At 42.3% G+C, this 121,896-nt stretch overlaps 5 protein-coding genes across 12 annotated transcripts in view; 2 read left to right on the top strand and 3 right to left on the bottom strand.

Moving 5' to 3' along the window:
• LOC115176384 (triple functional domain protein) overlaps nt 1–10,800 on the top strand; it is a 137,424-nt gene extending 126,624 nt beyond the window's left edge. For 3 of the 5 annotated variants that reach the window (XM_029736387.1, XM_029736385.1, XM_029736388.1), the window contains 11 exons: nt 121–312; nt 504–681; nt 1,325–2,112; nt 3,399–3,646; nt 3,871–4,012; nt 4,607–4,634; nt 6,617–6,779; nt 6,978–7,099; nt 7,234–7,513; nt 7,810–7,948; nt 8,127–10,800. In XM_029736387.1, coding sequence (XP_029592247.1) covers nt 121–312; nt 504–681; nt 1,325–2,112; nt 3,399–3,646; nt 3,871–4,012; nt 4,607–4,634; nt 6,617–6,779; nt 6,978–7,099; nt 7,234–7,513; nt 7,810–7,948; nt 8,127–8,684 — 2,838 coding nt within the window. In that variant the 3' untranslated portion in view covers nt 8,685–10,800. Of the gene's footprint in view, nt 1–120; nt 313–503; nt 682–1,324; nt 2,113–3,398; nt 3,647–3,870; nt 4,013–4,606; nt 4,635–6,616; nt 6,780–6,977; nt 7,100–7,233; nt 7,514–7,809; nt 7,949–8,126 lie in introns of those variants that run through there. The other 2 variants (XM_029736386.1, XM_029736389.1) reach the window with 2 other exon arrangements.
• A 10,598-nt stretch (nt 10,801–21,398) lies between these two features.
• Nucleotides 21,399–26,086, bottom strand: LOC115176909 (C-C chemokine receptor type 5-like). The gene is made up of 3 exons (XM_029737295.1): nt 25,380–26,086; nt 25,080–25,119; nt 21,399–22,854 (listed from the first exon to the last, which is right to left on the bottom strand). Exons 2-3 carry the CDS (start codon nt 25,115–25,117, stop codon nt 21,798–21,800), a joined length of 1,095 nt encoding a protein of 364 aa, XP_029593155.1. The 5' UTR covers nt 25,118–25,119; nt 25,380–26,086; the 3' UTR covers nt 21,399–21,797.
• Nucleotides 26,087–26,160: 74 nt separating this feature from the next.
• On the bottom strand, nt 26,161–31,247 carry LOC115176910 (C-C chemokine receptor type 4-like). Its single transcript, XM_029737296.1, has 2 exons — nt 30,942–31,247; nt 26,161–27,844 (listed from the first exon to the last, which is right to left on the bottom strand). The coding sequence occupies exon 2, from the start codon at nt 27,838–27,840 to the stop codon at nt 26,794–26,796; it is 1,047 nt and encodes a 348-aa protein (XP_029593156.1). The 5' UTR covers nt 27,841–27,844; nt 30,942–31,247; the 3' UTR covers nt 26,161–26,793.
• A 3,693-nt stretch (nt 31,248–34,940) lies between these two features.
• On the bottom strand, nt 34,941–38,304 carry LOC115176945 (C-C chemokine receptor type 5). Its single transcript, XM_029737366.1, has 2 exons — nt 38,101–38,304; nt 34,941–36,274 (listed from the first exon to the last, which is right to left on the bottom strand). Exons 1-2 carry the CDS (start codon nt 38,267–38,269, stop codon nt 35,205–35,207), a joined length of 1,239 nt encoding a protein of 412 aa, XP_029593226.1. The 5' UTR covers nt 38,270–38,304; the 3' UTR covers nt 34,941–35,204.
• A 3,218-nt stretch (nt 38,305–41,522) lies between these two features.
• LOC115176391 (protein cordon-bleu) lies at nt 41,523–116,807 on the top strand. 4 transcript variants are annotated; one of them, XM_029736407.1, is made up of 16 exons: nt 41,523–41,719; nt 42,096–42,232; nt 71,298–71,501; nt 74,575–74,785; nt 76,636–76,864; nt 78,531–78,575; nt 79,124–79,212; nt 84,078–84,257; nt 95,575–96,163; nt 106,982–107,122; nt 110,071–110,377; nt 111,139–111,260; nt 111,446–113,379; nt 113,515–113,634; nt 114,246–114,539; nt 115,056–116,807. In XM_029736407.1, the coding sequence occupies exons 2-16, from the start codon at nt 42,180–42,182 to the stop codon at nt 115,137–115,139; spliced, it is 4,602 nt and encodes a 1,533-aa protein (XP_029592267.1). In that variant the 5' UTR covers nt 41,523–41,719; nt 42,096–42,179; the 3' UTR covers nt 115,140–116,807. The 4 variants fall into 4 exon arrangements, with proteins under 4 accessions (XP_029592267.1, XP_029592265.1, XP_029592268.1 ...); XM_029736405.1 differs by lacking the exon at nt 78,531–78,575 and adding an exon at nt 79,656–79,733; XM_029736406.1 differs by lacking the exons at nt 41,523–41,719; nt 42,096–42,232 and adding exons at nt 67,022–67,196; nt 79,656–79,733.
• Nucleotides 116,808–121,896: the final 5,089 nt, after the last annotated feature.

Raw genomic sequence — 121,896 nt, forward strand, 5'->3', positions numbered from 1 at the left:
GAAATCTATTACAGTATGGTACTTACCCAGAAATAATTTGATATGGATATAAAACAGCTGCATTGGGCCTTAAACCTTTATTTAACCAGACAGCCAATACATTGGTATTCCCCCATGCAGGGCAAGATTGTGGCCCAAGGCAGACTGCTGCTCCAGGACACCTTCATGGTATCAGATCAGGACGGGGGGCTTCTCACAAGGATGAAGGAGAGGAGGGTCTTCCTCTTCGAACAGATTGTCATCTTCAGTGAGCCCCTGGACAAGAAGAAAGGCTACTCCCAGCCGGGATACCTCTTCAAGAACAGCGTCAAAGTATGGCGCATCGATCGTGATCATCTCCCCTAATCAATCCACTTAGATCATATTACAGTGGATGTATTTTTTTGTCTGGACATTGCTAGGATAGTAATTGCCCTAAGGGCCAAAGTCGTTTGAATAGTTGTCTGATTCTGAAAACACTCACATCCAGTCCTCTCCCCTGTATCTTGTGTGTGTCCGTCCAGGTGAGCTGGCTGGGCCTGGAGGAGACCACAGACGACCCCTGTAAGTTCACCCTGACCTCCCGGTCATCCAGTGGCGGTATGGAGACCTACGTAATGCACTCAGCCAACCCTGGAGTCAGCCAGATGTGGGTCCACCAGATCACCCAGATCCTGGAGAGCCAACGCAACTTTCTCAATGGTAAAAAAAGACATCACGGTTCATCTGTGTAACTGTGTAGTGATATTATGCTAGCTTCTCCCAGATGATTACGATGTCACGGTCGTGTGGAGAGACGGACCAAGGCGCAGCGTGACTGGAGTTCCACATCTTTATTTTAGTGAAACTTAACCAAACCAAGAAACAAACAACGACCAAGCAGTACTGAAGTGCTACATGCACTCTCTCAAAAACAATATCCCACAAACACAGGTGGAAAAACGGCTACCTAAATATGATCCCCCAATTAGAGGCAACGATTACCAGCTGCCTCTAATTGGGAACCATACAAAACACCAACATAGAAAATATAAACTAGAACACCCCCTAGTCACGCCCTGACCTACTACACCATAGAGAACCAAGAGCTCTCTATGGTCAGGGCGTGACATACGATGTTTCATCTGTCTCCCTGTGTAGTCATATGCTCCATAGAATGTATCAACATTCTGAGAAAATAAGTGTTTAGAACATACCTTAATATGAACTATAGTATGATATACTGGAATGTAAAATGCAAACAATGTTTTTATATTTTTGTTTCATAGCTAGACAGTGTGTACTCGTACCACTGAGGTGACTCTTTCTCTCTGTCTCTCTCTCTTTCTCTCTTTGTGTCCCCCAGCACTGACATCCCCTATCGAGTACCAGAGAAACCATGTGGGGTCAAGTGGACCAGGCCTGGGGGCCCCCAGCAGCAGCAGTGGCCTGGCTGGAGGCGGCTGCAGCAGCTCCACAGTTGGCCCTGGGAGTAACTCTCTGTGTGGCCCCCAGAGTCGCCGGCCCTCGCGCATCCCCCAGCCCTCCTCCCGTATCCCGCAGCCTGTCCACCACCACCACCCTCAGGGCTCTGACGGCCCGGACAGAACAGCAGGTACGTGGTCCCGACAATCCCCCTCCCCCTCCTCCCAGACCCCCTGCCCTCCTGACCATGCAGACGGGGACCTGTGGCCCCAAGATGTCCCCAAGATGCGAGTACTGGAGGGTCCCCAGCCCCACAGCAGAACCAGCAACAACAGCAATGGCAAGTCCTTGGGCATTGCTGAGGGCAGCTTCAAGGAGAGCTACCCTGGGGAGGACCCTCAGACTCCCATCCCACAGCTGGCTGTGGCCCCTCTGAATCTTGCCAAGCCTCGGGTAGGGACGGTCTCTCCACTGACCTGCACCATAAAGGAGAAATTTATCCCGGGCAGCCCAGCCCAGAAAGGCTCCTTTTTCTGGTCCACCGCGGTCCCAGCCTCGCCAGCTAGCCGGCCTGGCTCCTTCTCCTACCACAGTGATAGTGGAGACTTGACCCTGACCCACAGGGAGAGCCACAGCCACCGCCACTCCACCCACCTCAAGGATATAGACCGCATGAGCACATGCTCCTCCACCAGTGAGCAGTCCGTACAGTCCACGCAGAGCAACGGGGTAAGATCCCTACTCAAGTCCCAGGCTTCTGTCCAGCTTAGTCCCTACTAACCTTACTGGCTGACCAGAAGTTCTCCTGAGTCATCTGAACCACAAGTGCATACTAAACTATCTAAGTACACTAACTTGCCTATGGTGTGAGTTTTCATCCTTCCTGCTGTCTTTCAGACTACTAACAGTGTGTTTTTGGCTGGTACAGCAGCTAACTACTACAGTAACACAGCTTGCTGTACTGTATGTACTGTATGTACTGTGTCCTCTCCTCTCCCTTGGTAAGTGTTTCCAGTATGACTCTCTGCCTCTGCTTCCCTAACTTCACACACCCAGCTCTGTCTGGGCTCTAACATTTTCTAGACATGACCTGAGTTTTTGCTGTCCCTTTGCTTCAGGCTATTGTGGTCTGATCTAAAAAAACATCAAGGCATTTACTGGGTTAAATGAAAATGAATGCTGATATAATGGAAGATTGATATTTGAATTCGACTTTACCTGCCTGCAAGGAGAGGAGCTCTGATGTAGAAAGAACCGTTTTCCGTCTCTCCTGTTTTCTCTTAGCTCTTGCTCTGACCATGCTGCTTCCTTTCTGTCTTGGTTCTGTGGGACTGATGACACATCCTCGTTCCCGTTCTTCCCTTGCCTTGCCCCTGAATACATTTGACTCACACCAAATGCATTTGGCCTCACTTCAAACTTTATTTCAGGCTCTGTCTCTCCTGAAACTGTTTCCTCTCTACTCTCATTGTCTTTGAGAGACACCCACTCCATGTAAACTCTGCTCTGTCTCTCTTACTTCTGGATACCTTGTTTTCTCTTCTACAAATGAGAAGGTCTAGTTATGTAGGAACCAGATGTTAGTTGCTACAGTATGACTTTCCTCACTCTACTTTATGGACCTTTTGTAATGAATGCTTTGAAATGAGTCCTTCTTTGTGTATGAGCTCTAGCATATAAACAGCTGAACAACAAATGATGCTCATGTGCAGTCAAATCAATAACATTTCAATTTTTGTCTTTTAGTCTTTATCACAGAATGCTTTGTGTGTGTGTGTGTGTGTGTGTGTGTGTGTGTGTGTGTGTGTGTGTGTGTGTGTGTGTGTGTGTGTGTGTGTGTGTGTGTGTGTGTGTGTGTGTGCGTGCGTGCATTTGTCTGTTTGTCTGTCTGTCCGTCTCTCTCTCTCTCTCTCTCTCTCTCTATGCCTCTCTCTTTGTGTAACCCTACCTATAAACCCTTACTGACTCCATTTCTTCCCCTGCCTCCCATCCTCCCCTGCCACCCCCTCCTCCAGAGTGAAAGCAGTAGCAGCAGCAGCATCAGCACCATGCTGGTGACCCAGGACTACGTGGCCCTGAAGGAGGATGAGATCAGTGTTTCCCAGGGCGAGGTGGTCCAGATGCTGGCCTCCAATCAGCAGAACATGTTCCTGGTGTTCCGGGCTGCCACCGAGCAGGGCCCTGCCGCCGAGGGCTGGATCCCCGGCTACGTACTGGGTCACACCTCCACCATCATCCCCGACCTCCCCGAAGGAACCATCAAGTAAGAGACAGACACTGCTGCTACTCCATGTGCAAACCTGAATGAATGAATGAAAAGCTTTATCATCCCAAAGACAGTTCCATTTTCACATCATGAGCTCTGCAATCATAAAAGTGAAACGGTAGACAAAGATGTAGAAATCACAAGTTAAACTTTTCTCTTCCTTTCTTCCTTTTTCTTTCTCTCTCTCTTTTCCCCTTTCTTTCTCATTCTCTTGTCTGGAGCAGGAAGTCATCCTCGTGGCACACAGCACTCCGCATTAGGAGAAAGTCTGAGAAGAGAGACAAGGAGACCAGGAAGGAAAATAAGATGGAAAATGGCTACCGCAAGTCTCAAGACTGTGTGACTAATAAAGTTTCTGTAAAGGTAGAGTTGATTTGATAATCACCTGTATGGCTATAAGACTAAAAGCCCCTCTACATTAACCTCAGTATGGCTGTAAGACTTAAAGCCCCTCTACATTAACCTCAGTATGGCTGTAAGACTTAAAGCCCCTCTTCATTAACCTCAGTATGGCTGTAAGACTTAAAGCCCCTCTACATTAACCTCAGTATGGCTGTAAGACTTAAAGCCCCTCTGCATTAACATCAGTATGGCTGTAAGACTTAAAGCCCCTCTGCATTAACCTCAGAATGATTGTAAGACTTAAAGCCCCTCTACATTAACCTCAGTATGGCTGTAAGACTTAAAGCCCCTCTGCATTAACCTCAGAATGATTGTAAGACTTAAAGCCCCTCTTCATTAACCTCAGTATGGCTGTAAGACTTAAAGCCCCTCTACATTAACCTCAGTATGGCTGTAAGACTTAAAGCCCCTCTGCATTAACCTCAGTATGGCTGTAAGACTTAAAGCCCCTCTGCATTAACCTAATTTAATGGATTCATGTTGTAATTATTTAATGTATGTGTGGTCAAACTAATTTGGAGAATAAACTTATTTGTGTTCATATTTTTCTTTCAGCTTCTAAACCCCAACTACATCTATGATGGTATGTATATATTTAAATGCTTTTGCTTGGGCTTTACTATACAGTAAATTAATGACATCTATATTTTCACATAGTAGGGTTCAATAAGACAAGTTTTTATTGTCTTGTATTGTACTGCATACTTTCTATTGTATATTGGGTAGCTCAGATGTGGGATTGTGTAGTTTGCAGGTAAGTATCCTCCTCCGAGCCAGAGCAGTGCGTAGGGCAGGATCCTGTCTCCTGTTCCTGTAGCGTGAGGCAGCTTGAAAAAAGAAAGTACACCCCATGGACAGGACGCTAGTATATCGCAAGGCTAGTTACAGTTGAAGTAGGAAGTTTACATACACTTAGGTTGGAGTCATTAAAACTCATTTTCAACCACTCCACAAATTTCTTGTTAACAAACTATAGTTTTGGCAAGTCGGTTAGGACATCTACTTTGTGCATGACACAAGTAATTTTTCAACAATTGTTTACAGACAGATTATTTCACTTATAATTCACTGTATCACCATTCCAGTGGGTCAGAAGCTTACATACACTAAGTTGACTGTGCCTTTGAACAGCTCGGAAAATTCCAGAAAATTATGTCATGGCTTTAGAAGCTTCTGATAGGCTAATTGACATCATTTGAGTCAATTGGAGGTATACCTGTGGATGTATTTCAAGGCCTACCTTCAAACTCAGTGCCTGCTTGACATCATGGGAAAATGAAAAGAAATCAGCCAAGACCTCAGAAAAAAAATTGTAGACCTCCACAAGTCTGGTTCATCCAGGGAGCAATTTCCAAACGCCTGAAGGTACCACGTTCATCTGTACAAACAATAGTACGCAAGTATAAACACCATGGGACCACGCAGCCATCATACCACTCAGGAAGGAGACACGTTCTGTCTCCTAGAGATGAACGTACTTTGGTGCGAAAAGTGCAAATCAATCCCAGAACAGCAAAGGACCTTGTGAAGATGCTGGAGGAAACAGGTACAAAAGTATCTATATCCACAGTAAAACGAGTCCTATATCGACATAACCTGAAAGGCCGCTCAGTAAGGAAGAAGCCACTGCTTCAAAACCGCCATAAAAAAGCCAGACTACGGTTTGCAACTGCACATGGGGACAAATATCGTACTTTTTGGAGAAATATCCTCGGGTCTGATGAAACAAAAATAGAACTGTTTGGCCATGATGACCATCGTTGTGTTTGGAGGAAAAAGAGGGACGCTTGCAAGCTGAAGAACACCATCCCAACCGTGATGCATGGGGGTGGCAGCATCATGTTGTGGGGGTGCTTTGCTGCAGGAGGGACTGGTGCACTTCACAAAATAGATGGCTTCATGAGGTAGGAAAATGATGTGACTATATTGAAGCAACATCTCAAGACATCAGTCGGGACGTTAAAGCTTAGTCGCAAATGGGTCTTCCAAATGGACAATGACCCCAAGCATACTTCCAAAGTTGTGGCAAAATGGCTTAAGGACAACAAAGTCAAGGTATTGGAGTGGCCATCACAAAGCCCTGACCTCAATCCTATAGAAAATTTGTGAGCAGAACTGAAAAAGCGTGTGCGAGCAAGGAGGCCTAAAAACCTGACTCAGTTACACCAGCTCTGTTAGGAGGAATGGGACAAAATTCACCCAACATATTGTGGGAAGCTTGTGGAAGGTTACCCGAAACGTTTGACCCAAGTTAAACAATTTAAAGGCAATGCTACCAAATACTAATTGAGTGTATGTAAACTTCTGACCCACTGGGAATGTGATGAAAGAAATAAAAGCTGAAATAAATCATTCTCTCTACTATTTTTCTGACATTTCACATTCTTAAAATAAAGTGGTGATCCTAACTGACCTAAGACAGGGGATTTTTACTAGGATTAAATGTCAGGAATTGTGAAAAACTGAGTTTAAATGTATTTGGCTAAGGTGTATGTAAACTTCAGACTTCAACTGTAGCATGTGACACAGTCAAACTCACGTGTCCTCTGTCTGTCACCTCTGTAGTACCCCCAGAGTTCCTGCTGCCCCTGAGTGATGTGACCTGTGACCTGGGGGAGAATGTCATTCTGAGGAGTAAGGTCTGTGGAAGACCCAAAGCCTCGGTCACCTGGAGAGGACCTGACCACAGCACTCTGAGCAACGACGGACACTACAGCATCACCTACAGGTACACACCGGCAGTGATGACATTCTACGTTACATTTTAGTCATTTAGCAGATACTCTTCTCTAGAGGGTCTTACAGGGATCATTGCAACGCGTTAGAATGACTTAGCTGTTGGAAGACAATGTTCTGTTGTAGTTGAATTAAAGTAATTGTTGCTATTGTTGAAACTTACCTTCTGACTTCCCTTCTCTCTCTGCAGTGACACGGGCGAGGCAACTCTCCTCATCATGGGTGTGTCTGTAGAGGATGACGGGGTGTACACCTGTGTTGCCACCAACGTAGTGGGCAGCATGTCATCCTCCGCCAGCCTCAGAGTCTCAGGTTAGTCACTGTTGAGTTGAGTTGTAAACTCCTGTGGGGATACAGTATATCCTCTATATTCACACTACTTACACACAGTATATGAATTCTTCAGTACTTTTGCATTTTAACATTCAATGTTTCTATTTTCCCAGAGGCCTCCGACGATGGGAGTGAAGTGATTTGGAAGAACAACTTTGAGTCCTTCTACACAGAGGTCACAGAACTGGGCAGGGGAAGGTTCTCAGTGGCTAAGCGCTGTGACCAGCGTGGGAGCAAGCGTGCCGTAGCAGCCAAACATGTCAACAAGCGGTTGATGCGGCGTGAGCAGGTGCTCCAGGAACTGAGGATACTACAGTGTCTGGAACACCCACACCTGGTCGGCCTGCTGGACACCTTCGAGACAGCCACCAGCTACGTGCTAGTGCTGGAGATGTACGTTGGAAAAACTGTGGCTGAGCCCCAAATGGCACCCTATTCCCTATAACTGATCAAAAGTAGTACCCTACAGAGGGATAGATAGCATTTGGGACACACTCATTGTATGTATTATGATTATTGAGGAAAATTATAATTCCTGAATTGAAATAGAATTGATTACCGTTTTGAACAATATATTACTGTATATATTTATTCACTGTGTTGTGCTTTTGAATCATGTTCAAGCAGCCCTCATGTACATCTACCATATTGGTGGGCTAATGTCTCTCTCTGGTGCTTTGTGTCTGCAGGGCTGATCAAGGCCGTCTCCTGGACTACATAGTCAGCTGGGGTAACCTCACTGAAGAGAAGGTGGCCTTGTACCTTAGGGACATTCTAGAAGCTTTACACTACCTGCATAGCTGGAGGATAGCTCACTTGGACTTGAAGGTGAGTCACAAAGGCTGTGACATGTAGAGTAGGAGTTAAATGTGATTGTGTACTGTATGAAACAGTATGATGTCTAACTATTGTTCTTAAGCAAAGCTAATACTCCCATCGTGGGTCAATTCTTAATCATATCTTTCTTTGCGTGTATGTGCGTGGGTATCGGTGTGTATCCCTTTAGCCTGAGAACGTGTTAGTGGAGCAGAACTCTGCCCAGCCCGTGGTCAAGCTGACAGACTTCGGAGACGCCGTCCAGCTGAACAGCGGCCACTACATCCACCCTCTACTGGGCAGCCCAGAGTTCTCAGCCCCGGAGCTGGTGCTGGGCCAGCCCGTCTCCCTGACTTCTGACCTCTGGAGCCTGGGGGTTGTAACATACGTGGTACTGAGCGGGGCATCTCCCTTCCTGGACGAGAGCGCTGAGGAGACATGCCTGAACATCTGTCGTCTGGACTTCAGCTTCCCCCATGACTACTTCCAGGGTGTGAGCCAGGCAGCCAGGGACTTTGTGTGTCTCCTCCTACAGGGCGAGCCGGACCGGAGACCTTCGGCCGCCGCATGCCTTCAGGAGCCCTGGCTGCAGCCGTGGGACTCCCACCAGCAACAAAACCAGCACCCAGGGTGCATCGACACCTCCAGACTCATCTCCTTCATCGAGCGGCGGAAACACCAGAACGACGTTAGGCCCGTGGGCAGCATCAAGACCTTCCTTCACAGCAGACTCCTCAACCAGATATGAGCAGGTTAGAGGACTACAGTACCCAGACACCACCGAGTCACAATGATGATCTCATCCTCTCTCAGCCAACTACGCCACTTCCTTAGAACTATGTTACCCAGCATCCTGCTGCTGCTGTCCTGCTGACTGCTTTGAATATTTTTGACTGAGATTTTTCCCCTCAAGAGATTTAGCTACTTCCCTTCCACCCCCACATTTGAATGGATGATGGCTATATGCCTGCACAAAAGTATGAACTATTTGAAAGTATTTCAAACTTGACTAACAGGGAGAACAAAGCTTTCTCGAGAGCCAGTGAGAGCAAGCCTTGTGTTTGGATAGTATTACAAACCGATACTGTAATATCAGGTTGCTTTTGGTTGAATATAAGAAAATTGTTTTTGTAATGAGAGATTACTTTTTGTAAAGGAAATGTATAGTGAAGAAACAAAGAAATGTCTTTATTCATATACCTTTTCAAAAACAAAGGTTATTAAAAAGAATGAAAACAAAAATGAATGCAACATATGAACAAAGCACCACCGACCCACCACAGGGTCGTTGCTTCAGAACTCTACTTCTAGAACCAGTTGGAGACCAGACTCATTGTAGTTGTGGTTGATTAACATACAATAAATCGGCAAATGCTTTGTTCTGGCCTTGCTATTGTATGGACCTGTAACAGTTAGTACAATTATGCTATTTTAGTCAGACCTCAGCAGAGAAATAAATAAACAAGCAAACAAACAAAAAGCTATAACACTATTGGAAAAGCTCTTTAGATTTCTGATATATCCGCCTTACTTTGTAAATAATGTGTTCCTGCCTTCATTCTCATTTTGAAGAATTTGTCTCAAACGCTGTTTCATTAGCTGAGTAGTAAGCCCTGCCAATGGAAGAGAGGTGTGAGGGAGACTCGCTCCTCCTCATGCCAATCAAATTACTTAAACCCTCACTACCAGAAATACTTCTATAAATGCACTCGTATTTTGTGTTCATTTCTCATGTGCAATGTTGCAGCTTTAACATGTATGCAACTATTTATGAAGACTTGTGTTGTACCCGTAATCTAAAAAGGCATGTACGTACCTGGTACTGCAGTAGATGTATGTATTGTGTAGCTCTTTTCCGTATTAAGTTCAGTATTAATATCTTGGAAACCTAAAATGCAGGTTTTGCAAATAATGTAAAATAAGAAAAAAGATTTGAATCGATATTGGCACTTATGCTTTCAGTTTGTCATTGTTTTTGTTTTATTTTCTGTAACTATACCAAAGTTAACTGTACTTTACACTCTTTAAATGTGTTATATAATGTACCATGTTAAGTTATGAAAACCATGCTGAACTTAGAGATAGATGTTTACATTGGTTCACAGTGGCTTTATTTATTAGCGTTGTAAGAACGTTGTATAGTGGTTGGTTGTTACTGCATACCTAATTAACATTTCAAACACTTCTCTTCTCAAGCTGTGCACAAAGTGGTGATTGCTGTGTAAGTTTGTTTGACTTTTTAAGTTATGTATTTCGCTAGACATTGTGTTGCAATGATCAACATCTTGGTTTAACTGAAACTTGGGATAGCATTCTTTGCCGAGCCTTTGGTTTGAAGGGGGAAAAAACTGCCCACAACATTGTACCAACGTTACAATAATTGTGCATGGACGTTGCGGCGCTATTACCCTAACCTTTATCTAAGCGTGACCATGACCTAGCTGTTTTCAGTGAATTAATCATTGTATGAGTTCAAACTGATTTTAAAGTGCCAGTCAATTGATCTGGAGAGGCGGACGAAACAGCTGTATTTCCTTTTAAGCTTGAAAAGGTTATCAAAGTTTCATGTCTATGTCAAGGCAGTAGTAACAGTGATACAATGAATGTGTTTGTTAACCTGTACAGTCCCATTTTGTGTCCTCTTATTTATTCATGTGTAAAGCTGTACAAACATGGACGACGAACATGGGAACCTGGATGTAACCTCATCATATTTGATACATACTACGTCATTTTGAATGTTAAATGACTTATTTTTACTTTTGCATGTATATTTCTTTGTACAGAAATTATGTTTACACATTACTTGTTGTAAATATTTTATTCAGTCCTCAGTTATTTTGCCATTAAACGTATGGAACATACCCTTGGAAGTTTTTTACAAATATTTATGTATGTACAGTGCCTTCAGAAAGTATTCATACCCCATGACTTATTCATGTTGTTGTGTTGCAGCCTGAATTCAAAAATTGATTAAATATATGTTTTTCTCACCCATCTACACACAATACCCCATAATTAGAACATGTTTTTTGACATTTTTGCAAATGTATTGAAAATTAAATACAGAAATATCTCATTTACATAAGTATTCACACCCCTGAGTCAATACATGTTAGAATCACATTTGGCAGCGATTATAGCTGTGACTCTTTCTGGGTATGTCTCTTAAGAGCTTTGCACACCTAGATTGTACAATATTTGCTTATGACCAGCATACCCATAACATGATACAGCCACCACCATGCTTGAAAATATGAAGCATGGTACTCAGTGATGTGTTGTGTTGGATTTGCCCCAAACATAACACTTCAGGACATGGTGAAGTGAATTTCTTTGCCACATTTTTTACAATTTTAATTAAGTGCCTTATTGCAAACATAATGCATGTTTTGGAGTAATTTTTTTCTATACGGGCTTCTATCTTTTCATTTAGGTTAGTATTGTGGAGTAAGCATCCTCAGTTTTTCCTTATCACAGCCATTAAACTCTAACTGTTTTAAAGTCACCATTGGCCTCATGGTGAAATCCCTGACCGGTTTCCTTCCTCTCTGGCAACTGAGTTAGGAAGGACACCTGTATCTTTGTAGTGACTGGGTGTATTGATACAGCATCCAAAGTGTCATTAATAACTTCACCATGCTCAAAGGGATATTCAATGTCTGCTTTTTTTATTTTTACCATCTACCGCTAGGTGCTCTTGTTCGCGAGGCATTGTTAAACCTCCCTGGTCTTTGTGGTTGAATCTGTTTTTGAAATGCACTGCTTAACTGAGGGACCTTGCATATAATTGTATGTGTGCGGTACAGAGACGATGTAGTCATTCAAAACTCATGTTAAACACTATCATTGCACAAAGAATGAGTCCATGCAACTTTTATGTGACTTGTTAAGTAAATTTGTACTCCTGAACGTATTTATGGCTTTCCATAACAAAGGGGTTGAAAACTTTGACTCAAGACATTTCAGCATTTCATTTTCTATTAATTTGTTAAAAAATCTAAATTCAGAATTCCACTTTGACATTATAGAGTTATTGTGTGTGTAGACCAGTGACACAAAATCTCAATCTAATCTATATTAAATTCAGGCTGAAATAGTCAAGTGTTGTGAAAGGCACTGCATGTGGTGCGGACTTACCTAATTATAACCTTATAAACATTTATATCTGAGATAAACATGGTTGATAACATTGTTGTTGACAGTTGTTGAAAGAAATGGAATAGGAGGTGTGAATGGTGTCCACAATAAGTGGATGTTTCTCATCAGAATCAGATCTCTATCGATGATAAACAAGATATGAGAAACCAGAGTGGGTGTCTGTGATCTTATCTCCAAGGTGCAGGCATTGTGCAGTCAATTTGCACCAAAGATTATTCATTGGAAATGTGTTTGAAAAAGTACTAAACTGTTCTTTCCCCACCCTCTATTTCAACAGGCGCTTCAAACCAAGGTCATTCCTGATTTTTTAGAATGATTACCGATTCATGTAGGTGTGAAGTAATGTATATTTCCCTTTCAGACCACTCGGACTTAACTATGATGTTTGATGCCGGAAAAGATCATAGACGTTAACCACATCCTCGGATTTTGCCGTTAAGTTCAAGTCATTTTTTTATTAAGTTAAAAAAACTCAGCAGCTGTCAATGAACTATTCATATCCAAAATCATCTGCTTAACCTAATTGATTGCTCAAATTATGAATTGATCTTGAATTATATGTTTCGTTCAGTTAATGTTGCTCATCTTGAAAAAAAGGAAATTGAACTAAATATTCTTGTAGCAGTTTATCAAGTGTGGATGTTTTTGAAGTTATACATTTGAAGGTTGTTTAGGGACAGTTTCTGTGTTTGTATTTAACCGAGGTATGGCGCGTGTTCTTATCAGGTGTGAAATCAACAGAGCTGTTTTTAGAGCGAAAGTAGCAGCTGCTTTGTATGCAACCACAGCTACTGAGCCATCTCAGCAAGCTCAGGTTATCTTCAGAGATGTTATCTCACTAGGTAGGCCAAATCCTGTTTTCAATGTTCACACGCACACACTGGCTTCGCCAATAGAGGGCATACTGAGCTGGTGTTTAACAAGTGCATCATGACAGTTCTGAACCTTGTGTCAGTCAATTACAGCAAGACGCTCTGGATGCTAACAACATATGGAAATCTTTATCATGTTCTATAGTTGCTGACCATGACTGAAATATATATAAATAAATAAACAAATCAAAATATATTTTATATTTGAGATTCTTCAAAGTAGCCATCATTGCCTTAATTACAGCTAAAATCAAATATATTTTGATTTGTTTAACACTTTTTTGGTTACTACATGATTCCATATGTTATTTTATAGTTTTGATGTCTTCACCATTATTCTACAATGTAGAAAATTGTCAAAATAAAGAAAAACTCTTGAGTAGGTGTGTCCAAACCTTTGACTGCTATTGTAAGTATTCAGACTAGAGGTCGACCGATTATGATTTTTCAACGCCGATACCGATTACAGACAGAAGAGGACTGGCCACCCCTCATAGCCTGGTTCCTCTCTAGGTTTCTTCCTAGGTTCTGGCCTTTCTAGGGAGTTTTTCCGAGCCACCGTGCTTCTACACATGCATTGCTTGCTGTTTGGGGTTTTAAGCTGTGTTTCTGTACAGCACTTTGAGATATCAGCTGATGTAAGAAGGGCTTTATAAATACATTTGATTTGATTATTGGAGGACCAAAAAGAACGATTAAATCGGCCGATTTTTAAAATATATATACAGTTGTATTCAGAAGTTTACATACACCTTAGCCAAATACATTTAAACTCAGTTTTTCACAATTTCTGACATTTCATCCTAGTAAAAATTCCCTGTCTTAGGCCAGTTAGGATCACCACTTTAATCTAAGAATGTGAAATGTCAGAATAAAAGTAGAGAGAATGATTTAGTTCAGCTTTTATTTCTTTCATCACATTCCCAGTGGGTCAGAAGTTTACATACACTCCATTAGTATTTGGTAGCATTGCCTTTAAATTGTTTAACTTGGGTGAAATGTTTCGGGTAGCCTTCCACAAGCTTCCCACAATAAGTTGGGTGAATTTTGGCCCATTCCTCCTGACAGAGCTGGTGTAACTGAGTCAGGTTTGTAGGCCTTCTTACTCTCACACGCTTTTTTAGTTCTGCCCACACATTTTCTATAGGATTAAGGTCAGGGTGTTGTGATGGCCACTCCAATACCTTGACTTTGTTGTCCTTAAGCCATTTCGCCACAACTTTGGAAGTATGCTTGGGGTCATTGTCCATTTGGAAGGCCCATTAGCGACCAAGCTTTAACTTCCTGACTGAAGTTAAATGTCTTGAGATGTTGCTTCAATATATACACAGAATTTTCCTACCTCATGATGCCATCTATTTTGTGAAGTGCACCAGTCCCTCCTGCAGCAAAGCACCCCCACAACATGATGCTGCCACCCCCGTGCTTCAAGGTTGGGATGGTGTTCTTCGGCTTGCAAGCTTCCCCATTTTTCCTCCAAACATAACGATGGTCGTTATGGCCAAACAGTTCTATTTTTGTTTCACCAGACCAAAGGACATTTCTCCAAAAAGTACGATCTTTGTCCCCATGTGCAGTTCCAAACCGTAGTCTAGCTTTTTTATGGCGGTTTTGGAGCAGTGGCTTCTTCCTTGCTGAGCAGCCTTTCATGTTATGTCGATATAGGACTCGTTTTACTGTGTATATAGATGCTTTTGTACCTGTTTCCTCCAGCATCTTCACTAGGTGCTTTGCTGTTGTTCTGGGATTCATTTGCACTTTTCGCACCAAAGATTGTTCATTTCTAGGAGACAGAACGTGTCTCCTTCTTGAGCGGTATGACGGCTGCGTTGTTCCATGCTGTTTATACTTGCGTACTATTGTTTGTACAGATGAATGTGGTACCTTCAGGCGTTTGGAAATTGCTCCCAAGGATGAACCAGACTTGTGGAGGTCTACAATATTTTTTCTGAGGTCTTGGCTGATTTCTTTTCATTTTCCCATGATGTCAAGCAAAGAGGCACTGAGTTTGAAGGTAGGCCTTGAAATACATCCACAGGTACACCTCCAACTGACTCAAATGATGTCAATTAGACAATCAGAAGCTTCTAAGCCATGACATAATTTTCTGGAATTTACCAAGCTGTTCAAAGGCACAGTCAACTTAGTGTATGTAAACTTCTGACCCACTGGAATGGTGATACAGTGAATTATAAGTGAAATAATCTGTCTGTAAACAATTGTTGAAAAATGACTTGTCTCATGCACAAAGTAGATGTCCTAACCGACTTGCCAAAACTATAGTTTGTTAACAAGAAATTTGTAGGGTGGTTGAAAATGAGTTTTAATGACTCCAACCTAAGTGTATGTAAACTTCCGACTTCAACTGTATATATATATATATATATATTTGTAATAATGACAATTACAACAATACTGAATGAACAATGAACACTTATTTTTAACTTAATATAATACATAAATAAAATCTATTTAGTCTCAAATAAATAATGAAACATGCTGAATTTGTTTTAAATAATGCAAAAACACAGTGTTGGAGAAGAAAGTAAAAGTGCAATATGTGCCATGTAAAAAAGCTAATGTTTAATTTCCTTGCTCAGAACATGTGAAAGCTGGTGGTTCAATATTCCCAGTTCTTCAACATTCCCAATTAAGAAGTTTTAGGTTGTAGTTATTATAGGAATTATGACGCGTCAACTATTTCTATACTATTTGTGTTTCATATACCTTTGACTATTGGATGTTCTAATAGGCACTTTAGTATTGCCAGCCTAATCTCAGGAGTTGATAGGCTTGAAGTCATAAACAGCGCTGTGCTTCAAGCATTGCTAAGAGCTGCTGGCAAAGGCAGTGAAGTTTGAATGAATACTTACGAGCCTGCTGCTGCCTACCACCGCTCAGTCAGACTGCTCTATCAAATATCAAATCATAGACTTAATTATAATATAATAAACACAGAGATACGAGCCTTTGGTCATTAATATGGTCAAATCCGGAAACTATCATTTCGAAAACAAAATGTTTATTCTTTCAGTGAAATACAGAACCGTTCCGTATTTTATCGAATGGTGGCAACCCTATGTCTAAATATTGCTGTTACATTGCACAACCTTCAATGTTATGTCATAATTATGTACAATTCTGGCAAATTAGTTTGCAACGAGCCAGGCGGCCCAAATTGTTGCATATACCCTGGTTCTGCGTGCAATGAACGTAAGAGAAGTGACACATTTGGCACATTTGGCTTCCAGTTGAAGCTCGCATCTGCTACAAGACCATGGTGCTTGCCTACGGAGCTGTGAGGGGAACGGCACCTCCGTACCTTCAGGCTCTGAGCAGGCCCTACACCCAAACAAGGGCTCTGCGTTCATCCACCTCTGGCCTGCTGGCCCCCCTACCTCTGCGGAAGCACAGTTCCCGCTCAGCCCAGTCAAAACTGTTCGCTGCTCTGGCACCCCAATGGTGGAACAAGCTCCCTCACGACGCCAGGACAGAGGAGTCAATCACCACCTTCCGGAGACACCTGAAACCCCACCTCTTTAAGGAATACCTGGGATAGGATATAGTAATCCCTCTAACCCCCCCTCCCCCCCAAAAAAATATATAGATGTACTATTGTAAAGTGGTTGTTCCACTGGATATCATAAGGTGAATGCACCAATTTGTAAGTCGCTCTGGATAAGAGCGTCTGCTAAATGACGTAAATGTAAATGTAACATTTTCCCTAGTTAATATTGCTGCTAACATGAATTTCTTTTAACTAAAATTACAGGTTTAAAAAAATATACTTCTGTGTATTGATTTTAAGAAAGTCATGGATGTTTATGGCTAGGTACCTTCATGCAACAATTGTGCTTTTTTCGCAAATGCACTTTTGTTAAATCATCCCCCATTTGGCGAAGTAGGCTGTGATTCGATGATAAATTAACAGGCACCGCATTGATTATATGCAACTCAAACGACGACCGTTACAAAACCACCCACCAAAGGACCAAGCAGCGGAGGAAGGAGCAGCAGCAGAGCTACTTGGAGTCATGGACATGGGAGGAGATCCTGGATGGTAAAGGACCATGGCACCAGGCTGGGGAGTACAAGCGCCCGAAGGAGGAGCTGGAGGAAGCTAAAAGGGAACGACGAAGGTATGAGGCATTATATCCTCCATTTCAGGAGGAGAGGAGGCAGCCCCAAAAAAACATTTTGGGGGGGCACACGGGTAGTTTGGCTGGGCCAGGGGTGAGCCCTAAGCCAACTCCCCATGCTTATTATGAGGAGCGTTTGGCGTGGAGAGCACCGTGCTATGCGGAAGTGCGCACGGTCTCGCCCATCCGCACGCACAGTCCGGTGCGGTCTATACCAGCCCCCCACAAGTGCCGTGCTAGAGTGGGTGTCCAGCCAGGAAGGAGTATGCCTGCTCAGTACATCTGGCCACCAGTACGTCTCCTAGGCCCAGGCTACCCTGCGCCTGCTCTACGCACGGCAGCCATCATTCCTCAGCACAGCCCAGTTCGCCCTGTGCCAGCACTCCGCCCGTGCAGGGCTACAGTGACAACTCAGCCAGGACGGGTTGTGCAGGCTGTGCGCTCCAGACCTCCAGTGCGTCTTCAAGACCCAGTGTATCCTGTTCCTGCTCCTCGCACTAGCCCTGTGGTGCATGTTACTGTTCTGGCGCCTCCAAAGCCAGCCCCACGCATCAGGCCTCTAGTGCGCCTGCCCAGTCCAGTACGTCCTGTTCCTGCTCCTCACACTAGCCCTGAGGGTGCCTCCAAAACCAGCCCCACGCATCAGGCCTTTAGTGCGCCTACCCAGTCCAGTACGTCCTGTTCCTGTTCCTTGCACTAGCCCTGAGGAGCGTGTCAATAGTCTGGCGCCTCCTAAGCCAGCCCCACGCATCAGGCCTTCAGTGCGCAGTCCCCGTCCAGAGCTTCCGGCGACAGTTCCCCGTCCAGAGCTTCCGGCGACAGTTCCACGTCCAGAGCTTCCGGCGACAGTTCCCCGTCCAGTGCTTCCGGCGATGTCCTACAGTCCGGAACCGACAGAGACGGCCCACAGTCTGGAGCCTGCAGAGACGGCCCACAGTCTGGAGCCTGCAGAGACGGCCCACAATCTGAGGTCTCCAGCGACGCACCACAGTCCGAGGTCTCCAGCGACGCACCTCAGCCCAGAGCCTTCAGCAGTGGTCTACAGCCCTGAGCCTTCAGCGGGGTTGGGCAGGTTAGATTGGGGACTAAGGCTGGGGCCAGAGCCACCTCCGTAGTTGGAGGATTGGGGGGGGGGTGTAGAACGGGAGCCGTCGTTGATGGTGGCCACCCTCCCTTCCCTCCCTTTAAGTTCGGGGGTTTATTTTTGTGGGGTTTTTGTTTTGAGGTGCATTCGCGGTCTGCACCTTTTGGGGGGGGGGGGTTTGGTTTTGGTAGGACCTCCAATTAGAGGCAGCTGGTTGTTGTTGCCTCTAATTGGAGGCCATATTTAGTTGGGTTAATTTTCTCTTGTGTTTTGTGGGTGGTTGTTCCTAGTATAGTCTGTGCACCTTACTGGGCTGTTTTTGTCATTTGTTTTGTTCAAGTGTTTTTTCTTCAATAAAGTAAAGAAGATGATAAATATACCCGCTGCATTTTGGTCCACTCCTTACGACGACCGTTACAATCCGTTTTATCTGCTTCTGCCTCTCCTCAGTGCACTGAGCTCTCTTTCAACTGGAAATGTTTCCTACAATGTTAAGGGTTTCATCAGCATGTGTGAACTCCATTATCTGTGTTCCCTTCCATACCCGCAGTACTGTTGGGAATTGGAGTTGAGAGTTCATTCATTTTTACTCCTGTGACTGTCTGATCGGAATGAATTGCTGCCGGTTTTCCCTCAGCCTAGCAGACAGGTCCCAGACTAATATAATGGACTGGCCCTGGACCTTAATCTCCTTTCCCCTCAGAATGTTGACTTTGGTCTGATAGTTCCACCGTTTAAAGATTACCATGCGAGGGTGTTTAGCGTTCTTGTGCTTCACGCTGATCCGATGGCATTGCTGAAGATCCTGTGGTGATCCATCCAAGCCAAGCAGCTCCGACATCAGTTTGATCACGTAGCTGGAAAGGTCTCCTTTTTCCTCATCCTCCGATAAGGACAGTATTGTCATATGATTTTGTCTCGCTCTGTTTTCTAGCTGAGCCAGTTAATCTTTTAAAGTTTGCACCTTTCTTTCCAGAAGGCCAAGTTTGTTGTCTTGTTCATCCATGCAAAATTGTGTAAAAATGTTAACTTGGCACAATCCTCTGGCTTTGTGTTCCTTTATTTTCATTATCTATATTCAGCTTACACAAAACTGTCTGGCTGGCTCAACCCCAAAAAATACCTTGTTGTCAGTGATATTGTCATATGTGTGAAGTTGTGGTTTTATATCGCCAAGCAGGCCTGTCAACAGGATGAGGTAAACAGCTATCTATCTGTGTGTGTTTAGGTCACTGGGCTGTTTTAGACTGTAGCTACAGTCCCTGTAGTAGGTGAGCCTATTCTAACAGAACTAAGTATACCAAAGAACAGCTAATAATTTCTTCCTTTCAGGGCATTTCAGGGCCTTTCAGGGCCAGTTCCAGGCATAAGCTACATCTGCGGTCGCATTCAGAAAGCGTCACATCTGACAAAACCTGGCACCCTCCCTATGCTGGTCGTGGCAGCATCATGCTGTGGGGATGTTTTCAGCGGCAGGGACTGGGAGACAGGATGAGTCAAGATCGAGGGAAAAATGAACGGAACAAAGTACAGAGCGATCCTTGATGAAAAGCTGCACCAGACCGCTCAGGTTTTATTGTTCCCTTCCTGCCACAGCTTGGGGTGAAGGTTCACCTTCCAACAGGACAATGACCCTAAGCACACAACCAAGGCAACGCAGGAGTTTCTTTGGGACAAGTCTCAATGTCCTTGAGTGGCCCAGCCAGAGCCCGGACTTGAACCCGATTGAACATCTCTGGAGACACCTGAAAATAGCTGTGCAGGAACGCTCCCTTTCCAACCTGACATGCTGTAGCTTGAGAGGATCTGCAGAGAAGAATGGGAGAAACTCCCCAAATACAGGTGTGCCAAGTTTGTAGCGTCTTACCCAAGTATACTCGAGGCTGTAATCACTCCCAAAGTACTTCAACAAAGCACTGAGTAAAGGGTCTGAATATTTATTTAAGTTTTTGATTTTTAATACATTTGCAACAAAAAAAAAAACATTGCTTTGTCATTTTGGGGTATTGTGTGTAGATTGAAGAAGAAAAAACCCCAATTTAATCCACTTTTGAATAAGGCTGTAACGTAACAAAATGTGAAAAAAGTCAAGGGGTCTGAATACTTTCTGTATATATATATATATATATATATATGGTTTAGGAACTCTGGTCTCAACTTAATATTGAGAGTAAGAATACAGCAGGTACAATTTTTAAATTTGGTTAGGCATCAGCAGTTTTTCTCTTGTTATGTCAATCACTGACAATCACTCAATTAGCCATGTCAGCTACCAATTTTTGGATAGTTAGTCTAGCCAGCTATCTAAACTTGTAGTAATCATGGCCGAATACCGACCGGGCATGCAGGGCACTTGCCCAGGGGCTCTGACCTCCAGGGGGCCCCCATAGGTTTTCTTAGTTATTCTCACTCAGATATCATATTAGCATGGCATAAGTCATTACAAAATGTGTAGAATTTCAGGAAATTTGCTTTAGAATGCACTTTTCTTCTCTCTTCCCCATGGCAAAAAAAGGGCTCCATGTTGAGTAGAATTTCAAGAAATGTGTTATAAAATTGAAACGTTTTCTCTCTGCCCAATGGCAAAATAGCAGAACTTGCAACATTTTCTTCACACACCATAGCAGAATGTTTAGAATTGCATGAAATTAACTTTAAAAAAAAAAATGGCTCCATGTTTTGGGGGCCACTAAAATGTTTTGTTGTGAGGTTTGGGGCCCTCCAACTAAATCTCACTTAGGGCCCCCAAAATGCTAGAGCCAGCCCTGTATTGTTTTACTGTAGGTATTTACTGGCTCACTTCAATAAAAAAAGGTTGGTTTAAGGTTGGTGTTTGCTTCTGTGCAGAGCGCTGTTTAAAGTATTAAATATCATAGCAGGTAAAGCAGACGAATGTGTTATAATCTAAATGTCTTCTGCATCCCGATTATAATGATCAATATAAAACATGTTACAGTACTGCAGTGAATCACATTAGGATGACATTTTGTGTACACATTGTAAGGCACCAGCAGTGTCACTCTTTGTGGTGAGATAGGTTGCTAACAGGAGTAAGAGATATTGGTCTGTGGTGGCACCATCATTCACATATTCTCTAGCACTGACACATGGGAACATAGAGAAAACATCCAGGTCACTGAGTAAATCTTGATTACATTATCTTAGAAGTACCTTAATTTGAATAATTTGCCTCATGCAGGAGGGGATAAAGTTACTGTAATACATTTATTTACATAGAATCAAAAAGTATTACTGTATTTACATATGTGTGCTAGCAGATTTATAATATATTTTAAAAGAAAAGATAACTTTGCATAATGTGCCAAAAACTTCAAACAAACATTCAAATAGACATACTGTACTAGACAAAATGCTATACAAAGGAAAATTAAATGGTTTGTGGAATTTATAGTGATTGGGTTGATTTCTGTAAAAATCAACGCCCTGATGGGAAACTCTGAGATGAGCAACAATTTCCTGACTTCGCCATGCACCTGGATCAGAGCATATTATTTTTGGATGATTGTATTTGACACTGGATTTGGTATTTACATATGTATCGGAATGAACACTACATGTGATGTCAGATGTATTTGTCTTTACAGTTAAGTTGCTGTTCCCACGGCAGTAGACCTCTCATCCATGCTAGTGGTCTGTGAGTAAATAGATCCTGTCCTCGAGGCTCTGAAGTCCCAGGGCAGGTAGTACTTCATGAACTGACACATCCTGCAGGGAGCCTTGTTTATCAGTCTTATGAGAGGCCTTCTAAACTTCTGCCCCACAAACACATAGAGGATGGGATTCAGGCAGCTATGGGAGTAGGCCATGGCCTCTGTGATCTGTAGAGTGAGTCTGATGGCTTTGCTACTCTCACAGCTTGAGTAGACCTCACTTAACTCCAAGGCCTTGAAAAATGACGTCATGTTGTACGGAGTCCAGCAGCAGAAAAACACCACAGTCACAATGAGAATGAGTCTGATGGCCTGCTTTTTGGAGGATGGAGCACTGAGCAGCCTTCTCACTATCTGTGTGTAGCAGAACCCCATGATGATGAGGGGGATTAGCAGACCAAATATGATCATTTTGAAAAGGGCAAAAATTCCCCAAGAGTGTCCATCATAGACGGGGTGACAATTTTCTTTCTCGTTGTTTTTCTCCACTTTAAGAAACAGTGCCTCAGGAAACGAGGCCAGGAATCCAGCCAACCAGGTCACGATGGCAGCGATGGCCCCGTACTTCCGTGTTCTGGCTCTCATGGCATACACAGCATGGACTATGGCCAGGTACCTGTCCACACTCATCAGGGTGATGAAGAAGATGCCACTGTAGAAGCCAACGTGGTAGGCGCTGAGGACCACTTTGCACATGACGTCACCAAACACCCACTGGTGTCTAGCGTGGTGGGCCAGGAAAGGCAAGGAGCAGACCAGGAGCAGGTCAGCCAAGGCCAGGTTCAGGAGACACACGTCGGTCATGCTACGTAGTCTCACCCTCAGCAGTATGACCCACAGGACCAGAACGTTCCCCAGAAACCCCAGGATGAAGAAGAGAGAGTACAGCACTGGCAGGAAGCTGGCTCCGTGTGCATTGTACTTGCAAACGCCATCGTCATAGTTATTGTAGTCATATGTGGTTACTTCAAATGCGTCTGCAAAATGTGTACTGTAAAAGATCAGACAAGGAGAATGAACCAAGCAGCAATGATAAGAATGAACATTCTTAAAGCCACAATCTGAAAGTTGTGCTTATTATCAAAATGTGGTCCACCAACAGCAATATTTACAGTACAATGGAGTAAATGCAAATAGTATTTTATTTCTATGAGCAACATTTCATTTTTTTAAACATGATTGGAAGATTGGGGCAGAAATCTTGTAACACCAATTGCACTCTTTCCTCAAAATGTGTGTTTCTAAAAGTCAAGACATTTTAGACCTCAACTTACCCATATGCATAACTGGATTAGTTCTCATATGAGTAACTGGATGAGTTCTCATATGCGTAACTGGATTAGTTCTCATATGAGTAACTGGATGAGTTCTCATATGCGTAACTGGATGAGTTCTCATATGCATAACTGGATGAGTTCTCATTTCATAACTGGATGAGTTCTCATATGCATAACTGGATGAGTTCTCATATGCATAACTGGATGAGTTCTCATATGCATAACTGGATGAGTTCTTATATGCATAACTGGATGAGTTCTCATATGCATAACTGGATGAGTTCTTATATGCATAACTGGATAAGTTCTCATATGAGTAACTGGATGAGTTCCCATATGCGTAACTGGATGAGTTCTCATATGCATAACTGAATGAGTTCTCATATGCATAACTGGATGAGTTCTCATATGAGTAACTGGATGAGTTCTCATATGCGTAACTGGATGAGTTCTCATATGCGTAACTGGATGAGTTCTCATATGCATAACTGGATGAGTTCTCATATGCATTACTGGATGAGTTCTCATATGAGTAACTGGATGAGTTCTCATATGCGTAACTGGATGAGTTCTCATTCTCAACACTCACAGTGCTGAAGGGAATGGTTGTGGTGTTCCCCCTGAAATTCATTACCAATGATTTGAGCTTCTCAATTACAGGCGCATGTATCAATTGGCCCATTTTGTACAGTATAACATATGACATTACATTATTTACAGTAAGGATGTAATTATTATAAGTTACTATCGATCACTGCCCGCACCTGCCCACCCGACCAGCATCACTACTCTGGACGGCTCTGACTTAGAATACGTGGACAACTACAAATACCTGGGTGTCTGGTTAGACTGTAAACTCTCCTTCCAGACTCACATTAAGCATCTCCAATCCAAAATTAAATCTAGAATCGGCTTCCTATATCGCAACAAAGCATCCTTCACTCACGCTGCCAAACATACCCTCGTAAAACTGACCATCCTACCGATCCTCAACTTCGGTGATGTCATCTATAAAATAGCCTCCAACACTCTACTCAACAAACTGGATGCTGTCTATCACAGTGCCATCCGTTTTGTCACCAAAGCCCCATACACTACCCACCATTGTGACCTGTACGCTCTCGTTGGTTGGCCCTCGCTTCATACTCGTCGCCAAACCCACTGGCTACAGGTTATCTACAAGTCTCTGCTAGGTAAAGCCCCGCCTTATCTCAGCTCACTGGTCACCATAGCAACACCCACTCGTAGCATTCGCTCCAGCAGGTATATCTCACTGGTCACCCCCAAAGCCAATTCTTCATTTGGCCGCCTTTCCTTCCAGTTCTCTGCTGCCAATGACTGGAATGAACTGCAAAAATCTCTGAAGCTGGAGACTCATATCTCCCTCACTAGCTTTAAGCACCAGCTGTCAGAGCAGCTCACAGATCACTGCACCTGTACATAGCCCATCTGTCAACAGCCCATCTATCTACCTACCTCATCCCCATACTGTATGTATTTATTTATCTTGAGTTCTTTTATTTATCTTGCTCCTTTGCACCCCAGTATCTCTACTTGCACATTCATCTTCTGCACATCTAACATTCCAGTGTTTAATTGCTATATTGTAATTACTTCGCCACCATGGCCTATTTATTGCCATAACTTACCTCATTTGCACTCACTGTATATAGACTTTTTGTTTTCTTTTGTTCTACTGTATTTTTGACTGTATGTTTTGTTTATTCCATGTGTAACTCTGTGTTGTTGTATGTGTCGAATTGCTACGCTTTATCTTGGCCAGGTCGCAGTTGCAAATGAGAACTTGTTCTCAACTAGCCTACCTGGTTAAATAAAGGTGAAATAAATAAATAAATAAAATTAGGATAAATGTATTAATTGATGATACTATTAATATTCAAATAGAGCTATTTGTAAAATAAAAAATATAAAGTCCCACCTTGCCGTGGTGTGAACAGGATATCCAGTGATATTCATCCCTGAAATAAAATGTCAAAAATTACCACTGAAATTGTTTTGATTATTCATTGCTAATTACAGGACTGCAACTCATTTTATGAAAGTTGCTAATAAACGTACGTTTAAAAAATAAATAAATAACTTGAATGTTATTAGGCTGAAATCTGCAGAGACACTATGTTGAAGATTCAAGATACTGTACAACACTATGCACAGCAGAGTAACTTTTGCAAAGCATCCTGTAGCCAACCCTCACATACAGTAAGCATAATATACTCACTGTTAAACTGGGTTGAGTTGTCTGCCTGAGGGTTATACACTCTGGTGTAACAGTTAAGGGAACTTATGTCTGCAGTTTTCTTTTCTCCAACACGTGTCTTTGGTGGGGGTAGATGTGGCCAAACAATACTGCATAGCTGAGTGCAGATTTAAATCCAAAAGGAATGCTTTTGTACCTGCACATCCCTGTGCATCATGAATGCTTGGACCACTACAGGAAGCTGGAGGAATCCATGCTGCAGGTTTAGTTTATTGAACACTGTGGACCCTTTTTTAAGATCATTAATGTATTATCTTATTTGAACAGAGTGTCACTTCTCCCAAAAGCTTGATCTGTGCTGCAGACATGTTCACCACAAAGCAGGATATCCTGTAGAAGACACATACTCATAGTCTTGCTCAGGCAACTAACTTTACTGAGAAGTGGTTAGCTAGACACTTTGAAATAATATTGCGTCATGACTGAGAGATGCATTAGTTCTAGCATCATTGCTAGCATTCAATTTTCAAAACATAGTGACTGCTGTCTTTTTGTGACTGCTGTCTTTGAACAATTGAAATAAATTCTATGATGACTAGATTGATATGTGAGTTTTCTGGATTAAAACAATTCTAAGTAAACCTACTGTAAAGAAGATTTGAACCTATTGATATAGCAGGATTGTTGTCTGTCTCATCTTTGAATTTAGCATCTTCAACTGAATAAAATATATTGTGGAGCAGACTGGAGTATAGGGGTGTACAGCAGCAGCAGAAAATGACAACACAATGCAGAACAAATATGTTTGAGCACAACAAAATTCACAGGTTGATTTATTGAGAAAACCCTCCAGAAAGGAACACAAATACCTACTCAGCCAACAAAAGTTCAAAATAATCCAAAAGGTCAAATTCCTGACTCGAAGTCCAAGTTCAAGTTAATACCAAAACAGGTCCTCAATCAAAGGACGGTCAAAATTCGATCAAAATAATATTTGGCCAGAAAATGTAGCCAATGAGTATCCAGACAGCCACAGGCCATCCAGCAGCAGTCCTCTGGCCACAACCCTGCCCCTAGGTATGTTTTAATGTTATAACAAATATGTGTGCATACAATAAGAATAAAAGTTGAAATAATCTCTATGCAAAACATATTGATATTATGCTATAGCAACATTTTGTGCAGGCCTGTACTGTACATGAAATAAGTACATGGGTAATCAAAACATAAACAGCCCATCACCCTTAAACAAATAGTCAGAGCTCATCAAAATACATTTAAAGTTAAATATTATACAGTTACACTTAATTTATATGCAAGTCTGTGTTCAGAAGAATACTTCATTATTCCATACGAACAGAAATTGGTCTTCTGCTCAATGAAAATGCATCAAACAGGTTTTCGGCAGTGAAAGTACTGTCTTTCATCAGTACAATCACACAGGTGTGTTAGAAGTCTCATTTTCTGATCCTCTGCTGCTCACCATTGCATGTTTGCTGAGCTTTTTACACAGCGGATATCTAGAGAGCGCAGTGCCCAAACACTTTCTGAATTTCTCTCCTACAAAAGCGTAGATGACTGGGTTGACACAGCAGTGAGCCAGCGCTATAGTCTCTGTCACCTCCATAGCTCTATCAAGCTGTGTTGAAGCCTCACAGCTATTCCCAATGTCAAACATCTGAAGGGTCCGGAGGAAAACCACAATGTTGTAAGGGACCCAGGAGACTACAAACATACCCACGATGGCGAATATCAGTTTCATGGCCCTGTCTTTTTTGGAGTTCCTTAACCTCTGTAGTACAGTGAGAATACTGATGTAACAAAAAACCACTATGGGCAGACATAGGACGAGCCCCACTCCGTTTTCACCAAAGTTCCGTAACAACTTCCATGTCTTCTCTGTGTCCTCTGGGTAAATCCGCTGGCAACTTGAACCAATGTCCTCGTCATCCTCCCACACTACTGCTGCGAAGATAGCTTCAGGGAGAGCAGCGCCGATGGACGCTACCCAGACGATGATGCTCGCCAGCGCTCCATAGCGCAACGTCCTGGCCCTCATGGCGGTCACGGCGTGAACGATGGCCAGGTAGCGATCCACACTCATCATGGTCACAAATAGGATGCTGCTGTACAATCCCACCTGGTAGACACCAGCCATGATCTTACACGGACTGTCACCTTCAAACTCATGACCCTGGGCGTGGTAGGCCCAGAGAGGCAGGGAGAGGGCAAGGAGCAGGTCAGATAGGGCTAGGTTCAGCAAACAGATGTCTGTCATGGTCTTCAGTTTCATGTACTTGAGGAGGACCCAGAGCACCAGACTGTTGCCTGTCAGACCCAGGGTGAACACCAGGTAGAAGAGAATGGGCTGGTAGTTGGACCCTTGGGTTAGACTGGTACCAGTGCTACAGGGGCTGATCATGTTGCCATAGTAGTCATCGCCACTGTAATCGTCTGTGCTGGTGGCCTCGGTTGTGTTCATCTTACTGAGAAAAAAGGATGGTGTGAATTGTTAGTTAACAATCAATGCTGTATTGTGTGCATCCTATTGTCATAGCCCTAGTAGTAATTTAATAGGATCTCTATGTTATAAACCCTCAAAGTTCCAGAATGGGGTTAAAATGGCAGCTATAGTGGTCAAGGAGAAATCCAAAGCAGTCTAATTGGAATGAATGGCAGTAGAGGCATAATCCTGATTTTACATATGTGGAAATGTGTCACGACTTCCACCGAAGTCGGTTCCTCTCCTTGTTCGGACGGCGTTTGGCGGTCGGCATCACCAGTCTTCTAGCCATCGTCGATCCACTTTTCATTTTCCATTTGTTTTGTCTTGTTTTCCTACACACCTGGTTCTCATTTCCCTCATTAAGTGTTGTGTATTTAACACTCTGTTCCCCCCATGTCTTTGTGTGGAATCGTTTGTTTGTAAGTGCTTGTGCACATGTTTACTGGTGCGCGTCGGGTTTTGTACCTATGTCGGTTATTTCTTTATGCCATTGGTTTTGAAATTAAACTGCTTCGGCTATTACCTAGTTCTGCTCTCCTGCGTCTGACTTCACTGCCACCAGTTACGTACCCCTTAGAAAATGTAATATCAGAAACACATGTGATATTACAAATTGTGTAATATAATTATTGTCTACCTAAAATATGAACATATAAATACAGTTTATACGGGTTTTATGTCAAGTTTCTGTATAAATAGCCTCTAAAATACACTGAGACCAGCCACCCGGACGGCTGATGAAACTGAGGAGTATTTCTGTCTGTAATAAAGCCCTTTTATAGGGAAAAACTCATTCTGATTGGCTGAGCCTAGCTCCCCAGTGGGTGGTCCTGGCTCTCAAGTGGGTGGGCCTATGCCCTCTAAGGCCCACCCATGGCTGCGCCCCTGCCCAGTCATGTGATATCCATAGATTAGGGTCGAACAAATTTATTTAAATTGACCGATTTCCTTATATGAACTGTAACTCAGTAAAATCATTGAAGTTGTTGCATGTTGCATTTATCTTTTTGTTCAGTATGTATGTAAACAGACCATAAATGTCACTATAGAGGGTGGTGTGGAAAGCCCAGTACATCACTGTGGCCGAGCTCCCTGCCATCCAGGACCTCAATATGAGGCAATGTGAAAGGAAGGCCCAGAAAATTGTTAGACTCCAGCCACCCAAGCCTTAGACTCTTCTTTCTCCTTTCGGCACACCAAGTGGTACCGGAGCACCACGTCTGACACCAACAGGCTCCGGAACAGCTTCTATCCCCCAAGCCATAAGACCGCTAAATAGCTAACAAAATGGCTACACAGACTACTTGCATTGACCCTTTTATTTTATTTACATTTTTGCAGTGACTCTACACACTCACTCACACACACTCACACTGACTCTCCAACACAAGCACACACACCATTTGCTCACAAACACAAATCAAATCAAATCAAATCAAATCAAAATCAAATCAAATCAAATTTATTTATATAGCCCTTCGTACATCAGCTGAAATCACACATATAACACACACACACATTCATACCCACTCTACACACATGCACACACACTCACATAAAATCGTCATATACACTGCTGCTACTCTGTTTATCATATATCCTAATGCCTAGTCACCTTACCCCTATACATACATGTATCTACCTCTACCACTCCAGTATACCTGCACATTGTATATTGTATATATTATTGGCTCTGATCCTGTATATAGCTTACTTACTCTCTCGTGTTCTTCTTATTTCTATTTCTCGTGTGTTTTTGTTCTACTTTACTTCATGTTATAGTACTGCTGGTATCGATTACTGCATTGTTGGGGAATAGCTTGCAAGAAAGGCATTTCACTGTACTTGTGCACGTGACAATAAAACTTGAAACAGTTTTTGTTTTCTTGGAAAGGAGTGCTATTATATGATACAATATCAGTACTGCATTTACAACGTGTCTAAGACCTATCATCAACTGATATCAGCCAGTGTATGGATGTGGATTGACTGCATTGTTTGAATAGAATTTGAAAAATGTATGGAATCATTCTTCTAAAACTGTCTGGCTAGCTAGCTAACAAACATACAGTGCAGAAACATTCTTCAAATTCATTATTTTACACAATACCTTATCACCCCTGACCAAAATGGCTGACTTTTATCCCATTATTAGAAGGTTAATGTTCATTCTAGTATTCTAGTTCCTAATTCTATGCCTTTTGTTCTGAATGGTTACCTGCACACTGCCAGAGATTATAAAATTGTATGTTACTTTAAATGTTAACGCTATTATTTGTCACTCATCCTCCTACATACACCATTATGGCATCATACTTGTATTACTTAACACTTTAACAACATGTCATCTATCAGTTTCCATGGTAACTGTGTTTTAACTAATGATTCTTTAAAATAAATTACAATGGTTTCAAATGAATCACAGAGTGTAATGATAAACTTTAAAACATTATGATGACTGATATGAAGAGAAATGTGTAATTCGAAACAACCTGTGGGAATTAACCTAATTTACATACTTGATGGAGATTACAAAGAAACAGCCCCTTAGAATACATCTTCGGAAATCTTATGTCTAACAACAAGGCATTTATTAAGCTGAAAACTGACATTTATTTGGTTCAAAGAACAACAGCTACAAAGCCTTGACACACTCATTGTTAATTTTAAAAGATATTGCCCCGTAGGGCCATATTAATGTACTAATACAATGTCTTCTTTAATATATATATATATATATATAAAAATTTAATTTACATTTTCAAAACCATACTTTTTCCCTCAGAATGTATGCATTGACAAATCCCCAAAAATTATACAAGCACAGAACTGTAAATGGATCTAAAGACTATTTCTACATCCTCTTTAATCCTAAACCAGAATCAAACCACAACCCATATGATCTCACACATCACCCACCACCACCTGCTAAACACTGACACCCCCTATTGACAGACCCCATTTTGTAGTTCCTGTGAGGCTAACACCCCTTCACAGACTGTCTGTGCCTGCGTGTATGTTTGTAGGCCATATGTCTATAAGCAGGTTATGATTAAGTGAAAATATATGTTATTTACCCCAATCTCTTCTTTTCTGATGTACAGATTGAATGCTGTAACCCTCTCTCTGGTGATAACGTATGTGCTGGTTGAAACAGTCTGGCCGGGAAACTACTCTTAGGTTTTCTCTACTCTATTCTTTTGTACCAATGATTGAAACTTTTTTCTAGTAAGGTGTGCTCTAGATAACTATTTTCTTTGCATTGCTGCATTGAGCAGGCTGAGGTGTGACTGTGGGTTTCCTGTAATGGCCCTATAACTAAATGTCTGGGAATGAGTGTGGGTGAGGGAAACACCATCAAACATACAGATATTTGTCACGTATGTAGATGCTGCTTTGACCTGCTTTTCAGATGGAAAGATAGAAATGAAAAATTAATAGAGTACATAACATTTTAAAAGGTGCATTCTGTAACATTCATACGTGGAAGTAGTCCTTGTGTGGGTTATGTCTGTAGTAGTAGAAGGAGGTTGAGGTTTAGAGAGGTAGGCTTGTAACCGAAGGGTTGCCGGTTTGAATCTCAGGGCTGATGGGGAAATCTGGTAGGAGTGTGCCAGCAACCACAGAGTTGCTGACATCAGAAACTCATGTGCTGCCTGCTGCCGTTGTGCCCTTGAGCAAGTCAGTTAATATTTTACACGATTTAAGGGCACTGCTCTGGGCTTTTTCCAGCCTCTTGTGCTTATCTTGAGTGTAGTCTGGCCCAGGAGTGTGAAGGTGAACGGAAAGGCACTGGAGCAACGAACCGCCCTTGCTGTCTCTGCCTAGCCGGTTCCCCTCTCTCCACTGGGATTCTCTGCCTCTAACCCTATTACAGGGGCTGAGTCACTGGCTTATTGGTGTTCTTCCATGCCGTCCCTAGGAGGGGTGCATCACTTGAGTGGGTTGAATCACTGACGTGGTCTTCCTGTCTGGGTTGGCGCCCCCCCTTGGGTTGTGCCGTGGCGGAGATCTTTGTGGGCTATACTCGGCCTTGTCTCATGATGGTAAGTTGGTGGTTGAAGATATCCTTCTAGTGGTGTCGGGGCTGTGCTTTGGCAAAGTGGGTGGGGTTATATCCTTCCTGTTTGGCCCTGTCCGGGGGTATCGTCGGATGGGGCCACAGTGTCCCCTGACCCCTCCTGTCTCAGCCTCCAGTATTTATGCTGCAGTAGTTTATGTGTTGGGGGGCTAGGGTCAGTCTGTTATATCTGGAGTATTTCTCCTGTCTTATCTGGTGTCCTGTGTGAATTTAAGTATGCTCTCTCTAATTCTCTCTTTCTCTCTTTCTTTCTTTCTTTCTCTCTCTCGGAGGACCTGAGCCCTAGGACCATGCCTCAGGACTACCTGACATGATGACTCCTTGCTGTCCCCAGTCCACCTGGCCGTGCTGCTCCTCCAGTTTCAACTGTTCTGCCTGCAGCTATGGAACCCTGACCTGTTCACCGGACATGCTACCTGTTCCAGACCTGCTGTTTTCAACTCTCTAGAGACAGCAGGAGCGGTAGAGATACTCTCAATGATCGGCTATGAAAAGCCAACTGACATTTACTCTTGAGGTGCTGACTTGTTGCACCCTCGACAACTGTGATTATTATTATTTGACCATGCTGGTCATTTATGAACATTTGAACATCTTGGCCATGTTCTGTTATAATCTCCACCCGGCACAGCCAGAAGAGGACTGGCCACCCCTCATAGCCTGGTTCCTCTCTAGGTTTCTTCCTAGGTTTTGGCCTTTCTAGGGAGTTTTTCCTAGCCACCGTGCTTCTACACCTGTATTGCTTGCTGTTTGGGGTTTTAGGCTGGGTTTCTGTACAGCACTTTGAGATATCAGCTGATGTAAGAAGGGCTATATAAATGAATTTGATATGATTTGATTATGCGTTTCCAAGAAATATTAGTTCTACAATGCTATTTTTGTGGTTTTAACGAGAAGTGGCTGGCCGTTGACTTACTTGACACTTCTGAGTCTCACTTCCTTATTTCATGTAAGCTATGTCAAGGCTATATCCCTGTGTTGTTTTAGTTGTTTTGGTGTGAAGTGATGTCTCTCTGTGCATGTAGACCAAGCTGAATAAGTCAACATCAAGTAAAGGTACAGAGGGAAATGTCACCGAACAAGACTTTATTGAGATTTTCTAAATGCCCATTACATACAGAATACCGTATACCATTAACAAACTATCAAAAGTGTGGTTTGAAATAAAAAAGAAACATGTTATTGAAAAAAATGAAGACAAGGTAATCACAAATCCTATACAGTCATGTACATGGTATATAGTACGTAACATAGCATTGTTAAGTGGCATTGGTTTCATGCCACATCCTATTGTGTTGTCTATTTACAAACCAGCAGTCTCAGCTTTTTTATTTGTGTATATTTTTTAAACAGACAGCAGTGTAGTGACCCTTTTTAGTCCCCCCCAAAAAACGCAGCGTAGCGTTGTGGTTAGCTTGTTAAAAGGCAGATACCCCAGTCAGGTTTTTGTCACATTTTTAGATGAAAAACCTGTAATATACAAATATAACTATATGTACAGTGCATTCGGAAAGTATTCAGACCCCTTGACTTTTTCCAAATTTTGTTACATTACAGTCTTATTCTAAAATTGATTCAATTGTTTTTTCCCCTCATCAATCTACACACAATACCCAATAATGACAAAGCAAAAACTGCTTTTTATTGCAAAACAAATACTAAAAGAAATGAAATATCACATTTACAGAAGTATTCAGACCCTTTACTCAGTACTTTGTTGATGAACCTTTGGCAGCGATTACAGCCTCGAGTCTTCTTGGGTATAAAGCGACAAACTTGGCACACCTGTATTTGGGGAGTTTTTCCCATTTTTCTCTGAAGATCCTCTCAAACTCTGTCAGGTTGGATGTGGAGCGTTGCTGCACAGCTATTTTCAGGTCTCTCCAGAGATGTTCAATCGGGTTCAAGTCCGGGTTCTGGCTGGGCCACTGAAGGACATTCAGAGACTTGTCCTGAAGCCACTGCTCCATTTCTTGGCTGTGTGCTTACGGTTGTTGTCCTGTTGGAAGGTGAACCTTCGCACCAGTCTGAGGTCCTGAGCGCTCTGGAGCATGTTTTCATCAAGGATCTCTCTGTACTCCGTTCATCTTTCCCTCGATCCTGACCAGTCTCCCACCCTGCCACTGAAAAACATCCCCACAACATGATGCCATCACTACCTTGTTTCCCCGTAGCGATGTTGCCAGGTTTCCTCCAGACGTGATGCTTGGCATTCAGGCCAAAGAGTTCAATCTTGGATTCATCAGACCAGAGAATATTGTTTCTCATGGTCTGAGAGTCTGTCATGTCACTTATACTGAGGAGAGGCTTCTGTCTGGCCACTCTACCATAAAGGCCTGATTGGTAGAGTGCTGCAGAGATGGTTGTCCTTCTGGAAGGTTCTTCCATTTCCACATAGGAACTCTGGAGCTCTGTCAGAGTGACAATCGGATTCTTGGTCACCTCTCTGACCAAGGCCCTTCTCCCCCGATTGCTCAGTTTGGCCAGGCGGCCAGCTCTAGGAAGAGTCTTGGTGGTTCCAAAGTTCTTCTATTTAAGAATGATGGAGCCACTGTTTTCTTCGGGAGCCTTCAATGCTGCAGAACTGTTTTGGTACCCTTCCCCAGATCTGTGCCTTGACGCAATCCTGTCCGACCTCATGGCTTGGTTTTTGCTCTGACATGCACTATCAACTGTGGGACCTTATATAGACAGATGTGTGCCTTTCCAAATCATGTCATATCAATTGAATTTACCACTGGTTGACTCCAATCAAGATGTAGAAACATCTCAAGGATGATCAATGGAAACAGGATGCACCTGAGCTCAATTTCAAGCAAAAGGTCTGACTATTTATGTAAATACTGTATTTCTGTTTTTATTTTTATAGATTGATGAGGAAAACATTTAATTTAATCAATTTTAGAATATGGCTGTAATGTAACACATTTTGGAAAAAGGAAAGGGGTCTGAATACTTTCTGAATGCACTGTACATACTGTCAATTTTTTAAAACTTTTTTCACACTTCACACAATACCATATGAGGACTCAACTAACACTTTAAAGGAATATATCAACAAAGGCATTGTAGCATGTAAAGATACAAAAGAGCAACGGATAACTACTTTATCTACTGTAAGCATAGATTCACAGCTAGGGTGCCCACACTTTCAAAGAAATCCTCCTTACATTTGTTTTTAGTTTTTCCTTACATCTTTTACTGTCTTTTCCCTTCTCAAAGTTTTTTATATTTGAATTGTGCTTGTATATAAGTCAATCTACAGCAATCTTGTAGATGTTATTTCAGAAGACTTGGAATAGACTGAGCTTTTTTGTTCAGGCAACTCACTAACATTAGGCCTGGCGAAGAACAATGGCATCCATTTTCTTAGTAACTTCAGGACAAGACTCGTGAATTTCTGCCCTACAAAGGCATAGATGATCGGATTCAAACAACAGTGTGTGAACGCTATCACCTCTGTCCACTGCATTGCCAGGTCTATGTTCTTGTGAGTTGTACAGTCCCCAAAATAGCTCTGTGCCTCCAGATAACGCAGGAGAATGACCACATTGTATGGAGTCCAAAAGCAGAAAAAGACCACTACTATGATGATTATCAGTTTGATTGCTTTGTGCTTTTTGGTGGTTTTGATATTGACTAACATCGGAACGATTCTGGAATAGCAGATCACCATGACGGAGAGAGGGAGAAGTAGACCCAAGACATTCATCTCTAAATAAGAAACCTGGCGCCACATGCTACCCTCTGGATACTCTGGTTTACATGTTGTAAGCCCAGACTCATTATTTACTTTTGTGAAGATGATTGTAGGCAGAGAGGCACAGAGACTGAGAGCCCACATGAACAGAGACAGAGTGACCCCTACTCTGACTGATCTGAGCCTGGCCATTTTGTGAGCGTGGACTATGACTACATAGCGATCCACTGTCAAGATCATCATGAAGAAGATGCTGCCATAAAACCCTAGCATGTACAGTCCGGTTACCAGTCGGCACATAAAGTCCCCCAGGAGCCACTCGGCTGCGGTGGCATAGTGGGACCAGAAAGGCAGGGAGATGACGAAGAAAAGGTCCGACAGAGCCAGATTGAGGAGACAGAGGTCTGTCATGCTTCTGGTCCTCCTACACTTCACCAGGACATAGACCACCAGGCCATTACCGATGAAGCCCACGATGAAGACCAGGCTGTACAATGTAGGCAGAAACACCCGTCCAAACTCCTTCACATTGGCATTGTTGCATGGCTGGCCCTCTGATGTATCTAACCCTTCTAAACCATCGTAGTAGGCGGAATAGTTATAATCTGTTGTTGGCTCCATATCCTTGTCTGTAGAAAGACAGAAATAGTATTGTTATTAGTCAAGGTGGTGTGCTTTCATTCAAAATAAACCTGAATAGTCAAAGTGGCAATCTGCAGTTCAAACAATAAAAAAGGAGCCACCCCGCCACTGTTTGGTTAAACAGCTGAGGGATGGGGCTGGAGAATGTAACCTACTAATTATAATAATAATCTTGGGGGGAGGTGCTTATATTAGTCCTGTTACACACTTGTGGGAATTTACTTGTTCAAGTTTGTAATGGAAATGTGTTTCTTGCATGTGAAGTTGGGGCGGCAGATAGCCTATTGGCTAGAGAGTTGGACTAGTAACTGGAAAGTTGAAAGATCAAATCCCCGAGCTGACAAGGTAAAAATCTGTCGTTCTGCCCCTGAACAAGGCAGTTAACCCACTGTTCCTATGCCGTCAGTGAAAATAAGAATTTGTTCTTAACTGACTTGCCTGGTTAAATAAAGGTAGAAAAAATATCCTAACTATCCTAAAATATCCTGATACACACACAGGGAGTGGGGTCACAGCCAGGGTCAACATTGTCCAGGGCCCCTGGAGCAATTGGGGTTAAGGGCACTGCGACAGATTTTTAACCTTGTTGGCTCCATATTCATGTACATACTGTAGCTATGGATGCTTTTTAACATGTTTTTAAGCTATACTGTGTTTGTTTACAATTACATTGTTTACAAACAATGGAGTGAAACAATCTTATATTTTAGATTTCTGTTGGTGTACAGTTTATATGAATGTAAATTATACTCTCTACAAATCAATGGTTATATATCATTAATTTAAATGTAAAAACAATCACAAATTTCCCCTTTAAATTGTTCCTTTCAAATATTATTGTTGTACTGAATATTCATCAAAACAAACAAAAAAACAAACACAAACAAACAAAAGAACAAGTAAACACACAAACACAAGCGTCATGCTCATTGGCAGCACAGGGGCAGATGCCCTCTTTCCTTATCCCTCAGATTTGTCCTGTTTTATAAAAATGCAAGCAATTTTTTTTTACATTTTGTTTGTTTGTTTCTCTGTAATAATACTAGCCACCTAGCAATTTTATGAAGTTGGGTTTAGCTAGTCCAGATAGGTTCCCAACCTCATAACAAGCTACCAAGAAGCCATTTCAGCCTATCAATCAGGTTAGAGTAGCTAGCTTGTCTAACTATCTTAGCTGGCATGCCTTCTGGCAAGGTTGGTAGATTACTAAATGTACTGAATAACACTCACATTCATTTACATATTTTACCCAGATTTTAGCAGAGAGGCATATTTAGTTTCTTATACAGGCTGATTACACAGATTATGGGGCTGCTCTGACACCTTCAGGTGCTTATAGGTGTTCACTACAAAGAAATCTAGAAAGTCATTGCCAGGGCTCTCTAACCCTGTTCCTGGAGAGCTACTGTAGGAGAGCTACTGTAGGTTTTCGCTCCAATCCTAATCTAGGGCACCTGATTCTAATAATTAGCTGGTGGATAAACTGAATCAGGTTAGTTACAACTAGGGTTGGATTGAAAACCTAAAGAAGGGTAGCTCTCCAGGAACAGGGTTGGAGAGTCCTGTAAGTAGTCTATAATTCATATTATATATATTAACAAAAGTGTATTTAAGTTGGGGCACAAATTAAGTACGGTAATCCAACGGCTATCTTTTTTAACTCTATTCATCACTTCAAGTAATTATGTAATTTTTGTTAATTTGTTAATGCTTAAAATGTCAAAAGCATAAATAATTGTTGTGTTACCTCTTAGAAATAGGTATAGATTCTATATCTTCAATAGGTTTCTAGATGTTGACAAAAAGTACTCACCAGGTATGATTAATGATCCATTAGCTCTTTGGTGTTTCTTCTCTGAGTCTCTTGAAGATGAATGTATTATCCTGTTGTACAATAGCCTATAGTACTGCTGCTGCATTCCTCCACCTCCCTTAGAAGGAGGTACTGTGAAAGTATTATAATGAAGTTGGGTTTGTTTCATACTGGTAATTTTAGACTCTGAGGTTTGGCTGTACACTCTTAGAAAAAAAAGGTGCTATCTAGAACCGGAAGGGTTCTTCGGCTGACCCCGTAGGAGAACCCTTTGAAGAACACGTTTTGGTTCCAGGTAGAACCCTTTTTGGTTCCAGGTAGAACCCTTTTTGTTCCAGGTAGAACCTTTTTAGGTTCCATGTAGAAAACTTTCCATATAGGGTTATACATGGAATACAAAAGGGTTCTACCTGGAACCAAAAAGAGTTCCACCTAGAACCAAAAAAACGTTATCCTATGTGGACTGCCAAAAAACACTTTTGGAACTATTTTTTTTATTTAATTCCATCCATTTTACATGATACGGCAAAAATAAGTCAGCATGAGGCACACCATGAAGAGTGAAGTATAGCGAAGTAACCTTTTTATGTAGCAGTAGAGACTGTATGTAGCCCTTTCCTGCAATCAAATTATCTAGTGGCCTCATCAAAAGTTTAATAAATTCATAATTAATAACCATTAAAAAAATGTAAACACAGAAAATCTGGTGTTTCTATGTCAAATGATATAATTTTGTTATATTTCAGTCTTGTGTGATGTATATAAAGTGGAATATTGGGATGCAAACTCAAAATTATAGACACTTCAACTCTATATTTGTATTTTTGTATTTATTATGGATCCCCATTACCTGCTGCCAAAGCAGCAGCTACTCTTCCTGGCCCTCAGGCCCCTACTCCACCACTACCACATATCTACAGTAGTAGATCCATGTGTATGTAAAGTGTGTATGTATAGTGCGTAAGTTATCGTGTGTGTGTGTGTGTGTGTGTGTGTGTGTGTGTGTGTGTGTGTGTGTGCGTGCGTGCGTGTGTGTGTGTGTGTGTGTGTGCGTGCGTGTGTGTGTGTGTGTGTGTGTGTGTGTGTGTGTGTGTGTGTGTGTGTGTGTGTGTGCATGTGTCTGTGCCAATGTTTGTGTTGCTTCACAGTCCCCGCTGTTCCATAAGTTGTTTTTTAATCAGTTTTTTTCTAATCTAATTTTACTGCTTGCGTCAGTTACTTGATGTGGAATAGAGTTCTATGTAGTCATGGCTCTATGTAGTACTGTGTGCCTCCCATAGTCTGTTCTGGACTTGGGGACTGTGAAGAGACCTCTGGTGGCATGTCTTGTGGGGTATGAATGGGTGTCCGAGCTGTGTGCCAGTAGTTTAGACAGACAGCTCGGTGCATTCAACATGCATACAGCATTCAACAATGCCTCTCATAAATAAAAGTAGTGATGAAGTCAATCTCTCCTCCACTTTCAGCCAGGAGAAATTGACATGTATATTATTAATATTAGCTCTGTGTACATTCAAGGGCCAGCCGTGCTGCCCTGTTCTGAGCCAATTGCCATTTTCCTAAGTCCTTTTTTGTGGCGCCTGACCCCACGACTGAACAGTAGTCAAGGTGCGACAAAACTAGGGCCTGTAGGATCTGCGTTGTTGATTGTGTTGTTACGAAGGGGGAGAATCACTTTATTATAGACAGACTTCTCCCCATTTTAGCTACTACTGCATCAATATGTTTTGACCATGACAGTTTACAATCCAGGGTTACTCCAAGCAGTTTAGTCATCTCAACTTGCTAAATTTCCACATTATTTATTACAAGATTTAGTCGAAGTTTAGGGTTTAGTGTGTGTTTTGTTCCAAATACAATGCTTTTAGTTTTAGAAATATTTAGGGCTAACTTATTCCTTGCCACCCACTCTGAAACTAACTGCAGCTCTTTGTTGATTGTTGCAGTCACGTCGAATCACACTATTATGTGATTTGAAGTCACACAGTGACCTCCTGTGGTCAGAGTTTATGTAACAACTCCATCACTATTCATTAATAACAGTATGATAATTACACCATACATGTTGTTAAGTGAACATGATTTCGTGCAATCCTCAAACAGATCGATCCATATCTGATCTGAATAATAAAATCATTCCATCATCTTTGTGCAATGATAAGTATCTAACACTAGAATTACATTATTATAAAGTTAGAAATATATTTTTAGTTTCTGTTCATTTGAGTTTTTTATTTGAACAGTGAAATATCAATGTTCTCTAGATATTATTTTAAATGTAACCAGTGCAACCATTGCAGAAATATTGCAAAGAAAAAGTATTTTGTTGATATGGCTTCTAAAATGGAGTATGACGTCAAGCATTTCATTAACTGCAAAACCACTCATGTCATCTATAGATTGGAATGTCCACAGTGCAAGGATATAGATGTACTATTGTAAAGTGGTTGTTCCACTGGATATCATAAGGTGAATGCACCAATTTGTAAGTCGCTCTGGATAAGAGCGTCTGCTAAATGACGTAAATGTAAAAAAAATGTAAATGTTCTACATTGGACGGACAAAGAGACGCCTTCAAGATCGCCTAGCGGAACACAAGTACACCATACGGGTAGGCAATGAAGACTACCCCATGGCAAGGCACTACAAGTCCTTACACTATGGCAACCCTGCCTCCATACAAGCTATGGGTATTGATCATGTACCGGCCTCAATTAGAAAAGGGGACAGTCTTAATCAGTTAAACCAAAAGGAAAGTTTTGGGATTTACAAACTACAGGCCACTACGTACCCTGGTTTAAATGAAGATATGGATTTCTCACCCTTCCTGTAGGTTCGTGATAGGACCATTTGCTGTCATCTAGTGGACATGAATTGCCCTCCGCCATGTTTAGACTGTTGTTGTTCATGTTTGCTGTGTTCTAGTGCACAATGGAATATATTGCCTCCTTATTCTTGACACTTCGCCCAGTCATATTTAATTAAGGTTAGAATGAACTTTTTTGTTGTGGTATGCAAAGAAAGGGGCGGGGTTTAAGTGAATAAGTTATTGCAAGGGATGCTGGGATCCAGGGTTTAAATTCAAATAGTTGGATTTTCAATAGGATGAAGCAGAGATTTATGGAATTGGCAATTGTGAATTCTTCATTATCGATGCGTTCGCTTAACTCAATAGAAATAACCTTTTAATTAATATGCTCGCCATGCCCAGATTGTGCAACTTTACAGCCTGCCTACGAAATGGACTCATTCTTTCCACAGGGCTACATTAAATTATTCCCAAATTACACATTTATAGTAGCATAGTTTTATTAAATTAATGTATAAACAGCGATCAAAACGTGAGTGTGTTTTAAGTTAAATGTGGGTCTCAGTAAAAAATAATAAAAAAAGAGACTTATGACAACTGTCGCGTTGTGTGCGTCCCAGTCCTACCGCTCGCTCGCCTTCTGCAGCTGGCAGTGAATTCCCAATGACCATGACTGACGTTAGAGTGCTGACGAAGGCGGGCTTGGACTAGAACAGGGACAACAGGAATATACACGGATTATTCCGAAATCGCTTTGCAATTACCTGCTATGAGAATATGAAAATGAATTGAAACAATGTTTGAGTCGACGTAAGTACACTATTCTATCTATCACATCCTGAAAGTTAAAGTGGTTACTTTGTGTCTCTGCGCTGCGACTTTTTGTTGTGTAGACAACTGTTACTATGTTGCAGGACTTAATTCTGCAAATGACTGTCACCTTTGTAAGGACCTGTAAATCCTATTTTGCAATTGATGTGAAACTAATGTGTAATTATTATTTTTAAATAGCCAAGCCTACTGACATTGTGTTGACTGTATTGTCGCCTAGAAGTAACCAAACAATCCTCAACTATTGTTTCATTAGAAAAATAGCACCCATATTTTGTTTAATAATTATAAATGATAAAATAACACTTTTTGTTTGTTTTTGTCCTATCGGTTATTTGGATATCAATGGGCTTAGATATCAGTAGAGCTTTGGTGTCCTTGATGACAGGACAAAAGGAAAATATTGAACTTGGATATTAGCAAAAACAGTCAGTGCCACATGCAGAAGATGGATTTTGGAGAAGTCAACACAGCCACAAAACCTCCAATAGGGTAAGTGTGAGGAATGTGAGGCCTCTAATAACTGTTGTTTGTCATCCCACTCTAAATATGTATATGATAAGTATTGTGTTTGAATAACTGTTTAAACAATCAAATGATCATAATATTGAGGAATGGTGACAGACTTGGTCATAAGTGACTTGACACAAGAGAAACATGGAGAAAGCCTATTTTCCACCTAGCAGGCCTTTGCGTTGCATGAAGCTCATTTTTGATTGGACAGTCAGTCTGTTTTCACTTTTATTTAACTAGGCAAGTCATTTAAGAACAAACTCTTATTTTAAATGACAGCCTAGGAACAGTGGGTTAACTGCCTTGTTCAGGCAGATTTATATCTTGTCGGTTTGGGGATTTGATCTTGCAACCTTTCAGTTACTAGTCCAGGGCGCTAACCACTAGGATACCTGCCGCCCCCGTTTTACATTCTTACTGTAGCTCTGTCAGATATATACTGAACAAAAATATAAATGCAACATGCAATGAAACATGGGACCAACACTTTGCATGTTGTGTAACCGATGTGAAATGGCTAGTTAGTTAGCGGTGGTGCGCGCTAATAGCGTTTCAATCAGTGACGTCACTCGCTCTGAGACTTGAAGTAGGGTTTGCTTCGTGGGGTGTCAGTTGTTGATGTGTGCAAGGAGCCCGGGTTGGGGCGAAGAGAGGGACGGAACCTACACTGTTACAGTTGCATTTATATTCTTGGTGTGTGTGTGTGTGTGTGTGTGTGTGTGTGTGTGTGTGTGTGTGTGTGTGTGTGTGTGTGTGTGTGTGTGTGTGTGTGTGTGTGTGTGTGTGTGTGTGTGTGTGTGTGTGTGTGTACAGTGAGGGAAAAAAGTATTTGATCCCCTGCTGATTTTGTACGTTTTCCCACTGACAAAGAAATGATCAGTCAATCATTTTAATGGTAAGTTTATTTGAACTCTTGAGAGACAGAATAACAACCAAAAAATCCAGAAAAACGCATGTCAAAAATGTTAGAAATTTATTTGCATTTTAATGAGGGAAATAAGTATTTGACCCCCTCTCAATCAGAAAGATTTCTGGCTCCCAGGTGTCTTTTATACAGGTAACAAGCTGAGATTAGGAGCACACTCTTAAAGGGAGTGCTCCTAATCTCAGCTTGTTACCTGTATAAAAGACACCTGTCCACAGAAGCAATCAATCAATCAGATTCCAAACTCTCCACCATGGCCAAGACCAAAGAGCTCTCCAAGGATGTCAGGGACAAGATTGTAGACCTACACAAGGCTGGAATGGGCTACAAGACCATCGCCAAGCAGCTTGGTGAGACGGTGACAACAGTTGGTGCGATTATTCACAAATGGAAGAAACACAAAAGAACTGTCAATCTCCCTTGGCCTGGGGCTCCATGCAAGATCTCACCTCGTGGAGTTGCAATGATCATGAGAACGGTGAGGAATCAGCCCAGAACTACACGGGAGGATCTTGTCAATGATCTCAAGGCAGCTGGGACCATAGTCACCAAGAAAACAATTGGTAACACACTACGCCGTGAAGGACTGAAATCCTGCAGCGCCCGCAAGGTCCCCCCTGCTCAAGAAAGCACATATACATGCTCGTCTGAAGTTTGCCAATGAACATCTGAATGATTCAGAGGACAACTGGGTGAAAGTGTTGTGGTCAGATGAGACCAAAATGGAGCTCTTTGGCATTAACTCAACTCGCTGTGTTTGGAGGAGGAGGAATGCTGCCTATGACCCCAAGAACACCATCCCCACCGTCAAACATGGAGGTGGAAACATTATGCTTTGGGGGTGTTTTTCTGCTAAGGGGACAGGACAACTTCACTGCAACAAAGGGACGATGGACTGGGCCATGTACCGTCAAATCTTGGGTGAGAACCTCCTTCCCTCAGCCAGGGCATTGAAAATGGGTCGTGGATTGGTATTCCAGCATGACAATGACCCAAAACACACGGCCAAGGCAACAAAGGAGTGGCTCAAGAAGAAAATGCAAATCATTTTATAACATTTTTGACATGCGTTTTTCTGGATTTTTTGTTGTTATTCTCTCTCACTGTTCAAATAAACCTACCATTAAAATTATAGACTGATCATTTCTTTGTCAGTGGGCAAACGTACAAAATCAGCAGGGGATCAAATATTTTTTTTCCCCCTCACTGTGTGTGTGTATATATGTATGTATGTATGTATGTATGTATGTATGTATGTATGTATGTATGTATGTATGTATGTATGTGTGTGTGTATGTGTATATATATATACATGTGTGTTCAAAAGTTTGGGGTCACTTAAATGTCCTTGTTTTCCATGAAATGAGTTGCAAAATGAATAGGAAATATAGTCAAGACATTGACAAGGTTATAACTAATGATTTTTAATTGAAATAATAATTGTGTCCTTCAAACTTTGCTTTTGTCAAAGAATCCTCCATTTGCAGCAATTACAGCCTTGCAGACCTTTGGCATTCTAGTTATCAATTTGTTGAGGTAATCTGAAGAGATTTCACCCCATGCTTCTTGAAGCACCTCCCACAAGTTGGATTGGCTTGATGGGCACTTCTTACATACCATACGGTCAAGCTGCTCCCACAACAGCAAAATCTCAAACTTAGATTTGTCTGACCATAACACTTCTTACCAATCTTCCTCTGTCCAGTGTCTGTGTTCTTTTGCCCATCTTAATCTTTTCTTTTTATTGGCCAGTCTGAGATATGGCTTTTTCTTTGCCATTCTGCCTAGAAGGCCAGCATCCCGGAGTCACCTCTTCACTGTTGACGTTGAGACTGGTGTTTTGCGGGTACTATTTAATGAAGCTGCCAGTTGAGGACTTGTGAGGCATCTGTTTCTCAAACTAGACACTCTAATGTACTTGTCATCTTGCTCAGTTGTGCACCGAGGCCTCCCACTCCTCTTTCTATTCTGGTTAGAGACAGTTTGAGCTGTTCTGTGAAGGGAGTAGTACACTGTGTTGTACGAGATCTTCAGTTTCTTGTCAATTTCTCGCATGGAATAGCCTTCATTTCTCAGAACAAGAATAGACTGACGAGTTTCAGAAGAAAGTTCTTTGTTTCTGGCCATTTTGAGCCTGTAATCGAACCCAGAAATGCTGATGCTCCAGATACTCAACTGTCACATCTGCTCCTGCAACGCCCTCTACTGCTTTTCCTGTGTCTCCTTGACCTGCCGCCTCTCCCCCAGTACTCTCTCCCTCTGTGCGTGTGCGTGTGCGTGTGCGTGTGCGTGTGCGTGTGCGTGTGTGTGTGTGTGTGGAGACAGGTTTGCTGGAGTCAGAGCAGATCCCCACCAGCTGCAACCTGTTCCATAATCAAGACCTCTACAAATACTCAGCCCTGTCAGTTCCACGCTGCCAGATCGTAATCTCTGCTCATTCTGCCTACGCTGACTCTGGTCCCTGTCTCCAGTCCCACGTCTTGTCATCCTGCTACTCTGTCTTGGATTCCCCACTCTACTACTCCCTTGGATTCCCCTCTGGACCTGCTTACCCTGTCTCAACCCCTCTCGCTCCAGCCTCCGCACCTGGTTTCCAGCAACCCGCCGGAGCTTCCCCTGACCTGCACTCCATTTCCCCCCCTTGTGTTTCAAGAAATACCTTGGTTACTTCATTCAGTCTCCTCGTCTGAGTCTGCTCTTGGGTTCCCCTGTTCCACAACTAGTCTAAAGAAGGCCAGTTTTATTGCTTCTTTAATCAGAACAACAGTTTTTAGCTGTGCTAACATAATTGCAAAAGGGTTTTCTAATGATCAATTAGCCTTTTAAAATGATAAACTTGGATTAGCTAACACAACGTGCCATTGGAACACAGGAGTGATGGTTGCTGATAATGAGTCTCTGTACACCTATGTAGATATTCCATAAGAAATCTGTCATTTTCAGCTACAATAGTAATTTACAACATTAACAATGTCTACACTGTTTTTCTGATCAATTTGATGTTATTTTAATGGACAAAACAATGTGCTTTTCTTTCAAAAACAAGGACATTTCTAAGTGACCCCAAACTTTTGAACGTGTGTGTGTGTGTGTGTATATATATATATATGTATATATATATATATATATATGTGTGTGTGTATATATATATATATATATATATATATATAATGAGGCTATATTCTTAAAAAAATATACACTTCATGAATTGTTGTAGGCATGAAAACTATTTTTCTCTTCTCTCTGTAGTTGAGGTTGTTGTCAGCAGACACATCAAAAGCCATAGCATACAGCACTGTATGTATTGACTGGCAGAGAATTCCAGTTGAATTCTATGGAAAATACTTGTATGACCACTGATTGGAAAACAACTGTGGGCCAGTCCATAACAGAAGCTTTTGTGCAGTGGCTGTTACTGAATTTGTACTGTGTCTGTAGTTCTTTTGTCACCTCTGTTGTTGTTGTTGACTCAATATGCTGCAGCTCCTTCCCTTTGGTGAAGGCAACACAAAACGTCATCTCTAAAACTGCTGTGTTGCACTTTAAATCTACACTAATCTACACAATTACATCATACAGTGTAATGCAAATCTTCTTACAGGTGTAAATCAGACACTTCAGTACTGTATGGGATTGTTTTATACTTATTCTGTATCTTTTTTGTGCAGAAACACGTTCTATCCTTCAGGTGTCATAATGTGGTAGAATCTATTTACTGGTTTTGTTATGGGAGGCTGAAGTCCACAACCCTTATTACTTGAAAGTAAACAAAATCCTTTGTATTTTGCACCCATGGTCCTGCGTCTCCTCCTCCCTGCTGAAGGCTTTTATATAATCACCTCCTATGACATGTTGCAGAAAGCACATGATGAATAGTGGTTATTTAAAGACAGCAGTTGCTGAAAATTCCCCTCTGCTCTGCCTGCCCCTCTGGAGACCAGTGGTGCCATTTCCTTGGTTGTTCCCAAATCTCTTTTTCAAGTGATCCCTGGCCAAAAAAATCTGTAGTTTGGTCGTTCCATCGATTAGGTGCCTTTTGAGTAGTGTAACTTGGCTAATTTCAATATTTTTTATTTCACAACATTTATTTTCTGTCGTGAAGAGCACGTTCAACTTATTAAAAAACACGTTTTCCCAACTTCTTAGGGATAGGCGTCCCGTCAATGGGATAGTTGTAAATCATGCAGCGCCGTGTGTCACGATCACAGATTTTAGAGAAACAACAAATGTCGGTACATATAAGTGTCTTATATCAGCTGAAAGCTTAAATTCTTGTTAATATAACTACACTGTCCAATTTACAGTAGCTATTACTGCGAAAAAATGCCATGCTATTGTTTGAGGAGAGCTCCTAATGACAAAACACTTTTTTCACCGCGATGGGTTTGATAAATTCACCTCTGAAGGTGAAATGTGTACGTACATTCTGAAATCTTGCTCTGATTTATCATCCAAAGGGTCCCAGAGATAACTGAAGTGTAGTTTTGTTAGAGAAAATCATTTTTAATATCCTAAAAAGGTCCATATAGCATGCACGATCGATTTTGTATTTCCATTCGTTCAATTTGCAAAGAAAGGAATCTGTGAAAATCTAACAGTAAACGTTGTTTCAACCAGTCAAATCACATTCGTATTTATTCCTCAGAAATCCTAGAACGTAACCAGACTTCACTATATCATTAGGGGTGTAGTATATCCTATAGGACACCAAATTTGGTCAGAGAGCGATGCCTTCATGGCACCCAATGACGCAGACGGTCTTCACTTGATTGACTGTAACTTTGTCAAATAAGCACCAATCGGGGTCAAACAAAGCTAGCTAGATAGCCAATGAGCTGGGCTTTACGGGAGTAAAGGGAAACCCTGTATCTGTCGCAAAATGTAGCCGCTAACCTTGTGCGACAATAAGCCTTTTCCTTTTGGACAAAAATTATAAGAATATGGAGAGTTATGAAAACTGGGTGTTTTGCAAATGTTGAACTTATAATATGGCTACTAATACTGGAAAAGCTAATTCAAAGTCCAAGTATACAGATTTGACGATATTCTTGCAGAAAAATGTAATGTGAATGTAAATGTCTCCTTCACATTTGCCCGAATGTACCTTCACACTAAATGTCATGTAGTTTTCTCATACTTCAAGTTATCCGTCTGAAACTTTGGACATACACTGCTGCTGTCTTGTGGACACCATCGGAATTACAACCAGAGTGATGGCTAGAACTGTTGCATTTCAAAGATGGTGGTAGAAAAAAACTGTATTTTCTTCTACCAGATCTATTGTGTTATATTCTCCTACATTCAATTCACATTTCCACAAACTTCAGTGTGTCCTTTCAAATCGTACCCAGAATATGCATATCCTAGCTTCAGGGCCTGAGCTACAGGCAGTTAGATTTGGGTATGTTATTTTAGACGAAAATTGAAAGAAAAGGGGACTATCCCTAAGAAGTTTTAAATAAAGAAATTACAATCAGTGATGCTCCCATATGACATTTTTGGCCGATACCAATATCCAATATTTTCCTTGCCAAAAAACCCGATACCGATGCAAAAGAATTAGCGGCTCAGTTGGTAGAGCATGTTGTTTGCAATGCCAGAGTTGTGGGTTCGATTCCCACAGGGGACCAGTACGGAGTAAAAATGTATGAAATATATGCATTCACTACTGTAAGTTGCTCTGGATAAGAGCGTCTGCTAAATTACTAAAATGTAAATGTAAGCATTCTCGTACAGTTAAATAGTTAGCACACACATGGACGCAGTCCAAGGCACTGCATCTCAGTGCAAGAGGTGTCAATACAGTCCCTGGTTCAAATCTGGGCTGTATCACATCCAGCTGTGATTGGGAGTCCCATAGGGCGGCACAAAATTGGCCCAGTGTCATCTGGGTTTGGCCAGGGTAGGCCGTCATTGTAAATGAGAATTTGTTCTTGACTAGTTAAATAAAGATTACACACCACACTGACCAAAAAGTTATTTTGTTGGCATTTACGTATGTCCCCATTACCACTAAAACATAATCAAAACCTATTTATTTTACTTACTAGCTGTGCTGTTTCATTGTTCGTTTGATCAGTTGTTTCATTCTCAACCAGGATTTCTATGGAACGCCGTTTGGGTCTTTGCTATGGAACGCCGTTTGGGTCTTTTGCGTGTCAAAAAATATACTATTTAACACTATTTTACGTGTCAAATAACACTATTTGACGTGTCAAATAAGCTTGTTGACCAATCAGGACCTGAATATGACTGCACGTCACATAATAATTTAACAGGTTCATACATTTTTTACATAGTTATTACACTATCATTCGTATTTCATATGTCACAACTATATGTATGCTATGATGCTGGTAAAGTTGTCTCGCGCACCTACAGTGCTGGTCATAAAAAAAAGCTAGCTAGCTCATGGATGCAAACAATCTGTTCCAGTAGCCATAGTGAGCTAGCTAACTATATAGCTAGGTGTCATCATCTAAAATAAGCCTAATTTATAAGACAGTTCTTATTCGATTAATTGTGGTCGGACCCATCTATTTGAAGCTAGCCACAATAAGGATTAGCCACAATAATGGACTTTGCGGTTAGCCTTCAAAATATAAGTATGGCATAATTCTACTATTTGTTTTAATTTGCATCACTGTCAATGACATACTTTTATTTGGAAGGCAATCCGCAAATTTCACTATTGTGCCTAATCTATATTGTGGCTAGCTTCACAACACATAGTCCTGTTGAGCCTCACTAGCCAGATGAAGCTAGCTGGCTGCTTATAACGTTAGCTTTGGGCAACAGGGTTAAGTAGCTGGATAGCTATTTATTTTCATGAACTTAAGTTCAATTTCAATAGGCGAACAACAAGTGGCAACCTAGCTAATACTTACTCACAAGGATTCCTAAATCATTGCTAAGAATAATGAAAATCACTGCAGTTTCTACTGGTCATTGTTTTCAGGCTGGTTGTATTGGTGCTAGCTAGATACCAAGCTAAAGCTAGCTACCCCAGAAGTTGCGGTCAAACAAATTATGCTTTATTACCAATACGGTATTGTATACACATCGTTCGTGGCTGGTGTGTGCTTGTTTGCTGACTTTTTTGTACAGCTTTGACAGTGCTACTGTATCTTTTTTTGACACTCAAAGACCCAAACGGCGTTCCATAGTATGTATGTCAAGAAGCTAAAAGCAGTGACACTATTACTGTGTAATTCCGGTAGGGCAATATCTGAAAAATAGCGCACATGGTAGTGTGTACCGGTGCTCGACCAGTCGGCGAAAGCCAACAGAGACAACAGAGACGACAGAGAGCGGTTGATTGTCAAGGGCAATGAATTCCATTATCTTGGCTTTAATGGATTTCACCTTTGAGTTGTCTCACTGAAATTTTGTTACTCTTTCAAATGACTGCTTGACTTGTTGACTGCTCGATCCACACAGCAGACATTGTGAGCTAGTTTAGGAATGTTGTGTTGCACGTATAGTGCAAAATTTAACGTGGCGTCATTACGTCATGTACCTACATTATATAGGCCTGCACGTCAGCTTTGACATTGGTCTTGCACATCGGTGCATTAAACTAGACATTGGCCGATACAGATGTTGGCATTTTTAGCTAATATCGTCCGATTCCGAAATGTTCACCGATATATCGTGCATCCCTAATTACTATAGTAAGTGCCTATTAACAGGGTTGACTGTAACAGGATTGAGGACTTCATATTAAATGAGGAATGGAAGATTGTTGTGTGCAACAGGGAGGGACAATTGAATGCAAGCTTCACAAAAACAATTGAATTGAAACATTTCTAGTTTGGGTAACAGGGTTGATGTATTATGCTCGATCCGCTCAGTTTTACACCACAAAACACCAGAAAACTGTAAAAAAGGGTACAACCAGTTCACCTGCTTTTAGACTATGATTTGACTATTAGATGATCAATGTATCTTTAAAAACATTAAAGCGAGAGTTCAGCAGGGTTGACCTTTAAAAAAATAAAATAAAATGGTCACTTTAAAATGAATCACTAATCACATGAAATAAATAATAGTTTTCAGAAATGACTATCAAAGCAACAAAACTCCAACATTTCTCCAAGTTAAGTGGGTTAAAATCTTCCTGGAAGTCACAGAGGATGCACAGAGGGACATGTCAAAATGCTGAAAGTTTTTAGTCATATAAAAAATCAGATTTATTGAATTTCTATATGGTCTATATTAAAGGACACTTCATTTAATATAACAGGCTTTTCAAATTCAATATTTGTGCACAATTACTTCTTAAAATATGAAAGGGATGCAAAAGGCACTCATTTCGGGGAACAACTCAGTTATTAGATTGATCATAATTTTTTCCCAACGGAACATGTCAAAGGTAGCACCTTTAGCAGTTGGTACAATGGTTCTCTTTAGATAACTATGACAACTGCCATTTGTTAGGGTGTTCTCCTTTTGTCAGCTAATGTTATCACAGAGGCATTAGCAGATTTATTTTACATGGCAAGAACAAGAAGGGAGGTTTAAAGTGAAACGGAGCCCGTAAAAAACTCACAGGGAGGGAAGAATGTCCCAAATGGCACCCTATTCCCTATATAGTATAGTGCACTACTTTTGACCAAGGGCTGGGTGATATGGCAAATAAATTATTATCACGATATCTATGTATTTTTTCATTCGATAACTATAATTATCACGATATTAATCAAATAATGTTTAAAAGGTGTATATCTGCTTCAAACTCAAGAATGCCTCAACAAACCGTGGTGAGAGCGTTGGGCCAGTAACCGAAAGGTTGCTAGATCGAATCCCCAAGCTGACAAGGTAAAAATCTGTCGTTCTACCCCTGAACAAGGCAGTTAACCGACTGTTCCCCGATAGGCTGTCATTGTAAGTAAGAAGTTGTTATTAACTGACTTGCCTAGCTAAATAAAGGTTACATTTTTTTATTATTATGTGAGCTACACATACAATTATACTTGAAGGAAAATTGTTCCGTGTTTGCGGCCAGGGAGCACACGTACAGTTGAAGTTGGAAGTTTACATACACCTGAGCCAAATACATTTAAACTCAGTTTTTCACAATTCCTGACATTTAATCATAGTAAAAATTCCCTGTCTTAGGTCAGTTATTATCACCACTTTATTTTAAGAATGTGAAATGTCAGAAGAATAGTATAGAGAAAGATTTATTTCAGCTTTTATTTCTTTCATCACATTCCCAGTGGGTCAGAAGTTTACATACACTCAATTAGTATTTGGTAGCATTGCCTTTAAATTGTTTAACTTGGGTCAAAGCCTTCCACAAGCTTCCCATAATAAGTTGGGTGAATTTTGGCCCATTCCTCCTGACAGAGCTGGTGTAACTGAGTCAGGTTTGTAGGCCTCCTTGCTCGCACACGCTTTTTCAGTTCTGCCCACACATTTTCTATAGGACTGAGGTCAGAGCTTTGTGATGGCCACTCCAATATAGAGGTCGACCGATTATGATTTTTCAACACCGATACCGATTATTGGGGGGTCAAATGGGGCCGATACCGATTAATCGGCCAATTTTATTATAAAAAATATTTGTAATAATGACAATTACAACAATACTGAATGAACACTTGTTTTAACTTAATATAATACGTCAATAAAATCAATTTAGCCTCAAATAAATAATGAAACATGTTCAATTTGGTTTAAATAATGCAAAACAAAGTGTTGGAGAAGAAAGTAAAAGGGCATGATGTGCCATGTAAGAAATGTTTAAGTTCCTTGCTCAGAACATGAGAACATATGAAAGATGGTGGTTCCTTTTAACATGAGTCTTCAATATTCCCAGGTAAGAAGTTTTAGGTTGTAGTTATTATAGTAATTATAGGACTATTTCTCTCTATACGATTTGTATTTCATATACCTTTGACTATTGGATGTTCTTATAGGCACTTTAGTATTGCCAGTGTAACAGTATAGCTTCCGTCCCTCTCCTCGCTCCTACCTGGGCTCAAACCAGGAACACATCGACAACAGCCACCCTCGAAGCAGCGTTACCCATGTAGAGCAAGGGAAACAACTACTCCAAGTCTCAGAGCGAGTGACGTTTGAAACGCTATTAGCGTGCACCCGCTAACTAGCTAGCCATTTCATATTGGTTACACCAGCCTAATCTTGGGAGTTGACAGGCTTGAAGTCATAAACAGCGCAATACATTGCGAAGGGCTTCTGGCAACGCATGAAAGTGCTGTTTTGAATGAATGCTTACGAACCTGCTGGTGCCGACCATCGCTCAGTCAGACTGCTCTATCAAATCATAGACTTAATTATAACATAATAACACACAGAAACACGAGCCTTAGGTCATTAATATGGTCGAATCCGGAAACTATCACGTTTATTTTTTCAGTGAAATACGGAACCGTTCCGTATTTTATCTAACGGGTGGCATCCATAAGTCTAAATATTCCTGTTACATTGCACAACCTTCAATGTTATGTCATAATTACGTAAAATTCTGGCAAATTAGTTCGCAACGAGCCAGGCGGCCCAAACTGTTGCATATACCCTGAGTCTGCATGCAATGAACGGAAGAGAAGTGACACAATTTCACCTGGTTAATATTGCCTGCTAACCTGGATTTCTTTTAGCTAAATATGCAGGTTTAAAAAGATATACTTCTGTGTATTAATTTTAAGAAAGGCATTGATGTTTATGGTTAGGTACAGTCGTGCAACGATTGTTTTTGTAAATCATCCCCCGTTTGGCGAAGTTGGCTGTCTTGGTTAGGAAGAAATAGTCTTCACAGTTCGCAACGAGCCAGGCGGCCCAAACTGCTGCATATACCCTGACTCTGTTGCAGAGGTGACACATTTTCCCTAGTTAAAAGAAATTCATGTTAGCAGGCAATATTAACTAAATGTGCAGGTTTAAAAATATATACTTGTATATTGATTTTAAGAAAGACATTGATGTTTATGGTTAGGTACAAGTTGGAGCAACGATCGTCCTTTTTCGCGAATGCGCTCCGCATCGATTATATGCAATGCTGGACAGGTTAGATAAACTAGTAATATCATCAACCATGTGTAGTTAACTAGTGATTATTGATTGTTTTGATTGTTTTTTTATAAGGTAAGTTTAATGCTAGCTAGCAACTTACCTTGGCTTCTTAATGCATTCGCGTAACAGGCAGGCTCCTCGTGGAGTGCAATGTAAAGCAGGTGGTTAGAGCGTTGACTAGTTAACCGTAAGGTTGCAAGATTGAATCCCCAAGCTGACAAGATAAAAATCTGTCGTTCTGCCCCTGAACAAGGCAGTTAACCCACCGTTCCTAGGCCGTCATTGAAAATAAGAATGTGTTCTTAACTGACTTGCCTAGTTAAAAAATATTTATATAAAAAAATTTAAAAAATAAAATTGGCAAATCGGTGGCCAAAAATACCGATTACCGATTGTTATGAAAACTTGAAATCGTCCGTAATTAATCGGCCATTCTGATTAATCGGTCGACCTCTACTCCAATACCTTGACTTTGTTGTCCTTAAGCCATTTTGCCACAACTTTGGAAGTATGCTTGGGGTCATTGTCCATTTGGAAGACCCATTTGCGACCAAGCTTTAACTTCCTGGCTGATGTCTTGAGATGTTGCTTCAATATATCCACATAATTTTCCTACCTCATGATGCCATCTATTTTGTGAAGTGCCCCAGTCCCTCCTGCAGCAAAGCACCCCCACAACATGATGCTGCCACCCCCGTGCTTCATGGTTGGGATGGTGTTCTTCGGCTTGCAAGCCTCCCCCTTTTTCCTCCAAACATAATGATGGTTTTTATGGTCATTATGGTAATTTTTGTTTCATCAGACCAGAGGACATTTCTCCAAAAACTACGATCTTTGTCCCCATGTGCAGTTGCAAACCATAGTCTGGCTTTTTGATGGCGGTTTTGGAGCAGTGTGGGCGTATACCTCCACGTGCGTATTGTCACTTCTCTCCACGTTCCTGCTGCGTCACAGAGGTGAAATAGACTGCTGTACCTATTTATTCTATATTGACATTATCAAAAATGAATCTAAACATTTTTATATCATTATTGAGGGAAGTAATTACCTCAATAATTATTGATTTATCGCCCAGCCCTATTTTGACCTATGGTCCCTGTCAAGGGACTAGGGTGCCATTTGGGACACAGTCCACTTCTGAGGAGATGAGCATTTCATTTTTGGTACCTGGGTGACTAGATTTTGAAATCTGAGCAGGCAATTTTAGTGGAGGCTACTAAAGCACGATGTGGTTTCAAAGTGATGAAGGACTTTACCAAATGAAGCCCTGTAAAGGCCAGACAGGCGGATAACTGGCAGTCTGTAATTCATGTCTGAGGCTGTGTATGGACCCTGGTCAAAAGTAGTACACTACATAGGGGTTAGGGTGCCATTTGGGACAAAACTTTCAGACATCCTGAGACACCAGCCAGCCTTTTTTGCTTAGCTAGCCCAGAGAGCCCTGCTCCTCCTAGCCCTGCTCTGCCTTACTGTGCTATAGGACGTTATAGGGAGTCCAACCCTGATCACAATTTTTTTTTATGTGTATGTTTATTTTGCACATTGTCAAATGTCAGATGACACAATTGCAAAATAGTCCCGCTTACTATTTCGGTGCGTTTCAACCATGTGGATACTCATTGTATCTTGTGACATACAGTTACAGTATAACTGCTCTGGAGTTGGCTTGAGTTTATTTGTTGTTTCTCTTTTGTGTGAATTGGAGCATTGTGTGTGTTTTAGGGGCTATGAGCATTCCAGTCCCAGGTCTAAAATGCTGAAGTGTATAGACCTGGGCCAACAGTCTTAATTAGCAGTGTGTGTGTGTTTACTACTGTAAATGCCTGGGCCTGGTGTTGTTGTCTGAGCTAAGGGACCATCTATAAGCGTGTAGTAATGGGTCTCAGCCCAAATTGTCTCCAGATTGATGTGGGGTTTAGTTTAGGGCTCCCAGTTTCATTTGCCTGCCTCACAAAAGACTTTGGTGCAATATAGCCTGGAAATGCAGAATTCCTATTATTGCTTGTAAACAATTGAAATTCGATTTTTAACTAGATGTTCATATTTTACCATATGAAGTATATTACAGTCTGTATTTTAACATGTCCTTTTGCTTAAATGCTTTAGTGGCTTTTAGTTGGGGCAGAGTGACTATTCGCAGTGCCTGTTTTGAGTTTACAGTCGATTATATGGACCAATGATCATCTGAAATAATAAGCCACTGTGCATCTTCACTTTGATTTCACCCTTTGACTGTCAACCATTTATGCTTCTCTGAGTCTGTTCCCTGGTAGTGTTACCTAAAATACACTCCCCATTAGCAGTAGAGAATGTTGTCCCTAAGCACCAGCTACACTCCTGCTTGTCTCCCCAGACCAGACGGGCCTCAGACCAGCTTCAGAGACACACCCAGTGCAGTGGGTTGTATTTTTGGTCAGGTTCAAGTCTGAAAGCTTGTGGTCCATTAACATTTTGCTCACTAAGCAGTCCCCCGCCCCACCCTCATTTTCCTTACTTACATTTGTGTGTACAGATGTAGGATCTTAATTTGATCACCCTGTTGCAGGGGGACATTTAAAACATTTTGTGTATTTGAGGTTTTAAAAGTCTTCTGAAGTTTGTCATTTCCTCGTTGAAATTTCAGACTTGATTTTCCCTTACGAAATGTGTGTCAACCCCTACAAAAATGTTAATTCATTATGATCCACATAATAATTCACATTTCCTGTTGCTGCGGGATTATTTTCCTGCTGTAGCATACTGGTGCATTTATACTTTAGGTGTATCCCTAAAACTATAACCTTGACGTTTCTTTTGAGATGGATTGAGAGCAGGCATTTCTATTTGTTTTTCAAGAGAAGATCATTTTAAGCTTTTTGCAAGATGATAGAGAAGTGATGTATTGTTGGCGGTGGTATATGGCTGGAAATAACTATTCTTGTTTTACTGGCCATCGGGTTTAAATGACCTTACTGCCTGGCACGAGTCTTTATAAATAGTTCTCTGACTGCCTGGCACTAGTCTTTATAAATAGTTCTCTGACTGCCTGGCACTAGACTTTATAAATAGTTCTCTGACTGCCTGGCACTAGTCTTTATAAATAGTTCTCTGACTGCCTGGCACGAGTCTTTATAAATAGTTCTCTGACTGCCTGGCACGAGTCTTTATAAATAGTTCTCTGACTGCCTGGCACTAGTCTTTATAAATAGTTCTCTGACTGCCTGGCACTAGTCTTTATAAATAGTTCTCTGACTGCCTGGCACTAGTCTTTATAAATAGTTCTCTGACTGCCACCACACGCAGCAGATGAATTACTTCCATGGACGCTTCAGTACACATGCTCTACTTGTTGGGACCTGCCCTATCTAGTTTTACTATTGTTTACACAGTTACGACTCAAGTAAGAATAGTTTTGAAGAGAATATGTTTCAACTTATTGGTAGGTTACATCATAATCATGTACACACACACACACGCATACCATTTTAGGGAATTGATTGCTTTTAAATGTTGTGTAATTTATTGTAGTCAAGAGGGCAACACGTTTTAAGTGAGTCATTACTCTACAGCAGTCTGTTGACTACTTGCAGTGTCCTCTAGTGAATGGTGGATATTAGGGGCTGTTTCAACACAAGTTGAGCAATAAGCTACAGGACCTATTTTGGGCCACTGTCAGACTGTGTAGTCTGAGGATTGTGTGGTAGGTGGGTTTGTGGTGAAGACTGATCTGTGTACAGTCGTGGTCAAATGTTTTGAGAATGACACAAATATTAATTTCTACAAAGTATGCTGCTTCAGTGTCTTTAGATATTTTTGTCAGATGTTACTATGGAATACTGAAATATAATTACAAGCATTTCATACGTTTCAAAGGCTTTTATTGACAATTACATGAAGTTGATGCAAAGAGTCAATATTTGCAGTGTTGACCCTTCTTTTTCAAGACCTCTGCAATCCGCCCTCGCATGCTGTCAATTAACTTCTGGGCCACATCCTGACTGATGGCAGCCCATTCTTGCATTATCAATGCTTGGAGTTAGTGGGTTTTTGTTTGTCCACCCGCCTCTTGAGGATTGATCACAAGTTCTCAATGGGATTAAGGTCTGGGGAGTTTCCTGGCCATGGACCTAAAATATCAATGTTTTGTTCTCCGAGCCACTAGTTATCACTTTTGCCTTATGGCAAGGTGCTCCATCATGCTGGAAAAGGCATTGTTCATCACCAAACTGTTCCTGGATGGTTGGGAGAAGTTGCTCTCGGAGGATGAGTTGGTACTATTCTTTATTTATGGCTGAGTTCTTAGGCAAAATTGTGAGTGAGCCCACTCCCTTGGCTGAGGAGCAACCCCACACATGAATAGTCTCAGGATGCTTTACTGTTGGCTTGACACAGGACTGATGGTAGCGCTCACCTTGTCTTCTCCGGAACAGGCTTTTTTCCGGATGCCCCAAACAATCGGAAAATTACTTTACCCCAGTCCTCAGCAGTCCAATCCCTGTACCTTTTGCAGAATATCAGTCTGTCCCTGATGTTTTTCCTGGAGAGAAGTGGCTTCTTTGCTGCCCTTCTTGACACCAGGCCATCCTCCAAAAGTATTCACCTCACTGTGCATGCAGATGTATTTACACCTGCCTGCTGCCATTCCTGAGCAAGCACGGAGCACGGTGGTGCCCCGATCCCGCAGCTGAATCAACTTTAGGAGACGGTCCTGGCGCTTGCTGGACTTTCTTGTCCGCCCTGAAGCTTTCTTCACAACAATTGAACCCTCTCCTTGAAGTTCTTGATGATCCGATAAATGGTTGATGTAGGTGCAATCTTACTGGCAGCAATATCCTTGCCTGTGAAGCCCTTTTTGTGCATAGCAATGATGACGGCACGTGTTTCCTTGCAGGTAACCATGGTTGACAGAGGAAGAACAATGATTCCAAGCACCACCCTCCTTTCGAAGCTTCCAGTCTGTTATTCGAACTCAATCAGCAAGACAGAGTGATCTCCAGCCTTGTCCTCGTCAACACTTACGCCTGTGTTAACGAGAGAATCACTGACATGATGTCAACTGGTCCTTTTGTGGCAGGGCTGAAATGCAGTGGAAATGTTTTTGGGGGATTCAGTTCATTTGGCAAAGAGGGACTTTGCAATTAATTGCAATTCATCTGATCACTCTTCATAACATTCTGGAGAATATGCAAATTGCCATCATACAAACTGAGGCAGCAGACTTTGTGAACATTTATATTTGTGTCATAATCAAAACTTTTGGCCACAACTGTACAGTACAGTTGAGACGAGCCCCAAATATTAGGTTAGGTGTGGTCGTAATCTTGAGTTCGTTAATGGCCATGTTCTTATATTGGCTGGTTTGGATGGTTGTGATTGTTATTTCACCTGCACCGTCACACTTTGGATGGCAGACTCTGAGTTAGAGGAAGAGCAGCTGTTAGTTCTAGGGATGCTTTAGGTTATCATACGGTGATGCTAGTACTGACACTAGTTTCCTTTTTCACACCTTTACTGCAGTAGCCTCCCTTTATTTAACAAATACCATAATCATATGTTAGTCTCATTCTGTGACTGGAAGTGTCTATGGCTAAAAGAGGGGAGGTATAATATGTGTTTCTCTGAGTCCTTCCCTACAGCAGACCTTTGTTAATTGAGGGAGCTGCTTAGGGAGCATGGAACAAACTAATTGTTATTTCCTGCTGTTCTGTGCCCTCCCTCCCCAGTCCCCGCTGCTCAGTGATCTACTCCCTGTCCTGTGGGATATTACCCTCCACCAGGGATGGTTTCACACACAGCAGCTGGTCTAGATGGCCAGGTTATACAGTATAATCCTGGTCTGCATCTCAAATGGCACACTACTCCCTATATAGTGACTACTCCCTATATAGTGCACTACTTTTGACCATGGCCCATAGGGCTCTGGTTAAAAGTAGTGCACTATATACTGTAGTGATGCAGATCTGTTGTATAGGGTAGGCCACACACTATAGGCTTCTCTTGTTTGCACTGGCACGTGCAATCCTCGAAGATTAGGTTCTGAGAGAGACTGAATCCTGTCCAGACACACATGGAACACTATCTCTATTAAAGGGGACAGGTCTTCTCATGACATGGGTCATGGCTAAGGTGAGAGTTGTTAGTCTAAGACTGTGGTCTGAAGCAGTCAGTGGATTAGAGCAGAGACTTAGTCTGCTTCCCAAATGGCAACCTATTTTCTACATAGTGCCCTACTTTTGATCAAAGCCCTATGGACCCTGGTCAAAAGTAGTGCACTATATAGAAATAGGGTGCCCTTTGGGACACAGATGTATCTGCAGTAATATGGGATGCTAAAGGAATTACCCTATTAACTCAGCACTGCACCATCTGGCTTCAGAGGCTTTGTTTGGTCCATTCAGCCGTGTGTCTTATCAGTAAACTATAGTTGTATGTATTTGTTGTGTCAATAGCCTACTTCTGAAATGACTTCAGAACACTGCTGGTGCTCTGTGGTGTTTGCTCTATTTAATAGTTGCATTAAGACATTCCTGAGGTACTTTGAAGTGAGCGTGCTTTGTCATTATTTGTTCGCTAGGTAGGCAGCATGCATACACACTCCCCATAGGAGAACCCTTTGAAGAACCCTTTTTGGTTCCAGGTTAGAACCCTTTTGGGTTCCATGTAACACCCTACCCACAGAGGGTTCTACATGGAACCCAAAGGATCCTACCTGGAACCAAAAAGGGTTCTATGGGGACAGCCAAAGAACCCTGTTTTCTAAGAGTGTTTAGTTGAAGGGAATATGTTGGCTGTTTTTTCCTGTGGCTGTAATTACTTATGCGATGTCTCACCACCAGTCATACATAGACCAGGCAGCCCTGAATCACCAACCAGTCAGCAGCAGATGACCAGGCCTAGGCACCTAGCTTACATGTCTCTGACTGCTGTGAAGGGAAGAGGGGTGGTGTCTGATTTGTTACAGTACGACAAGTGGTGCCTCTGCCTCTCCCTTAGGTGGATGTCAGAGAGAACGGCAGCCCAGAGATGCTCTTCTCTTATTCATGTATCTCTCTCTTGCTACCAATGAGTAATTGATCCCAGAAGGCACCTATGTTAGAGCAAGAGGAGCTGGGTTCACTTGTTCCTCCAGAGATGTTGTTACAGTCAGCACAGTCCTGTACCTCCCAGAACCAGCAGCTTTGGAACAGTCCAAGGCTAGCAGAGCCGGAGTATTCTGAGCATGGTGTGTGGGTGTGTAATGATAGAGCATGGCATTTGGGAAGAGGCCATGGGGGGGCGGGGCGAGGAGTGTCTGATGTTGGAGTACTCTGGACTGCAACGGAATACACCCTGTTACACCCTCTACACCCTTTACAAATGTAAATGGAAAATGTACATATTCTACGCAGTTGACAGTGAGGTTTCTTTTTTTTTATATGAAAATATTCATTGGCTTATGTTTTCATTTTAAAAACCAATACAACCATGATCTACTTCTTGGTACATTATTTGATTATACTGATTTGACTTTAGTCTACCTGTTGATGTTTTCCGTGTTACTGTTCTCAGAGAACTGTGTATTGTATTGTAGTAGAGCCAAATACAGTTTTAAATGGACACTTCAGAGAATTCACTGGCCAGGTTGTTATCATCAGAAAGCCAATGAAGTCCTTGCCATCTCAGCAATAAAATAGGGTGGGCTTTAGTCTACCCGTCGAAGTTTGTAATTTGAGAGTGGGGGCATATGCTGAATTAGGAAGCTGCATGCTCTTAGCAACTGCAAACAAATGCCTCTGTGGAGCTCAAATGTCCCCTAGATGCATGTGGGTCATTCACTTTTTGCAGCATATGTCATAAATACCCAGCTGCCACCAAATAGAGAGCAAGTCTCTCTCTCCTAGTGGTGTAAATATAGGTTGCTATGAGAACACCATGGCTCCCAGAGAGCATGCTGCCATTGTTGCTCTGTGGAGTGGCTGAGGGTGAGGGTATTCACTGTCTGTCCTCTGCTCAATAGGGGGGAAACTCAAGTGACAACTGACAAGAATAGCATTGGTTCTAACGTGTGGAAGGGTTAAAGAGCTTCTTAAGGTAGTGTTTCCCCTATATTATTTTAGCAGAGGTGGCTCTAAATTATTGCAACCCCTGCAAAAAAGATGATGTAATTTAATATACAGTACCAGTCAAAAGTTTGGACACACCTACTCATTCCAGGGTTTTCTTTATTTTTACTATTTTCTACATTGTAGAATAACAGTGAAGACATCAAAACTATGAATAACACATATGGAATGATGTTGTAACCAAAAAAGTGTTAAACAAATCAAAATATATTTGAGATTCTTCAAAGTAGCCACCCTTTGCCTTGATGACAGCTTTGCACACTCTTGGCATTCTCTCAACCAGCTTCACTTGGTTTTGATGTCTTCACTATTATTCTACAATGTAGAAAATAGTAAAAATAAACAAAAACCCTTCAATGAGTAGGTGTGTCCAAACTTTTGACTGATATTGTGTATGTATGTATATATGTATGTATGTATGTATGTATGTATGTATGTATGTATGTATGTATGTATGTATGTATGTATGTATGTATACGTACACATACGTACGCACGTATGTGTACGTACGTACGTACATACACATGTATATGTATATACATACACGTGTATATATATATGTATATATACACTGCTCAAAAAAATAAAGGGAACACTTAAACAATACAATGTAACTCCAAGTCAATCACACTTCTGTGAAATCAAACTGTCCACTTAGGAAGCAACACTGATTGACAATAAATTCCACATGCTGTTGTGCAAATGGAATAGACAACAGGTGGAAATTATAGGCAATTAGCAAGACACCCCCAATAAAGGAGTGGTTCTGCAGGTGGGGACCACAGACCACTTCTCAGTTCCTATGCTTCCTGGCTGATGTTTTGGTCACTTTTGAATGCTGGCGGTGCTTTCACTCTAGTGGTAGCATGAGACGGAGTCTACAACCCACACAAGTGGCTCAGGTAGTGCAGCTCATCCAGGATGGCACATCAATGCGAGCTGTGGCAAGAAGGTTTGCTGTGTCTGTCAGCGTAGTGTCCAGAGCATGGAGGCGCTACCAGGAGACAGGCCAGTACACCAGGAGACGTGGAGGAGGCCGTAGGAGGGCAACAACCCAGCAGCAGGACCGCTACCTCCGCCTTTGTGCAAGGAGGAGCAGGAGGAGCACTGCCAAAGCCCTTGGTAGTTAGTCTTGTCCCATCAATTCCCGTATGGACTCGGTAGAGGCGAAGGTCGAGAGCCATGCGTCCTCCGAAACCCGACCCTGCCTAGCTGCACTGTATCGGTGACACACTGCTCGCTTAACCCAGAAGCCAGCCACACCAATGTGTCGGAGGAAACACCGTACAACTGGCGACTGATGTCAGCATGCATGGGCCGAGCCCGCCACAGGAGTCGCTAGAGCACGGTGGGACAAGGACATCCCGGCAGGCCAAACCCTCCCCTAACCCGGACGATGCTGGGCCAGTTGTGCGCCGCCTCACCGGTCTCCCGGTCGCAGTCAGCTGCGACACAGCCTGGGATCGAACCCAGGTCTGTAGTGACTCCTCAAGCACTGCGATGCAGTGCCTTAGACCGCTGTGCCACTCAGGAGGCTTTATATATATTTCTGCCGCGAATTCTGCCACGCTTTTAAATACATGTAGATAGTCGTTGGCTCAATTACTGGAAGTCTATGGGAACGCTAGTAGCAATCCACAGTCTCTCATTGATGTGTGCTGACAGTCTCTCTTTCTCTCTCTCTCAGCACTTGGACACCTTCCAAATGAAGGCAGATTTTTCTTTTTTTCCTCAGTCCTTAATCAATAGCTAGTCTGTTGTGGTATTAAAAGATCCCAAATGAGATGGCCAAAGATTTCTAAAACCAGATCAAGCTGCTTTAGCAGACAATAGGCACAATGGGGTGGACTACATAATTATCCAAATAAGTATTTTATTTCCTGATATTTACTTGTTTATTCTCCTCTTTGTCCCTTCATATTATTATTAATACATTTTTAAATCAAATGTTCAATGTATATATTCTGATCAGAACCTTCATATTATTGTAGGGTAAGAAAAGCACTAATGTCAGGAAATAGATGAAGATTTTCCTTTACCTTACACACAGTACACAAATAGCAGTATGTTCCAATAGGATCCTAGTTCCTATGTAGTATAGTATGTAGTTACTAATAATATGCAGGTATTTCATATGCTTATTATGGTCAGTAAAATAAATGTCTGTTGGAGTGAAATGGGTCGCTTTTGTTTTATTACTCCATAGTATGCCTAAATGCACAGTGCCTACTTTTTGAGCATAGTGCTCCCATTGTTTGGGGCTAATCCCATTGTGTTGTATAGAACGGGCCATGTCAGGTGTCTCTCACCACAGTGGTTGTGTACCAAATGGCACTCTATCCACTTTATAGTGCACTACTTTAGATTGACCAGGGCCTATAGGGCTCTGCTCAAAAGTGATGCACCATATAAAGATTAGGGTGCCATTTGGGATGCAGCTAGTGTTTCGTCTACCTTCAACTTCTAAAATGACAGGTCGTCATTGTGGCGTCTCTCTTCATCAGGTCTAAACGGTCTCCTGCTTCTAATACACTACAGTCCCAAACTCTACTAACATATTCCACTATTTTAATAAGACCCAGGGAAGGAAGGAATATTTATATTTCCATAATTATTTTGGCAGGATAATTTATGAACCTCATATAGTACAAGCGCTCATCAGTCTTTCCTTGCAGAGTTAGCCAGTGAGTTGTATCTCCCACTGACTCACTGCTTCCTTTATTGTTGTCCAATACAACAGAGAGCATTATTGATATGAACTTGAGCCTGTGGTAGAAAGAGCACAGAGGGGTTGACTTATTCTATCTGGATAGTTGCCTAGAGGGGAGCAGAGTCTTATTTGGGCCTTGGAATGTGAACAGTCCCATGCACACAGAGACTAATCTCGTAATCAGTCTAACACAACACCAGGGTAACAAACTGCCAGGTTATAGAAGTAGTATCTATTCACTGGTTAGCTAGATACCCTACAGCTACTGCAGTTCCTGTGCTGTGGGGCTTGTTGTGATGCTTACACCCCCCCCGCTGGGTCTAAACAGCTAGGTTAGGTTTATAGCAGTAGTAGGCCACTCCTCTCAACACCTAGCTGGTTTGTTAGTCACTGGCTACTCCCTACTGTAGTCCCCTGTGCTGTACTGTGGTGTGATGTTGTTGACCATATCATAGTTACACTATGGTTACACTATCTCTGACAATCCCTACTGCAATGTAATCCTACAATAATTACAGCTGTACGTCTTTTTGGGTAAGTCTCTATGACCTTTGCACATCTGGACTGTACAATATTTGCCCATTTCTTTAAAACATTATTCAAATTGCCTGTTGATGATTGCTAGACAGCCATTTTCAAGTCTTGCTATAAATTTCCAAGCTGATTTAAGTCAAAACTGTAACCGAGGTCACTCGGTTACATATAATGTTGTTGTGGTATGCAACTCCAGTGTAGATTTGGGCTACTCCTTGCCAATGACAAGCATACCCATAACATGATGCAGCCACCACCATGCTTGAAAATATGAAGAGTGGTACTCAGTGATGTGTTGTGTTGGATTTGCCCCAAACATTACGCTTTCTATTCAGGACAAAAAGTGAATTTCTTTGCTCAAAGGGATATTCTATTTTTTTTTTTAAATGTACACCTCTACCAAACAGTGTCCTTCTTTGCTAGGCATTGGAAAACCTCCCTTGTCTTTGTGGTTGTGCCTGTGCTTGAAATTCATTACTCGATTGAGGGACCTTACAGATATGAAATGACGTTGAACCAACGTGGAATAGACACTGAATTGACATCTGTGCCTGAGGGAAGTTAGAAAAAGTTATAAATCATCCTCAGATTCTCATCAGATCGTCCAAGAAACCTCCAAGGTAACTAGCTAACTAGCTTGTAATCCTGGAAGTATAGCCAACCCTATTATAATTTTTAGCTAAGATACAGTAACGTTACACTAGCTACATTATTTTGGGAGTTAATATAGAATTGGCTGGTGATATCACTGAGCTCAAGAGAGAAAATGAAACTGTCCTCGATTTACAGATGAGTTTCAAAGGAAGAGAACATAATTACATTTTCATGCATTTTGGATTACAATATCCTTTAAAAAGTCACCAGAAGTGACCTTCTCACAGTAGTTAAACAAAATCTTGTATGTGTTTCCATTGGATTGTGTGTTCAGTTAAAAAATATCTTGGGTTGATTCCTTTCATAACTGGCCAATGAAGTGGAGAGAGCGGACTGAGTGGTTCTGTGAAAGGTCCATTTGTAACCCAGTCACTGAGGAAGCTGCACTTACTGCCCAGCTCAGTATCGGAGTTTCCTTCTCTCTTTTGGAGACTCTCTCTCTGCCCGAAAAGGTTCTTTGTTTGTGTTTGTGTGTGTGTGTGTGTGTGTGTGTGTGTGTGTGTGTGTGTGTGTGTGTGTGTGTGTGTGTGTGTTAGCTGACTCAATGGGTCCTGGGCTGGAGACAAGGGCACACTAAGATCTCAGTCTCGAGCGGAGATGTGCGAATTGTTGCCCCAGTTTCAAACACACAGCTACACAGGTGCAGTGTCTACCTGATCCATTCATATTGGTATACCACACTACACTGGTTTTGATCATGAAGTTCTTTTCATTTTAATCGCCCTCTCTGTAGTGTTTGGAACAATTGTATTTCAATGGTTCAATTGCTCTGTGGCGGGTATGGATGCCGGACTTAGTTATTAATAATTAACTTAGGTGAGGTTAGAGTCCAAGCACAGTGGTTTGTTGAATGTTCACATGCATGCCTACTCTCCACCTTCACAGAACAAGGTGTCTTCAAGGCTCCTAGAAGAGATCTTTTCCCTGTAGTCCTTGGGAAGGATTTATAAACACGGACTGATATACAGAACTCTTAATCAAAAGCCCAAGGACTGACTTGACGTGAGTGGTGCAGATTTATCTCATACTGTTGTTTGCTCAGTAGGGAGAAAGTGTGTAACTATTGAACATACCTAGAAGGGAAAAAGCATTAATCATTGTAAACTGTATATTATAGTCAAGATAATGGTGTGTGCTGAGACAAAGCTACAATTTGTTCCTCTGACACGTGTCAAATACATAGTCAGGTGTAGTAAAAGTTAGGACCACTAATGATTTTTTCGCTAACTATAACATTTTCCGCCAAGATAGAACTGCCAAAGGGGGCGGTGTTGCAATCTACTGCAAAGATAGCCTGCAGAGTTCTGTATTACTATCCAAGTCTGTACCCAAACAATTGGAGCTTCTAATTCTAAAAATTCACCTTTCCAGAAACAAGTCTCTCACTGTTGCCGCTTGCTATAGACCTCCCTCTGCCCCCAGCTATGCCCTCGATACCATATGTGAATTGATTGCCCCCATCTATCTTCTGAGCTCGTGCTACTAGGTGACCTAAACTGGGACATGCTTAACACCCCGGCCATCCTACAATCTAAGCTTGATGCCCTCAATCTCTCACACAAATTATCAATGAACCTACCAGGTACAACCCCAAATCTGTAAACATGGGCACCCTCATAGATATCATCCTAACTACCTCGCCCTCCAATGATCTCAGCGATCACTGCCTCATTGCCTGCATCCGTAATGGGTCTGCGACCAAACGACCACCCCTAATCACTGTCAAACGCTCCCTAAAACACTTCTGCAAGCAGGCCTTTCTAACCGACCTGGCCGGGGTATCCTGGAAAGACATTGACCTCATCCCGTCAGTAGATGATGCCTGGCTATTCTTTAAAAGTGCCTTCCTCACCATCTTAAATAAGCATGCCCCATTCAAAAAATGTAGAACTAGGAATAGATGTAGTCCTTGGTTCACTCCAGACCTGTCTGCCCTTGACCAGCACAAAAACATCCTGTGGCATTCTGCATTAGCATCGAATAGCCCCCGTGATATGCAACTTTTCAGGGAAGTTAGGAACAAATATACACAGGCAGTTAGGAAAGCTAAGGCTAGCTTTTTCAAACAGAAATGTGCATCCTGTAGTACTAACTCAAAAACCTTCTGGGACACTGTAAAGTCCATGGAGAATAAGAGCACCTCCTCCCAGCTGCCCACTGCTCTGAGGCTAGGAAACACTGTTACCACCGATAAATCCACGATAATTGAGAATTTCAATAAGCATTTCTCTACGGCTGGCCATGCTTTCCACCTGGCTACCCCTACCCCGGTCAACTGCCTGGCACCCTCCACAGCAACCCGCCAAAGCCCCCACCATTTCTCCTTCACCCAAATCCAGATAGCTGATTCTGAAAGAGCTGCAAAATCTGGACCCCTACAAATCAGCCGGGCTAGACAATCTGGACCCTCTCTTTCTAAAATTAACCCCTATTAACCCCTATTGCTAGCCTGTTCAACCTCTCTTTCGTATCGTCTGAGATTCCCAAAGATTGGAGAGCTGCCGCGGTCATCCCCCTCTTCAAAGGGGGTGACAATCTAGACCCAAACTGCTACAGACCTATATCTATCCTACCCTGTCTTTCTAAGGTCTTCGAAATCCAAGTTAACAAATACCGTACCTTCTCCGCAATGCAATCTGGTTTCAGAGCTGGTCATGGGTGCACCTCAGCCACGCTCAAGGTCCTAAATGACATCATAACCGCATCGATAAGAGACATTACTGTGCAGCCGTATTCATCAACCTGGCCAAGGCTTTCGACTCTGTCAATCACCACATTCTTATTGGCAGACTCGACAGCCTTAGTTTCTCAAATGATTGCCTCGCCTGGTTTACCAACTACTTCTCTGATAGAGTTCAGTGTGTCAAATCGGAGGGCCTGTTGTCCGGACCTCTGGCAGTCTCTGTGGGGGTGCCACAGGGTTCAATTCTCGGGCCGACTCTCTTCTCTGTATACATCAATGATGTCGCTCTTGCTGCTGGTGATTCTCTGATCCACCACTACGCAGACGACACCATTCTGTATATTTCTGGCCCCTCTTTGGACACTGTGTTAACTAACCTCCAGACGAGCTTCAATGCCATACAACTCTCCTTCCGTGGCCTCCAACTGATCTTAAACGCAAGTAAAACTAAATGCATGCTATTCAATCGATCACTGCCCGCACCTGCTCGCCCATCCAGCATCTATACTCGGGAAACTCTCCTTCCAGACTCACATTAAGCATCTCCAATCCAAAATTAAATCTAGAATCGGCTTCTTATATCGCAACAAAGCATCCTTCACTCATGCTGCCAAACACACCCTTATAAAACTGACCATTCTACCGATCCTCGACTTCGGTGATGTCATCTATAAAATAGCCTCCAACACTCTACTCAACAAACTGGATGCAGTCTATCACAGTGCCATCAGTTTTGTCACCAAAGCCCCATACACTACCCACCACTGCGACCTGTATGCTCTCGTTGGTTGGCCCTCGCTTCATACTCGTCGCCAAACCCACTAGCTACAGGTTATCTACAAGTCTCTGCTAGGTAAAGCCCCGCCTTATCTCAGCTCACTGGTCACCATAGCAGCACCCACTCGTAGCACACGCTCCAGCAGGTATATCTCACTGGTCACCCCCAAAGCCAATTCCTCCATTGGTCGTCGTTCCTTCCAGTTCTCTGCTGCCAATGACTGGAACGAACTGCAAAAATCTCTGAAGCTGGAGACTCATATCTCCCTCACTAGCTTTAAGCACCAGCTGTCAGAGCAGCTCACAGATCACTGCACCTGTACATAGCTCATCTGTAAACAGCCCATCTATCTACCTACCTCATCCCCATACTGTATTTATTTATTTATCTTGCTCCTTTGCACCCCAGTATCTCTACTTGCACATTCATCTTCTGCACATCTACCATTCCAGTGTTTAATTGCTATATTGTAATTACTTCGCCACCATGGCCTATTTAATGCCTTAACTCCCTTATCTTACCTCATTTGCACTCACTGTATATAGACTTTTTGTTTTCTTTTGTTCTACTGTATTTTTGACTGTATGTTTTGTTTATTCCATGGGTAACTCTGTGTTGTTGTACGTGTCGAATTGCTATGCTTCATCTTGGCCAGGTCGCAGTTGCAAATGAGAACTTGTTCTCAACTAGCCTACCTGGTTAAATAAAGGTGAAATAAAATATATATATCTTTTTTTTTACATAATCTTCTCTCAGTCCTGCCTTCAGTGCAGTTAGCGCCATGTATTTTGGTGCAGTGTAGAGGTGCCGCCTGCGCTCAAAAAAGAGAGTTGAAAATGTTTTTTATGCCTATTGTAATTGATATATTGAAGCATGAAGCATTATACAGTATAATGACAGACAATAGAAAAACATTGTAATGCGACAGACTCGAGTTTGGATGAATAGCAATGCATGCTGGTTATCTTTATCCTTGTGTGTTTAGAGGGTTACATCTCTATACTGTTTAAAATAATTGTTTTATTTATTTGCAGACAAGAAACTACAAAACAATATGATAAAAGTTTAAAAGGCAAATGAAAAGAGCATATGCAGGAGGGGTTAAAAACCCAAAGTCTTGTAGAGCACCTCCCCTTTTTTAAGTATTTATAAAACAAGATAACTGCATTAAGTTTTTATAATAATGTACAAATCATGATAAGGAAAGTCCTTGGTGTCAGATTTGAATGGAACATCACATCAACACGGCCCATTGTGACCCTGACAACAAATAAACAAACTTTACATATCTGGAGACAGACTTGCTTTTAAGTAATTTCTCTGAAAGACAGTAAGTTATTGCAATTCAAGTTGCCTCTATTATGTTTGTTGTCACCTATCCCAGCGCAAAACAGCAAAGTAGTGCAAAATCTGGTCTATTCTATTTCCCTTTGAATCACCATGACGACCGGACTGCCTTTTCTGGGAGAAAACAAAACAACGTAATTAATTTCTCTACGTTGCCACAATCAGGCCAATCTGCAAAGGACAATTTTGCTCTAAAATATCTGATTATAAAACTAATCTTAACCCAAAACTTAGCCATACCCCTAACCTTATGCCTATCCCTAACCTTATGCCTTAACCTCTGTCCATCCCCCAGGAAGAGGATGAAGTCCCGAGCCCCTCCTCCGCCCCCGGCCCCCGAGCCCGCCCCCAGGAGAATCTTCCGTAACGCTGTGCCTGATGGGGGAGGCTCAGCGCAGGGCAGTATGGGCAGCATGGTGATGGAGAACGTGAGGACCAGCGTAGACCTCCACATCACTCTGCCTCAAGGCTACCAGACCAGCAGCACAGTGGACGGCAGGTGAGAGGCAACACACGCACACACCAACACACACGTCACATATGCACACGTACACATTACCCCTTCGACCCTCAATTCACAGACTCTGTTATGTATGTGGATGTGGCCTTGTTTGGTATCTGATCGGAGGGGCCTTTTCAAGGTTCCCTCAGTGGCCCAGAATCAGTGTGTGTGCGCATGTTGTGAGAAGCTGACCTGCCAGAGCCTCTCTGGCCTTAATGAATGTCTCTCTCTCTTTCTGCTGGAGCAGTGAGTGAATCAGACCAGGCCATCCAGGACTCCAGCCCTCATGCAGAAAACAAGACAAGGGCCTCTGTTAATGCTGTTAATGAGTGGCATGTGAGAGTTTCTAACAGTATTTGTTTTTTGTGAACCAATATAGGACAGTGGTCCCAGGTCTGTCTGAAGTCTTGCCAACTGCTCTGGACAGAAACAAACTGATCTGGGATCAGGCTCATACAGTGGTCGTCATCTCTCTCACTTGGGGCCGTGTTTTCCATTGCCTTTTACTCTGAGTGATGCTCTTTGCCAAGTCATTTGGGTAACACTTCATTTGGATAGTCCATCTTTAGACTATCAGTAACATTTCAACTAGCTATCTAATACTAAACAAAAATATAAACACAACATGTAAAGGGTGGGTCCCATGTTTCATGAGCAGAAATAAAATTAACATTTGTAATACAAACATAAAGGTTATTACTTTCAAATTTGGTGCACAAATTTGTTTACATCACTGTTACTGAACATTTCTCCTTTGCCAAGATAATCCATCCACTTGACAGGTGTGGCATATGAAGAAGCTGATGCTGGGGACAATAAAAGGCCACTCCAGAATGTGCAGTTTTATCACACAACACAATGCCAAAGGTGTCTCAAGTTTTGAGGGAGCGTGCAATTGGCATACTGACTGCAGGAATTTCCACCAGAGCTGTTGCCAGAGAATGTTTATTTCTCTACCATAAGCCACCTCAAATATCGTTTTAGAGAATTTGACAGTACAACCAACCGGCCTCACAACCGCAGACCACATGTAACCACACCAGTCCAGGACCTCCACATCCGGCTTCTTCACCTGCGGGATGGTCTGAGACGAGCCACCCGGACAGCTGGTGAAACTGTGGGTTTCATTTATTTTATTTTATTTTATTTAACTAGGAAAGTCAGTTAAGAACAAATTCTTATTTACAATGACGGCCTACCCCGGCCAAACCCTAACCCGGACGATGCTGGGCCAATTGTGCGCCGCCCTATGAGACTCCCAATCACGGCCAGTTGTGATACAGCCTGGAATCATACCAGGGTCTGTAGTGACGCCTGTATCACTGAGATGCAGAGCCTTAGACCGCTGCGCCACTCGGGAGCCCCTTTCGTTTGCACAAACAAAGAATTTCAGCACAAACTGTAAGAAAGCGTCTCGGGGAAGCTCATCTGCGTGCTCGTCATCCTCACCAGGGTCTTGACCTGACTGGTTTTCTGATCCACATCCATTTCCTTATATGAACTGTAACTCAGTAAAATCTTTTCAATTGTTGCATTTATATTTTTGTTCAGTATAGATTCCCACATTACTGAGCACAAATCACATCTCTAGCTCTAACCTTAAACCTCATCTTAACCCTAAACTTAACCCTTATTCTTAACCTAACCATAACCGTAACCTTAGCATACAGATGCTTATCAACAAATAGTTTATTAATAGTATGACCATCTGTAGAGCATTTACAGATGAAAAATCTGGACAATCCAAATGAAGTGTGTGTAACCGTCATTTGATTTATGGGAAATCAGTTTCGCTGTCTCAGTGCATGATAAAGCCCAAGGGAGTTTCATCCAGGTGTCATAAATGTCTTGTAATCACCTGGATCATGTGTGCAGGAAGCAGTCAGACAACACCCTCTCCATTATGGTGTGTAAGGGTTTTGTCACACTTGTCATACTGTTTTCATTATGTTAGGGAATACAGATCAATGTGTTGTGTTTCCAGTGTCTTATCAAAGCCTCATTTGCTAGATAGATATGTTATTCTAAGAAGAAAGTTGTAGTATAAATTAATACATTGATATTTTCGAATGAACCGTAACTCCCCATCCTACAGCTAATGTGTAATGCATTATGATGCAGTTGTAAGACTTGTGATGAGCAACCTTTGCTCTGGTCTTTACCTGTTGGTTGTTCAGAGCAGCCCTTTAGCACTTTGGTCATATGAGCTGTCTTCTCCCAGCAGGCAATAGAAAGCATCCTTGAGTTTCTCTCTGTCCTGGATTGACAGTTACCCTTTGACACCTCGTCAGTTGATGTTCTGTATTACATGACATGGGACTTCATATGATGCTCAAAAACAGAACATTGTATCAGGATTAATTAAGACATTCTACATTCTCAAGTGAAGGATTTAAGACACTGGCCAGTCGGGCTAGTAGACTGCAATTTTTACTAGCCCTGGTTACATTCTTCTAGCCAAATTTGTGCCATTTGATATTTGAAATCCAAAATGTCACTTGCCTGATGGGCTAGTTTGGCACATTTTCTACTAGCCCTATCTGCAAAGCACTAGCCTCAGGCTAGCTTACTTTCCATCCCTGCATACATATATTATAAGTAGACCAGATGGGTAATTTATTGTCAATTGACTAAGGCTAGATTTCCTATCTGAAATTCATTTAACTTTCTAAAACGTCACTAAGTTCAGATCATTAAATCAGCCTTTTATGTACCAATTTGCAGGCTTATCTAACGCTGTAAGCCGAGCGGCATGAGTGCCTGCCTGTGCATCACCCAGTGTAATTACAGCTAAAGGAGGTAACCCTATCTGTCAGTCAAGTCACGTCCCAAACAGCACCCTATTCCCTCTATAGTGCACTACTTTTGACCAGAACCCATAGCGGTCTTGTCAAAAGTAGTGGTCCTTGGTCAAAGAAGTGCTCTAACTAGGGAATAGGGACTTACCTTGGTTTACTTTGTCCCGCTCCGCTCTACTCTACTCTGACAAGCCTATGACTCTACCTCTACCTGGCTTCCTGTCTGTGACTCAGCCTGGCTTCCTGTGCTGCTTTTGCCTCTCTCTGTGCAGCAAAGCGCTCATGGACCTGTTGGTGGATCTGTGCAGCCGGTACCACCTGAACCCAGCCTATCACACCCTGGAGCTGCTGTCCAGCGAGGGCCTGTCCCTAGCCTTCAAGCCCAACAGCCTGCTGGGGTCCCTGGACGTTGTTGCCATAAGCATCAGGGAGAAAGTGTTGCAGGACAAAGTGGTGCGGAAACCTCCGCCTAAAGTGCCAGAGGTGAGTACCTACTGATTCTGACCCTGATATAGAGATCTGTGTGTGTGTGTGTGTGTGTTTGTTTGTTACTGAGGATATGTAGCTGCATTGTGATAGTGAATAAGCAATTAGCTGTGTTTTATTGTAACCTGAGGATTCATAGTTATCCTCTGTTTAGTCTTCCATGAATGCACATGTATGTAGCACTTCATGAAGTTATTGGAAACGAGTTTGTTCTGGTCTGGGCCTTTTGCTGTTGTAGTGCACGGTGGGTATCGTTGACTGTTTTTGGGATACAATGAATAAGATGTTTTCAGCATTCATTGAACCTAACCTTTGACACCTGGGAAATGTGATGTATGAATCTCTATGTAACCATTGCGATCGCCCTTCTTTACCTTTTGACACTAAATCGTTGCAGCAGGAAAGGCCACAAAACCCCGAAAGGGCTCATGCTAAGGTAGGCAGCAGGTGTTATAGAGCCAGTCTCTAAACCAGTGGGATTATTACCGGCTCTTGGTGGCTGTCAGAGTGTCTTCTCTCTCTGTCTCCAGTGTCTCCTCCTACTTACCTAGCATGTGAATTTTTCATGAGAGCCTTACCTTTAGTTACCATGCATTATTTCTACTCTACTCTCAGGCCTCACTGGCCCTGGTGGCCCTGCTCCCCCTATCTCCCTTTGACCTCCCTTTGGCTGATGGCCATAGTCTGACACTATTTCACTCTGAGTCATCAAAACTGTGGGTAACACTTTACTTAAAATCAACCGGTATAATGCATTATGTGGTTGTAATGCATTTTATGACTTGTAATACGCATGTACAGTACAACCCCCCCTTTGAAACTGAGTGGTGTAAATTTAAATAAGCATACATAATAATCTATTGATTTCGATGTATGGATTTTTATGTATTCCACTAACATTTGATAAATTGTTGCCTAAAAATATGCTTTGATTCTTTTTTGTAAGTTGCCTCAGTAAGTTTTAGCAAAGAGCCACACACAAAAACAGTTGTGATTGTTACACACTCTTGCCTGGTAAGTGGTTGACATGATGTTTTCAGAAGGAGAGTCTTGAAGTCTGTACATTGTGTACTGGTGTGTGACTGTCATGGCCTCCGTGATAACAGTATCTTTGTGGTATGTCCCAAATGGCACCCTACTTCCTATATAGTGCACTACTTTTGACCAGATTCCTATGGATCATAGTGGGACCTTGTTAAAAGTAGTGCACTATATAGGGAATTGTGTGCCATTTGGGATGCAGACTGTGTTCTTCATAACAACCACCTCAACCCTCTTAGTGCTGCTTGCACTGTTATGATCCCTCTCTATGGGTACACCAAACACCCTGGGACTGACCAGTCATTGGCTGCCCACACACAGGCCCTCTCTGTCAGGCCTCGACTTGGCTCCCAGCCTCAGTTACCTCAGAGTGCTAGTCTTGAATGTCCCCCCCGTCCCCCCTCCTCCACTAGGTCTGTCAACAAATGTCTACGTTCTAAGGGAAAAGCTGAAAGTAAAGCATAACCTCTTTTGAGTAGGTGGAGTGAAGTTTTTAGTTAATCATGGTTTATCCCACGAGTCTGACACCCACTTTTTGTCTCTCCCTCTCTCTCAATATTTTCCACGCTAGTTTTTCCCATTGGATATGTACTGCTGAGATCTTTACTTTCAAGTCCCATTTAATTACTGAACTTAGACCTGGGTTCAAATCGTACATTTTTGAGCGTTTGATTGAGCCTGCCTGAAGTGCCAGATTGACATGATTGCAGACAAGCTCAAGGTCAAACGAATACTATTTGAATCTAGGAGGTTCTCTAATACTGTATCCATCCATTGGCACTAAAGTCACTGTCTTCCCTGTAAAGAAAACGGTACGTCTGGTGGTGAACTACCACAGGAGCCAGAAGGCCGTGGTGAGGGTGAGTCCCCTGGCGCCCCTGGAGAGCCTGGTCCCAGCCATCTGTGAGAAGTGTGACTTTGACCCGTCCCATATTCTGCTGCTGAAGGACAATGTCAGCAACCACGAGCTGGAGCTGGACAAGTGTCTGAGCGAGCTAGGCATCAGAGAGCTCTACGTACTGGACCAGACTCTTGGTAAATAAACCACCTTATACCCACATCTCCCTCTACCTCTTCCTGTAGAATGGTGACACATTTCTTGCCAACTCCTATGGTCATCCTATGGTCATTGGTACGACAATGATTATAGGAGTTGACAAGACAGCACAAACAGATCTGGGACCAGGCTACTCCACGTCCTCACATGATACCTACAGTGTTAGCCTGGTCCCAGATCAAATCAAGTTTGGAATGTTAAGGAGTTGACATTGTAGCAGAAACAGATCTGAGACCAGGCTAACTGTACCAACCTACCGTAATTTCCGGACTATAAAGCGCACCTGAATATAAGCCGCACCCACTGAATTTAAAAAAATATATATTATTTTGAACATAAATAAGCCGCACATGTCTACAAGCCGCAGGTGCCTACCGGTACATTGAAACAAATGAACTTTACACAGGCTTTAACGAAACACGGCTTGTAACAAAAATAAATAGGCTTTAACGAAACACGGCTTGTAACAAAAATAAATAGGCTTTAACGAAACACGGCTTGTAACAAAACATTTAAAATTAGCAGTAAGCTTTAGTTGTCTTTTTGCACTGAGTCAATTCCTCACGCTGCTGTTTCCAACGTCTTATCATCGACTCATTAAGACCAAGCTCCCGTGCAGCAGCTCTATTTCCTTTTCCAACAGCCAGATCAATCGCCTTCAACTTGAAAGCTGCATCATATGCATTTCTCCGTGTCTTTGCCATGATAAGGGTGACAAAATGACTACCGTAATCAGAATCGGAAGTTTGAGAGCGCTCGATTTAATCTAAACAGTAAACAAAAAAGTTCTTTGACCGTAACCCGTTCGGCAATTTCATTGGTCTAATGAAAGCTTCATGCCGCCAAAAAACTGAGCACGTCACAGAATGTGTTATTTTGGAGGAGAAAAAATTGAAAGCGGGAAAAATCCATATATTAGCTGCGTCATTGTTTAAGCCGCGAGGTTCAAAGCCTGGGAAAAAAGTTGCGGCTTATAGTCCGGAATTTACGGTATCTCTGTTAACAAACTATTACTGTTCCTCTTATTCTTCTCAAACTGTTTAATCGTATATTTAATTTGAGCTCTCTCTGTTGTTTTCTGTCACGCTTTTAAACCCTGATTGCATCTATAATCAGCACTCACACGTGAGATTGTTTTGAATCAAAGTAACATGCATTACTTTCTTACTGCAGCTGTACACATCTGTGCCTGTAATGTTTACATGGAGTGTAATTCAGTCTGGGCTAGTTCATTTCATCAGGGTGGCGCTGCAGAATAAATAATAAGTGAGCTTGTGTTTACATATTTGGTTAAATGAGCTTTGATAAGCACATGCCTTCCAGGGTGTGCCCCCTATGACTCTGCACTTAGAGAGGCAATATAGACGGTTAGTCATTAGAACACTACCTACAAAGCCTAGTGAGATGTACTGATGCTTGAGTTAAACTAGAGGCAGTTGTCAAATACCATTGTCAGTGTTGTTGGTAGTTTCACTGTTTCCCTCTTTTTTCTGTGGTCAGGGGTGGGAGGGGTGGGGGATTGCTTAGCCAATGACATGGGAAATGCTGCATAGTTTGGATGAAGAGAGAATCTTTTATAGCTAAGGATGGTCTGCATTGTTACAAGGGCCCTTAATGTTGTTGAAATCCTGTGATTATTTCCAGTTCGTCATCCTAAAATGGCTTCTGCACCTGCTCTAAATTACTCAGGTATTACTGTCTGTATGCTGCTTATTGTTCCCATCCACCATGCTGTAGTGACATTAACCGTAGCTTAACAGTCTCTTGTACAGTCACATTAACCCCACTTTGCTGTTCCTTTTCTCCTCGTAGGACAAGCTCGCTTGTTTTGTTTGTTTTACATATCTTAGATCAAATATAAGATACGGTCAATGTTATTTCCCTTTCTTTCTGGCTTACAGTGAGTTATGACTGTTTGTTAGATTTATTTTCAGAGGTTGAAGAATAGATGCACTGTCATATTGGAAAAGTTGAGGTGCAGTGCCATCTACTGTTGAAACTGCCTGATTGTAGATAGAGGCTTGAGAGTGTGTGTTGTTTATGGAGAATACTTTTTGTTGTAATAACTGCCATGACTTGCATAATGTGGTGTAGTAGTATAGTTCTAGCTGTGGTTTATTTCATCCCATTGGTTAATGAATGAACTGCATGAATGAAAACCTTTATTTTTAGCTCAGTGAGGCAACCCTTTCATTTCGGAGTGAACTGAAATCTATTGTCTGTCTATCCATTGTTAGAATACTTCCGTTCCAACACCTCAAGTGTCGGTGGGGCCGAGAAGAAAGGTCTGCTCGGATTCTTAAAGTTCAACAGAAGGAAATCAAAGGTAAGACGGCGCAGTTCACTTATGTTATAACAGAGTGACATTTATCCCATTGGCTTGGCTAACTTAACACCATAATACCATCTAGAGAATACTACAAGGCACCATGCATAGGCTACTCACTGAGAGAGTGTGTCTGCAGATCAAGCTGACTTTAAACTGCTGACTTACTACTACTATATGTTGAAATGCAGGAAAAGGAAGCATATTTTTTCTGTGTTTGATTACTTAAATAGCTACTGTTATTCTTGAGCTCAACATATGATGGATTTCCATAAAAAAGAATCAGTCTTACAGATTTTACTGTCCCCGTGGAAAGGGCTTTTTAACCCTAGAGCTGTAGGAGTACTGCTATCATCTGTCAAATAACTGAAATAACTGCATGTCATGCTTGTCTTGTAGTTGCATTCTGATGTATTGCATGTTAGATGTACATTCCATTTCAGACTGAAGAACAGTCGCCTACTATGGACATGGATGGTCTTGATAATAATATTATTCAAAATACTGAAAAGCACTACAATGTAAGTACTACTAACCCTCCTCTGAAATGTCTGGGTGTGGTAATTGACATCTTGCATTATATTTTCTTTCAATACTCAAATCTCATTCAATAAGTGCAATCTCATTCATTTAGCAGGAAGATAAATTATGCTTTTGAGTTCTATTCTCTTGTAGATATTCAAAAACCCACCACCTTGTAACAGATACAAAAAATGAAAACACATGAGCTCAACTTTGGTTTTCTTTTCAGTAGGGTTGCAAAATTCCCATAACATTCCCAAAATCCCAAGTTTTTCCAGAAATCATGGTTGTACAATTCCAAGAATCGGTTGGGAATAAGCAGGAAATCCAGAACTCTCCAACAAGGATTTCTGGAAAACCTAGGAATTTTGGGAAAGCTACCATTATTTTGCAACCCTACTTTTCAGCCTGTGCCTCCTCCTCTCGATATAGCTGATTGTCTGTTCTGCTCATGTACCACTAGAGGGCAGACTTGACAAGCTGATCCCACGTCTTCATATTCCCCTGTCAATTACAGTACCTTGACGGATTTAAAGTTTCTGCAGCAAGTCAACCTGAAATAAATGAAAGCCTTAAATTATTGCTTAATCTTTGATCAGCTTTACTCAGTGACACACAATGTATTTAATAGTAAGTTTGTAATACAATAGTAGTTATAGCAGTAGGGCCGGTTTCTTGGGAATAGTTTCTACTCCATCGTGGAGTTCTTTGTATGTGGTGTGCATGTGTGCTAAAACATTATTATATTAGAGCAAACATTGAACAGGCTACCTGTTTGTAAGGTAATTTAATCAGTTTTATACAATTACAGAGGAATCTATTACAGGCAGCCATCTGGGATACACCTCAAATCAATATGGGTATTTTATTGGATTTCCCATAAGACCTTGGTGGATCTCTCCTGCTCATTTGAGTCAAGCCCCAGGGCGTGCACGCACACACACACACACACCCTCTGTATCCTTAGTGATTATGTTACATCATCATACTATACCTGGCTACATTTATTCTGATATCTGGATACCATTATTGGCTGAACAGATGGGAAGATTTGTTGAGGACTGTTCATAACACAGACTGAAGTAGAACAGAATTGCATCTATGATGCAGTGTACAGTCCTTCATTGGACAAACTGATGGACCAATATGTTAAAGACTGTGTACATTGTGTATGATCTAGAGGAATGAAAACGACATTGCTTTGCTTGTGAGACACAGTTCTAGAGATGCTAAGGCATGCCAGAAATGATCCTGTCTGTTTTTTTGGGGGGGGGGGGGGTTGTTTTTTTTGTACAGAATGAAACTATTTCAGATCACATTTTGTCCTTGGAGAGGACAATAAGGGCGTGTTGCTGCCTCTAAATCATCATAGATGGCCATGCTCGGTTCTATCTGTCTCTAGTCTTGGCAGTGAGTACTCCACTTACAATGCATTTCCACCTTGGATATGCATGAGTGATAGGCATTGTGGTTAGTTCTCAGATTTCCTCCAGCATGGAATTACAGATGTTCAGGTGAACTTTTCCCAAACTTTAATGACAAAGAAAGACCCAATAGCTTTTTTGGCTCTGGTCTGTAAATTATTTAAGGTTATATAACGTATGCTACGCATTCATGGTAATTCCCTGCATGGAACATTCCGTTCCAACAGCTGAGTACAACAACAGCACGGATCCCAATTCAAAGTTACCGTAGTCTCTCCCTAAATTTAGAACGTGTGTTTGTGTTGGTCTTTCATAATTGAACATGCAGTGGATGTACTGAGGGACTCTCAGAGAGCCGGGATATTAACAGTTCAGCCACACTCCTCCCTCAAATACACAGGCATTGAGCATGTTGCTCTACCAAGGAGAGGAGGTAACGTCGAGATCCTACTACTTCTCAGGGAGGCTTACTGGATATCCTATCTAAAAACATTGACCCCTAGTGGTCTGAATATTGACTTTGATCTCAGGCCCTTCTTATGAACAATTCTCTCTTTTATGAACAAGTCGTATAAATGTATATATTTTTTCTACAGCTTATCAGAGTACACCCAATATGTTCCCCCTGTTGATGATGATGCTTATTATGCATTAAGGTTCAACCAACATATTACATGTAAAAAATACAAATGAAATCGGAAACAATTAAATATGTGAAATTGAATTAAACAATAATGTATGTTGATGCTAATATTGGGTGCAATATTCAATTATGTTTGCATATGATAACAATAGCCTAATATATTTAATATACCATAAACTATTGTTTTTTAACAGTTTCACTCAATTCATTCTAATTAACTTATTCATTATGACACACCCCTCACTATTGTCATTGGTTGCACTGTTTGTCTACATAACCTGGTTCAAGTATTCATGACATCACCCTGAAGAAGGCACAGTGATGCTGAAACGTTGGTGATTTACCCAATAAACTACTGGGAGTTTATATATGGAGTGTGCGACTCTCTTTATTTTTGTAGTTTATAGTTTATTTGCCGTTAGTCAGCACCTCCACACAAAATAATTTTTCTGGGTGTGCGCCAGCTCGTGTTTTTTATTGCTCTTTCATAATTGAACATGCAGTGGATGTACTGGGGGACTCTCAGAGAGCTGGAATATTAACGGTTTAGCCACTCTCACTTTCATGTGAGAAGGTCGCCATGAACACATTAGCGCAGTGTGAAAAGTTCATCAGGGGAGGAGAGGGTTGGCTGCTGGCCAAGAATCACTCCCCAGTCCCTGCTGAACGCTGTCTGATTTCTAAAAATGCATTTCAGGCCCTTTCTCTCTCGTGGCATGGGATCAACCGGCAGAAGATTGAGGCTTTGGATTTACTGGAATATTTGCATATACATACTGTACATGTACAATAGCCTATATATAGGCAGCATCCAATAGAAGGGAATAGAGTAAAGCTGACTAATGCACTGTGTAAAGTATGCCATGTCATCTATCCTTGGGATGCAATTATGCCCATCTATAAATCATGTGGTCCTCTGTAGCTCAGTTGGTAGAGCATGGTGCTTGCTATGCTAGAATTGTGAGTTTGATTCCTGGGACCAGCCATACATAAAATGTATGCACGCATGACTGTAAGTCTCTTTGGATAAAAGCTTCTGCTAGATGTTATATTATTTAGTCAGGAAGATCTAGTAGGTGGGAGAGGCACGTGTCATAAGAAAAGAGAAGATCACAGGATGTGAAGGTCATAAAGATGAATGGTGTCGACTTAGCTGATCCAGCCTCTGTTCTTAGAGCGGGGCAGCAGTAAATCTACTGCAGGATTCTAAGACTCCAGCTAGGTTTTTGTTACATACATATTTTTCTCTTTGCTCTACATTACTGTATAGTAGCTCAGTCTGCTTTTCCAAGCTTATGCAATATGCAAGCATTTGGCAACTCACATCTCCCTCAAAGCCACACTGACTCTCCTTAGTAGACTAGACTAGTTTGATTGCGCTTGCCTGGTGTAATGGAACCAATGAAATAGTTCAAACCCTGCCCGCCTGGCACTCCAGGCAGGCTCAATCAAATTATGAAAAATATTTGAAAGGAAACAAATACCAGATCTGTTTGTGCTGTCTTGCCAACTCCTTTTTATGATCACTTGCCACGACATTGACTCTAGGAGTTGGAAAGGCAGTGCAAACAGATCTGGGTCCAGGCTAAGTTTCAGATGCTTAGGAAAGCCTTTGATCGTCCCCCATTGCTCAGCAACATCCCTCTCAGACAGACAGATGGTGTATTAGCGAGGCGAAGTAGCTACAGAATGGTAATAAAGCTGACTGCAGCTGTCACAACTGTCACAAAGCATCCTGATTCAGCAGGGATCTGAGAGCCTCCTCTTGCAGACTAGACTGTTGTTTCTTGGAGACAGACCCAACCCTAAGTTTTGCATTAGCTTAATGTACCACTGCAATAACAGGCCATGATGAAGATATGCAGATATTTTACATTCAGTCCTTGGCCCTTGTTAGTCGGAGTCCCAAATGGCACCCTATTCTCTATATAGTAGTATGTGTCCTTGTCAAAAGTAGTGCACAACATAGGGAATAGGGTGCCACTTGGGACACAGCATTAGTGAATAAAGGGCATGACCCATGCTCACCCTTCAGGACTGGCCCTTGACATTTCCACTGTCCACCATATCAACCTGTGATTTTGGGTTTCTGAGACCATTTAGAATTATCTGACCTTTAAATGCCACTCAGTTCATATGTAGCTCTGTTCCGTGTGTTTATAATTGTGTATGTGTGTGTGTGTGTGTGTGTACTCACACATCTGTTTGTGTGAATGTGTCACATTATCTGTCTGTGTGCCATTATTATTATGTTCTCTCTCTACCTCCTCCTCCAGGGCCTGTCCACGGTGTCCATCGTGCCCTGTGTGGAGGCGCGACCCAGCACCCTGGGCCAGTCCCAGTCCGTCATGAACATCTCCAGGATGTCCCCCAGGATAGAGCTTAAGAAGAGGCGGGCCCCCCCGGCCCCGGCCCCCACACCCTGCCAGAGCTGCTACACACTGGAGGCCTACCAGGTGAGAGGGCAACACACACATATACACACACACACACACACACTTCAGGTCATGGTGACCTGTGTTTAGATCAACTATTGCAACATTGGCTAAACATTTCCTCTAATCTCCTTGTGTTGTTTGTGGATCTAATAGCAATAGTAGTAGTGTTATTTCTCTTCTCGTGGTGTTGTTGTGGGGAATGTTGTTTTTTCACCATGTTTTGTTGGCTCTAATGGGCTTCTCTCCTCCTGTTGGAGCAAATGGGGTTTGTCTGGAACTGTGTGTTGTGGTCATAGTGACCGTTACTAACAGGAACACACTGCTTAATCTGTGAAATGGATTACATTCTAAATGCCACCATATTCCCTATATAGTGTACTACTTTTTACCAGGGTCTATAGTGCACTATTTTTAACCAGAGCACTATGTAGGGAATAGGGTGCCATTTGGACACCGACTCCTGTTGAGAAGCACAAGGTGTCCACACAGTATTCTGTGTACTACTCACGCTGTTCTTCCAATCAGGATTTAATTTGGGTTTGTTGTTGTGGCTTCCAGTTTTTTTTCTCTCCGCTGTCTGTTGTTATTATACCCTTTTATAGCGACAATTGATAACCTTTCAGACAATTAAATAAAGTGCCGCATCAGAAGCATTCAGTATTGTTTCCCTGACGACAATAAACGTAGCTGATTGATTTGCTGGTGTGTTGTTTTTATGCAGTCTTTTATGGTAGGGTAGCTAGATGTTTTCTTTTTACTAAATGTCTTGGTAAATCATGGTATTTAATGAACTTTAACATACTTTTTTAGGGGAGAGTGGTCTGCACGTAGGCAGCAGGCAGCCAGGTTGCATGCAGGCAGCTCGAGATTATTTGATTGACAAGTAAAATGCCTGTTCAGTGGTGCATCGAAGCTATCTCGAAGGTTTTTGTGTCGGCATTTAAAAAGCCATAGCGTTACCGTTACAGACAAACAAACATGCTGTAGCCGAGGTGCTTTCAAGGCGCCACATTCCATATGTCTGAAAAGGGTATTAGACACTGTTCAGAAACACCACACTGATGACGTCTTTATCAGTCCGTTCACCCAGAGATAAGCAACACTAGCTGTGCCGTGACTCGCTAGCACGAATGAGACAAAGCGTTGTGTTTGGAAGATGGCTGGCTGCATGTTGAGACACATGGCACATGTTTTGTGATCGAGTGAGTCTTTTTTTTTTGGGTTTGTAGGGAATAGGGTGCCATGCCTACTTTACCCTTTTGTGAGGGTTAGACAAGGACAGAGAGATCAGATGAGGACAGAGTGCCTGAGGGATGGGATGGCTGCTCTTAGGTCTCCTTTCCTTGAGCCTGAACTACTGGTAGGATGGCTAGTGTTGTAGTGATGACAATCTGTTCCCCTATGGTATGACTACACTCTGTATAGCAAAAGGTGCTATATAGAACCTAAAAGGGTTATTTGGCTGTACCCATAGGAGAACCTTTTGAAGAACCCTTTTTGGTTCCAGGTAGAATCCTTTTGGTTCCAAAAAGGGTTCTCCCAGGTCATATTCTTATGGAACCAAAAAGGGTTCTCCCTGAAACCAAAAGGATTCTAAGAATGTTAAGCTGGGAATTACCAGGGACCTCACGATACGATATTATCACGATGCTTAAGTGCCGATACGATATGTAATGCGACTCTAACGATTCTATATGTATTGCAATTCAGTACTGTGATTTTAGATCAAATCATTGTGTCACGTCCTGACCAGTAGAGGGGTTATTTGTTATTGTAGTTTGGTCAGGAAGTGGCAGAGGGTATTTGTTTTATGTGGTTTGGGGTGGTGGTTTGTTTAGTAGGGTATTTGATTTATGTATTCCGGGGGTTTTTGGGCAGTGTTCTATGTTAATGTATTTCTATGTTATGTCTAGTCTTTTGTATATCTATGTTTTGTTTATTGGGGTTGGACTCTCAATTGGAGGCAGGTGTTTTCTAGTTGCCTCTGATTGAGAGTCCTATATATAGGTATGTGTTTGTTGAGTGCTTTGTGGGAGATTGTTCTGTGTATAGCCTTGTGCCTTACCAGCCTGTGATTAGTCGGTGTGTTTTGTGTACGTGTTTATTTTGGTTCTCCTTGTCCGAATATAATAAAGAAGATGAGTGCACATTTCCCCGCTGCATTTTGGTCTAAATCCGATGACAGCCGTTACACATTGTTCCAAATATAATGCTCACCATATGTCTGCTGCAGAGGGACAAGAGAGAGCCATGAGAAAACAAGTGTTGATCAGTCATGGAAATAAAGGTGCTGAAAACAAATTGGCTTCCTATTTAAAAAGAAGATGGAGAACAAGCTATGGAGGAAAAATACTGGAGATTTGGTGCAGGTACAGACAACTAGCGCAAAAATAATATTAAGATATTGTCAATATGATATATCGTCAAAAATAACATCCGATTGGTAACTGTATCAATCCCCCCCTCCCATCACTAGTTATGACCCTCTATTGGTCTCAGTACAGTATCAATTTACAATCAATAGTCAAGCCCAAGGCCTTATTCAATCAAATAGCCAACTGGGTTTATCTGGGGTCAAGACAAAAAAAATGTGTGCATCCCAAATTGCACCCTATTCTGCAATTTGGTACTTTATACATCTAACATATTGTGCTGAAGGAGTGTTTAAAGCCTTTATTAGGCAATTAGCTGACATTATGATTTGGACAGGAGTAGGCTAACATGCTGACGAGACGGCACATGCACGTGTGCAACATTGCGCGCATGTTGATTTTGTACACCAACACTAGACGCGATCAGGACATGCAGGTTGAAATATCAAAACAAACTCAGAACCAACTATATTAATTTGGGGACAGGTCGAAAAGCATTAAACATTGATGTTATTTTAGCTAGCTAGCTAATTTGTCCTGGAATATAAACATTAGGTTATTTTACCTGAAATGCACAAGGTCCTCTACTCTGACAATTAATCCACAGATAAAAGGGTAAAAGTGTGTTTCTAGTAATCTCTCCTCCTTCAGGCTTCTTCTTCTTCTTCTTTGGACTTTATACGGCGGTTGGCAACCAACTTTAATGTGCATTACCACCAACAACTGGATTGGAGTGTGGACCTCAGTTCATCTTTTAATCACCCATGTGGGTATATGCTACTAAAAACCAATGAGGAGATGACACGTGGGTATATGCTCCTAAAAACCAATGAGGAGATGGGAGAGGCGGGACTTGCAGAAGATCACGCGTCACAAATAGAACCAAGTTTTATTTTAGCGCCTGGCTACGCAGATACCCATTGGGGCGGCAGCGTAGCCTAGTGGTTAGAGTGTTGGACTAGTAACCGAAAGTTTGCGAGATCAAATCCCCAAATCGTTCTGCCCCTGAACAAGGCAGTTAACCCACTGTTCATTGGCCTAGGCTGTTGCGAGTGATGTGGTCAGCATGTAAGAGGTCATGTTTAGAATGCCTTTTGTGACATGGCCTAGCCTGCCATCCTGAGCTTTCCGCTTCAGGGTTTGGTAATAGGTTTTAGCCTGTTTGGCATGCTGGAAAGGTAACATCAGACTCAGGCTTATGCAACAGTAGTCTCTAGTGACAGACAGACTGTTAACATAAACGCTGGTTTTGGTTCTGAGATTGCAGTAGTAATGCAGCAGTGGATGAGGTGTGTTTTGGTGGCACAATATCAAATATGTATAAGTGGGGTGTCGTGTTTCCAGAGGCAGACAGGCATGAAATCAGCTTGAAAGGCTCTTTATGCCAATGTTACTGTACATAGTCAGAGCACAGGTGAGGTTGAGGGTTCAACAAACGAGACAAAAGTTTGCTGTACATTTTTTGTATCATTTCAAAAAGTATCTCTTGGATGAGAACATTAGTGAACTCAGAAGACCACTGAAAGGGAAGGGGGTTAGGTAGGTTACAATAGTGATTGGTCTAAGAGACTTGGAGCCTACTGTAGGAACACAGTGTTGTACCTGATCATTATAGTCAGTACACGCTCAACACATTTGTAATAGACATATATGGTTCCCTTTTGGGGGGCTTCAATCTGCTCACTCCAGGGTAGAGTTGCAAAATTCCAGTAACTTTCCCAAAATAGCCAGGTTTTCCAGAAATCCATGTTGGAGAATTCTAGATTCCTTGCTCCTTTTTTTCCCCTGATGCTGGGAATCTTCCAACCAGGATTTCTGGGAAACCTGGGAATCTTGGGAAAGTTACCAGAATTTTCCAATCCTACTCTAAGGAGTGTTATTCTTCTCTGAATCTCAGTAGTTGACCTGATCTGTTCTCAAGTATTTAAATCAACGGTACACATGTCATGGAGCCTACTGAATATCCTCTGTTTTTCTCTGCAGCATGGCTCCTAGTGATGTTGATGTATCGACTCCTGGCTCTGCTTTCAGGGTGGACCTGCGAAGCAGCCCCTGAGTAGTACAGTCTGAGGCAGCATCCCTATTGGTCCTGGTCAAAAGTAGAGCACAATATAAGGAATAGAGTACCATTTGGGACGTAACCTCAGACTCCATCCCATCAGGGGGATAGCTGGCAGCACAGGCTAAGTGTGATTGATTGAGATGGCTAGCATTACCTGCATAAACCATTCCTTAGGGAGATGTCATAATCTGAACCAAGAGGGGTTTAGCCTTTCATAGCAATACGTCATTGGCTTTTTGTACTGCAGCGATTTTAATCCACTTTAATGTAGCCTACCGTTTTAATCTGTTTTAGCAAGATACAAGTTGTCTGTTTACAATCTTGCAAAGTTTGGATATTTCTTCATTGGGCTGATGGTACCATTCTCAGTAATAGTTGTGGTCCTTTTATTTTTATTTTTAAATTGAATTTGTGGGGAAACCTCATGACGGTTTTAATCAGTAGTGTTTTAAAATGTTCCACATTCTATAAGGTAACACTTTTTGAAGGTCACACATGATGCCTTTAAGAGGAAGCTTGTGATCTGAGTCATATGTTTGCAATCCCTCAGTTAGGCCTACATGATTGCTACCCAAGTAAACCATGTGGCTGCAGAACACTTTGAGTTAGAGTGAGAATGGTTGGTGCGGAAGCCTTAACTTACTCAACGCCTCTCTGAATTGGCGTTTTCAAGTGGCCTACCTTGGTTTTTCAGCCCATCTGCTGACAACCTCCATTTCCTTTGTAAATTATATTCTATCACTTAAGGCCATGCAGTTTATTTTAGGTTGTCTTGTTTCACTTCATGCAAACTTGCTAGTGTATGTATGAGTGGTTAGGCAACACTGTGGATCTCTGCTGTGGAACAGTGTGATTTAAAATAAGTGGGAAACAGAAGCATGGGCAGCTCTAATAGTTTTGAGTGCAGATTTAGGGTGTATCCCATATGGCACCCCATTCCCTATATATTACACTACTTTTGACCAGAGCCCTGGTCAAAAGTAGGGCACTATATAGAGAAGTGTTTCCCAACCCTGGTTCTCGAGTACCCCCAACAGTACACATTTTATTGTAACCCTGGACAAGCACACCGGATTCAACTTGTCAAATAATCATCAAGACCTCAATGAGTTGAATGAAGTTTGTTTGTCCAGGGCTACAATGAAAAAGTGTACTGTTGGGGACACTCAATGACCAGGGCTGGGAAACACTGATATAGGGTTCCATTTGGGAGTCTCTCTATCATGCTCCTTTCCTCTTTCCTAAGGAAGAACACGTTGTGTTCTCAGGAACAAAGGAAGAGGCCCCTAATGCCAAAACAAACAGCCCACTGGAACTGTGTAGTCTACCATCTCTCTCCCTCTCTGTGTGTGTGTGTGTGTGTGTGTGTGTGTGTGTGTGTGTGTGTGTGTGTGTGTGTGTGTGTGTGTGTGTGTGTGTGTGTGTGTGTGTGTGTGTGTGTGTGTGTGTGTGTGTGTGTGTCAATCTAATGAAGTAGTGGTGGCGTCTTCTCACAGAAATGTTGTGGGGAATGTTGTTTTTTCACCATGTTATGTTGGCTCTAATGAGCTTCTCTCCTCCTGTTGGAGATAATGGGGCTTGTTTGGAACTGTGTTTTGTGTTTATGTTCACATTTAAATCATTATTTCCAAATCACAGTCAGGTTTTTGAAATAATTGTTTTGTACCTAAAATAATGACAAAAAACCTAGGCGTTGTTGTGGTTTTATGTTGGAATGTAATCTTAACCTTAGCAGACAAAGTCATATCCAGCACTGATAAAGATGATATAATGGAATATTTTCACTACATTTGGCAGAGTAGTCCACACTTCATCTAGTCATACATTGGTTCTCTATTTGAAGTGGACTTATGCCATGAGCACTGATCTACTTTTACTTTCAAATCGGTGTATGTGTGTGCACGTACTTACAGATGTGCGCATGTGTGTGTGTAAGCAGGCGTGCACATTTTTCTGTGTGTGTGTGTGTGTGTGTGTGTGGTCTGACCATAAAGAGCCTCTAAATTCACTGTGCCAGCTCTGGAGTGGTGTGCTGTGTTGAGTAATTCAAAAGCTGGAGCTTTGGCAGCCAGGGGACTGAGCCTGCATCCCCCTATTCACTTAATAGTGCGCTACTTTTGACCAGGGCCCATAGAGCTCTAGTCTGACGTAGTGCACTATAGGTCCCATTTGGGACATAGACCAAGTCAACCATTAAGGAGTGAGCTAGCATTCCTGCAGGATTAGGGGGTAGAAAAGTTATAGAAATATTTGACTGATTGATCGCATTGAGTGGCAGCACATCAGTGTATAGTAAATGTGATTTGATGCAGTCTGTGATATAGAGTTAGTAGAGATGGGTTGTGCAAGTGGTAAGTAGGCAAGTCTGACTGGGTGAGAGAGTGCACAGCAGTTTGGGCATGGCTCATGGAAAATCACCTCAGGCTTGAAATTGCGATGAAAGTAGCAACAAGCCATAAAAAATTATTTGTCAAAACTTTTTTTTTTTATTCCTTGAATGTTTATTCCTTGAAGTCAGAATGTCCTTTTTTATTTTTATATTCTAAGAAAAGACATGTGGTGTTTCTCTGGGATTGAGTCATTGTGGTTACAGCACTGTGTTACTTACCGCCCGCCACCTTGCACTTCTTTACAGAGGTAGAGTTGCGTAAACTCCCTGAACTGTGTATGCACCTCCACCAACTCCACCATCACACCACCGTTCATACTTGTCAGTCTCTGGCATACCATAGCATGTGGGGCAAAGTTGAAGCTGTAATGGAGGACTGACTGGGATATGAAGATGGATGTGCATGTGTGTACGTATGTGTGCATGACCATGTGGGTGCACGTGTGTGACTGATTGGCTGCTCTTCAGAGTGAAAGACAATACTGTGCAGCAGAACGAAGCGACAGCGTCCTCTCAGACTAATCATACCATTCTCTATGAATGATCCATACTACTGTTGTACTGGAGTGTAAACATACCAGGGGAATTGATTATGTTGCTCAGCTATGGATTACGGTTTAAAGTGACTGAGTGGTCCACTCTGGGATTTAGAGGAGCCAACTTAAGTCTGGGGAACATGTACATTAGATTGGCCAAACGGAGACCAAAGCTTCCCTTGCTTAGTATATTTAATAACCCTGCATGGCAATGGTTTAGCTCCCGTCTAAATCTGATATATATGTTGGAAGCATAACGACAGCAATATAAACTATTTGCACGCACACTTTAGAGAGTGGTGAATATTTCTCATTGGACCATACGTTTACTGGATAGTTTTGAGACAGTGAGTTGTGTCAGGTCAACTTTGTGAATCTAATGGTGCATGTAAGATGAGGGAGCATGGGGAGTTACAGTCTGTCAGTGGTAGAGTGAATAGTTATACCAGGGTAATGGCTGTCTGTCTCTGCCATGAAGATAGAGGGCTCTGGATGACTACTTTAAAATGGACATAGCCCTCAATGGGGCTGCCCATGCTGTCACAGAGGATGCCATTTGCAAGGATAGAACGTGTGCTGTCTTTCCACATCTATGGTCTCTGTAGTGGAGGCCTGGCTCATTGAGTTCATAAACAGCTCACCAGTTGACATACGGAGAGATGACAGTAGTAGTACAGACGGTTTGTAGCAGGGGGAACATTTGTTGAAGATATAAGGAGGGGTTGACCCATTTTAATTAGGGCTGGGAATTGCCAGGGACCTCATGTTACGTTATTATCACGATACGTAGGTGCCGATACGATATGTATTGCAATTCTCACTGTGATGGCAGAATTTATCACAACATCATGATTCTATAGTATTGCAATTTGATATTGCGAATTGATGTTCCAAACATATTGTTCACTATATGTCTGCTGCAGAGAGACGAGAGAGCATGAGAAAATGTTTTTTTCAGTCATGGAAATAAAATAGCTGAAAACATGTTGACTCACTATTTAAAAAGAAGATGGAGAGCAAGCTATAGGATGAAAAATACCGGAGTTTTGGCGCAGGTACAGCCGACTAGCTAACGCTACCTAGCAAAAAATATATAATAATAATAATATATATATATATATATATACACTACTGTTCAAAAGTTTGGGTTTACTTAGAAATGTCCTTGTTTTTGAAAGAAAAGCTCATTTTTTGTCAATTAAAATAACATCAAATTGATCAGAAATACAGTGTAGACATTGCTAATGTTGTAAATTACTATTGTAGCTGGAAACGTCAGATTTTTTTAATGGAATATCTACATAGGCGTGCAGAGGTCCATTATCAGCAACCATCACTTCTGCGTTCCAATGGCACGTTGTGTTAGCTAATCCAAGATTATCATTTTAAACGGCTTTTTGATCATTAAAAAACCATTTTGCAATTATGTTAGCTCAGCTGAAAACTGTTGTTCGGATTAAAGAAGCAATAAAACTGGCCTTCTTTAGATTAGGTGAGTATCTGGAGCATCAGCATTTGTGGGTTCGATTACAGGCTCAAAATGTCCAGAAACAAATGACTTTATTCTGAAACTTGTCAGTCTATTATTCTTTTGAGAAATGAAGGCTATTCCATGTGAGAAATTGCCAAGAAACTGAAGACCTCATACAACGCTGTGTACTACTCCCTTCACAGAACAGCGCAAACTGGCCCTAACCAGAATAGAAAGAGGAGTGGGAGGCCCCGGTGCACAACTGAGCAAGAGGACAAGTACATTAGAGTGTCTAGTTTGAGAAACAGATGCTTCACAAGTCTTCAACTGGCAGCTTCATTAAATAGTACCCGCAAAACACCAGTCTCAACATTAACAGTGAAGGGGCGACTCCGGGATGCTGGCCTTCTAGGCATATTGGTGTGGCTGGCTTCCGGGTTAAGTGGGGCATTGTGTCCAGAAGCAATGTAGCTTGGTTGGGTTATGTTTCGGAGGACGCACGGCTCTTGACCTTCGCCTCTCCCGAGTCCGTACGGGAGTTGCAGCGATGAGACAAGACTGTAACCACCAATTGGATACCACGAAATTGGTGAGAAAAAGGGCTAAAAAATGTATGTAATGTATTGGATTTGTCCCAAACATAACATATTCAAGGGAAAAGGTTAATGACTATTTTAGTATTGAAGTTTTAATGTTGCTTTTCCACATTTTTTGAAGTATTACTTTATTGCCTTGTTGAAATCAGGATGCATGTTATGAAATATTTGTATTCTGTACTGGCTTCCTTCTTTTCACTCTGTCAATTAGATTAGTATTGTGGAGTAACTACAATGTTGTTTATCCATCCTCAGTTTTCTCCTATCACAACTATTTTGAGATGAGGCTTATGCGCCCAAACTCACACAACACCTTTTTTGAAAACTTTAGGTCACACACAACATTACGGTCAAATAGGATTCACGGACAACAAAGAAAACACCAGGTAAAAAAAACCTATGGGTCATGTTCGATTCTGATCTATATTTCGAATCACACATTAAGAATGTGACCAAAATAGCTTTTTACCACCTGAGGAACATTGCCAAAGGTGCGGCCGTTTCTATCTCAGGCTGATACAGAGAGACTCATCCATACTTTTGTTACAAGCAGGCTTGACTACTGTAATGCTCTCCTGTCTGGACTGGCCAAGAAAGTCACTGGTCAACTGCAAAACATACAGAATGCTGCAACATGGGTACTGCCCAAGACCAGACGGAGAGCCCACATTACACCGGTTTTAAAGTCTCTGCACTGGCTGCCTCTGAGTTTTAGAATTAATTTTAATATTCTTCTATTGGTTTTTAAATCAATCCATTATTGTGCACCCCAATACATGTCAGACATGCTTTTAAGTTATGTACCCAGTAGGTCCCTCAGGTCCTCTGGCACTGGCCTTTTAACTATCCCAAAGCCGAGGACCAAGAGGCATGGAGAGGCAGCCTTTAGTTACTATGCCCCCAGCCTCTGGAATAACCTGATAGAGAACATGAGGTGGGCCGAAACTGTGGACATATTAAAAAGAGATCTTAAAACACACCTTAAACACACCTTTTCCTTACGATGCTTTTTAGTGTTTCAGTTTTTATTGTTCTTTAGTTTCTATCTACTTATGTTTGTTGTGTAGTAAATATTTATTTTTATTTTCATTGTTTTTTATTTATGTTTTTTCCTGTGAAGCGCCCTGCGTTGCATTCATGTCTGAAATGTGCTATATAAATACGCTTGATTTGATTCCCATGAAAAGATTTGAAGTGGCCACCAAACATGTTTGAAAGTGTTTTTATGTCCATGCCTTCAGGATCAGAGGATATGTTGATATTAAATGAGTCACACATTGTTTTGTTGTATAAGGAAGCAATAATATGTAACTTTTTGGCGACCTGACCAAATTGACATAGAAATGTTAGTTATGTCATTCTCATTGAAAGCAAGTCTAACGAGCAGTTGATCTGTTCTATGTGCTCTATTTCTATGCTTCCCATTCTTAAGTTTTGTTTTTGCATCTTTTACTTTTGGTTTTGTACACCAGCTTCAAACTGCTGGAAATACAATATTTTTGGTTATGGGGAAAGATATTTCACAACGGTTTAGATAGTACAATGATTGCCTGTTTTGTAACAGAAATTGATATTATGTGAACTATTAGAATTTTAGCAACCAGGAAATGGCGGCGAGATTTTGCGTAGTGCACCTTTTAATAATGATAATGAGCAGTGATGATGTCCAAGAATAAATTATTTATAGGGTATATTGTCACTGCTAGGGGGAGTTGTTAAGGCCAAGACTCATTACTCTCTCTCTCTCTCTCTCTCTCTCTCTCTCTCTCTCTCTCTCAATTTTGCAATTCAATTTGCTTTATTGGCATGACGTAACAATGTAAATTTTGCCAAAGCTTACTTTGGATATTTACAATCTCTCTCTCTCTCTCTCTCTCTCTCTCTCTCTCTCTCTCTCTCTCTCTCTCAGGTGGCTCCTGACTCAGAGAGTACACTGAGGAAGAGGAAGGCCCCGGCACCCCCTCCTACTCCCGCTACCTCTGTCACCCCAGTTCCTAGCACCCCAGCACCTCTCACCTCTGTCCAGATGGCCCCCTCTCCCTCCCCAGCCCCCAGCTCGCCTACCCCCAGCCTGCCTGCGGAGGAGGACTCTGGCTCTGAGCTGAGCAATGGGTCTGTCTACAGCAGTAGCAGTAGTGGGGTTGCCGCCGGCACCTCTGTCGCTGACACCTCAATGGCCGATTCTGATTCCGCCTCCAGCAGGGCTGATGTGTCCAAGCCCGGCCCTGATTCCACCCCCAGCAGCATTGCTGCCATGGCTGACTCCTCCCGAGACTCCGCCCCCAGCAAGGTTGACACCGGCCCCAGGAGCAAGACTATGGTCAATGTCGCCCCTACCAGCAAGGTTGAAAAGGTTGACTCCGCCCCCAGCAGCAGCACTGACAAGGCCAAGCCCACCCCCGACTCATCCCGCAGCACCACACCGGAGGAGACCAGAGGAGAGTCTGCTCTCGGCCTGAAACTAGACGAGACAGAGAACAACAGACACAGTGCCATGGGTCAGTATCATCAGTACACATATAGTCAATGTAAAGAGGCCGATTGAGTTCTCTCCCGTCAACCCGCAGGCTGTTCCAGTCACTGTGTTCAGAGGTAAATGAAGGGACAGAACGTGCTTAGCACCACGTTGAGCACTAACTCACAAAATGTTTGTCATAGCAGTCATATAACAGTGTAACAACCCTTGCCTAGGTAGGCTCCTTAATGATCTCTTAATGATCTCTAGCGTCCCACCTCGACAACTTCCGGTGAAATTGCAGAGCGCCAAATTCAAATTAAATTACTATAAATATTTAACTTTCATGAAATCACAAGTGTAATACATCAAAATAAAGCTTAACTTGTTGTTAATCCAGCCGCCATGTCAGTTTTCAAAAAGGCTTTACGGTGAAAGCAAACCATGCGATTATCTGAGGACAGCGCTCAGCACACAAAACATTACAAACAGTTAGCAGCCAAGTAGATTAATCACGAAAGTCGGCAATAAAATTAATCACTTACCTTTGATGATCTTCGTGTGGTTACACTCACAAGACTCCCGGTTACACAATAAATGTTAGTTTTGTTCGATAAAGTCCCTCTTTAGATCCAAAAACCTCCATTTTGTTGGCGCGTTTTGTTTCAGTAATCCAATGGCTCAAATGCGGTCACAACAGGCAGACGAAAATTCCAAATAGTATCCGTAAAGTTCGTAGAAACATGTCAAACGATGTTTAGAATCAATCCTCAGGTTGTTTTCAGCCTAAATAATCGATAATATTTCAACCGGACAATAGCGTCGTCAATATAAAAGAAAAACAAGAAAGGCGTGCTCTCGGTTGCACGCAGTAACCAGCTCTGGGGACATCCCAGGGTCCACTCACTCAATATGGTCATTCTCCCTAATTTTTCAGAATAAAAGCCTGAAACAATATCTAAAGACTGTTCACAACTAGTGGATGCCATAGGGAATGGAATCTGGGTCCTATCCCTTTAAAAGGGTCGATAGGCTTTCAATGGAAAAACACCCATTTCAAAATAATGGCACTTCCTGGGTGGATTTTCCTCAGGTTTATGCCTGCCATATCAGTTCTGTTATACTCAGACATTATTTTAACAGTTTTGGAAACTTTAGAGTGTTTTCTATCCAAATCCATATCCATATCCTAGCTTCTGGGCCTGAGTAGCAGGCAGTTTAATTTGGGCTCGCTTTTCATCCAAAATTCCGAATGCTGCCCCCATCCTAAAAAAGTTAACCCAACCACTTTTCACTATAACGGGTTCCCCTCAACCGGAACTGAGTCGCTGGTGGTAGACATGATACCTGTACAGTCATTTAGCCAGTAGGGACCCAAGGCAGCAAACTAAATAACCCCTATGTCACAGGACAGGAGTTGGCCGGGATTGCAGTGCTGCAGATTTGATTGAATGCCTTACGTTTTGTACAATCTTTCCTCAGTAAACCAGGTGAAATAGCATTGCTATTAGCCTCGCTATTCCTATTGATGCACTGTAGTGTAGAATATGACATTTCTCCATCCTAAAATAATCACTGTGCTACCTAATCTAACAAGGGAACAACATGCACAAGACTAGAGTTATATTGATTGCTTTACCCTCCATGCCTTTTCTTGAAACTGGTTGAAGTGGACAAGATTTATTTAGCTTGGAGAGGATGAGAGAGGTTGAAGGATGAAGTGTTTAGTGCAGTGGATGCACTTAAAGCAGACAGCTCTGGGGAGTTGATTTATAGACCTGGGTGTGCCTCCCTCTCCTCCGCTACTCCCAAGACACTGTGCAGAACAAATAGACCTGCTGGGAAGACCCTGTCAGACCCACAGACCTATCTAATAGACTTCTGCTGGGAAGACCCTGTCATACCCACAGTCCGGCGCCGACAAAGATGGCCGCCTCGCTTCGCGTTCCTAGGAAACTATGCAGTATTTCGCTTTTTTATGTGTTATTTCTTACATTGTTACCCCAGGTAATCTTAGGTTTTACTACATACAGTCGGGAGGAACTATTGGATAGAAGAGCAACGTCAACTCACCAACAATACGACCATGAATACAACTTTCCCGAAGCGGATCCTCTGTTTGGCCTACCACCCAGGACAATGGATCGGATCCCAGCCGGCGAGCCAAAACAACGGCGCCGCAGAAGGGGCAGACGGAGTGGTCTTCTGGTCAGGCTCCGTAGATGGGCACATCGAGCACCGCTCCCGAGCATACTACTCGCCAATGTCCAGTCTCTTGACAACAAGGTAGACGAAATCCGAGCAAGGGTAGCATTCCAGAGAGACATCCGAGACTGTAACGTTCTTTGTTTCACGGAAACATGGCTCACTCGAGACACGCTATCTGAGTCGGTACAGCCACCTGGTTTCTTCACGCATCGCACCGACAGAAACAAGCATCTCTCTGGTAAGAAGAAGGGTGGGGGTGTATGCCTTATGATTAACGAGACGTGGTGTGATCATAACAACTTACAGGAACTCAAGTCATTTTGTTCACCTGACTTAGAATTCCTCACAATCAAATGCCGACCGCATTATCTACCAAGAGAATTCTCTTCGATTATAATCACAGCCGTGTATATCCCCCCCAAGCAGACACATCGACGGCCCTGAAAGAACTTCATTGGACTCTATGTAAACTGGAAACCACATATCCTGAGGCTGCATGTATTGTAGCCGGGAATTTTAACAAGGCTAATCTGAAAACAAGGCTCCCCAAATTCTATCAGCATATCGGTTGTGCTACCAGGGCAGGTAAAACCCTGGATCATTGTTATTCTAACTTCCGCGACGCATATAAGGCCCTCCCCCGCCCTCCCTTTGGAAAAGCTGACCACGACTCCATTTTGTTGCTCCCAGCCTATAGACAGAAGCTAAAACAGGAATCTCCCGCCCTCAGGTCTGTTCAACGCTGGTCCGACCAATCGGATTCCATGCTTCAAGATTGCTTCGATCACGTGGACTGGGATATGTTCCGCATTGCTGCGAACAACAACATTGACGAATACGCTGACTCGGTGTGCGAGTTCATTAACAAGGGCATCGGTGATGTCGTACCAGCAGCGTCTATTAAAACATTCCCCAACCAGAAACCGTGGACTGATGGCAGCATTCGCGCAAAACTGAACCCGCGAACCACTGCTTTTAATCAGGGCAAAGTGACCGGAAGCATGACCGAATTTAAACAGTGTAGCTATTCCCTCCGCAAGGCAATCAAACAAGCTAAGCGTCAGTACAGAGACAAAGTGGAGTTGCAATTCAACGGCTCAGACACGAGAGGTATGTGGCAGGGTCTACAGTCAATCACGGACTACAAAAGAAAGATCAGCCCCGTCGCGGATCATGATGCCTTGCTCCCAGACAGACTAAACAAGTTTTTTGCTCGCTTTGAGGACAATACAGTGCCACTAACACGGTTAGTGTTACACCAAAACCTGCGGGCTCTCCTTCACTGCAGCCAACGTGAGTAAAACATTTAAACGTGTTAACCCTCGCAAGGCTGCAGGCCCAGACGGCATCCCCGGCCGCGTCCTCAGAGCATACGCAGACCAGCTGGCTGGTGTGTTTACAGACATATTCAATCAATCCTTATCCCAGTCTGCTGTCCCCACATGCTTCAAGAGGGCCACCATTGTTCCTGTTCCCAAGAAAGCTAAGGTAACTGAGCTAAATGACTATCGCCCTGTAGCACTCACTTCCGTCATCATGAAGTGCTTTGAGAGACTAGTCAAGGACCATATCACCTCCACCCTACCTGACACCCTAGACCCACTCCAATTTGCTTACCGACCCAATAGGTCCACAGACGACGCAATCGCCATCACACTGCACACTGCCCTAACCCATCTGGACAAGAGGAATACCTATGTAAGAATGCTGTTCATCGATTACAGCTCAGCATTTAACACCATAGTACCCTCCAAACTCGTCATTAAGCTCGAGACCCTGGGTCTCGACCCCGCCCTGTGCAACTGGGTCCTGTACTTCCTGACGGGCCGCCCCCAGGTGGTGAGGGTAGGTAACAACATCTCCACCCCGCTGATCCTCAACACTGGGTCCCCACAAGGGTGCGTTCTCAGCCCTCTTCTGTACTCCCTGTTCACCCACGACTGCGTGGCCATGCACGCATCCAACTCAATCATCAAGTTTTCAGACGACACTACAGTGGTAGGCTTGATTACCAACAACGACGAGACGGCCTACAGGGAGGAGGTGAGGGCCCTCGGAGTGTGGTGTCAGGAAAATAACCTCGCACTCAATGTCAACAAAACAAAAGAGATGATCGTGGATTACAGGAAACAGCAGAGGGAGCAGCCCCCTATCTACATTGACGGGACAGTAGTGGAGAGGGTGGAGAGTTTTAAGTTCCTCGGCGTACACATCACGGACAAACTGAAATGGTCCACCCACACAGACAGCATGGTGAAGAAGGTGCAGCAGCGCCTCTTCAACCTCAGGAGGGTGAAGAAATTCGGCTTGTCACCAAAAACACTCAAAAACTTTTACAGATGCACAATCGAGAGCATCCTGTCGGGCTGTATCACCGCCTGGTACGGCAGCTGCTCCGCCCATAACCGGAAGGCTCTCCAGAGGGTAGTGAGGTCTGCACAATGCATCACCGGGTGCAAACTACCTGCCCTCCAGGACACCTACACCACCCGATGTCACAGGAAGGCCAAAAAGATCATCAAGGACAGCAACCACCCGAGCCACTGCCTGTTCACCCCGCTAACATCCAGAAGGCGAGGTCAGTACAGGTGCATCAAAGCTGGAACCGAGAGACTGAAAAACAGCTTCTATCTCAAGGCCGTCAGACTGTTAAACAGCCATCACTAACATTGAGTGGCTGCTGCCAACATACTGACTCAACTCAAGCCACTTTAATAATGGGAAAGTTGATGTAATCAATTTATCACTTGCCACTTTATATTATATATATTAGATAATGTTTACATAACCTACATTATTCATCTCATATGTATATACTGTACGCCATACCATCCACTGCATCTTGCCATCTTGATGTAATTAGATGTATCACTAGCCACTTTAAACAATGCCACTTTATATAATGTTTTCATAACCTACATTACTCATCTCATATGTATATACTGTAATCTATACCATCTACTGCATCTTGCCATCCTGATGTAATGTATCACTAGCCACCTTAAACAAACATCTATTACATCTTGCCTATGCCGTTCGGCCATCACTCATTTATATATTTTTATGTACATATTCGTATTCATTCCTTTACACTTGTGTGTACAAGGTAGTTGTTGTGGAATTGGTAGATTACTTGTTAGATATTACTGCATGGTTGGAACTAGAAGCACAAGCATTTTGCTACACTTGCATTAACACCTGCTAACCATGTGTATGTGACAAATAAATTTGATTTGATTTAGACTTCTCCTGGGAAGACCCTGTCAGACCTATCTAATAGACTTCTGCTGGGAAGACCCTGTCTGACCCACAGACCTATCTATTAGACTTCTGCTGTAAAGACCCTGTCAGACCCACATACCTATCTATTAGACATCTGCTGGGAAGACCCTATCTATTAGACATCTTCTGGGAAGACCCTGTCAGACCCACAGACCTATCTATTAGACTTCTGCTGGAAAGACCCTGTCAGACCCACATACCTATCTATTAGACATCTGCTGGGAAGACCCTATCTATTAGACATCTTCTGGGAAGACCCTGTCAGACCCACAGACCTATCTATTGCTCACCAGGCAGAACAGCTAGACTTCCCCAAAACATAACAAAACAAATCATTATGTTCTGATCTGAAGTTGTATATTTATGGTTGTACATCATCGGTTGTACAGTCTGTAAGATAAATAGATGACATGCATCAATTAGGGATGATGTACTACAGGGATTTTAGATGTTTCCCCTTATTTAACACATGTGGGCTAAAGATAATCATTGTTTATGTTCTATAATGTATATGAGCGCAGTTGTTTCTTGCCTCTCCAGCTGTGTGGAGAGAAAGAACCTCTATTGGCTCTGTTAGCAGGAATAGTGCAACCCAGATATCTCTCTACTCTCTCACATGGCACACTGCTCCTCTGTGCTCTCGTTTCCTCTTTTTGTCTGTTCTCTCTCTCTCTCTCTCTCTCTCTCTCCCTGCTCTGCTTCTTCTCTCTCACATCATAGTGAAAAAACAGTCCCTCAACCCAATTTTAAATGTTTGGCTCAGACACAGAGGCTCTGTTTCTAATAGGTGGTTTTTCGATCGTTGATTCTCATCTTAAAATAAATGTTCTGTCTGGGAAAAAAATAGAGATTTCAACCCACTCAATTGGGGCTGTTTCAGTCAATCCACCCACCCATTGTGCTGTGTGTGTGTGTGTGTGTGTGTGTGTGTGTGTGTGTGTGTGCGCGCATGTCCCCTCAGTGTTTTTAAAGGGCCTGTAGGTTATCTGTTAGCCTCTGCAGGGTGTGTTTCTTACCCTACGTCTTACGTTATCTTCAGTGTGCTGACAATTGGGAATCTCTCATCTTAATCTGCTGTGTGCGGTTAAGTCCCGTAGCTAGGTACATATTTTTGTGGCGCTAGCTGTCACACCTGGAACACAGCCAATCATCTAAAGGGGCTGAGGCACAGAGTCAGTCACTCCCACAGCCAGCTCTACTCCATGCAGTCCATCAGCTGCTGAGTAAGGGATGCGTGAGGCATACGTTGACATATTGCTCACATCGCTCAGCACTGGCTGCCATTGCATCAGCCTGTTACAGGTTTTATCCCAAATGGCACCCTATTCCCTTATAGGGCACTATTTATGACAAGAGCCCTATGGGTCCAGGTCAAAAGTAGTGCACTATATAGGTAATAGGGTGCTATTTAGGACCAACACACAGTTACACCCCCGTGGCAGGCCGTTCAGCTCCAGTCCACCCATTGCCATCAGTCTTTGTCAGATTTCTCTGAATGTTTCTCCGAGTTTACTGCTGCTGTGCGCTCATACTATGTATGTGATCACTGATATGAGTCAAAGCAGACTCCCTTTTAATATGGAAATCCAAGGTGACAATATTCTAAAAACCTATAGTCAACTGTTGACTAATTTTGATTATACACTGCTACATAAAACACCAGTTATGGAGATACTTGTTTTGTCAAGTGGCCTACTGTTCTGAACGCCCCTGGATGATTCGATTGATGCAACAGTCAGTGTTTGAGCTGGCCACACTGTTTTTTCACAGAGACGTTTTGCACAAACGCAGTCCTTACAAAGTTATGTCCTGAATGTGACCAGTTTATTTTTGGATGCAATGTTCAGACATTCACAGAAGTAGCGACAGCATAACACAATCATGCAAACCGGAAAATGTAGGCTACATTAGTCCTAGTGCTAAGAGAGGAAAGGTTTGACGTAACACAAGCAGTCATATTTAGCTAACAGAAACCACAATGTGAATTGGAACCCCCTAGAAATAACTATTTACAATTCATTGCATTAAGGGTGAGCTCACCATTGATGTAAAACACTTTCTAAAAATCGAATGTAATCCGACGATGGGTAGTGTGTGCACGCCACCCTGTTTTGTTTTTTCACGTCAACCAAAGATAATAAGAGGAGACAAGATGAGTTTGGTCTGTTTGCAGTATGCATGTTGAAGGGGTTGTGTTGTCTACGATCATTCACTTCCCTTCATTCACTTCCAGAAGTTTACTCGAAAGATGAGTGAACCATTCCTTCTCCTCATTATAACATATTTTGTCTGACAGATGTTTAAGTGACACCCAGAATGCATTGTATAATGTCAACAAACATGGCATCACACATAGCTGGCAAATAGCTTAGCATTAGCTCATCATAATCAGTACAACCTTCAAAAAAGTATTTTACATACATCAAAGGTGTCCATTACAATCTATGCAATAATCACCAATATTTGAAACGTGAATAAAACTGTAAATACATTATGTTCAATGCATACATACTGTATGCTGCAGTAGAAAAGACAACACGATATACAGAAAATAAGGCACTTACTTTGATTGGAACGCACATATGTCCAAAGTTATTATTTGTAAGGAAAACAACGATGAAGGCAATGCTCGCATTGCCCAGCCAAAAAATGTGCCAGGGGGAAAAAGTTTGTAAGACTGCGCAAATATCTGCATATTTGATCTGGGGAAGTGCTTGGGCTCTCCTCGAAGAGAGAGGTTTGTCCGGCTCAGTAAAGCCTCAAACATAAATTGTCTGCTACAGGGCTACTTTTATGTGAATTAATGAGGAGGCGGAACACACCTCAACTCAAACTGTTAGAAAATAATTTGAAATTGACAAGTTGAAACGGCCTATAGATAATTAGCAGGCAGCGTGGGTTAACTGTCCTGTTGCGTATCAATCATATTTTGGAACAGTGCATTCTAACGTCAGGTGCATAACAACTCACGCTGGGGTGACCGTTAGAGATATTTGGAACTCACGGGTGAAAAGGTTAAAACTGCATCATTTTCTCTCAGCCTCATGGCAAAATGTGAACAACAGCATGAGATTAGCTATCAAGCAGCAAAATGTTTCTCTGACCCATGACAAAAAGTGTAGAATTGCAGGAAATGAGTTTTAAAATTGCAACGTATTCTCAGAGCCTCATTACAAAATGTGTAGAATAGCTTTACAAAACTTCAAATTATTTTTGACACAAAATGTGTTGAAATGCAGGAAGTTAGTTGTTTTCCTAAAAAACAAATCTGTTTTTCTAAAGCGGGCCTGGCCTGGAGTGCTTTGTGAAGCTCCATTTCTATCTTCCCTAGCTGGAGTCTGGGGCGTAGAGTCTGATGTTATCTCTGCTCTGCTCTGCTCTGCTTAAGGGGTTCTGATTTAGAACTCTGATCAGCAAGCAACACAATTGCCACTGAGAAGCTTCCCTTCAAGCGAGTAGCTTTACTGTACTTTCTCCACATACATTAAGCAGTTATAAGCAGCTTTTAGTTATTTGTTAATGTATCCATTCATTGATTGCCTTGTGTATTTTGCTTATTGTTTAACCTCTATGGGACCCCTTCCCGTTCTCATCCCGGTAACGGGATTGCTTGACAAGATAGCAAAAATCTAATAATTTCAATTTCTCAAACAATCAACTATTTTACGTCATTTAGCAGACGCTCTGATCCAGAGCGACTTACAGTAGTGAATGCATACATTTCATACATTTTTTTTTTCTGTGCTGGCCCCCTGTGGGAATTGAACCCACAACCCTGGTGTTGCAAACACCATGCTCTACCAACTGAGCTACACCATTTGAAAGATAAACAACTGAGCTACACCAACTGAGCTACACCATTTGAAAGATAAACATCTCCTTAATCCAACCACATTGTCCGATTTCAAAGAGGCTTTACGGCGAAAGCATAAAGTTAGATTATGTTAGGACAGTACATAGACAAAAAATTACACACAGCCATTTTCAATGCAAGGACAGGCATTACCAAAAGCAGAAAACCATCTAAAATTATGCACTAACCTTTGACAATCTTCATCAGATGACACTCCTAGGACATTATGTTAGACAATACATGCATTTTTTTGTTCTATCAAGTTCATATTTATATCCAAAAACAGCATTTTACATTGGCGCATGACGTTCAGAAAATGTATTTTCCCCAAAACTGTCGGTGAATCAGCACTACAATTTACAAAAATACTCGTCATAAACGTTGATAAAATATTAAACTGTTATTCAAAGAATTATAGATTAACATCTCCTGAATGCAACCGCATTGACAGATTTCAAAATAACTTTACTGGGAAAGCACACTTTGCAATAATCTGAGTACTGTTCTCAGAAAAATACACTACGTAATACAGATAGCCGCCATTTTGGAGTCATCTAAATGCATAAATAGCATTAGAAATATTCACTTACCTTTAATAATCTTCATCAGAAGGCACTTCCAGGAATCCCAGGTCCACAGCAAATGTTGTTTTGTTCGATAAAGTTCATAATTTATGTCCAAATAACTCCATGTTGTTAGCGCGTTCAGTAAGTTACTCAAAATGTAGAGGAAAATGTCACAATGAAAAGTCAAAAAATAAATCTATTTACGTTCGTTCAAACATGTCAAACGTTGTATAGCATCAATCTTTAGGGCCTTTATAACGTGAAACTTCAGTAATATTCCAACCGGACCCATGCATTGTCTTGAAAAACATTTTGGAACAGAGCTACCGCTCGCGTGAAGGCGCGCCAATGAACTGACATCCTTCCCTGGGTCACCAACTTCCCAGCCTTCTCATTCGGTCTCTGTTCATCATAGACGCCTCAAACAACTTTCTAAAGACTGTTGACATCTAGTGGAAGCCTTAGGAAGTGCAAAATGAATCCTTAGTCACTGTGTGTTCAATTGGCAATGACTTGAAAAACCTACAGGCACCAGATTTTTCATTTCCTGGTTGTATTTTTCTCAGGTTTTTGCCTGCCATATGAGTTCTATTATACTCACAGACACCATTCAAACAGTTTTAGAAACTTCAGAGTGTTTGCTATCCAAATCTACTAATAATATGCATATTCTAGTTTCTGGGCCCGAGTAGTAACCTGTTTAAATTGGGTACGTTTTTCATCCGGCCGTGAAAATACTGCCCCCTAGCCCAGACAGGTTAATGTTAAAAAAAGTAATTTCATTCTGCACAGTATGATGAACAAAGGCAATATTATTTTTAACAGTTGTATTTCCTGTTTTTTTTATTTTAATGATCATACAGAACTCGTGTTTTTCAGTGAAACTTTCTCAAGCCTATTGATTTCCCCCATTCTAACACCCAGTGCTTGCTGCATTCTTCCTTTTCTTTAGGTGCTGAGCGTCCAGTGCCACTCAAACCTCTGCGAACCCCAGTACGGGAGCCCCCCCAGTTAGTCATCCCCTCACCCCCTCCCTCAGACCCAGACTCCCCCGATGCCTCACCAGAGAGCCACATGGAGGAGGCCCCTCAGTGTAGGTCTCTCATCCCAGCTGACCTCCTCTACTATTGGGCTGCCTTTCTCTCTGGCAGCCAGCCACTCTCCTACCAACCTTCATGTCTTTCTCTAACTCCTCTCCTTTTTCAGTGCTGCTTCCCTCCCTGAACTTCATAGTTGTTGTTGAATGTTGAATGTCCCGTGTGGCTCAGTTGGTAGAGCATGGTGCTTGCAATGACAAGGTTGTGGGTTTGAGTCCCAGAGGGGTCCAGTACAATATGAAAATGTATGCACTAACTACTGTAAGTTGCTCTGGATCAGAGCTTCTGCTAAATTGCTAAAATGTTGAAATCATTATCTGTGTGTATCACAGTTTTCCCTCTTAATGTGTAGTTCAGCTCATGTGGACATTCTATCCAGGCTTGCCACGTGGTTCATCTCCTTTGCAGTCAGTTAAACAGTTATGATGCCTCCTTTATAACAGACAGGCTGATAGGCCAGCTGAGCCCAATGCTGAAAGTCAGCTGTGACAGTGAAGTTCCTTGTATCCCAAATGGTACCCTATTCTCTAAATAATGCTCTTCTTTTGACGAGGGCCTATAGGGCTCTGTTCAAAAGTAGTGCACTATATAGGGAATAGTGTGCCATTTAAGACGCAACGTTAATCAACCTGTGAGGTTTTCATCCCATGTTTTTTTAATCTCCTGTCTGTAAAAGGCTGTGATTTTCTGTTTCTGTTGTCAGGCTGCGATAGCGGCAACTTCTTTCTCCAGGGCTCCAGAACACCTTTATCTACCCTGTCCTAGTTCTATCTTATGTCTTCTTCTTTTCCCTCTCTCTGCCTCTCCCCTCCACAGTCTACTGCTGTGCCCCTGTCCGTTTCCCGTTCTCCAAGCCTCGGTGAACAGACACAGACTGCTCTGGCCTGCCGTCCTCTCACTGTCTTCCTCTACCACCACCTCTCCTCTCTCGCTTCTTCTACACCTTCGTCTCTTCCTGCTGGACCTCTGCTCCTTCCATCCTTCTTATTCTGTTCTTAGAACTGCCCCTTGAACTGACTTTCTTCCCCATCTCGACACTTTCAAATCCCTCTATTGTGGAATGTGGCTTCCTTTTCCTTGTGTTTGTGGCTTGTTTTTATAAATGTCTGTATATACAGTATAAACTATAAGCCATTTTGTATTTCAGCTAGTTATACAGTGGTTGTTACGGTAGAGAACTAAGAGGAACGTGATGTGTGAGGGCTGATGGGGACAGGGATGTGGGTGATCAGTAGGCTGTTTAAGTGCAGATGAGATAGCCATACATGTATTGAGTGTGGAGTGATTGATGGAGACATTTTGAAATGAGGGTATAAGGAAAGTCATACGATATCTCCAAATCAATGATTTGATGGTGGTGGTATAGGTTTCTATATAATTGCTTAGTGTTTGTAATGGTTAGTAACTAGAAACCAGGCTGTTGTTTCTCTGCATGCTGATTGGTTGTCTCCATTAAGGAGTGAACAATAAATCAATCCTTCTTTTGAGATGAACTCCTGGGACATTGGTTAGTATTAGTGGGTTTGTGAGAAGCATCTTCACTGTGACAACAATTGTGTTATATTGTACAAAAAAGCACTTTAAAAACATGTTTATCATCACAAGTGCAAAATTAGCATGACAGATCAATGACATCAAGGATGTCCTTGAAATGGACAAGCATGAAAACATTAATATTTTATCATTTCATTTAACATTAAAGACTTTAAAGACCACTTGTTTATTGAGGCCATGAGGAAATTATTTGTGATTGGGATTTTGTTCTGTGTGTGTGCTGGTAATGTGGCTTAGTGTGTTTCAGTATGTTGTGGATAGAGAGATGATATATGTCTATGACTGAATGTGGGTGAGAGTGTTACTGGCACAGAGAGAGAGTTACTGCCAGAGAGTCTTGACTTGGTTTGTGCATGGTTTGGGTTTATGTGATGGGAGCAAGCATGAGTTCATGTTTGTGTAAGATTTTGTTTTGGATAGGGATATACTGTGCATGTGCTTGAGGTTGAATGCGAGAATGCTTTTGGCTGTTTTGGGTAAAGTCAGTGTGTGTCTGGTGATTTAGGGAGAGTGTGTGTGCTGGCTGTGGTCGCAGCTGGCATGACTAAGCCAGTGCTGGGAAAGGGTTGGGAGGGCCACGCTGTGTGAGTCACTGGATCTCCAGGAACAGGCTCTCTTCACCATTACAGCTCTGCCTGAAGTTGACAGGCCCAGCTCTCCCACACACACAAACACACACACACACACACACACACACACACACACACACACACACACACACACACACACACACACACACACACACACACACACACACACACACACTGGAGACACACTGGGGCCAAGGTCACTCAGGGGTTAGGGGGCTTTAAATCATCTCTCTAACGACTTCTCAGTGATGTGCTCTGCATGCTGGCTTGATAATACTGGAAAGCTTATAAATGGAACATATACATTAATGCTCCTGATTTTGGCTTGATGATAAGTGAGACGTTATACAATCTAAATGTTTTGCTCCAAAGCCAAGTGGGAGACCATAGGACTACGGTATATGATGCAACATGTCAATATTGTTCATGGCAAATACTGAGTACAGGATCATAAGGTATGTTTTAGCCTGCCCATCAGCGTAGAGGTTTCATTGAGCCACAAGTGTGTGTGTGTCTCAGAATGTAAGTCTAGCTAACATTGTATAATAACATTTCTCTCACTCTTCTCCTCTCTGCTTCCCTCCTTTCTCTGTCATGCACATGCTTGTACAACCTCTCTTGTTTTGTTGCTGTGAACTGTTCTTCTCAATAGACCACAGATAACATTGTAACTATATCAGCTTATTTTGCGTCATTATACAGCTTTCTTCTGTCAGTTGATAATACTGATAATAATACTGATGATTATGCTGTTGATGAGGATGATGATCATGTCTACCACCCCTCTGCTCGGACCCCAGCTTGGCTGCACTCTCGGCGGCTCTCTGTGGCAGGACCCCAGACCCCAGACACAGAGGCGGAGGAGACTTTATCCATGGGCAGCAGTGGCAGCTTCCAGGACCAGGGCTATGCAGCCTCCGAGGGCATGGCTGAGGACTCTGGCCTGGTCAGCTCCCCCTCAGCCTCTGACACCACTCACCCTACCTCCCCAGACGGGAGCCTCTCCCTGGGCTCTTCTGGCTCCTCTCACCCCATGATCCATCCCCTCACCAAGGACTGTTCTAGTGATAGTGACGAGGGCTGTGCCACATGGGGCTCCAGACACAGGTACTGTAACTGTACTGCCACTCACCTGCTCTGCTCACTGCATTATCATAGCAATGTTCAGGGTGCACACTTAGCACTGCTTTTCAATGATTAATTCTTAGTTATCCTACCCTTATGCACTTACTACTACTAGCCTTGTTGCAGACCCTAGCTAAAGCTGCTTTTGTCATTGTAAGGGTACCTAGTCTTAGATGGCCCAGTCAACCAACTAACTCCCTCCTCGCTCTCAGTTCTGCCTCGCGTCTCTCACTATTTAGTCAGCTATCTCACGTCTCTGCACCGGCTCGTTTTTAAAGGCCTGTTTTACTGCGCCAACAGTGCTTCCTGACTGAGTCACTGCAGTCCACATGTGTTGAAGCTAAGGGGCTACCTTCCAAAGTCTGCAGCGTCACTTAAATCTGCTGGGCTCTAAAGTGAGGGCTTTGGGGTTTTTCGCAGGAAAATAAACTCTACCTAGTCTGCAGGAGGAAAGTTATCTTTGGCTTGGCCAAGAAGAGCAGGGATATAACCCCTATGCCTTTTTAATTTTAGTTTAGAAAAGAAACACATGAATAAAATAGAGGAATGCTCAGTGGACACCTTGAACTAAGTGTGAAAGAAATATAAACTCGAAAACACAAGTACTATGAATAAATATTTCAAGGGCAGCAGACTCCACCATCATCTAAATGTAACTTTCACATTTTTGAGTTAACTTGAGTTCTCCATTTATGCTACCTGCAAAACAGTTCAAAACGTAACTTTGAACCCTCCTCCCTTAGACACAGCAGTGATATCAGCCACAATGACAAAGCAGGCAAAACAAAGGACATCTATGAAGAGGACCCAGAGCTCACCGCTCAGCTAAACCAGACTCTGGCTGATCTGGATGCTGATCTAGCAAGTGAGCTTTTAGTAGAACACAAATTCAAAGAAAACATGTTTCATTGTCCATCAAATGCACATGAATTACATACTGGAGACATCCTGGAAACCACATTGGATGCACAGGACCAAAATAAATATTTGTTGTGTAGTCAGTAAGCAGGCCGGCTAACACATGTATTTTCATTTGTCCATGTCCACTAGATATAAGTCACATAGATGCGGTTTCAGTGCAAGAGCACCCCTACGTGATGTCCACTGAGAGCAATGATATCCCAGTGTCTGTGGTGGATATGGAGGTCCCAGTCACAGCCATAGATGAAGTCCTGGAGGACTACGAGACACAGAGCATGACGGATCACCAAGCCACACTAATGAGTAGCTCTCAAACAACAGACAAAGACCTGAACCACAGTCATCATCATTCAAGTGTTGGTGGCATACAGAACAAAAACAACAACGCCTGTACGTCTGACGGCTCCAGCAAAGTCAGCTCTGCTCAACCACAGCCCGTGCAGCGCCTCAAATCACCAGGGAAGAAGCTTGCCAATGGCACCGCGGGGAAAGACCGTACAGCAGTGGTCTCTAAGACTAAAGTGGAAGTTCAAAGATGGGAGTCCACTGAGGGAGCTGAGAGGAACGCCTCACCTGTCAACAGCTCTCCCGCTGTCCCGGAGAGCCATTCCAAGTCCCCTGAAAAAGAGGTTCCTACCTATAGAGGCCACACTGCCTCCCAGTCACAAATGAAAATCACCTGTAGCCCAGTCTCTCGATTCGGTATGAAGACATTCACCATCGTCCCTCCCAAGCCATTAGTTGCAACCCAGCCTCAGAAGCCAGCAGAGGCCACGGCCACTCTGACAGCAGGTGCCATTAGAATTGACGATCAGGGTAACATGGTCAAAGTGGCCATCGCACGAAACAAGTTTGGCGGTTCCTCTGAGTCTGGGATCAACGAAGATGACTCCGTCTCACCACTCCTGGGGAAAGCCAAAGCCTTCTGGAGCTCCACGGAGAAGCAGGACACTTCTACACCTTCGGTCCCCACTAGTAGAGGGCCTGTCCCTTTCACAAAGACCCAGAGCCCAGAGCCTGATGTCCCTAAAACCACCCCACGGGTCGTAGCCTCTGACCCACCTGCAGCCAAGGCAACACCTAAGGCCTCTGAACCTGTAGCCAAGATGACACCTAAGGAAACATGCAAAGATGTTGTTGAGGTAACAAAGGACATCTCACAGGAAGCAGAGGGCAAGGTTCCAGTTTCAGAGATGCCTGTGCAGCAGCAGCAGCCTATGAAATTGAACACTGGTATTCTCCAAGATCAGAAGAGAAACCTTTCTTTCCTCAAGCCGTCCAGGAGAACATCCAGTCAGTACATAGCTTCTGCCATTGCTAAATACGCTGTGAAGCCCACCATGGCCAAAGCTGACAACATCCAAGAAGTAACAGGAGAGTTGTCTGTCCCCATGAGAAAGCCACCTGGCAGTTACGGCTATCAGAAAGAGGGTCGATCCTTTCATGTAAATCCACAGCGGTCCTCTGGTACATCTACTAATGTACCAGTGAAGAAGGAGAGCAGCTCTGGGTCTGGGTCCTGTCACGCCAGTGCTAAATGTTACCCTGACTACCTCACAGCAGAGAAACGGGTAGTCTCTGGTGAGTCGACGCAAGGAGTGGACCGGAGTGGTTATAGGAGCAGTTCTACCCTGCGAGGTGGAGGAGGGAGCTCCAAGTTACTGGACTCTGATACAGTAGCCAATAACACTAAGCAGCATGGGTTCAACAGTACCGGTCCCAGACAGCAGACACCGATGACACCCCCACCACCAGCACCACAATCCCCCACTAAACAGGTACCTGCCGTCTCCAAGCCCTCGCAGGGTCCACCACCTGCACAGAGCAGATCAGAGACAGTAGGTCCCAAAGGTCCTCCAGCCCTGGCAAAGAAGCCTGAACCACCGCAATCGGCTGCAGCTGCTGCCAGCAATGACCTCCCAGAGCCCCAGCAGGTCAGTCTGTTTGGGCCGGTTAAGAAGTTCAAACCTGTGATCATGAAGTCGGTCCAGATGGACACGTCGCTACACACCACTCTGATGTCGGCCATCCAGTGTGGGGATGGGAAGGAGAGGTTCAGAAAGGTGAGAGAGATAGTCATGCTAACTTCACAAAGATCACTGTTTTTTTATTTTTAAAGTGGAAGTCTACAGCTACTTATAATGAGTGTAATGTAGGGGGTTGGTTTCTAATTTCCCTGATTTTCCCTGTCGGACTAGATATCGGACTCAAGTGCAAGCAGCACTTTAAAGAAATCGTTCTTTGTTGAGGAAGAGAATGAGCGATGTGCGCTACTGGCAGCCATTAGAGGCCAAAGTAACTCTGCAGGGCTAAAGAAGGTAAGCTATAGCCAAGAGTCAGACAGTGTTTTGCATTGGTTTTGCAATGTCTTGACGTAGCACAGAGGATCTGTTCCATGTCAGTGAATAGCTCATTTCAGGAGAACAAGCAGCACTATGTTTATTATATATATATGAGTCTATTTGCGTTCCCCTTGAATGTGATGTGGTTTGTTTTCATGTAAGGACCATGGTGAAATGAGAGGAGGAAATGTGTAGTTGTGAGGGAGGCCCGATGTGGTGAGCTTTAGAATGTTCCTGCCCAGCTCACCAGCAGGAATCTCAGAAATGTGCATTACTAAATCAGGTTCTCAGGGCAATAACATGGAATTTAGGTTTGATAAAAAAAGAATGGAATGTTTGATGGGAGTTCTTGATTCTATTCCATAGCTACCTGTTAAATTTAGTTGGAGGAGCTAAAGTAGATCCAGGCTAGTGGCAGCTTAACTTAGAGTTGCAAAGCTGTTTGAAATGCTTTTTAACCTTTGTTTTGCTGCCTAGTAAACCACTGGGGTTAACAAGGTATAAGAGGGAAGTTGTGCGTGTGAAAGCAGCCGTCAAGTGGGTCTATGTATCTGGACTGCCATTGTTTCCCTCTCTACGCTCCACAGACCATATCCCAGGCTGCAGAGGAGCTTGACAAGTTCAGGAAGACTGAGGAGGAGAACAGAACTCTGTGTGATGCCTTCCCTGCCATGCCTCTCCCTCCTCCATTTGTGCCTCCGCCACCTCCACCCCCCTCTATGCTCCCTCCTCCTCCTCCTCCTCCTCCTGGCCCTCCCTCCACTCAGCCCAAGCCCACTATGATGGAGGTGCCCCTGGGGACTGGGGGGAATCCCGCTCTGGCCCGGGATGCAATGCTGGAGGCCATCCGATCTGGCTCTGCAGCTGAGCGTCTGAAGAAGGTAGAGTATCTTCTGTACTGCAGGCAACCACACTAACAATACAATAGCAACACCACAAAAGAGGGAGACAGTTATTGGGAGCGAGTTTAGTCATCAAGTTACAGGTTGTCAATTCCATGTTTTCAGATAGAGCAAATGGAGGTGATCACAAATTACCTATTGTGCATGCACTCATATGGGAACTCACCAGCCAGGTGACTACCCACCATTTCTCACATAGTATTACCTTGTCTTTTGTTGCAACATGTCTGTGACGGAACAAAGAACTCCTGGGAAACATTCTGTGCTAGCTGGAGACCAAGATTCCATCACGTAGTTCCACAGTCTGTGGGGCTGTGCAGCTTGAGCAATGTATTGTTCCATTAGATTAATCAATGAGAGAAATACAATAAAAACACTTCCATTCTTCACAAAATAGTCTACTTCTTGCATGATCTTAACTTTAACTCAATGTCAGGCATTTTTTAATTGGTACAAAAATAACACTGGTTTTCATGTTTCATCTATTTTATTCAGGTCAATGCCCCCACAAAAACAGTTCAAGTGAACGGTAGACTTGGTACTATACACGCAGCATCATCCCTCTCACAAGGACAATAAAGAATCTTCCAGAATGATTCCAGAACATCTTGCAAACCGTCTGATTAGAATCGTCATAGGCAGCCAAATAATATATGTTATCTTTCACCTTAATTTATCACTGTCCTTATGTATATGTATCCAGTTATTTGTACTTGAATAGTTGCAATAACTGGAAAGATTAATCACTGTACAAAAGCATGTGCCAATAACTTTTGTTGCTTTGGAATATTTAATAGCTGCTCTTGCTAATAATAATAATAATAATAATAATAATAATAATCTTAGGAAATTATTTTTGTTCTTTTATTTTTTTAAAAACTTTTTAATACTAGTCCACATGGAATTGATAACTCATGCTGTCTTACTGTCAGTTATATTTGATTATTACATATTATATATTCCATGTCGTAGGATGCAGTGGATCAGACTCCTTGATATAGTGCAATGAGTAACACCGGCCAAGCATGAGGAAAATTTGGCTCCAAGGGACTCTCCTCTCCAGGTGGTGATTAGGCATGTATCCCAAATGGCATGCTATGCCCTAAATAGTACACTACTTTTGACCAAAGCCCTATGGGCCCTGGACAAAAGTAGTGCACTATATAGGGAATAGGGTACCATTTGGAACGCATGGTTTATTTTGCAAAGCTCTGGGTTTTTAGATCTCATCTATGCTGCTGTTCAACCTTTACATGTTTTTATTCTTTGATTTATAATGCCTCTTAATATATTTATTTTAATCTTCAGAGAAAAGATTACTAACATATCCTTTCTTGACATTACAAAATCATTTTTGAAGCATTTCTGTTTGTGTAACTATTGGTGAATAATATCACCATGACTTTACCATGAATAGTTTACTAATCAATAGATATATGAGTAACGAACAAGAGGTATGGGCTGTTACTCCATTTTCAGAAAAAAGGTCTGATAACTATTTGCTATGATGTGATTGTTTATTTAATCACAAAGTGTTCCATGTTGTTTGCATGGGGCTCCAGTGCACAGCTTTTTGTTGTTGTATTCAACAGTAGATCTGATGTGCAGTACTGTACATGAGCTTGTCTCTAGACGTTTTATGGCATTACTATTGTAGTTGAAAGAAAGCAAAAGTGAATATTATAATATATTTTATAAATGCAGTACTATCAATATTGATCAGAATGACTGAATGATAGACTTAAAGGGCCACCCAGTGTAAAGCATGAAAATAGGGACCACAAGATTCTAGACTGGTCTGTCAAAAGATGGATTCATAGGTTGTCCAGTTCCTTAAAATTCAGTTTAGATGTTTACTTATGTTCTAGATCAGGGGTACTCAACTCTTACCCTACGAGGTCTGGAGACTGCTGGTTTTCTGTGTTATCTGATAATGAATTGCACCCACCTGGTGTCCCAGGTCTAAATCAGTCACTGATTAGAGAGTTCCTTTGTTTTTTTCCATTGTTCCTGTCTTCGAGGTCCCAAGTTGAGTTTGAGGCTAGAAAGTTGTATATTTTGTAAACTACAGATCAATTATTACAGTAATAAACTGTTGTTAAAATTGGAAATAAACAGAATAATATGAATCCAATCAAATTGAGTTTTATATGCTGTTGCTTTTTTATGTTTTTGGAAGAATTTTACATTTTATTTGATCTGCAAATTATATATATTTTTCAATAAATGATTTTTGTAACCATGCAACAGTTTTTCTTCTGTACATTGATCATGAATACTGTCTGTATGTGCTCTTGAAATTACACTGTAGCTATAAGTACAGTGTAACTACTTGCAGTAATCCTAACTAGGATTGGGGTTGCACATTTTGGGGAATATTCAGAGGTGGAAATTTTCCGTGGGAATTAACGGGAATATATTGGAATTAACGGAAATATATGCAAATGAATAGTATTATATATTTACCATATCATATGGAGACAGAAACATAAACCTTATCATAAGTATACATAATTGCAAATGATTAAATTCTTCCAAAAGAAATGTAAAAAACTATTTAGTTACTAATTTGAACTTTAATTAAATCAGTTGTCTCTTCACATGGGATGATTTCACTGAACAACAAAAGAAAGGGAATATTGAATGATCCTCAATGATCCATCGCATCTCCCCAAAACGTTTTCAACATTCATCTAGAAACTAAAGCTTTGGTTGTCTTCCTCTCAGGCTTCCATGTCTTCTCCCTGGACCTTCAATGTCCACCTCTTGAACATCAGACTCTGAGGCCTCATCTTCACTGTCATTTTCCAACCTTGTTGAAGATGGCTCGTTGTCAGGCTCAAAAAGCCTCACATTTGCCCGGATGGCCAACAATGTTTCAACCCTTGTATTGGTCAGCCTGTTGCGTGCTTTGGTGTGTGTGTTCCCAAAAAGGACCAGTTGCGCTCTGAGGCGGCTGATGTTGGTGGGATTTGGAGGATGATGGAGGCAACAGGGGAAAGAGCCTCAGATATCACGAAGTCCCTTCCACCAGGTGGCTGATGAGATATGTTGGCACGACTGCCATATTGCATCTCCATCCCAAACGCCTTGCTTGGAAGTGTACTTCGCCAGACTGCCAAGAACCTTGCCCTCATCCAGGCCAAGGTGGCGAGACACGGTATTGATGACACCATAGGCCTTGTTGATCTCTGCACCAGACAGGATGCTCTTGCCAGCATACTTGGGGTCCAACATGTACACTTCGTCGTGTGTGGGCTTCAGGCAGAAGTCTTCACGCTTTTTGACGTATTTCAGAACTGTAGTTTCCTCTGCTTGGAGCAACAGTGAAGTGGGCAGGGCAGTACATATTTCTTCTCTTACAGTGGGGAAAAAAGTATTTAGTCAGCCACCAATTGTGCAAGTTCTCCCACTTAAAAAGATGAGAGAGGCCTGTAATTTTCATCATAGGTACACGTCAGCTATGACAGACAAAATGAGAAAAAAAATCCAGAAAATCACATTGTAGGATTTTTAATGAATTTATTTGCAAATTATGGTGGAAAATAAGTATTTGGTCACCTACAAACAAGCAAGATTTCTGGCTTTCACAGACCTGTAACTTCTTCTTTAAGAGGCTCCTCTGTCCTCCACTCGTTACCTGTATTAATGGCACCTGTTTGAACTTGTTATCAGTATAAAAGACACCTGTCCACAACCTCAAACAGTCACACTCCAAACTCCACTATGGCCAAGACCAAAGAGCTGTCAAAGGACACCAGAAACAAAATTGTAGACCTGCACCAGGCTGGGAAGACTGAATCTGCAATAGGTAAGCAGCTTGGTTTGAAGAAATCAACTGTGGGAGCAATTATTGGGAAATGGAAGACATACAAGACCACTGATAACCTCCCTCGATCTGGGGCTCCACGCAACATCTCACCCTGTGGGGTCAAAATTATCACAAGAACGGTGAGCAAAAATCCCAGAACCACACGGGGGGACCTAGTGAATGACCTGCAGAGAGCTGGGACCAAAGTAACAAAGCCTACCATCAGTAACACACTACGCCGCCAGGGACTCAAATCCTGCAGTGCCAGACGTGTCCCCCTGCTTAAGCCAGTACATGTCCAGGCCCATCTGAAGTTTGCTAGAGAGCATTTGGATGATCCAGAAGAGGATTGGGAGAATGTCATATGGTCAGATGAAACCAAAATATAACTTTTTGGTAAAAACTCAACTCGTCGTGTTTGGAGGACAAAGAATGCTGAGTTGCATCCAAAGAACACCATACCTACTGTGAAGCATGGGGGTGGAAACATCATGCTTTGTGGCTGTTTTTCTGCGAAGGGACCAGGACGACTGATCCGTGTAAAGGAAAGAATGGGGCCATGTATCGTGAGATTTTGAGTGAAAACCTCCTTCCATCAGCAAGGGCATTGAAGATGAAACATGGCTGGGTCTTTCAGCATGATAATGATCCCAACACACCGCCCGGGCAACAAAGGAGTGGCTTCGTAGGGAAGCATTTCAAGGTCCTGGAGTGGCCTAGCCAGTCTCCACATCTCAACCCCATAGAAAATCTTTGGAGGGAGTTGAAAGTCAGTGTTGCCCAGCGACAGCCCCAAAACATCACTGCTCTAGAGGAGATCTGCATGGCGGAATGGGCCAAAATACCAGCAACAGTGTGTGAAAACCTTGTGAAGACTTACAGAAAACGTTTGACCTGTGTCATTGCCAACAAAGGGTATATAACAAAGCATTGAGATAGACTTTTGTTATTGACCAAATACTTATTTTCCACCATAATTTGCAAATAAATTCATAAAAAATCCTACAATGTGATTTTCTGGATTTCTTTTCTCGTTTTGTCTGTCATCGTTGAAGTGTACCTATGATGAAAATTACAGGCCTCTCTCATCTTTTTAAGTGGGAGAACTTGCACAATTGGTGGCTGACTAAATACTTTTTTCCCCACTGTACATCTGCAAGCAGAGTCTGAACTTCAGACAGGATGGCATTGTCTCCCTCAATCCGTGCAATGGCAACTGCTATAGGTTTCAGGAGTTTCAGGGTGCTTACCACCGTCTCCCAAAATACATAATCGAGGAGGATCCTCTTGATGGGGCTGTCCATATCGGCAGAATGTGATATGGCCATTTCTTGGATAGAGTCTTCCCCTCCAGGAGACTGTCAAACATGATGACAACACCACCCCAACGGGTGTTATTGGGCAGCTTCAATGTGGTGCTCTTATTCTTCTCACTTTGCTTGGTGAGGTAGATTGCTGCTAAAGCTTGAAATACCTAACCATTTGTTTGGCTCTCTTGTAGAGTGTATCCATTGTTTTCAGTGCCATGATGTACTTGAGGAGCAGATTCAATGCATGAGCAGCACAACCAATGGGTGTGATGTGAGGGTAGGACTCCTCCACTTTAGACCAAGCAGCCCTGATGTTCACAGCATTGTCTGGCACCAGTGCAAATACCTTCTGTGGTCCAAGGTCATTGATGACTGCCTTCAGCTCATCTGCAATGTAGAGACCGGTGTGTCTGTTGTCCCTTGTGTCTGTGTTCATGTAGAATACTGGTTGAGGGGTGGAGATGATGTAGTTAATTATTCCTTGCCCTCGAACATTCGATCACCCATCAGAGATGATTGCAATACAGTCTGCTTTCTCTATGATTTGCTTGACCTTAACTTGAACTCTGTTGAACTCTGCATCCAGCAAATGAGTAGATAAAGCATGTCTGGTTGGAGGGGTGTATGCTGGGCAAAGAACATTCAGAAATCTCTTCCAATACACATTGCATGTGAGCATCAGAGGTGAACCAGTTGCATACACAGCTCGAGCAAGACATTCATCAGCATTTCTTTGACTACGTTCCTCCATTGAGTCAAAACGTCTGATTCCAGGAGGACTATGAGCTGTTGCTATGGATAAGGTGTCTGATTCATCATTTTCACCTCGAATAGAAGTAGAGGGACTTTTTTCAGAGGTTGTGAGTGCTGAGAGGACTTTATGCACTTAGCCAGATTATTCTTCATCTTTGTTGCATTCTTCACATATGATTTGGCACAGTATTTGCAAATGTACACAGCTTTTCCTTCTACATTAGCTGCAGTGAAATGTCTCCACACATCAGATAGTGCTCGTGGCATTTTCCTTTAAAGAAAAAATTGTAAAAAAATATATAAATACAATTCCATATACAGATAAATAGATAAGCAGTTAGATGAAACAACACCTTTGTAAGATAAATGTTTTAATGAAACGTATGGAAAAAGGTGAATTAACACTCCTCAGATAGCAGGCTCAAGCAAGCTAAAACCCACATGGTGGCAAAAACTAACAGAAATTGTTAACAAGTTTGAAATGATTTAAACACACTTTGCTGTAGGCTACTATTTACTAGTTAACAAAAAATTATATATGTCATGTAAAATATATTTACCCCACCCAGTATTGCAATCAAAACTTACCAGAAAGCATGTAGTCCTTGGCTCAGACAGTGTAGTAGTGTGGGCTCAATAGCATCTCATTAGTGTGCAAGATCTTGACAATCAGCTGTACATGTGATGGAAGGGTGCACTGCACATGTGATGTGCATGCAGAGGGTTGCAATTCCATTGAATTGGGGATAGTTTAACCAAAATATGTCACAACACCTAGAATTGTCTTATGTGTATCCCACAAAAAAGGTTCACTGTTATAAATAAACTTTTTTTATGAATTTAAGCAAAATTCCCCAAATTCCAGGGCTTAACTGACCCTTTGCAACCCTAACCATATCCCTCAACCTAATCCTAAATACAGTGTAAGTACAATGTAACAATGAGCTTGAACTCTGAACGATGAACTCTGCAGGGGAACATTATGTATGTGTGTATATGTACAGTTGAAGTCAGAAGTTTACATACACCTTAGCCAAATACATTTATACTCAGTTTTTCACAATTCCTGACATTTAATCCTACTAAAACTTCCCTGTCTTAGGTCAGTTAGGATCACCACTTTAATTTAAGAATAGTAGAAAGAATGATTTATTTCAGCTTTTATTTCTTTCATCTCATTCCCAGTGGGTAGGAAGTTTACATACACTCAATTAGTATTTGGTAGCAATTGCCTTTAAAATGTTTAACTTTGGTCAAACATTTCGGGTAGCCTTCCACAAGCCTCCCACAATAGGTTGGGTGAATTTTGGCCCATTCCTCCTGACAGAGCTGGTGTAACTGAGTCAGGTTTGTAGGCCTTGCTCGCACACACTTTTTCAGTTCTGCCCACAAATTTTCTATAGGATTGAGGTCAGGGCTTTGTGATGGCCACTCCAATACCTTGACTTTGTTGTCCTTAAGC

Source organism: Salmo trutta, chromosome 37, assembly GCF_901001165.1.
Source record: "Salmo trutta chromosome 37, fSalTru1.1, whole genome shotgun sequence".
Lineage (NCBI taxonomy): Eukaryota > Metazoa > Chordata > Actinopteri > Salmoniformes > Salmonidae > Salmo > Salmo trutta.

Excerpts from the sequence above, each read along its gene's own strand:
- LOC115176909 (XM_029737295.1), bottom strand. The coding sequence starts at position 25,117 with ATGAATATCACTGGATATCCTGTTCACACCACGGCAAG. Across the intron at positions 22,855-25,079 it reads CCTGTTCACACCACGGCAAG|TACACATTTTGCAGACGCAT; the intron begins GTGGGACTTTAT and ends GATCTTTTACAG.
- LOC115176910 (XM_029737296.1), bottom strand. The coding sequence starts at position 27,840 with ATGAACACAACCGAGGCCACCAGCACAGACGATTACAGTGGCGATGAC.
- LOC115176945 (XM_029737366.1), bottom strand. The coding sequence starts at position 38,269 with ATGAAACAAACCCAACTTCATTATAATACTTTCACAGTACCTCCTTCT. Across the intron at positions 36,275-38,100 it reads TGGATCATTAATCATACCTG|ACAAGGATATGGAGCCAACA; the intron begins GTGAGTACTTTT and ends GTCTTTCTACAG.
- LOC115176391 (XM_029736405.1), top strand. The coding sequence starts at position 42,180 with ATGCAGAAGATGGATTTTGGAGAAGTCAACACAGCCACAAAACCTCCA. Across the intron at positions 111,261-111,445 it reads TCTGGATGCTGATCTAGCAA|ATATAAGTCACATAGATGCG; the intron begins GTGAGCTTTTAG and ends CATGTCCACTAG. Across the intron at positions 113,635-114,245 it reads ACTCTGCAGGGCTAAAGAAG|ACCATATCCCAGGCTGCAGA; the intron begins GTAAGCTATAGC and ends TACGCTCCACAG.